The sequence below is a fragment of the Enhydra lutris genome, unplaced genomic scaffold, assembly GCF_002288905.1.
Source record: "Enhydra lutris kenyoni isolate GAN:26980312 unplaced genomic scaffold, ASM228890v2 scaffoldscaffold86, whole genome shotgun sequence".
Taxonomy (NCBI): domain Eukaryota; kingdom Metazoa; phylum Chordata; class Mammalia; order Carnivora; family Mustelidae; genus Enhydra; species Enhydra lutris.
The window spans coordinates 689,632-825,084 of NW_019154170.1; the positions used below are offsets into that span (position 1 = coordinate 689,632).

The following is a 135,453-nucleotide window of genomic DNA, read 5'->3' on the forward strand; positions in this document are numbered from 1 at the left end:
TCTGTCCACTATCTGTCTCCCCCAGAATGTAACTTTCTAGACCAAGAGTTGGCAAACATTTTAAAAAGGGGGGGGGGCACACAGCAAATATTTTTTGGCTTTGTAAGTCATACAGTCTCTACACAATGACTCAACTCTTCCACGGTAACATGAAGGCACCACAGACAGTATGTCAGCAAATAGAGGGGGGCTGGCTGTGCAGAGGGAGGAGACGAAGTCTGTTTCCTTCACCGCTGTACCCCCAGTGTCCAGAAATGGCGCTCCATCAGTGTTTGCTGAAGGTATGACTAAATGAATTATCATTGCTGGTGTGTTCTTGGTGGAGAAGTGGTGACACTCATTTCACCTATGAGGACGACAGAGGCACAGAGAATTGAGGAGACCTGCCCATGGCTGCACAGCACAAGGCAGAGCTGGGGTCCAAGGTCAAGTCTGCCCCATTTGGCATCCTCTTTGTGCCCAGCTGGGCCTACTGGGGAGGTGGTGGCTTTCCCATCTGCAGACACATCAGCAGAGCTGAAACATCAACCCCTCGGAACCCCAAGCAAGATACTCTCTCTTAGATGGGCTATTCCTACCACCTTCATTATTAACCATTTCATCTGGGGTTGAACACCTCCTGAGCGATCCCAGACCAGCCATCCAGTTTTCCCTCCTGGGGATGGGAGTCCTGCTGAAATACTTTCAGTTCCTCTGGGAGGTCACATTCTGTCTCACTTCCCTATCTCTGTGTGTGCGAATCGCTACAGAAGGTGACACTCCTTCTCTCACCACCCAATTCCACCTCTGCTCAAACAATTTGTCCTACAGAATGTAACCTTTCCCCCAGAGTGTAATTCCCTTCTGGAAGCTCTTGGAGTGTGTTCCAGCATCACCAAACTGTTTTCCAATCCCCAGCCAACAGCAACAGGATGTCCCACAAATTTAACTCAGCGTTGACATTATCAAGCTGGAGATAACACCAGATCTGTTAAAAAAAAAAAAAAAGTTCCACTGAGTAAGTTTTAAAGCTCTTACTACCTTTATTCCATTATACATGAATCGAGCAGCTTCCAATCTAGCCGATAGAAAGTTTGGAGGAGCTGGACGTGGCAAGAAGGGAGCAAGAACAAGGAAATTGTGCTGGACAAAAAAAGCGGGGTTCCATTACTGCAAGCTTCCTTGCCCATAGGGGAGGGCAGGTCACCTAACTAGGGCTGATCAGGTGATTCCTGACTGGCTGGTTAAGATTCCACTTCTGAGAGAGCCAAGCTGTGATTGGGTTAAACTTTGGTGTCATGACATGGGGTTTAGCGTGTTTGGGGCCTGTTGCCTTGTTTTTAACAGATCCCACAGATTAAAGGCTCGATCCCAGAGGACCGTCCCCAACTTCAAACACCAACTGCAAGTCCAGGCCACCCCTACCTTTAACTGACCCACTATAAATCAGAGGTTCCCACGACCACCTCCTCAGGTCTCTTCAGATCATTTGTGAGAACTATTCATCAAACTTAGGGGGAACACTGACGTCAATTTCCTGGTTTGTTATAAAGGATACGGGTGAGCAACCAAATGAAGAGGTGCACAGAATGAGCCAGAAGGTCCAGCAGGCTGGTGACTCCATCCCCACAAAACTGGGCTGCACAGGACCCCCACATATGGACGCCTCACCAACCGGGAAGCTAACCAAATCTTGTTGTTCAAGAATTTTCTAAGAGATTAACCTCTAAGAAAGATTAAGCCCCCGGAAGTTGCAACCTTCTAATCGTTTGGACTTCTTGGTGACCAGACCCTCCTGAGGCTAAGGAAGGGCCCTATGCCAAGTAATCTCAAACTCAGGTATGATCCAAAGAGACCCTTCTAAGTAACAAATGACACTCTTATCACTCAGAAAATTGCAAGGGTCTTGGAACCTTTGGCACAAAGACCAGATTTATTCCCTATGATATCAGAGAAGCCGCCCTAGATCTCCCCACCGAGCTGGGTCTGGTGCTTCCTCCAGGCTCTTCCTGGATCTGTCTTTCAGATCAGTGTCCCCGCTATAAACCAAGTTCCACATACAGAAACCAGCTCAAAAGTGATGTTCAGGAAATGTCTAAGGAACAAATGGAATGAGCAAATGTTGGTTCACTCCACTACCCAGTTCAACGTCAACATCACGCATAGACACACATGGCTACCCAGTCCTACAACCCCACTCATATTCCCACTTCTCTCCCCATGACAAATCTCATCATCCTTTCATACCACCTCTTTCAAGAAGTCTTCCTTCTCTACCCACTTGTAGCCCATTCCCAAACTAACTGGGCTCACAGACTCTGCCACATCCTGTAAGCTTTGAGCTGATAGGAAGTTTCCCCTGATAGGAGGTCAGAACCCACTTACCTCCCATGGCTCCAACAGGTGACACCTGCAGCTTTAGAGGTGGCATTCTCCCTCTTCTTTGAAATGTTGGCCAGGCTCGGCTGGCGTCTCAGAAACTTGCTGGCAACAGAATTCCAGAACCTCAGCTAACATCCACAGACCAGGAGGAGACCACCATGGGCTGTGGTCAGGAATCAGGAAGCAGCGTGTTGGCTTTCTTGCCAGGCTGGACAGCGCCACCCAGTGCTCAGGGCGGCTTCAATGCTGCTTTACCGAACAGATGCCCCCTGTTCCTGCCTCCTTGCCTTTGCACTGGCTGGGACGTCTACCTAGCGTGCCACACCTTTCCTCCATCCCTCCAACATTTCGCATGTTCTTGAGAGTGACCTCACAATCCCCCCCGGGGTTTGCTCATTTTCCTCTCCTTGAGCATTAGCCCTCCCTGGACACTGCTGCTCCAGGAAGAAGGGCAGCCCCACCACACACTTCTGCCCTGCCGCGAAGTCAGCTCCTGGGTCTGTTCGTGCTTCAGTCCTGGAAGCTCCGTTCCTGGGGATGCGGATGATCCTTACCTCACGTCTTGGAACAGGGAGACTTCCAGGAACATAGGCATGGTCCTCCCCTCTTCAGAAGAAAAAGAAAAAAACTCCTTGGTCTTCTAGGTGTCACCAAACTTCTTGGAAAAGGGTTTTCCCCCCTGCTACCTCTTACCACTCCATGAAAATGACCAATGACAGTAACTACCTTCCCTTGAGAAATCAACAGACCCATTTTGTCTTGGTTGCACCCACAGAAAGGTGAATACTCCCTTTTCTGCTGGAAATCCCACTCTCCTAATCCCACTCTCCTAAGACTTCCCTCCCTGATGGTCTCATCTCTGGGTTCTCCTCTGTCTCTCCAGCTGCTTCTCCATCCCCTTCATAGGCTCCTCTTCTGCCTGACCTTGAAATGCGCCTATCACTCATGAAGTTTGCTGTCCGAATCCCCTTCCACTGTTGGGAGGCTGAGGACAAAAGGCAGCCAGGGACAGACTGCTCACCCAGTTTCTCCAGGACTGGAGCCTACCTGGGGCTGCAGGGGCAGCAAAGTCAGAAGGAGGCGCCAAAGCCAGAACTGAAGGAGGAGACCATCTAAGATCCAACAGGCCAAACCTGAAAATCCAAACTGGCCATAGGAACCAAATGGTCAGGTTAGGGTATGGGGACACCAGAGTGAAGCCATAGAATCATCTTGGCCTGGTGGTGTTTTAGGTACTAGATCTTTAATTATTTTCCTTTCCAGCGTTTCCTGTGATATTTAGTCTGTTCATGTTTCCAACGTCTCGGGTCCTTTGGATAGCTTTATCACTCTGTGATTTATTTCTGAATTGGTCGTTTATTTGTTCATTCCAACTCCCCTCACAGGGAAGCTCTCCCATTACTGCATAACAGATGGCTACCAACCAAGTGAACTGAAGAAACACACATTTATTTATTTATTTTTGTGTATTTATTTGACAGACAGAGATCACAAGCAGGCAGAGACGCAGGCAGAGAGAGGTGAGGAGTGTACGCTCCCTGCCAAGCAGAGATCCCAATGCGGGGCTCGATCCCAGGACCTTGAGATCATGACCTGAGCTGAAGGCAGAGGCTTTAACCAACTGAGCCACCCAGGTGCCCCGAAACACAGATTTATTATCCCAGGTTTATGGGTCAGGAATCTAGACATGACTTAGTAGATCCTTTGCCTACAGTGTTTCATGAGGCTGTAGTCAAGGGGATGGTCAGGATTGGGTTTTTATCTGAAGGCTCAACTGGGGAATGACTTATTTCCAAGCTCACTCACGTGGGTTTTGGTCGCATTTGGTTCCTGTTGGACTAAGGGCCTCAGTTCCTGGGTGGCTGCTGGTCAAAGGATGTCTTCAGGTTTTTGTCACATGAATTATTCCAACACAGCAACTTGCTTCTTCAAAGCCAGCAAGGGAGAAAGTGTGCCAGAGAAATGGAAGTCAGAATCTTTTGTAACCTGATTACACAAACGACATTTCTTCAACGATGCGGTATTATGTCCGTTAGAAGCAAATTACTCCTTGGAAGAAGATTACACAAGGCCATGAATACCAGGAAGTGGGGACCAGTGGGAAAGATTTTAGAAATGTCTTACCATATCCCACCAAAATATAAATTTTGTTACAGCAGGAACATTCTTGTTCATGTTAACTCTCACTCGTCCAGTGTTTTGAAGAGCGAATGGCATCCAGCACGTGCTCAATTAACACTTGTAAATGAAAGACTGAACAGAGTAAGGTGTATGGTCTAAGAGTAGAATAGCTAGGGATGGTTCAATTCGACGTTTCTTTTATTATGTTCAAGGGTTCTATTCACAAGTTGTTGAAACTAATCAAGGACCAGTGGGATGGGTGGAATTGTCACAGCAGGTAGAACCAAGGGTGGAAGACTGTAGGGTGAGCATAGGCAGGGAGGAGTCACCAGACCATAGAAGTCTGCTCACTCGCATCACCTTGTAAGGCTCCAGGAAGTGATCAGGCGATAACATGCTTGGTGAATGTCATATATCTGCCAAGACACATCAGTTAGCTTTTGCTGCATAACAAACTGCCCCCCTCCAAATTAACAGTTCAAAATAAAATCTATTTCATTTACAATTATGTGGTTCAGAAATTTGGGTCAGGCTCAGATGGAAAGTTCTGCCAAGCACAACTGGGCTTATTCCTACATCTGTGGTCAGGGGGTAGATTAGCTAAGTTCGGTTACTTAGCCAGCGCAGTTTTAAAACATAATGGAAAATAGTTTTCTTTTTAATTCTTCATTTATTTTAGGGAGAGACAAAGAGAGAGCGTGAGCCGGAAGGGCAGAAGGACAGAGAATCTGAAGCAGACTCCACACTGAGTGCATAGCCCAACACTGGGCTCGATCTCAAGTCCCTGCAATCACAAACCTGAGCCAAAACCAAGAGTTGGAGGCTGAACTGACTGCGCCATCCAGGTACCCCCTAACTGAAAATATTTAACAATCAATCAAGAGATTGAATCTCAGTGTGGCTGCTTCAACCGATAGAGTACAGCAGAAGAAATATTGCATGACCTCCAATATTATAGCATTAAAGACCATGCAAGCATCCACCTTGTTTGACAGAAGACTCACTCCCAGAGTCTTGAGATATCATGTAAGAAGTCCAGCTACCCTGGGGCTGCCATGCTGCAGATGTCGTGTGGGGGACCACATGGACAGTCCCAAGAGCATTGAGAGAGAGGCCCCCCACAACGAGATCCCAGCCATTTGAGCAATCCCCGCCCAGGAGCCAGACACGTGAGTAAAGATGCCCCCCAAGATAATTCCAGCCTCCAACCACTAGGCACCCCAGCCCTTTGAGTCTTCCCAGCTTAAGAACGAGAAGCTATGGAGCAAAACGAACTTCCCCCTCTGTGTCTTGTCTACAAATACACAAACATATTTAAAAATGGCTGCTGTTTTAGGCCACTGAGTCCTGGGGTGGCTTGTCACACAGCAATAAGAAGTTGGAATAGATGACCTCACTCATAGCTGGAGGCTGATTGGTACGTGGTTGAGGCCATAGAGGCGATGAAGTCATATAATTTTCATAACTTGGACCAGCTTGGGCTAAATCAGAATACACAGCTTTCATCAACCCCCAGCAGAAACATCAAAAAAACAAGCAGAAACTGCCACAACCAAGTTTTCAGAACTCTGGAAGAATCAAGGGTTTATAGCAACCGAGTAAACACTGGTTAATAAAAAAGGCAACTTCAGAATGGTAAAGGCTTTGTGGCATTTTTATTTGCCCCGTCCCACCCTCTTCCTGGTGTGGCAGTGTCTTAAAAAGGGAAGTCCATGTTCTCAGTGTGAGACCCTGGTCCCTGATTCTGAAGGGAGCACAGCAGACTTTATTCAAAAGTTATAATGTATGTCTGCTCTAACCTGTCTGGAAACTACCTAAAAGACTAACACGAAGTACTCATCTCTGTTTTGCTTACTTGGCATTCAAACTAGAGAAGGCTTGGGTGCTGCTCAGACACCCTGCAAGCTGACTTAACCATCCATAGACATCCGGGGCAAAAACTATGGTCAAAACATGCAATATACTGCCTGAGGCTCAAAAGCTGGGGAAAGTGTTTTTTGAAAATTAGGACATTCAGAAACCCCTGTGTATCAGTGGCAATGTAGAAAATCTGGTGCATGCCCAAAGCAAAATACATGCTCAGAAAAGACCTGAGAAGATCCCAAGGTTTACTTTAGGCTAATTCTAGGCTCAGTGCAAGCCTGGCTAAGTGCTGAAGGGGTGCTCTGGCACAGAAGTGATTTGTGAAGACAGAAAGGTGTTATTTTTGTTTTATTTTACTTGTTTGTTTTATAAGCTCTCGATGCTCAAGAAAATCTCTGTAAAAACACCAGCTGAACCACAAACTAAGGAACAGAGACTTTGGTGACCACACACATGAAGGAATATAGCATTTGCAAGAATTGCTTGAGAAAGTCACTAATCGAATGTGCTACCAGAGCTTTTAACAATCAAAAACCAAAAACGGCAACATCAAACATCAAACTCTGGAGCAAGGGGGAGAATCTGATATCCAAAGTTACCACATTATGAATATTCAAATGTCCAGTTTTCAACAAGAAAAATCAAAGACATACAAAGAAATGTGAAAGTATGGCCTGTTTAAAGGAAAAAGCAAATCGACAGAAACTATCCCTGAAGAAGTCCAACTATTAGACTTACTAGAAAAAGATTTCTAAACAACTGTCTTAAATATATTCAACAAATTAAAAGAAAATAGGGACAAAGACTTAAAAGAAACTAGGAAAACAACGTGTGACTGAAATGACATCAATAAAGAGATAGGACTTATTAAAAAGGAACCAAACAGAAATAATTGAATTGACAAGTACAAAACTGAAATTCAGAAGTCACTAGCAGTGTTCAATAGCATATTTGAGCAGGCAAAAGAAAGGATGAGAGAGCTTGAAGATAGGATAATTGAGATTGTTGAACTCAAGGAGCAGAAAGAAAAAAGAATGAAGAAAAATAAACAGAGCCTAAGGGATCTTTGGGTACAATCAAGTAGACCAATATACACATTATGGGATTCCCAGGAGGAGAAGAGAGAGTGGTAGAAAGACAACTGGAAAAAAAGCAATGGTCGAAAACACCCCACATCTGGTGAAATACATGAATCTACAAATCCAAGAAATTCAATGGGCTCCAAATAAGATAAACCCAGAGACTGAAACACAAACTGTCAGAAGACAAAGTGAAAATCTTGAGAGCGACAGAAGAAGTGATTCATCATTTCCAAGGAAGCCTCGATAATGTTGAAAGCTGACTTCTCATCAAAAACCATGGAGGCCAGAAGAGACTGTGGTGACATATTTAACGTGCTGAAAGAAAAAAAAAAAAAAAACTATCCACCATGAATTCTATATCTGGCAAAATTGTCCTTCAAAGATAAGGAAGAGGGGCACCTGGGTGGCTCAGTGGGTTAAAGCCTCTGCCTTCGGCTCTGGTCATGATCCCAGGGTCCTGGGGTCGAGCCCCGAATTGGGCTCTCTGCTCAGTGGGGAGCCTGCTTCCCTTCCTCTTTCTCTCTGCCTACCTCTCTGTCTACTTGTGATCTCTGTCTGTCAAATAAATAAAATCCTTAAAAAAAAAAAAAGATAAGGAAGAAATGAAAGGATTCTCAGACAAAAGCTGAGGGAGCTCATGGCCCTAGACCTGCTCTGTAAGAAATGCTAAAAGAAGTTCCTAGGGACAGAATCTACCAGCTCCTTGATCTTGGACTTTCCAGCCTCCAGAACAAAAGAGAGATAAATTTCCGTTGTTTATAAGCCACCCATTCTATGGCATTTTGCTACAAAAGCCCAAAATGGACTACGACAATAATCAACGGTGAGATACAGAAAGCTTTCCCGCCAAGATCAAGAAAAAGGAAAAGTGCCCACTTTTGCCACTGCTATTTAACATTTTACTGGAAGTTCTAACCAGAGCAATTAGACAAGAAAAAGAAATAAATGGCATCCAAAGTGGAAAGGAAAAAGTAAAACTATCTCTGTTCACCAGTGGGTGACATAATCCTGTGTCTAGAAAATCTTTAAAAATCCACAAGAAAGCCAGTAAAACTAATAAACTAACTCAGCAAAATTTCAGGATAAAAAATCAATACAACGACATCATCCGTGTTTGTATACACCTACAACAAGCAATCAGAAAAAGGTAAATAAAGCAATTCTATTTACAGTAGTATGAAAAGAGCAAAATACTTGGAAATAGTTTAACCATGGAGGTGATAGGTTTGCATATTGAAAACTACAAAATATTGCTGGAAGAAAGTAAAGAATACATAATAGGTGGAAAGATACCCTTTGTTCACGGAGAGGCGAACTTTATGTTCTTAAGATGTCAATACTCCTGAAGCTATCTACAGATTCAATACAATCCCTGCCAAAATCCCAACAGTTTTTTTTTTAAGATTTTATTTATTTATTCTACAAAGAGAGAGAGAGATCACAAGTAGGCAGAGAGGCAGGCAGAGAGAGAGGAAGGGAAGCAGGCTCCCCGCTGAACAGAGAGTCCGATGCGGGGCTCTATTCCGGGACCCTGAGATCATGACCTGAGCCGAAGGCAGAGGCTTTAACCCGCTGAGCCACCCAGGTGCCCCTCCAACAGTCTTTTTAGCAGACGTGGAGATGCCAGTCCTCAAAGTCACATGAAATTGCAAGGGCCCCCAAAAAAGCCAAAAAAATTTTGAAAATGAAATCAAAGTCAGAGGACTCACACTTTCAGATTTCAAACTTAATACAAAGCTACAGTAAGCAAAACAAAACACTGTGGTCCTGACATAAGGATAGACATATCACCAGTAGAGTAGAACTGAGAGTCCAGAAATAAACCCATCTATCTACAGCCAGTTGATTTTTTTTAAGATTTTATTTACTTATTTGATAGAGAGAGACACAGCGAGGGAGGGAAAACAAGCAGGGGGAGTGGGAGAAGGAGAAGCAGGCTTCCCGCCAAGTAGGGAGCCCAATGTGGGGCTCGATGCCAGGACCCTGGGATCATTATCTGAGCCAAAGGCAGACGCTTAACAACTGAACCACCCAGGCGCCCCAGCCAGTTGATTTTTTACAATGGTACCAAGTCAATTCAATGGGAAAAAGTGGTGTCCTCAGCAAATGGTGTGGGACAACTGGTTCTCTACATACAAAAGAATGAAGGTGGACCCCTACTTCACACCAGATATAGAAGTTAACTGGATGGGGCACCTGGTGGCTCAGCGGGTTAAAGCCTCTGCCTTCGGCTCAGGTCATGATCTCAGGGTCCTGGCATCGAGCCCCACATCAGGCTCTCTGCTCAGCGGGGAGCCTGCTTCCCCCTCTCTCTCTGCCTGCCTCTCTGCCTACTTGTGATCTCTGTCTGTCAAATAAATAAATAAAATCTTTAAAAAAAATAATAAAAAAATTTTTTTAAAGAAGTTAACTGGAAATTGATCAACAACCAAAATATAAGAGCTAAAGCCATACACCTTGTAGAAGAAAACGTGGGGTTCAATCATTATGACACTGGCTTTGGCAATAGATTCTAAGATAGGACATCAAAAGCACACAGAACAAAAGAAAGATAGATTAACTGGATCTTCATCAAAAGTTAGAATCTTCTGGATGCCTAGGAGGTTCAGTCAGCTGAGCGTCTGCCTTCAGCTCAGGTCATGATCCGAGGGTCCTGGGATCGAGTCCCACATTGGGCTCTCTGCTCAGCGGGGGACCTGCTTCTCACTCTGCCTGCTGCTCCCCCTGCTTGTGATCTCTCTCTCACTGACAAATAAGTAAATAAAATCTTAAAAAAAAGAAAAGTTAAAATCTTCATGGGGCGCCTGGGTGGCTCAGTTAGTTCTTCAGGCACCTGACTCTTGATTTTGGCTCAGGTCATGATCTCAGGTCCTGGGATCAAGCCCCAAGTCAGGCTGTGCACTCAGTGTGGAGTCAGCTTGGGATTCTCTCGCTCCCTCTACCCCTCCCCCACTCGTGCGCATGCAGGCGCGCTCTCTCCCTCTCTCTCTCTTAAATAAATAAATAAATAAAATCTTTAAAAAATAAAACAGCTATAATTTTTTTAAGTGAAAAATAGCAAGTACTGTCAAGGAGGTGGAGAACTAGGAACCCTTATGCATTGCGGGCAGGAACAGAAACTGACGCAGCCACCATGGAAAACTCTTCTGTTTTGGAAAACTCAAAGAGCCAAACACAGAATTACTCTATGATCCAGCAGTTCTACTCCTAGGTAGCTAGCAAAAGAACTGAAAGCAGGAAGTCAGCTAGATATTGGCACATCCGTGTTGGCAGCAACATTATTCCCCAAAACCAGAAGATGACTGAATGTCCATCAACAGAGGAGTGAATAAACAACATGTGGTTTGCACATACAGTGGCATATTATTCAGCCATGAAAAAGGAATACAGTTCTGATACATTCTACAACACAGGTGAACCTTGCGAACTTTATGCTAAGTGAACGAAGCCAGACACAAAAGGACCAATATTGTATGATTCCACTTACATGAGGTCCCTCGAAGAGGCAGATTCATAGAGACAGGAAGTAGAATAGAGGTAACCAAGGGCTGGGGACAGGGGGAATGGGGAGTTAGTGTTTGATGGGGACCGAGTTCCTACTTGGGGATGATGGAAACTTTTGGGAAATAGATAGTAGTGTTGATTGCACAACACTCTGAATACACATAATGCCACTGGTTTGTAGTCTTAAATATGCCAAGCATTATGTTATATGTATTTCATCACAATTAAAAATTTTCCAAAAAGAGGGGCCCCTTGCTGGCTCAGTCAGTAAAACATGCAACTCTCAATCTCAGGGTCACAAATTTGAGCCCCATGTTGATCATGGAGCCTACTTTTTAAAAAAATGCGGGTTTTTAAAATTTTTTTTCAAAAAAGAAAAAAAGAAGTCACAGTGCCTCCTAAGGTTTAGGCTTAGAACTAGCGCAGCATTGGGGTGCCTGGGTGGCTCCGTGGGTTAAAGCCTCTGCTTTCGTCTGGGGTCATGATCCCGGGGTCCTGGGATCGAGTCCCGCATAGGGCTCTCTGCTTCAGCGGGGAGACTGCTTCCTCTGCTTTCTCCCTCCTCCTGCCTCTCTGCCTACTTGTGATCTCTGTCTGTCATATAAATAAATAACATCTTTATAAATAAATAAATAAATAAAACTAGCCCAGCATCATAAATGCTGGGCTAGTTCCTAAGAACAGGTGACAAGCTAGCACAGATTCAAGTGACAAGAAAACAGATTCTACTTCCTCATAAAAGGAGCTACAGATATTGTGGCTTCCCCCCACCATGAGAAAAATGAGGTCTAGGCTCACACTAGTCAATGTTCATAGCAAATGACTTTTGAGTCCAAAGTTTAACCCAGAAAAAAATTTTGATCGTGCTAAAATTTGTTATCAGTGAAAAACTGAGAGAAGAGTCTTTTAATAAATTCAAATGTGCAAAATTTGGCTCTGGAAAAATGACAACCACACACCAAAAAAATCACAGCAGTAGAATTAACAGTTGGTGAAAATTGGACAAAATGAGCCTGATTAATGAATCGAATGTTTCAAAAAAATCACATGGGAAAAAAAATGTTCCTGATAAAGATGATTTCAATCAAGTAAAAATGAGCATAGAAAAAAAAAAATTGGGAACAGTTTAGCTGCACTAAACAGAAAAGTGATCCAGGAATCTAATTGGCTAAATGCAGTTTGTGATTCAAAAGTATTTTCCAACAGAAATGTGTTGGATTTTTTTTTCCACTGTGCTTATAAAAATGGAATCAAAGTGTCCCCAGAATAAAATCCTCCTTTGTGTGAAAATGGCAATGTGAGGACAAGAGGGTCAAATGTGCAGTGCATCTTTCTTGGGTTTGATTTTATTCTCCAGACACCAGATGCTGCTAATCTCCCAGGCAAGGCCCCAGAAATGAACTGGTGGTGACCCCTTTCTGGGGCACCCTGGACCCCGCCCAGACATGTGACTCTCTAGACCCCTTTGTCTCTCACATCCCTGCTACCACTCCGGGTTTTTCTGTTCTTGGGAAGGTGTGGTCACACCAAACTGTTCTTTCCTGTGGGGAAAACCTCTAAAAACCCAGGTAAACCCCAAGACTTCGGCCCTTATGATGACTCCTCAGTTCCCCACACTAAGGGACCACGGGCAGCCAACATAAAGGTTGTCCCTTGCTGGTCACTGGATCCCTACCATGTCTTGCCATTATTTTTACCTTCCTGACTTAAGGCCCACCTTGCCTTGCATTTCAAACCATCCCCGTGCAGGTCTATGGCACCCCCCCCCCAAGCCCACCCAGAAATCAGGGGACGATGTCAATGAGATTCATTTCAGCTTCATACTCTGCAAATTCAAAGTCACCTTATAACTTTGTCAGGACTATGAAATGCCCAGCAGAGAAGCTGACTTTAAAAGAAGGGAGGTAAAGATGTGTTCTTTAAAAAAAAAAAAAAAAGAAAAAGAAAAAAAAGGGAGAGGGGATACGGGCATGTGGGGGAAAGGAATGCATTACATTTATTTTTACCACTGGAGTTTTTAGAAATATGTTTTGGGGCTTTTCTTACAGTTCCAGAATTTTAATAGATGCAATGTAGATAGTAAGAGATAGAGAGGCAAAGAGGGTGCGGACAGATTCAGAGAGTTAGGCAGGGGCAGAGAGGATACACAGTGGCGGAGAGGATACGGACAGAAGCAAAATGCAGATGGAACAAAGTGTAGACAGAGGCAAAGAGAGATGGCCAGGGACAGGCAGCGAACAGATGTCAGCCATTGCTCCCCAACCCAGATAGAAGCCCCTAGTACTTAGAAGGTTGAGGTCTCAGACACGCCCCCGTCTCCGTCCCAGCCCTCCCACACCCATTTCTGCCTCCTCGTTTTCAGGCCCCATCCTGAACTTACAGTGTTACCCTCTCTTCTGTGACAGGGTCCTTCCCTGCCCCACCCACTCCAGGGCCCACCCCTTGGGGTGGAATCCTGTCCTTTTTGCTAAGTCTGGCCTGCTGTCCGTGACTGTCCCTACATGATCCTCCCCAGCCTGAGTGACACTCCCCCACCCTTTTCTTCCTTGTTGAGAGTCTCAGGCCTACCCTTCATTTACTCATTCATTCATCAAGCATTTATACTTAGTTTCCACCAGCCAGGCCCCTCCTCAACAACGCTGTGGACCCCGGGGAGACCCGACCTAAGGCCCTGCATCACCCCCACCCGCCCCCCCGCCCCCCAGGAGGAGGATGGGAGGGCCGGGTAAGCAGTGATGATACAGCTTGATCAGAGTTTTAACAGGGGATCGTAAGGCACTGTGAGCCCCAGAGAAGACACTCAAGCAAGCCTCGTCTAGGTTAGGGGACGGGCCTGAGCCTTGGACGTGACCCCACCCCCAACAGCCCCGCCCCCGGCACCGAGCCGGGCTCAAAAATGCGGTCGCATCACCGCCCCCTCAGCCTGCCAACACCCCTTCTCAGACCCAACCCATTAGCCTCTCCCTTACTGGCCCCGCCCCATTGTTGGTCTAGGTCACGCCCCCCTCAGCCCCTCCCCTATTTCATTCAATGCGGCCTCAAGCCCCACCGCCCGGGAGGCCAACCTCAAACCAATATCATGATTCCATTGGCCAAACCGTGTTACTGCACCGCCTTCCTTCAGTGTTATTGGGTCCCTAGGTGTCAGTCTTCTTTATAGAGTCCCAACAGTTGCCAAGGCCGAGATTTGAGGGGCAGATAATAATGGACGGCTCAGGACGGCTAGTTATTGGGCGGAAAGCCCGGCTCTGGGCGGGGCTTAGAGCCAAACGCTTGGCTGCCTCCATCTGGGGTTCTTCAGGGCCGCAGCCTTCCCTCAGAGACACACCCCTCACTCCTTGTTATTGGTGCCGCCAAGTGTTGCTCAACAGCATTCCACATTTCGATAGGCAAAACCACCCGTCCTTCACTGCTTTCCTAATTTCAATTTGCTTCTCCCCTTAGAGGCAGCAACCTTCTGGCCGTAGCCAGGGCCCTCCTCACGGAATGGCTACGGATTGGCCCGGCACCCCGTCACTCCTGAATAGTGGGCGGAGCCAGGGTGCCTGGGGGCGGCGAATTGGCTGACTGGACCTCGGGGGCGGGGCAGCCGCTCCTGTCAGCGGGTGAAATGGCAGCGGCAGAACCGGCGGCGGCCGCGGTCCGGGGGGGCGGCTGAGGGGGCCGGGCCGGGGCTGCGGGGCGAGCAGCACGGCGGGGATCCAGCGGCGCGGCCCGGGACAGTGAGGCTCGGCACGGCGATGGCGGCGTGCTCGGCGCAGGTAGGCAGGCGGCGCGGGCCCGGCCTCCCGGGCCCCTTCTCAGGCCGGCGGCTCCGCGCTGCGGCCCGCGGGGGCCCGGCAAGACCGGGACTCCGGCTGCCTTGCCACGGAACCCGCGCTGGGAGCCCTCGGCACTCCCGGCACGGATCCTGGCCGTCAGTCTTAGGCCCAGGCCCCCGCCCACCCTCGTTCCGGATGCCTCCGGACCCCTCGGGGCCCCTCCCCCGTCCCTTCCGGGCGCCCCCTCCCCCATCCCACCCCCTCTCCAGGGTCGTCACCCCGTCCCCGGCCGTGACCCCCGCCCACCCTTTCCATAGACCCTCAGGACTCCTCCCAGACCGTTCAGGGCTCGCCCAGCCCCCACCCCGCAGACCCGCCCCCCAAGGCGCCCCCCCCCTCGCAGGCCGAGGACCCCCGCCCTCCCTCTGTCCGGATCCCTCAGGACCCATCCCATCTGCAGACCCCTTGCCACCCCATCCCTCCCCTCACTTCTCATCCTATCTCTGGGCCCAGACCTGCCCGCAGCCCCAAGGCTAAGAGCCTCAGAACCCTACCCCTCCGTTCCAGCCCCGCAGGACCCTTCCCTTGGCCTCTGTAAATCAGGATTCCTCCCCGCAGGCCTCCCCTCAGCCTGCTGGCCCATCTCTCACCCCCGGCAACCCCATGCCAAGGGCACCAGCGGAAAAAAAATCACTCCTCAGGCTCCTCCCAGTACACTCCAGCAGCCCCACACACACCCCTGAGTCTGACTCGTCCCAAAAACCCACCTCCTGCTCAGGACCTCCCAACAGATATTCGGAACGCTCTTCAGGTGCAGGGGCACACATCTTCTGAGAGCCCCACGCTCACACCTGTGTGCCCCTCCCCACACACTCACATCTGCAAGCCAGCAGTGTTCAGAGAGAGAGATGGCTGTGAACCCTGGACAACTCATACACACAGACATCCAGGAGCCCCCGGTCTGCAGTGGGCACGTGTGCACACACACACGCGTGCGCGTGCACACACACACACACGCACACACAGCTACACTTGGATCCCCAGCACACACACAGGAACTCAGACTTCCAACACAGACCCAGACAGTTGGGCCCTCCCTTCCCCCACACACAAACACACTCTCACACACAGGACTCCTTGCACTTTCACACACCTCCGAGGATCCCACCTGCCCAGGTCCTCCTGTGGTGCTCAGAGCTCCCAGCTCAGGCCCACTCGGAGACACGAGCTGCCCACCCTGCCCCAGGCAGCCAGCCTGCCCAGCCACACCAGCCTCCCTGACCTCGTATCCCCATCGGGGCCGGAAGGGTGGCAGGGTGACCCAGAATCTCCCAGCACCCCTGTGGACACCTGCCCCGGGCCTCTTCCCCTTCATCTGTCTCTCCCTGCTTTGCCCTTCTTCAAAGGGAAGGGCACTCACTCTCCCTCCTACACTGAAGTCTCCCAAAGGGAAGCACAGGCTGCCCTCTGATTGATGCCACCCCCTGGTGGGGAGGGGGAGTTCAGGCTGCTCCCGAAGTCCGACCAGACTGGTAGGACCAGCATCCTGACCGTGTCTCGCCCACTGGCCTCAAATGGCAGGGCCTGCACCATTGCCGGGGGCAGCCCCGGATAGCCCGCGTGAGTTCCTTCACCCACGACCAGTGTGTCATGCCAAAATGAAACGGCTTCCTTCTCTCCTGGCATTTGGGACCCGGTGGGGCTGGGTTGGGGCTTGCCAGAAGCAGACAGCTCTTTGTTAAGGAATATTTTCAGAGGGGAAGAATGTGCTGAAGAGGCTTGGGTGGGACACGAGCGAGGAGTCAGCTTGGTTTTTCCCTTGGCCGGGCTTTGACCAAGCCGGAGGACCTATGTCCACCCATCTTTCCTGGTTGTGTTGGTCCACCTCGCCCGTCCTGCCACCCCTCGGGTCCAACCTGTGGGTTCCCCTGGGCTTTTGTGGTCGGCCGCGGGTGGTTTGGCCCTGGCACAGGCATGAGGAAAGGCGATCACGGAACTGGCGAGATGGTGTGGCCAGGACTGCAGGGAGTGAGGAGGAGCCTGGGTCCCAGCCGTGCAGAATCCAGACCAGTCCAGCCCCCAGCACTGCCTGTCTGGGATCCTTCGAGCCACGCGAGCAAGCCTGGAAAGCCCCAGAAACGCAAGCCCAGGCTTCTTTGCAGATATTCCACAGTGGGCTCTGGATGGCCCCGGGGAAGAAGTTCTTATTGGCTCAGGGCCTCAACTTCTCCATCTGGAAAATGGGGGGATAAATCCTTAGAACCTTGCTTTGTACTGCAGGGGAGCCCATGAGGTTAGGATGTGGTCCTGAATGTCCCTTGGGCACTGTGGGGGAGGGGTCAGTGGGGTCCAGCAGGGCAGTCACCCGTCTATGGGTGCTGGCAGAATCCTTGCCTGCCCTGGTCCTCTGTTTGTCATTCGTTGACGCCTCACTGGATAATGGCCTTCTCTCTGCGGCCAAGCTGCATCTCAGGAAGCCGGCCCAGTTGGGGGCTGAGAGATGGGCTGTTGTAGGGTTTGTGGCCACACAGAAGCCTCCCATGGTGACGGATGGTTGGAGGGGGCCTACTTGCTGGCAATGCCCTTGCCTCACGCACACCTCTGACGCACAGACCCGGGTAGGGAGAGGCGCGTTCTGCCCAGCTGGCTGAAGGGAGGAGTGGTTGAAGACTCCTGAAGGTCATGAGGCGCACAGGAAACAGTCTCCACGGCCTCCCCAGGGTGGGCCCTTGTGCCGATGCAGTGGGGGCCAGAAGACTCTTCAGAATAGACAATGAACTCCTTAGGAAAACCCAAGAAAGCGCTTGGGGAGGGCCTATGTGAAGGATCAGTGCACTTTTACCCGAGGCTGGGGGTGCAGGTCTCTGTCTTTGCCTGTGCGCTTTGAGAGGGGCAGGGGGTGGGGCAAGGCAGAGAGTGATCTCAGTTTCCTCTGGCAGAATACTGATGCTGGTTTGTCCAGGGGAAGCCCCACCTCATGCCGGGAACGGAGTCAGGTGCTGGGGTCTGAAGGCATGTCACACGTGGTCTCTGTCCTGCTTCTAAAGACCCTCTTGGGTCTGATCAGGCCCATCCGGTATGTCAGGCCCAGCGCCAAGCACCATTTACGTATTATCTCATTTAATCCTCCAAACCACTGGAGGGACCCAGATGCCAGCCTGCACACTCACCGTAACGGCCCGCTGCTCGCCGCGTGGGAGCGCGGGACAGAGCTATACCCGTATGCCGCGGGGGCGCAGGAAAGGGTCCGCTGCGGCCCAGGGCCGTCAGGGAAGGCAGAACAGGGATGATGGATAGGCCCAGAGAGGAGCTCACGGGGCGGGCATGGCAGGCAGAGTCTTTGGACAGAGGCTCACAAAGCAGGAGCAAGCCTGGTGCGTCCAGGGAGTCGTGCCTTGTTCTGGGGGCCTCACCCCATAGGCCCTGTGGCCCCGATGAGATCCATGGGGCACACACTGTGCGCCCCTTCCTGGAAAAGGGGACCTGTAGTTGCAGGAACTCAAGAGAGGCAGCAAGCCCTACCCTGCCCAGGGGAGTATGTAGCACACATGTTCCCAGAGTCAAACAGTGCAGGTGTAGGGAGTGAGAACGGGCTCACGGGAGCCAGGGGAGACATCTCTCTCAGAAGACCCGGTCGGCGCGGCTCACCTGCCCTTGTATTGCCTGGCTCAGTGCGCTGGGGTGGGTTGTGAAATCGTTTTACTGAGGTGCGTCTCCCACACCACCAGCCCACAAGTCCCACAGGGGCAGGGAGCCTGTCTGTTTGTTCGAGGCTGAGGCTCAGGCGAGTGGAGGGCACACAACAGGTGCTTAGTAAATACTTGCTTCATTTTAGGATCTGACGGTCCTCCCTACCCACCCACCTACGAAAGACAGCCTGGATCTCTTCCACAGAAAGAGGTTGACCCATCTGCCTCGGAGAGCTCCCGAAGGCCCAGCATACCCACCTCACCCCAACCCCCCGCCTCCCGGCCCAGCGAGACTTATCCACTGACACAGGCAGCAGGAAAGATACCATCCTGGCTTTAAAGAGCCTTTGCAGGATGCCCCTTCTCTTATTCACCCGTCCCTGGAAGGTTTATAAGGGTTTTCAATTTTCTCCCTGGTCATTCTCAGGGATCTAGAGTATAGAGAAATGAGGGATTTGCCAGGAAGGGGCCCGTTCCCAGCAGTAGAAAGGAAGTTGGTAGTGACACAGGGCAGTAAACTTTTTTTTTTCTTTTAGGCCAAAAGGGATTCCACAGATCATAATGGTCCACCTCTCAGATTTTAGTCTGAAGGTAGTTGCTGTTACTATTATTTCCAATAACGATAATTATAGTTTTACCGCCCTTACCTTTAAAGGGGGCCACCCCACTGCGGGAGGGCCTGCTACGGAAGAGGTTTGTTTATTCATTCCACAAATATTGGATGCTTGGTGGGGTGCTGGACTCTGGGGATCCGGTGGTGGCTAGACAGCCCCTGCCCACATGGAACATTCCATCCGGCAGGGAATGAATACCACGGATCAGCTCCTGTCCTAAGAACATGACAAGTTTAGCTCACATATTCCTCCCAACAAAACCTGTGAGGCAGGTACTATCATTAGCCCTGTTTTCAGATGAAGAAACTGAGGTCAAGTGTATCACAAAGGTATACAGTAGTGTAGGAGGGATTTGAACCCAGGTTACTGGCTCTGGAGTTCTCACAGGAGGCCAAGGGATCTAGGAGTGGGTCTATACACACACACACACGCACACACACACAGCCAGGCAAAGAAAGGACACAGATATGGAAATATCCAGAGCATAGAAGAGTAGGTAGGACTGGGGGAAAGAGGGGGGCAGACAGTAAGCCCTGAATTCCAGTTGCTATCCTTGTTATCCAAGCTTACCCATCGGTTGCTCACCCCTTCGCAAGGAAAAGGACCCAAATCCCAGGCCATTTTCCCCGGACTTGGAACAGCCAGGACCACGGTAGCTGGCCTACACCGTCAGTCCTGGCAGGCTGGACATATGGGGTCACGTGGCGTCTCCAGAGACATCTGGTTCAGAAATGAGTCTGTGTCCCCTGTAATCATTAGAGGTAGAGGATCAGAAGCCAGGGGAAGGGGATGTCGGGAGCCAAACTGAAAGGAAACTTGGGGTCGTTATTCCTGTCTCTGAAAATGCCAAGTTCTGCAAAATGGCGCATGCGCACACCCTCACTCCCTCTCCCTGTTGCAAAGTAATGACTGTGCTTTACTGAGCGCCTGGTAAATTGGGCTTTCGCGCTTTATGTATATTGTTTCTAAAGTAAAAGAATGCAGAGAGAGCAGCAGCACAGAGGATCTATTTAGGACAGAGACTCTGGAGTCAGAAATCCAAATGCAAAGCCTTTCTTCCTGTGGCCTAGTCAAGGGGTCCTGTGAGTGTCCCACTCACCATGGGACCTCGCATGAGTTACATCTGGCCTTTACTTTTCTGTCTACACCGACACAACGTCTTTGTTTTAAATTATTTTTAAAAATCGAGTTTATTTTTTAGAACAGTTTCAGATTTGCAAAAAAATTGAGAAGACAGTAGAGGGTTCCTGCAGACCTCACACCCAGTTTCCCCAATTAGCAACATCTTCAGGTGGTCTGGTGCATTTGTTATAATTAACAGACCGACGCTGATACATTAACTACAGTCCACACTTATTCAGCTTTCCTTAGTTTTGCCCTAATTTCCTTCTCCTCTTCCAGGATTGTATCTGGAATCCCACATGACATTTTGTCACCAATATTTCTTAGGCTGTCATGGCTGGAACGGTTTCTTGGATTTTCCTATTTCTGATGACCTTGACAGATTTAAGGAGGACTGGTCAGACATTTTCTAGAATGTCCCCTGATCTGGATTTGTCACATGTTCTTCTCGTAGTTAAACCAGGATGATGTGTTCTGGGGAGAAAGATGCAGAGGTGACATGCCTTTCTCAGCTCATCATGGGCCCATGCTCTCAATGTGACTTATCACTGTTGATGTTGGCCTTGGTCACTAGGCTGAGCAGCACAGAAATTTTTGTCTCTGTTCACTCAGCAAATGTTAATTGAGCACCTACTAAATTCCAGATGGGTTAGGAGCTTGGAGTAGAAAATTAAGAAGATAGGTCCTTAACCCTCAGAATGCTCATGACCCAGCAGGGCAGGCAGGCCCGTATAGAAGGAATTGCCATGGACTGTGCCTGGGGCTGAAGTGTAGAGGGCAAGTATTTTCAGAGTGAGAGAGAGAAAGAAGTGAGCCGGCATGCTGGAGGTGGGGGTTGACAGGAACGATTTCACCGAAAAAATTCAAACCAGGTGTTGGAGGATGCTTTTCCGGCAAGAGGGCACAGCATGTGCGAAGATACAGACAGGAAGAAGCAGGGGTTCCTGGAGGGCTGAGCATCATAGGGCTGGGATGAGGGAGGAGGCAAGGCTGGCAGGACTGGGTGCACCAGGTGAAAACATCTGGGCTGGGCTCCATCTCCAAGTAGGGAGTGGCTGAAGGGTTTGGGCAAGCAGCAGGAGAATAGCGCCAGGCTTGGCCTGAGCAGGTGGTTAGTACCATGGACCCAGCTAGTCCCATGTGCAGCAGGAGCAGGCGCTGGCTTTAGTCAGGGGAGTATTGAGTTGGACGAGCATCTCCACACCAGGGACCAGGAGGGTCTTCCTAAAATTCAAGCTTAGCCAGGCTCCTGCCTGAGCCTGCAGGGCCCTGTGGGAGTCTGGCCCCTGCAGAACTCTCTAGTCTTTCCTGAAGTGGCATGCCTCCCTCCTGCTTCAGCACCCCCTTCCTTTGCCAGCCCAGCCCATCCCTTATCATCCTTTTCTCTAAGTTATTGTTCACATAACAAAATTCACCCTTTTAAAGTGAACAGGTCAGTGGGTTTCAGTATATCCACAACGTGGTACAACTTCATCACTGTCTAGTCCCAGAACAATTTCATCACTCCAAAAAAGAAATCCTGGGTGCAGGTCTCCCTATTCCCCCCCACCACCCCTGGCAACCTCTAGCCAACTTCCTGTCCCTATGGATCTACCTATTCTGGACATTTCTTACTCAATGCAGTCATGTCACTTGTGATCGTTTGTGTCGGGCTTCATTCACAGAGCATAGTGTCTTTGAGGCTCCTCTACATGGCAACATGTATCAGAGCTTCCTTCCTTTTTTGTGTCTGAATCATATTCCAGTGCATGGATGGACCGCACTGGGCTTATCCACTCATCCGTTTAAGTGGACATTGTATTGTTTGCACTGTCTAGTATGAATGAAGCTGCCGTGAAGGGTCACATACAAGTCTCCACGTGGATGTATGTTTCCACATGGATGTATGTTTCCCATTCTTCTGGGTAGATACTAGGAGCAGAATTGCTGGTCACATGGGAACTCCATATTTAACTGCTTAGGGAGCTGCCAGATGGTGTGCCACTCTGTCTGTTCTTTGAAGCATGTCTCTCAATCTGTAAGAGAAAGCTTGGATGATAGTTTCTTACTCTCGACACCCCGAGTGCTCGGGGTGGGGGGGAGGCGGCAGCTCCGTCCGTCTTTGCTCAGTGTGGTGCCCAGCATCTGACAGGCATTCAGCAAACATCGGTGTGCGGGCAGGTGGGTGCTGTTCCTCAGATGTTCCTCGAGTGCTGTGTTGTAGACTCCGTGCAGGGCACCACAGAAGTGGGGACCCAGACAGGGGCCGTTCTTGCCCTGGCAGGGGATCTGATAGAGATGTTCAGGGACTGGCTGGCAGGTGCTCAGAAGAGAGGACAAATACACTCACGCTCATACACATCCATATACAGAAAGGAGGCACATATGTGGTCACTGAAGACTCGAGAGCAGCTAGCAGCCCGGTCTCTCTGAGCTAGCTGGAAGAGGACTTCAAGAAGGAGGAAGTGTGAGTGGTTGTGTCCAAACAGCCCTGAGAAGGAAAGGGAAAGGGAGGTGGGAAACATCCAGCAGCTGGACCTTTCTGCCCCCCTGCCCCCGGCCCCAGCTCACTGGCGTCCCTCTGGGCTGACTCAGCCTTGTAAGCCATAGGCCACGCTACAGGGGTGTGGAGGGTGGTAATGCCAGCAGGCACAGGGGTAGGTGGCCCACTACCCGCTCTGCAGGGTCCGGCACCCCCTTTAAGTGGCTGAGGTGGAACAGAGGCAAAGGGGATTGAAGTTGAGGATGCCGAGAGGCCGGGACCTCAGACCTAGTGGGCCAGTGTGTGGATCTCAAAGGCCTGTGGCTCCCTAGCCCTTGAGGGCGCCTGCCTTGTCTGTGTCTCTGTACCCATCCAGTAAGGGCAGGAAGGCTGTGGAGTCGGTGTCTTATCTGCCTCTTTCTGCTCTGTATCCCTGGGCCTAGAACAGTGCCTGGGCCTCAGATGGCCCTCAGCGAGCATCAGGGAGGGAACGGGCCACCCACAGAGCTAGGAGGGCAGAAAGCCAGGGTCCATCCCAATCTACTGAGTCCCGAGGGTGACGAGATCTGGTCAGTGCAGGAAGTGTGCGTGCGTGTATGTGTGTATGTGCGTGTGACAATGTGGGCGTGAGATGGTGTAGATGTGTATGAGTGTGCATGTATCTGAGTGTGTGTCTGCCTGTGTATCCATGTGCGTGGGTGCGAGATTGTGTGTGTCCGTGTGTGCACACACACGCAAGAAACTGGTACGAGAGTGCATGAATGTGAGCACATGGAGTGTGAAATAGTGTGTGAATGTAGGTAAGTATGTGTGGGCGTGTGAGTGTGCACAAGGGGTGTGTGTGTGTGTGTGTGTGTGTGTGTGTGTGTGTGTACACGTGTGCATCAGGAGGATGGCTTCCAAAGCCAGGCTGTGTTTAGTCTGGCAATGAGTCAAGAGAAAGTTCCTGAGGGATCAGAAGATTCTGCCTCTCAGACTGCAAATTTCAGCCTTATGTATTGAATCAGTTTTATTTCCTGTATGAAGTTCACATGAATATGTGATAAGCAGCTGAACAAATTCCGCTAGTGGCTGGCCCCTGGTTGTGTTTTTAAATCAGAAACCCAGAGCTGAACCATTCTCTTGGGCTCTTTGGGGACAGCAGTGGGAGATCCAAGGCTTGGATCTCCCGGGCTTGGCAAGGACATGGTGGGCCCAGACCACTACCCTGGCCACATGTGGTCTCTTTCTCTAGAGCCCCCCCGCCAAACCAACTGTGCTTAGGAGGCTCCGGTCCTCGCCTCCACCCCATCTTCCCCACCTCCCAAATCTGACGTCGGGAAACCCACACTGCCTTCCCAGCCCCTCCCTGCCCAGAGAGATCCTTCTAGGTCAGCACTTCTTGTCCACAGCCCATCTCTGCCCTGGCTGGTCACAGACTTTGACCCTGCAGTGGGCCCCAGAGTGGCCCCCACTGTCCACCTCTCAGGAGAGATTAACTAACTCCTGGCTAGACGGTGCACAGTGGCTTGGTCTTTGGGCCAGTCATCCCCAGCCAGCTAGGCGATGAGAAGAAAAAGTCTTCCAGGTCCGCCAGCATGGGCCACCTAGAGTTTGGACCACTCACCAAAGCCAGAGTCCTTGGCACCTAACAGAACTGGAGAGCCTTTGGGACCCAGAGGCAGGACCAGTGGCCCCAAGGAGCCACAGAGACCAGGGAAGGGAGGACTTCTGGGTACCCTACAAGGTGGGAAAAGGATGCCCACCTCCCCTGCCCCCATGACAGTGCAGCACAAGGGAAGGAGACTGGAATGAAGTGCATGGCCAAGGTCAAGGCCAGCCAACCTGTGGGGGACCTCAGGTGTTGGTTGGGGTCTCAGTTTGGGCTGCAAGAAGGTGCCTGGTGACCCAATGGCAGGTGTGAAATGGTCTACTGTTGTCCTGTCATCGTCCTTCTGCTGCACAGGGGACCGATGGCCCCTCTCCAGGGACTGGACAAGGGCCCCTCTGTGGGCTGAGCTGTCAGAGCCAGGTCAGGTGGAGTCCAAGGGCAAGAGTGCATTCCTGGCTCAGACTATGCGGGGCAGTAGGTGGGTGTGAGGGAGCCATCCAAAGCGACAGTGAGGGGAGCAGCATTTTCTTCCTGCCTCCAGGGCCCTGGAGACCCCATCTTCTTACACCCTTGATGCTAGCCTGGGCTTACCAGAAGCATGACCGAGTAGAAGGAACACCACCCTGGCCCCTGCCTCCGCTCTTCTAACCATTCCCAACCCCTAAACCCTCCCACCAGGGTGACGCCATCTCCTGCCCACAGTCCTCACACCAGGCATAGCAGAACCCTGGAGTCCAGCTAGACCTTGGCCTTGGCCCTGGCCCTGGTATGAATAAAAATGGCCAGCAAGGAGGGAGAGAGCAGTCATTAAGTATCACTGTTCTCCCATGTTACTCTGAAGTCAGTCCCACATGATCCTCTGTCTTTGGAGACTCAGAGAAGCCAAGTGGCCGGCCCAAGGCCTCACAGCTGGTTGAGGGGGAGCCACAGTTCAGACTCAGGTTCGTTGGAGTCCAGAGCTTGGTTTTCGGCCTGGTGCTGAACTGCCTGTCCTGAAGCCGGCAGGAAGCAAGAGGCCAGTGTTCTAGAACCCCCCCCACCCAGGAGGGTGAGGCCAGACCATCCCCAAGAAGAACAAGACAAATGGGCCTGGCACCCACCCGGCACACAGCAGACCGCCGTCAGGGTACTGATGAGAGCCTGTGGCTCTCTCTCTGCCGCCACTGGGGCAGCTTCCCAGCACTTTGATACGTCCATCCCTGGTTGCCCAGCCCAAGGGGAGTCGGCTCTTCCGGCTGTTGGCAGCAACGGACAATTAACAGTAGAGAATAATTGCTTCTGGCTGTGCCAACAGCCCACTTCCGTTGATGAGATGGGGAAGGTCAGATGCCGATGCAGGGCTCCCGGGATCGGCCACAGCCAGAGACAGGGACCGAGGCTATCAGAAGGGCCACTGAAGCAGGGGCTTCTGCACCCCCAAAGTCTGAGTGACAGGGACCCTTGGCCCGTGACCCTGCTGAAGACTCAGAGGGGTCAAGCTGAGACTTGGCCTTCATGCCCAGGGACAGTAGGACATCTTCTGTTTCCGTCCACGCAGCTAGACACAGGCAGGGCTTCTGGTAGGTAGCGTCTGGAGTGGAAGGAGCCAGCACGGCCATCCGCTGGGCTGCAGTGCATGGGGATGAGGGGCGCACCGAGCGGACAGACCAGCGATGGGAAGCTCTGGGTGGGGAAATGCACCCAGGTGAGCAGCAGGCTCAGCGCGCCCAGAGCCGGCCGGACAGGGTAGGCATCCCACCCAGTGCTGACCACGTGTGTCTCTGGTCCCCAGACAGAGCTGTGACCTGGCCCTGCTCGCAGCCGATGAGCCTGCCCACCATGGCGAGCCCCACTCTGAGCCCCGACTCCTCATCCCAGGAGGCCCTGTCGGCCCCCACTTGCTCCCCCACTTCAGACTCTGAAAACCTCAGCCCCGATGAGCTGGAGCTGCTGGCCAAGCTGGAGGAGCAGAACCGGTGAGTGCGGGCCTGGGGCACGCTGCGCGGCCTCGGGGGTGCAGCTGGGGCCCCAAACAGAAGTTAGAAGTTCCTGGTGGCCCCTCACGCTCAGAGCTGGGCCTGGCCCTGGGCAAAGGCTCAACAGGGGTCCTGTGTGTGGTTCTCTCACCCCTGGAGGAACAGTGTCCCCAATCAGACGAGACCAAGGTTGCAAGAGGCCGTGTGAACCTGGCCTTTGCTGACTGAGCCCTTGTTGGAGGGAAGGGCAAAGCGAGGCCTTCCCACCTTTCTCCTCTGCTCTTCCCCTTTTTAAAATGTGGGTGTTGTTGTTATTATTATTCAGATATGACGAGGACAACAGGTCAAGAGTTTGTTACTCATGGTCCCTAAGGGGGTTTGGGAGTGGGGGAGCGCCTCACCATGTGGGACTAAACAGGAAAGTACCAGGATCGGTGGCAGGGGGGTGGGGGGCAGAAGGGGTGAAGGAAAATGTGCGCAGGAGCCTTTGCTGTGGCTTCTGCAAGAAGAAACAGCAAGGCTGTGTGAGCAGGTAGAACACTGGCTGGTTTAAATAATCTTACCAGGCTCTGGGGTGGGGGCTAGCCCTAGTTGTCTGGCCCCCCGCCTGGGGGGATTAGAGCAGGAGAGGCCTTCGGTTTGTGGCTTCTAGACTGGCTGGTCTGCATAGGAAAGGCGCACTGGCAGGCAAATCCTTAACTATCTCTAGGAATCTGCTAGGCCTGCGTGGGCGGTCCCTCCACCGGCTGGGAGGCCCCAGATGTCGGAGCTGCGGGAACACGCGGTAACGCAGCCTCCTTCCAGCAGGCTGCCGCCGCCCGTGGCTCGCCCTCTCTACCCCTGGTCTGTAAAGCCCAGATCTTAACAACACCTGCCCTGCTGGGCTGATAAGACTAAGTTAGCTCATGCACAGGCTTCTCAGCCCAGTGCTAGACGCGGAATGGGACTCCCGGAAGGCGGCCTCTCCAGGGGCCCCGGAATAGGGGCGCGGCTTAGAGAGTTTAGGGCACCGGCCAAGGTCACTGGGCAAGAACAATTTAGACCCAATGCCTGGCGGCCTCTGGGACTCCCGAGAGGAGGGGCGGGGCGCCCCACAGCGTCACTAGAGACCCAGGGCTGCGGCGGGAGGTGCCCGAGGCCTGGGCCCGCCTCCACCAGCCTTCCCTGCCCAGGCTCCTGGAAGCCGACTCCAAGTCCATGCGCTCCATGAACGGCTCGCGGCGGAACAGCGGCTCCTCGCTGGTGTCCAGCTCCTCGGCCTCCTCCAACCTGAGCCACCTGGAGGAGGACACTTGGATCCTGTGGGGCCGGATCGCCAACGAGTGGGAGGAGTGGCGACGCAGGAAAGAGAAGCTGCTGAAGGTGGGCGGAGCCTGTGAGGCGGGGCGGGACCAGCTGGGCCCCATGGCCTCCGGTAGCCGCCGGGGTCGGGGGTCTTCCAGGGCTCGAGGGCAGAGGGCAGCGGTGGAGATGATCCTTGCCAGGACAGGGGCGGGACGAGGCACGGGGTGGGAATGGCGAGACAAGTGGCTGTCACGCTGGCGTCTCAGGTACCCGGCTGTCTCCTGCCCTGCTGTGTCCCGTGCCCAGCTGGGGACAGCACGTTAAGTGGTGTGGACTCTGCCGCACAGTGGCTCCCCCAGCTCTGGGCCGCGGGGGAGGGCTGGTCCAGGGGGCCGTGGGGAGGCTGCCCCAGGACAGGGTCCAGCCCAGCCTGCACCCCCCCCCCCGCCCCGCCCTGCTGTCAGGAGCTGATCCGCAAGGGCATCCCGCACCACTTCCGGGCCATCGTGTGGCAGCTCCTGTGCAGCGCCACAGACATGCCGGTCAAGAACCAGTACTCGGAGCTGCTCAAGATGTCCTCGCCATGCGAGAAGCTGATCCGCAGGGACATTGCCCGCACCTACCCAGAGCACGAGTTCTTCAAGGGCCAGGATAGCCTGGGCCAGGAGGTCCTCTTCAACGTCATGAAGGTGAGGCCTGGGACCCTCGGGCCTCACCCCTCCACACCCCCCACCCCCCCACCCCGTTGGTGTTGGCCTGCTGGGGTGGGCCCTGACGCGCGTGTTCCCTTGCAGGCGTACTCCCTGGTGGACAGGGAGGTGGGCTACTGCCAGGGCAGCGCCTTCATCGTGGGCCTGCTCCTCATGCAGGTAGGTGGCTGGGGCCAGGCTTGTGGCAGGAGCAGTGTTCCCTCCACCCAGGGTCCTTCTAGAGTCAGAGCTTCCCTCTCCATGCGTGCGTGACTTCTGCCAGGCTCCAGGCCAAGCCACCAGTGAGTGGGCACAGAGAGGCTGGCCACTGACACCGCCCAGGGGCTGGACCTCAGGCAGGGGACTTAGGTCAGCCTGTGTGGTCTTAGGTGGGCTGAGGGTTTCCTCCAGAGACCCCAGCAGACTCAGGAGGCAAGAATGGAGACAGTTGGGGGTGGGGGGGACCAGGGGGTATCTCAGTTTGGGCTTTGGAGGTGGGCAGACCTGGGCTTCAAGTCCCAGCACCACAGTTTCCTACCGGGCGGCCTGTGGCAGGTGACCCTGGCCTCAGGAGGGTTCCCATCATCAAACCCAGGTGGCCATACTGACCAGAGGCCCGTTAGAAGGGTCTGGGCTGCCCCCGCAGTCCCTGTTCTATAAATCTAAATGGAACAGAAGCAGGCGAAGCCCTGCACCCCAGGGCCGTAAGAAGAGTGGCGAGCACCCCTCCCAGCCCTGCCTGTTCCCCCAGATGCCCGAGGAAGAAGCCTTCTGTGTGTTCGTGCGGCTGATGCAGGAGTACCGCCTGCGGGAGCTCTTCAAGCCCAGCATGGCGGAGCTGGGGCTGTGCATCTACCAGTTCGAGTACCTGCTCCAGGTGGGTGCGGGGCCGGGGCTGGGCTGCACCCTCCCACCCCTGTCGGCGCGCACCACGGGTGCTAAACTAGGGCAGCCCCACTTCCGTCTCTTCGACTGACAACCCCAGGGCCACGAAGTCGCCTGCATGGTCCAGTTCAGAAAGGGGTCCTGCGCCAGCGAGGCTGTGGGGTACAGGCCCGAAGGGTGCTTCCGGGGATGGGGCGAGGGCCAGCCATGGGTAGTGGGGGCTCCTGAGAGCACGGGGTTCCCGGAGCCGCCAGGGCAAGAGGGGTCAGGCTTGCTCTGGTCGGATGCAGCCCCGGCCCCCTCCCTGTCTGCTCCCCAGTGTGGCGGAAGGAGGGAAAGTGTTGTCTGCCTGCCTTTGCTGATACTGGAGCGCAGCCTTCTCTGTTTATAAGTAGCAGCCCCCGCAGGCCCCGCCCCTGGCTGGCAGACAGAGACTGGGCGGGCGCACGTGCGTGTGCGCGTGCGTCTACACACACGCGTGCGCCCGCACAGGGCCCGCTTTAGAAGCTGGTTGCAGGTGGGGCCGTGTAGTTCTGCATAGCACTGGGTAGGGAGGTACTGTCACTGGAGGGGACCCGGTAGTATTGGCAAGCAGGTGGCCTGGGCCACAGAGAAGAAGCCACCTGCCCCGGGCTGGGTAGGCAAGGCCATCCACGGCGGAGTAGGGTGACAGGCCCAGAGAACCCCGGGCTGTGGGACGAAGCCCCAGGGCGTGGGGGGGAGACAGCCCCAGAGTCTGATCTCTCTTGGCGAAGGACATCCAGGGGCTCCTGACACCTTGTCCAGCCTTAGTTTCCCCAATTTCTGTCCCTTTTCAGCAGTCTGAAGTTCAGGCCCAACAGACACACATCCCCTGGGCACTGCTGGGCGCCAAGTATGATGGGAGCGGGGCTGTGGGTGGGCACAGCAATGGCAGGTCACACAATAGGGGGTGAGCTGCACTGAGCTCACACCCCACCCCACCCTCGCTGTCTGGGTGAGCTGGGGGAGTGACATGACCACATAACCCTCCTCCTCCCCCACCCCGAGCCTTAGAAGCTCCCTCTTGAGGCAGTGGTGGGGATCCCATAAGCAACTGTGCCAGCGCAGGCTCCCCGTGTGTACTCAGCCCCTCCCCACCAGCTGCTGCTGCTAGTGCCGCCCCTGCCTGTTTCCCTACCTCCCCTCCTGCCGCTCAGAGCTCTCCGGTGCTTCAGCCTCACCCAAACACAGTGCCAAGGGCGCACAGAGGAAGGGAGCCACAGGCTGCCCGGGGCAGGCCAGGAAGTCTCCCTGGAGACCGGGGCACCGAGCCCCCACACTTGTGGGTGGAGGGGGCCTGCTGTGCCCACAGCCTCCTCACGGTGCCTGGCCTCCTCCTCCCACCCCCTCACCCCAGGAGCAGCTCCCGGATCTGAACACCCACTTCCGCTCCCAGAGCTTCCACACGTCCATGTACGCCTCGTCCTGGTTTCTCACACTCTTCCTGACTACCTTCCCGCTCCCCGTTGCCACCCGTGTCTTTGACATCTTCATGTACGAGGTGAGGACCCCAAACACCCCTTCCTCTCCCAGATACCTGACATGGGAAACAAATCCCAGCCAGGCCCAGGCTAAGGATGGGCCAGGGCTTGGGGGAGAAGGGGGGATCAGAGACCTCCTCCCAGCCCCCCAACCGCCCGCCCCGGGAGAGCAGGACCTGAGACTCGCTGCCATCATCCCCTTTGCAGGGCCTGGAGATTGTGTTCCGGGTGGGCCTCGCCCTGCTGCAGGTGAACCAGACAGAGCTGATGCAGCTGGACATGGAGGGGATGTCCCAGGTGGGCCAGGAGGGCCGGGGTGGGTGGGATTCCCTTACACCAGGGGTACCCGGGCAGGTGAAGTCCTCCTGAGAGATGGGGAAGGGCCTGGTCGCAAGGGCAGAAGGTGTTCCTGAACATCTGCCCCTGTCCCGTGCTTCCCTGAGGACTTCCTGGAGGACGAGGCGGGCTCTGAGGAGCAACCTGGCTACTAGGGGGTCAAGGGGAAATGGTGGAAGGCCCAGGCTTGGGCCAAGGCCCGGGAGGTCCCACCACCCCCTTCCTGCTCCCAGCTCTGGGTCCTCCAAAGTCTAAGGGGGCAAAGAGTGATAGTAGCCAGACCGCAAGGCCTTGGGTGTGGTTTCAGCCCCGGCAACTGGGCCAGGTGAGAGCAACGGGCGGGAGTGAGGGGCCTGGGGCAGCTTCACGCCCGCCCTGCCCGCTGGAGAGGAGGCCAGCCTGCTTTGCCGCCATATCCCCATCAGGCAGGCCCCTTCCCCTCCCAGCATCTTCCAGCTGGTGCTTCAGGGAAGAATGCACAAAGGCCACGGCTGTGTCCGTGAACACGGGCATCCATTGTGTGCAGCTGCCAGAGGGGCCAGCTGGGCTGGGTGGCGGGAGCCGGCCTGGCCCTGAACCGCAACGAGCTGTGTCCTCCATCGGCGCCAGTGCTTAACCCTTCGCCGGGGCTCCCTGGGCCCAGGCAGACAGGCCGGCCACCAAGGGGTCTTCCCTCCAGCTTGCTCTCATGGCCCTGATTCCTCCTCTCCCTGCCCTGGGTAAGTGATAGGACCCCCTTCCTCTGCAAAAGGCCCACCGCCACCCAGCCTCCGGCCGGCCGCAGGAGCTGCTGAAGCCCTGCTTTCCGGGGCAGAAGGCAGTCCCAACTGCAGGCACTTGCTCCCCCCCACACCCTGCGCACTCACTTGTTCCACATGCGCTGACAAAGCGCCCACTGCAGGCTGGGCCCTGAGCTGGGACGTGATGCCCCTGGCAGACCGGCTCCTCCTGCAGGGAAGCGGGGTACAGCAGGGCTCTGGCCACCCCTCCTGCGAGTCAGGGCCTATGTGTCAAGGACGGCCTGTGCCCACCCCCCACAGTACTTCCAGAGGGTGATCCCCCACCAGTTCGACAGCTGCCCGGACAAGCTGGTCCTCAAGGCTTACCAGGTCAAGTACAACCCCAAGAAGATGAAGAGGTCAGTACTGGGAGGCCAGGGTGCTGGCAGAACGGGGTCCCCGAGAGTGGGATGGTGACCACAGCAGCCCTCCCGTCTGCAGGCTGGAGAAGGAGTACGCAGCCATGAAGAGCAAGGAGATGGAGGAGCAGATCGAGATCAAAGTGAGTCCCCAGGGAGGTGGGGCAACAGCGACAGGATGCCCTTGGGACGCAGCCTTGCCCAGGCCACAAGCCAGCCTGTCCTCAAAATCTGAGGCGTCCTCCCTCTGCCCGCCTGTCCCTTCAACCAGCAGCAGGGCCCACCCTGCTGCTGGAGACCCGTCACAGGGCTGGTGGGGCAGAGAAGGTGGATAGGTCCCTGCCCTCATGAGACCCCCCAGTTACAATGGGGAGATGGTCGGGGAACACATAGGTACAGAGTATGGACTCCAGAAAGTACTCTGGATAAAAACATGCAGGAGAGAGGTGGAGCTGACCCCAGGGACGATCGCTCCAGGCCCACAGAGTCAGTGCAAAAGGCCAAGCTGCGGCAGGCCTGATGGACTCGAGGAATGTCAGGAAGGCTGCCTCGGTGGGCGGAGCCCTGGGGTCAGGGGCAGACAGGAGCCAGGTGTGACAGGGCTCCCCACCCACTGTGACCCCTCCGACCCTCCAGACTCTCCTCCCTCTCCTTTCTGCTTTCACCCTTACACACGTGATTTTACTTATTCATGCAACAAGCATTTATTGAGCACCTACTGTGTACCAGAGTCATAGGAGACTGAGCCCCCCCCCCCGGGTCCAGTGAGAGGAACAGACACAAATACATAAACCCTGGCTTTGTCCTCTTCAGGGACAGAGCCCCACAGAGGCTGGGACTAGAGTCCTACAGACCAGGATTCAAATCCCAACTCTACCATGGACCAGGAAGATTCACCTCTTTGAGTCTCAGTGTCCCCTTCTGCAAAATGGGGATAAGATTTGCTCTGCTGTTCAAATTATTATTATTTCTATTTTTGTTACCATCACCACTATCAACATCTCCACCTCCTTTAGAGAGGGAGGGGCACCTGGGGGGCTCAGTCAGTTACACATCTGCCTTCAGCTCAGGTCATGATCGCAGGGGCCTGGGATCGAGTCCCATATCGGGCTCCCTGCTCAGTGGGAAGTCTGCTTCTCCCTCTGCTTGCCACTCCCCCTGCTCTTGCTCTCTCTCCCTCATAAGTAAATAAAATCTTTAAAAAAAAAAAAAAAAGTTTCTAGAAAGGGAGAGGCAGAATCTAGATTAGGAGTCAGGTTACCTGCCACCCATACCTGAAGGGGAAAGAGACCATCTGTGTCCTGGCCCCGTTTGTAGGTTTTTCAGAAGTAGTTTTGTATCCTGAGTTTGCAGGCGTTCCCCTTTCTCAGAAATGGTGGCTTGACTGATGCACAGTCCAAACGTATGTGCCTGTCCTGCTCATTCACAGTCATGTGCCTGCCCCCATCTGGTGACAGTGAGGACCCAGCAGTAGGTAGGGACACAGCAGACACTCAGACTACGTGCCCCACCTGGAAACTTCTCCTGAGAGGAGCCTGAGAACCCACGTGCTTAAAGGATGCAGGCAGATGCCTTGTCCCATAGCCCTGCCCTTTGCTCTTTCCCTTACAGCCTATTTCAAAATGTACCTGGAATTTGCTTTAACCAGGTGTGGCAAAGTGACAGACATGGAGACAATACAGAGACTGCCTTTGAAGGAAGAGTTTATTACTCACAGTTCCCAAAGGGAGGGGGCACACCCCACCATGCTTGGCAACATGGGGAAGCATCAGAGTGGGTCCGGAGGCAGACGGCGAGAGGGGCAAAGCATGGGCCAGAGCCTTTATTGTGGTCTCCACAGAAAAGAATGAGCAAGGCTGGGTAGTCGAGTTTGAGTTAAGGATTGGTTCCTTTGAAGCTGGGAGCTGGGAGTCTACAGGGGGTCCCTCGTTGTCTTGGGGGCAATTTAAGGCAGAGAGAACATTGGGCAGGATGGCATGAGTGAGAGGTAGGTGGGTGTAGGCACTGGTTTGGCTGGTTTGCATCTGAAAGGCACACTCCTACTGGTTTGCTGTGTCTAGGAACTAGCCAGTCCTCGGCGGGGCAGTCTCTCCAAGACCGGCCGGGTGGCTAGATGTCAGAGCCTCAAAAACACAGAAGAAAAAAAAAAAGCCTGATGTATACTTAGACCCTGTAGTTCTTGCTCACTCCTTGTCTCATTTTCTCTTTGGAGTAAGTGGGAGAGGGGAGTTGTTACTTGGCCACATCCAACTTCTCGAGGATCTCTATGCTTACGGAGTGATGGGTCAAGCCCAGAGATGGGGCAAGAGCCCTCCAAGAGATCCGGACTCCTGATTCCAGATGTGGGGCAGAGACTTGTGCCTGAAACACCTCTAACCCAGGCAAGCTGGGGGGCTCAGACAAGACACTGCCCCCCTCTGACTCAGTTTCCCCATGCATGACATCGGTGAATGACTGTGAATCACATCTGTGATTCTCTGACTGCAGATGCTTCCCGGGAGTGTTCTGGGTGTTTCCATCACCTTCTTCTTCCTGGAAAAATCCGGAAAATGTGTGGCCCACAGAGAGGCAGCTCCCTCATTAATAATGGATGAATGCGGGGTCTCGGGGCTTCAGGAAGATGGAGGGTCTGGTTGGTCTTCGTTCAGAACACACTTAAGATCCAACCATCTGCACCCACTCCTTAAAGGGAACATAAGTAGAGACTAAGATGCGAGGCGTATATAAACCTCACTTTGCTTCCCAAAGGCCATGGGGAACTTAAAACCACAAATATCTAACCCAAACCCATCAGTCCAGGGGAGAAGGTGAAGAGCAAAGCAAGAGGCCTGTAGAACCCCCACCGGAGGGAAGTGACGGCTTCTGAGTCCCCTGACTTTTGGTGGGTCACAGAAACATAGCCGTCCAGCTCAAGGAGGCCCGTGGATTCATCAAGACCCCCTCCCCGGGATCCTGACTCTGAGGACAGTTTATTCTGGTGCTGGAAGCGAAGCAGTGAGGGGTGGGAACAGACAGGCCAGAGAAAGGCCTGCCCTTGTAGGAAGCATCACATTGGCCTCAGACAGGCCCCAGCATGGGCTCCCAGGAGACTCCCCAGGAAGGCAAGGGTGCTGATGGCTGACCCCTGACACACAAGTGCATACCCATGAAAGCGATCACTTTAAATGAACCAAAGTTTGTTTAAAAAAAAAAAAAATCGAACAGGCCATGCTGAACGGGAATTGGCCCTGTTTTCTGGGATGCCTTCCCCAGAGCATTCGATGATGGCTGTCTTGTCTGGAGGCAGCCTGGCCCTTAAGGGAACGACTTCTGTCTGTATGGGAGTGGGAGTGGGCTTCTGACACACTCCCCCCCTCTCCCTACATAGAGGCTTCGGACGGAGAACCGGCTCCTGAAACAACGGATCGAGACCCTGGAAAAGGTGAGGAGTGCGGCCACCAGCCTGGGGCACCAACTCCCGCAGGTCCCAAGCAGGACCCAGCAGCCAGAGGGCCAGCCAGCCCCCTGCCCGGACCCCACCCCGAACCAGTGGCCCCCCACCAAGAGCCCCGCTGAGATCTGGGCTGCCGCAGAACCAGGGGCATAGGGCAGCTTTGCTTGGGATTGGGTGTGAAATTACAACCCAGTTAACTGTAAACACGGGTCCCTCCAGGGCTGCCTGTGTAGGGGGGAAGAAGGCAGACTGCTGCTTTGACCGGGGTGCCCCGAATTAGGCCACAGGCTCCCAACCCTGTAATTTGGAGGCCTCACCCTGGAAAGAAAGGAGGTAGAGGAGGGGCGGCCTTACACTGGCGCTGTGCAGTGGGGGTGGGGGGTGCCACAACCTTGACCCTGGCCCCCATCCTGTTTTTAAAGATGGGAGTAAAGGTGGGGAGAGGGACCCCACTTGCCTCTCCTCTCCAACTCCCACTCGGCGCCCCCACTGCCCACAGGGGGGCCTCGATTCTTGCGCCAAAGCCTTGATTCTTATTCCGACTCCAAGTTAAAATATTCTGCCCCCCCATCACTGCCACCACCCCATTCCACAGCCTCCCAGAACGGCAGCCCCACCTGCCCAGACACACACGTCCCTCTCCAGGACGGAGCTAGCTCTGGCTTTGCTCTTCCTCCGGGTCCTCTCCTGCTGGTTCTTTGGTTCTCTGGTCTCACTCCTCTCTCCCCTGCTTCTAGAGATAGTCCACTGCGTGTTAGTGACAAGTGGTTCTTGTCTGTCTCTCCCCCTCTCCTGTCCCTGCGCCTTCCGCTCTGCCTCCTCCCCCTGTCGCTCGGAACCCCCTCCGCCGGGTAGGAGAGCGCTGCTCTGGCTGATAGGTTAATCCAGGTACTGTAGCTCTTTGTCCCCCCCGCCCATGTCCCTCCTGGTCCCTGCACACCACAGCCAGGACCCACCTCTTCCCTGGCCGTTGCCAACCCGGGGTGGGGGTGGGCAGAAGGGGGCAGGCTTGGCACCATGCATGGGGGTGGCTGGAGACCGCTTCTCAGGGGAGACAGAGATTTCCTGAGGGGGGAAGGAGGGGTGTGCGTGTGAAAGCATGGTGTGGGGGGTAAGTGTGAGTCTGTCTGTGACTGTCTGTACACGCACGAGGACAGAAAGCCTCCTCCTTCCAGGGGACACGGGTGGGGACCCCAAGGCTCTGTCAGCCACAGGCCCTGATGTGTGCACTGCACTGAGCCTCTCTCTCACACACACACACACACACACACACACACACACACACCTCTGGCCCTTCACCGCTCCTACCTGCAAGGCCTGCCATCTTCTCTCACCTGCTTCTGCTGCTGCCTCATCTTGAATGGCTTTATCTGGAAGCTTCTGCCCGCCACCTGGTGGCTCCGAGCCTGGAATGGGGGGACCCGGATCGGGCGGGTTGAGGGGATGAGGTAGGGGGAGGTCTTAGCCCCAGGTAGATGGAGGCCCCAGGATTCAGGACTGGAGAAGGTTCCAGAAGAGCTGTGCTCCGCCTCCCAACCCTGCCCTAAGGGATTGGTCCTGAGTCCCTGGGCCCTCCACTGCCTCCAGACCCCCACCTTTGCCAGGGAAGCCCGGCCTCTGCTGTGCCTCAGTCCTAAATAAGGATGGTTTCTCCTCACCTGGGACAGAGGCTGAGAGCCGGGAGCCAGTAGGGGAAAAAGCTGGCCTCGGCCCCAGCCTGGGGTCCCCGTTCTCCATTTCAGCCCCACAGAGCCTGGGCCTGGGGTGGGTGTGTGCCCTAAGGTTCCTCCCTGTGTCCTGTTCCTGCCTGTGCGCCCCCCCCAACCCCACAGGCCCAGACCCAGTGGGGCGCCCCATCCCAGGCTCTGAGTGCAGGAGGCCTTGCCCTTGTCCCACCCCACGACCACCCTCTAGGGGCCTCCCAAGAGGCGGGCCAGAGGGAGGGCCTGGAGTGTGAGCAGAGGGTCACGGTGTCCCCGTCCTCCCTATGCTCAGGGGCAGGTGACGCGGGCGCAGGAGGCCGAGGAGAACTACGTCATCAAGCGGGAGCTGGCAGTGGTGCGGCAGCAGTGCAGCTCGGCGGCCGAGGACCTGCAGAAGGCCCAGAGCACCATCCGGCAGCTCCAGGAGCAGCAGGTACCCGGCGGGTGGGGGGCTGCACCCCACAGCACCGCTCCTGCTCTCCGGATCAGCCCCCTACGTCCTGGGAGGGGCAGGGGAGGGGAGGAGAAACCCAGAGGGAGTGCAGATTCTGCCCCCCTCCAAGGAAGCGGCCCCACCCCCAGGTTGGGGAATCCTGGGGTTTCCATCTCCCCCCAGTCCGTGAGGCGTCCTGGGACCCAGGCTCTACCTGCAAGGTCCCCTCCTTCAGCTGATGTGGCTGTGATTCCTTAGGGGAGCCCTGGAGTGTCCCCAGGGCTGTCAGCCTTCCCCAGGAGCCGGCTATGCAGGGTTGGAGCTAGCATGAGAGACGGTGGGGGGGGCTTCCCACTCCAGAGCCCAGCACTTTGCCCCCAGAAGAGGGTCTGGTCTGTGCCCACCACTCTCAGCTGGCAGAGTGGGGGTGTGGGGGCGGCCCGGGTTGTGCTGTGGAGTCAGGACCTCTGCATCCTGGGAGGCGGGCCCTCAGGCCAGAGCACTCTGAAGATCCCACTTCTCCAGCACGTGGATTCGGGATTTTCCTTCAGCTGCACCCAGGCCACCTTCCTTATTTGATAACCTGCCAGCGGCGGCATGGCCCATGGGGAAACCAAGGTTGGGCTCATCCCAACCCTGGCGCGATGCCCGCTTCCAGGCCAGGGAGACCTTCCCATGCCGCCCCCTGAGCTCCAGCCTTTAAGGGGCCTCCCTCACCCACCAGCCAGGTCTTCGTTGTCTTGAGCAAAGCTCTTGTCGTTGTCCGCACGCACCCCCCTCCCCGGGCCCCCACGGGGTACCTTCTGGGCACTGAACAAGAAAGGGATCCCAGCAGACTTTCCCCATGCCTTCCTGTTTTGAAATGGGGGTCCAATGAGAGGAGGGAGGTGGAGAAAGGGGGGCAGGAGTGCCACAGCCCTGAGCCCCACCCCGCTCCCATCCCCACTGTGTGGTTTGACACCGACCACAGAGGGAGAAGGGTGCCCAATCCTGGGAACCAGCCACTGGCATCCCTCTGGGGGCAGCCTGAGACCCTGGAAAGACCCCTTCAGAAGGTCCCTTCATTGTGGCTTTCCCAGGAAAGAGGCTAAGCCAGGCCACTCCTAGGCACGGAGCATCAGAACCCCCATGATGGGGTTGGGCTCTCTCCCCACAAGGTCAGAAGGCACAGGAAGGGGATCCAGGGCTTCTCCTCACCTTCCACCCGTGTCTACCTGCAGCCTGAGGCCCTCTGCCAGCCCGGGGACTCTGGGGGGCGGGGGCAAGGCCCGGGCCCACAGCCAGCTGGCCGGAAGACTTGCTTATCCTTCAGCGGCAGCCTGGGGCCCAGCACAGCCTTCTGCCTGCCCCCCAGGACAACCCGCGCCTCACTGAGGACTTCGTGGCCCACCTGGAGACCGAGCTGGAGCAGTCGAGGCTGCGGGAGACGGAGACGCTGGGGGCTCTGCGTGAGATGCAGGACAAGGTTCTGGACATGGAGAAGGTGCGACTGGGTGGGCAAGTGGGTGGCTATCCGGGGAACGACGGGAAAGGGGAAGCAGAGGTGCCGGCTGCACTGTGGGAGGCGTGTGGCCAGGCCCTGGTCAGGAAGAGGTGACCAGGAAGACCAGCAGGGCGCCTCAGACCAGCCCCTGCCCTGCGGCTTCCCAAGGAACCTAGAGAGCCTCCCTGACCCTCTGGTGCCCTGCTTCCTCCCCCATGCTCGCCCGCAAGGTTCTGGGCCTATGGGGAGTTGGGCCCCTCACCACAGACCCTGCCAAGCCCCAGAGATGCACACACATGTCAGGGCACACGCAAAGCAGAATGACTCCTCAAGGGGCACACCTACCCTCGTGCCCCAGGCCAGCGGTGTGGTGGCGTCCATGGGCTTCCTGGGCAGACAGCCCCACCTGTGTGTGTGTGTCTCCCTCCCTGGGATCGGGGATGGAGTTGGGAGGGAAGGCCAAGGCCCATCAGGGTTGCTCTCCCCTTCCCCACCCCCAGAGAGATACCACCCAGGGGTTGTACTGGGACCACCCTCTCCTGGAGCCTGCTATCCTGAAGGGGGCCCCAGACCTCCTGGGCAGAGCTCAACTGCTGTCCCGACTCCCTATTGACTCAGCTCCTGCAAAGCCTCTGGAAGAGAGGTGCCCCGGCCAGCAGGGGGCAGCAGGACCCACTCACACAAGGCAGGAACTAGACCTCCCTCCTCTCAAGCCTGCCATATTTGGGGTGCCCTTCCAGGTGGGGTGTCTCTGCCCCATCCATGGGCTTCTCAGTCCCCATCAGCCGGCCCAGAGCTGGGTTTCCCTCCCACCTGCCTCCACATCAAAGGGAAATAAGCCCAGGAGACCCTGCCCCCAACACCACCCCCAACAACTCCCACACTCAAACAAGGGTCAGTGAGGACCCCCAGTAGCAAGCCAGATTCCGATCTGGCTGGAGCACAGTCCCTCATCACTGAGCCCTTGGAACGCTGGAGGCCGGGCCTAAGCTGGCCCTCAGCCTGTTCCCGAGGGAGGGGCTGCCTAGCCTGGGGTCTGGCGGGGCAAGGAGCATCTACAGGGAGGGGCCACCCATGGTCTCAGCTGCCGCTGGGGCAGGTCCCAAGTGTGATCAGGGGCCGCAGGGGGCGGATCGCAGGTTCCCAGGATGGGAGGCGCCCACCCTTGCCCAGCCTGCCTGGTGTTATTAGCAGTAACGTCCACCCAGAAGCCGGCGTCAGGGGGTCACCCTGAGACAGTCCAGTGAGAGCAGGCGCTCTCCACACCCCTTCCGCAGGCCGAACCTTCTGAGGCTCTCTCCCCGGGGCCGCACGGGTGTCTCCTGGGGTGCCCGGGGCACGGTCTCCCCGCGGGGTGCCCAAGGTGGGGCTCAGAGGAGACGTGACGGAGGGGTCTCGGTCGGGGCCGCCCGGCCTCAGCTGCCCCGGGATCTGACCTCCTTTCGCCCCGCAGAGGAACAGCTCGCTGCCGGACGAGAACAACGTGGCGCGGCTGCAGGAGGAGCTGAAGGCGGTCAAGGTGCGGGAGGGCGAGGCCGTGGCCTCGGCGCGGGAGCTGAAGCTGCAGCTGCAGGAGCTCTCGGACACCTGGCAGGTGAGGGCCCCAGCCCGGCGCGCACGGAGCGGCCCGCGCGGCCCTCGCGGCTGCAGACGGACCGCCCCCCTCTCCCCGCAGGCCCACCTGTCCCGCGGCGGCCGCTGGAAGGAGTCCCCCCGGAAGCTGGTCCTGGGCGAGCTGCAGGACGAGCTGATGAGCGTGCGCCTGCGCGAGGCCCAGGCCCTGGCCGAGGGTCGCGAGCTGCGGCAGCGCGTGGTGGAACTCGAGACGCAGGTGGGCCCGCGCGCCCGGGCGCCCGCGCCCCTCGCAGGGGGTGGGGCAGGCGGGGCGGGTGGCCCGCGCGGGGACCAGGCGGTGACGCCCGCCCGCCCGCCCCCAGGACCACATCCACCGCAACCTGCTGAACCGCGTGGAGGCGGAGCGCGCGGCGCTGCAGGAGAAGCTGCAGTACCTGGCGGCGCAGAACAAGGGGCTGCAGACGCAGCTCAGCGAGAGCCGCCGCAAGCAGGCCGAGGCCGAGTGCAAGGTGCGCCCCCGCCCGCCGCCCCGGCCCGGCCCCCGGCGCGCCGCGCCCCTTGACCCGCCCTCGCTCCCTCTGCCCCCAGAGCAAGGAGGAGGTGATGGCCGTGCGCCTGCGGGAGGCGGACAGCATGGCGGCGGTGGCCGAGATGCGCCAGCGCATCGCCGAGCTGGAGATCCAGGTGAGCGGCGGGGCCGGGGCGGGGGGCGGGCCCGGGGGCGGGCCCTGCGCTGACCCGCGGTGACCTGGACCGCCCCGCAGAGGGAGGAGGGCCGCATCCAGGGCCAACTGAACCACTCGGACTCGTCGCAGTACATCCGCGAACTCAAGGACCAGATCGAGGAGCTGAAGGCGGAGGTGAGCGCAGGCTGGCCGCGGGAGGGGCGGAAGCCCTGCGTGTGCCCCCGCGGGGCAGGGGCGGGCGGCGCCGGCGGGGAGGGCGGCGGGGTGGCGGGAGGAGCGGCGGGGCGGCCAGGTTCTGTCCGCTGGGGCGCGGCGGGGCGGGCCTTCAGCGCACGGGTTCCCCGCCCCAGGTGCGGCTGCTGAAGGGCCCGCCGCCCTTCGAGGACCCGCTGGCCTTCGACGGGCTGGGCCTGGCGCGGCACCTGGATGAGGACTCGCTGCCGTCGTCGGACGAGGAGCTGCTCGGGGTGGGCGTGGGCGTGGGCGTGGGCGTGGGCGTGGGCGCGGCGCTGCAGGACGCGCTCTACCCGCTGTCCCCGCGCGACGCGCGCTTCTTTCGTCGACTGGAGCGGCCGGCCAAGGACAGCGAGGGCAGCTCAGACAGCGACGCGGATGAGCTGACCGCGCCCTACAGCCAGGGCCTGGACAACTGAGGCCATCCGTGCTCTGCGTGCTGGAGCCAGGGGGGCCCCCACCTGATGAACTCCACGCCCTCCGTGGTCCCACCCACCCGAGGGCTCGGCCCAGAGCAGCGGGGCGCAGAGGGTAGGGCCGCGGTCTGAGGATCCTCAGGGTCCCCCCAGCAGGCCTACTCTCCCCAGCAGTGTTTACCCATCTTGGTCTGTACCCGTCCAGCCCGGCTCCCTGGAGGGTCTGCCCCTCTTAACAGCCAGGGCAGGGAATGACCCAGAGGTCCCAGGACTGGATGAGCAGGAAGCTCCCTCCTCCCAGCAGTCTCTCTTCTGGGACAAGGGTGGCCCTGCTGGGAAGGGCCCTGGAGCTAAAGGAGGCCTAAGGAAGAAGGGGCTGCTCTGGGCTGGACGTCACCACCCAGTGATGCCCCTGGGGACCGTTGGCGGCTGGGCACAGATGGCCAGGCTGGGCTTTCCTGACTGGTGCGGGCATCATGGCCCCTGCAGCAGAAACCAAAGTCCCCCCTACTGTACGCAGGGCCAGCCGGGGTGCGAGTGGACAGCAGGAACCAGCCCAGACCTGGGCAGTGTCTGTCCCTGCTTCTTGGGGGCCAGAGCAGCTGCAAGGAAGTGAAGAGACCCCCTTTCCCCAGCACCCCACATCTTCCTTTTGGGACACTCCCATCACCTTGTCTTGGCCAATGATGGAGGGGCTCCCCCACCCAAGCTAGCCTGCTCTCCAAGTGGTTCCCAGCCTCCCCATCCCTTCTACCTTTCCGGTGTCCCCAGCCTCACCCTTTGGCCAAGGCCAGGCCCCAGGGGGAGGAGCCTTTCCAGCGGCGTTACCTCCCCTCGGCTGCTCACGGTGGTCCCGTGGTCTCTGCAGAGTCAGAGCCGAGAACGGTGCCAAAGTCCAACGATACCCCCAGCCCCTTGCCCCCAGGGCCTTGTGACCTTCGGGCCTGACCCTGTCGGTGCTCCTGGAGCCTGGAGCAGCGTCAAAAGCAATCTCCCTGGCGCTTCCTGGGGTGGGGATCCATGCCCAGTTACCCCTTTCCGGTCGCCCGCTCCTCAGTGTTAACAAAGCCCGGGGACCAGGATGGGCATCCGAGGGGCTCTCCATGTGCCCCCCACACTGCCCACCACCATTTTGCACACTGCCTGTTCACACTCCACATGTCACCCAGGCGGGAAAGATGGAAAATAAAGTGTATTTACACAGTCACAGACAAGGGCACAGCACGCCTGGGGGAACAGCGAGCAGCTGTGAGTCCCCAGCTCCTTGTCCCAAAAAGCGGTGCCAAGGGGACCAGACGGTCCTTGCCTATGGGAGCCTCCCACGGTCTAAGGGAATCAGAGGTAGGGGGCCCAGCAGGCCAGCAGGGATACCAAAGAGGCTGCCCAGTCCGGGGGGGGGGGGGGCGGGCAGCATGGGAGAGAAAAGGGCAGGCGCTGGTTCCATGTGAACAAAAGGTTGGGGGTTGGGGATCTGATGGGGGGACAAGTCACAAAGGTCTTCATATGTCAGGCTGACACATGGACTGTTACGGCATGCCCATTTTCAAAAGGGTGGCTCTGCAGATGGTGGGAGTGAGGAGGTATTGGGTGGGAGGCATGATTTTTCACCCGGGCAAGTTAGCCTGTGCCTCCCCTGAGAGACCTGGAGGAATGTGGGGGCACAAGTCTTCAGGAAGATGCGGGATCTGGTTGGTGTTCATTCTGCTCACACTTCCGGAGACCTTCGGGGTCCTCTGCCCTGCACCCGGCTGAGGAGTCCCCAGTGTAGTAGAGACAATGGCGTGGGACTGGGAACTGAGCCTGCTGACTAGTGGGGTCAAAAGAACCAAGGAAGGCTTCCTGGAAGGTGGGGGTGGGAGGTGGAGTCCTCTCCAAAGACAAAAGCAGAGAGCAAGACTTGGCAGGTCAGCAGGAGGCGCAGGATGCCATTGAAGAAGGAAGTGGGCAGGGCCAGACTGAGAATCGGTTTGGGAACCAGAATTTGTCCTCTGAACTGAGGGCACCGGGGAGCCATGGAGAGCTTAGGTGGAAGAGGGGGCACCATCAGATGGACCACAGTGTTGGGGGTTGGGAGGTCAGGACAGAACCCCAACAGCTGGGCAGTAGGGACAGTGAGTAGGGGCTCCCCTGAGGTAAGGAGGCCCAAAGAGGCAGAGCCCTTTGTGGGGTTCCCCATGGAGCTGAGGCAGAGTTGGGGGTATGAGTAGCAGGAGAGTCAGGGATGGCAAAGGAAGGCTTCCCAGGAGGAGAATCTTAGTTGGGTTCAGGCAGATGCCAGCCAGGCCCTGCCCTCTGCACCCGAAGTGTCCCCACCCACAGTGGCCTGATACCTGCCGGCAGCAAGGTTGGTTCTGCACCAGGACGGCCAAGTCCCACGCACTGACCCACTGCCCAGCCATGGTGTGTGTCCCCACACCATTCCCATCATACAGATTGAACACTGAGAGCCCCAACAGTTGCTGTCTCTTCTGCTCCCACGGGTAATTCTACCCCAGCTGGCTCCCCAGGAAGGGGCAGGGCCCCAGGGGGGAATGTCTGAGGTTCTGCCCTGCTCCATCTCAGGGGCTGGTCTTGATGCCCTGGCTGCCCAGCACGTCAGGATTCAGCCCCTACATCTGGAAACAAGGACACCTGGGTCCTTGCAGGGCCCTCTGGTTTGCCATTGAACTCCAATCTTGAGTGAGGGAGCAGCCTGCCCCCCCCCCATATACATTGGCCCCCAGGGGCAGAGGTGCACCGTCCCACTGGGAGAAGGTAGATTTTGTACTAGGACTCCAGGGACTGGGTCTGGGGGCAGAGACCGGGCTGAGGGTCGAACATGGTCCTGCTCTGTCCGTTTACCTGCCCCGTTTGTGGTCCCCACCAGGCCTGCATCATACTTGCCATAACACAGGAGACCCTCAGGGAGAAAAGGCCCGGGGGCCGAATTTTTGGCCCCACTACTTGGGAAGAAGGGCCTGGGTGGGGGTCGAGGAGTCCAGGGTCAGGGTGACTCAGCTACGAGAGGAAGGACAAGAAATTCTGATAGGGAGGCAGGTGAAAACAGACTGACTTTGTTGAGGACCCTTGCTGTGGGCACAGGCAAGGATGCCTGGCTGGAGGGGCTTGAGGAGGGCATCCTGAGATGGAGGGAAAGGGGAGGCCCATGCGTTGGGAGGCACAAAGGGGCGTGGTGAGAGCACGTGGGGAGGGAGAGGCAATGTGAAGGTTTCTTGGTCTCCCACCCAGCCTTGGGGAGAGGCTGCTCCTTCCCCGCAGAACCCTCTCTGCACAGCGGGCTGGCAGGGGCAAGGAATCCTCCGTGCCGCCTGACCCAGGAGGACCCTGTACTCTACACCAGGCCTTCTTAAGGGGTCCAGGGCCCACCTGCAGACCTACCTTCTGCGATGGAACCTCCTCACTGAGCAGAGTGCAGTGCGCCCTGGATTGGGTTGGGCTGGGAGAGCGCAGGAGAGCCAAGATCGCCCTCAGGTCTTCAGCAACCCCTCCCTCCCTTGGGCACTCCCGGCGCGCACTGTGAGAAGGAGGCCTCAGGAAGGGACGCCTTGCCCTCGTCCCAGACCTGGAAGAGCCATTCCCACGTTTTTCTCCTCTCGGCAAGAGATGCCGGCTCCCTTAGGGGAGTGTAGGAAGAGTTTCGGTAGTTCAACCACGCCCGGCACGCATCACTCATGCACTGGATCTCGCAGTATCAATGGGCCGCTTCTGCGCCTAATGTTCCCACCGCAAATCTCCCAGGAAAAAAGCCCAGGCCCACGCACGTGCGTGGGGGCGCCGCGCTGGACCGCGGGGACTCAGCAGCACCAGGTCCCAGCCCAGCCCTAACTCAGCGCCCGCGCCTTAACAGAGAAAAAGCACCACTGCGTTGTGTGCTAGAGACCTTCAGCCAGAGCTACTACCCGCTCGTGCCCTGCCCCTCCCGCCGCCCCGCGGTGGACCACCCCCTCCCCCGCCGGCGACCGCGAGGCGCACAGGCTGCAGGGTCCCGCCTTTATTGCAAACTCGGGGAGCACGTAGTAGACAATACTCAGGACATGGGGTGGGGCCTACCAGGGACGGGGCAGGGCTCAAGGGGAGCCGGAGGGAGTCCAGGACACCGGGCCGGGCTCGAGGGGGAAGACCTTGGCCAGAGGCGTAGGTGGGACGCGAGCCTGGACCCAAATCTAGGCCTCCAGGGGCTACGTCCAATCCACCGGGAGCCAGATTCCCGGAAGAGGGCAGCCGGGCAGCCTGAGACAGAGAGGCATAACCAGAGAGAAGGAGTGTCGTGGGCGGGGCTAAGGGTCTGGCTCAGTGGAAGGTCTCCACCTCCACCACCGTCCAGTCACCCTGGGGGGAAGCCACGTCGTCCGGGGAGAAGCTGGTGACCGAGGTGATGCTGGCGCGGGACTCGTCCAGGGGAGACAACAGTTCAGCCCAGCGGCCCAGTTCGGCTTCGCTGAGCGCAGTCCGGGCGCCCCCCGCGACGCCACCAGCTCCCGCGCCTCCTGGGCCGCCACCGCCGGCAGCACCCTCCGCCGCAGCTAGCAGCAGCGTCCGGCTCAGCAGGTGCTGCACGACGCTCGCCTGCAGCGCCCCCAGCGGCAGCTCGCCCAGGCGCGCCGGCTTCGCGCCACGCGAGGCCGCCGCCGCGCCTGCTCCAGCTACCACCTTCCCGCTACCCGCGCCGGCGCCGGGACCCGCATCCAGCGCGCCTGGGGCGGGGGGCGCCGACTCGGGCCCCTCAGCCTCGTAGATGGTGCACAGGCCATCAGCGGAGCCCGAGCCGGCAGCGGGAGGCCAAGGCAGGGACGCTCCTGCGAGGAGAGATGCCAGGCTGGGCCTACCGGGCGGGAAGCGCGGCTCCCGCCACAAGGCCCCGCCCCTCGCCTCCGTCCAGCCCCAGACCCAAGTGTCCTGACCGCGAGCTGGACACCCTGGCCTCCCACCCCGCCCCCCTCCAACCTGGCCCCTCCCACAGCTCGGCGGGATCCACGGGCCGCTTACCTGGGGTGCTGCGGATGGCCAGCGGCGGAGCGGGACCTCGGCTCCAGGAGGCCGGGTGACAGGCGGCGAGCTCCGCGTCGGCGGGCGGGGAAGCCGCGGCGCCGCCCTCCGGCCCACTGTCGTAGCCGCGCAGCTCTTCCGGCGTGCTGGTGGCGCTGCTGCTGTGGCCCGCCAGATCCGGGCCACTCAGCGTGCTGGACGGGCTGCGCGAGGGCGGTGGTGGCGGAGCCGGGGCCAGCGCCAGGGTCAGCCGTGGGCCCGGGATCGGGACATCCGGACCTGGGGTCGGGGGTCGGCGAGGGGCCTGCAGAGGGGGTGAGTCCGGGGGAGAGGGAGGAACTTGCAGAGGGGGCAGAGCCAGGGAAGGTGGAGTCTGAGGAGGGGGCGTAGCCATGGAGGGAGGGGCCTGCAAAGGGAGAGGAGAGGCCTGTAGAGGCGGCAAGGCCAGGGAAGGTGGAGCCTGAGGAGGCGTGGCCAGGGGAGAGGGCGTGGCCTGCAAAGGGAGAGTCGGGGTCTGCAGAGGAGGTAAGGCCAGGGAAGGTGGAGCCTGCGGAGACTGTGTGACCAGGGGAGAGGGAGGGGTCCGCGGAGAGGGTGTGGCCACAGGAGAGGGTGGGGCCCGGGAGGAGGGCGTGGCCACAGGAGAGGGTGGGGCCCGCGGGGAGGAAGGAGGAGCCTGAAGAGGAGGCAAAGCCAGGGAAGGTGGAGCCTGGGGAGGGGGTATGGCCAAGGGAGAGGAAGAGTCATGCAAAGGGGGTGATACCGGAGAGAGTGGGGCCTGCAGAGGTGGTGGGGTCTGAACTGGGAGCACGCTCGGGGAGGGACTAGCCTGCAGAGGGGGTGTGGCCAGAGACCCTGCAGTTTGTTGAGGAGCGGTGGTTAAGAAAGAGGGTGGGGCCTGCGGAGGTGACGAGGCCAGAGAAGGTGGGGCCTGTGTAGGGAGCCTGGTCGAAGAGGGAGTGGCCTGTAGATGGGGTGTGGCCAGAGGAGGTGGGGTCTGTGGAGTGGGCACGTCCAGGGCAGAAGGTGCAACCTGCAGAGATGGTGAGGGATATGGAGAGCACAGAGGAGGAGGACCCTGTGAAGAGAGGGTGGTCAGAGGACAGGGAGAGGCTTGCAGAGGGTATGTGGCCGGAGAGGTGTCCTGTGTGGGAGGCGTGGTCATTGTATAGGGCGTGGCCTCAAGAGAGGGAGGAGATAGGGAAGGACTGGCCAGTGGAGGGGTAGTAGTCAAAGTGGAAAGGCCCTGCAGAGGGGGTGTGGCTTGGGGGGAGGGCGGGTTTAGCAGAGATGTTGCTTGAGTAAGAGGGGCTTGGAGTGGGGCCTTGCTTGGTGGTCCAGGAGCCAACAAAGGAGATGTGGCCAAGGGAGAGGGGGAAGTCAGAAGAGGGGGCAAAGCTGGAGAAGCCTGGGTTGGGGGCATACTCTGCAGAGGGGGTGACGATGATGGAGAGAATGAAGCCAGAAAAGTGTTCGTGGGAGAGGTAGGTGCCTCCAAAAAGGAGGTACCCAGGTGTGTGGGTGGGTCTTGCAAAGGAGGTGTGGCCGGCGGAGAGGGGAGGGTCTGAGGAGGGAGTGGAGCGGATGGAGGAGGGGCTAGTGAAAGAGGTGTGGCCAAAGGGCCGATTGCGGATTGAGAAGGGGGCGTGGTCGGTGGAGAGGGAGGGAGCGTGGCAGGCAGGGGAGCGCCTGTGATATGGGGAGGCGGTGCCAGTTGTGCGGTCGAACCCGGCGGAGAGGGTGTGGCTAAAGGAGGAGAAAGACCCTTCGCAGGGGTTGCGCCCTTCCTTGGGGGTGTGGACTGGCGGGGGTGCAGAACCTGCACCCCTTTCGTCTTGGGCGGCGAGGGATGCCCCAGAGCCCGAGGTGTTCCACCCGGCGAGGCCCCAGGGCGGGCGGGAGAGGACAGAGGAGTGGCGCTGGAGCCCAAGGGGCGCGAGGCTGGCTTCTGGAGGCCTCCGCCGGCGCCGGGTCGCCTCCTGGCGGCGGGGCTCGGCTCTGCGGTACCATGCTGCGGGGCACTGCTCACTGATTTCCTGGGAGCCTCGGTCGGAGGCCGCGGCCGGGCACTGGGAGCTGCCCGAGGGAGACCGACTTCAGCGCCTGCAGCCCGAGACCGACGGGAGGTGGCTGGGGAAGGGGCACCTGGGGAGGGCCCAGAAGAATCTGGGGACAAAGCAGAAGGCGGGAGGGTCAGAGATACTTCAGGACTCGTCCCCTTCACTGCCCAGGAACCCCGCTCCTCCCCAAGTCACATACCTCTCCGTGCCCCGGCGCTCAGCGCGCTCCTTCTGGGGGTTTCTGGGGCTTTTCCTCTGGTCACGGGTTCCTCAGCTGGGGGACGAAGCCCCTTCTGTGTAAGAGAGCCTAGCCTAGGGACAGGAGTGGCCGCCCTCAGTACAGAGCTCCTTGTTTTCTCCCAAGTCTACATTTCTCATTTATGCCCTCTCTGAGGACCAATAATGGCTTTCATTCAACTTGCACCCAGTGACCTGCAAATGCTCCCACTCCCCAATTCACATGTAAAATTAAGTTCCCAGATAGTGACACTAACCCTTACCGAAGGGACTGGGAAGGCATTTTACCTGGTGGTCCCGCTGGCACGTCCCGGGCTGGAAATAGAGCCTGGGCCTCGGGTCTTGGCAGGGGCCCGCTCCCCTCTCCCAGCAGCTGGGGGCCTGGAGGCTGTGGGGAGAAGGCCAAGTCAAGGCGGTGCCCCAGGAAGGAAGGGGAGACTGGAGCCTTAGAAGGAAAGGGGGGCAGGAAGATAGGATCTGAATGGGGGAAAGACGGTGGGGTACCTGGACTCCGGGGGCCTGTCCCAGCGCTCTGTGTTGGTCCCACCCGGGGACCAGCCTCCGGGAGGGCGGCTGCCCGGATACCCCCGGATCGCTCAGCCAGGGGCCCTCGCCCGGCAGCTCCCGCTGCTCCCAGGACGCGGAGAGCTGCGCTGGTTACTGGAGGAGGAGGTCGAGGAGACCCTGGGGGCCTGGGGGTAGGAAGGCCTGGAGGGCGAGAAGCTGGCGTCCGCGTGGCGGCCCCTGACCTGCCCTTGTCCCTCTTGTCCATCCCGCACCTGATGAGGAGACAGACGGATGGATCAGCATCTTGGCTCCTGCATGCTATGCTGCCTGCACGGACCCTGGTCCTGGTCCCTCGCTGCCCCTTCCCCAGCGTTGTCACCCATGGGCGCTCGGTGACAAAACTCGGCCTCGATCCACTTCCTTCCCACGCACACACCCATTCACCCACCCACCCGCCCAGCTGCTCAGGATTGTCCCCTAGTCCCAACCCCACCATCTTCCTGCAAAGCTGAAGCCCCAGCCCGGCCGCCTCTGCTCCCTTTCAGGACTCGAGACCCACGCCCCCACCCCTCGCCCCTTCAGGACCCGGACCACCAGCCTCGGGGACAGGGGGCTGCTATAGGCTCCAGCTAAGGGGGACGGGAGCGCACGCCCGGGTCCCCTCGCCAGCCCCCCCGAGCCTTCCCCGAGGATGCGGGCACCTGCCAGGAGGAGGAGCGGCCCCAGCGGCCCGCGATGGGGCTCGGGGAGACAAAGAGCCGCGTCCGGAGCGCGTCCCCCTCCCCCCAGCCGGGCCCTGGTCCGCGCCGCCCGCTCCACCTGCTCGCGCCGCGCTCACCTCGGGCTCCGGCCGCCCGCCTCTCCACGCTGGGTCGTCTGGGGTGGGGCCGGGCGGGAGTGCCCGGGCTGCAGCCTGCGGCGGGCGGGCGAGGGGAGGGGGCTGCGGGCGGTGGCGCCAGGAGCCGGGCCCGCCCCTCCGCCGCCGTTGGGAGACGGGGGCGCGCGCTCTCGCTCTAGACCCGGGAGGCGGTGGGCGGGAGCGCGCCGGGGGCGGTGGGGAGAGGCGCTGTGGAAGGAGGCGCGGCTTCTCCGCTCCCGAGCCGGAGGGCCTCAGATTCCCAGCCGCAGGGGCTTCGGCGGAATCCCTTGGGGGTCCCGGCAGGGCCTAGCCCCTTCCTCCCGACACACACACCTGCCCCGGCCCCCACCACCCCAACCACCTGGCGACCGAGGCCCGCCTGGACGCGGATAGGCTGGGCCCTGACAACCAGGGGGCGGGAACATCGTGCCTCGTGCCCATTCAACCAATCCGGCCCTCAGGGTCCCTGTCCTTGTCCTCGCCTTCGCAACCGCGCGACCGCGGAGGCCCGGCCCCCCAGAATCCTCAGGGGCTTCGGCCCCTCTCATATCCAAGACTTTTCCCAGACCCCAGAAAAACCCTTAATGGGGGGGGGGGGGCGGACTACGGAGAGAATACAGCCCTGGAAGTTTAGGGGTAGATTCGGATTCGGAGGGAACACAAAAAGAAAGGAACGATGGGGAGGGGGAGACAGGCCTGTGAGAGGTGATCCAGCCTTTGGCAGGGCAGAGCACCACCCCTCTCCACACCCTCCTATGTCATGTGAAAAAGCGAAGTCAAGTCAGCAGAGCCGATCTTTGGGGCAGGGGGGAGAGGGGAGGGCGGGGGGCAGATACAAGATTGGGAATGGGGTGGAAGGGGTCAAAACTGGTGCATGAAGGAGCAGAGCTGATCCTGGCCGAGGCTGCCCAGCACAGCCGGGGGGAGTGGAGCTGTCATTTTGGGGACTTTAACCAATTCCTGCAGGGGTCTCACTGGAGGGCCCTGATCAGGGACAGTGGCATGGAGGAGGCAGAAGCGTGAAGAAGGAGACGGCCAGCCTCAGATGTTCCGCACTGGCCCACTGATGCCAAGCGCCCTCCTGCACCCCTACTTACTGCTACACAACCTACCCCCCCAAACCCTCCCCATCCCCACCACCCTACACACACATAGTGCTTTCTGCCTAGGATACCTCCTCTCTCCGGACTTAGCCACCCCCTACCCCATCCCAAAGCACCAGCGCTCTCTGCCCCAACCCATTCTCCATCTCCATGTCTGCATGTTCGCACATGGGCTGTTCATTCCTTGTTTGGAACTGGGGGACTTCCATGCACAGGACAAGAAGAGGAGTCATTTGTCTCCTGGCTGAAGCTGTCCTGGAGGGAAGTGGGTGGGGGGACAGACTTAAATAGGGTGGGGCTGGAAGTAGGGCTTTGGGTTTTTTCACATTAGTTGTGCTCACCACTGAGGGTCAGGGAATGGAAGAGAGCAAGGTCGGAACTCTGCAGTAGCTCTTCTTTCAAGGAAAACCATCCTCCAGACTGCGGGAGTGTCCCCTCACCATTCCTCGGGGCACTGCCCTCTAGATCAGACCATTCTAGACCCCGCCTCCTGCCCCCAAGTCTTCCCGAGCATCACCTCTGTGAGCCCCTTCTGGCACGACAGCAGCCTGGTCCCTCCGCCAGCCCACCCGCCCCCTCACCAGCAGTGCCCTTCTGGGTGAGTCACAGCCACCCACCCAGATATCTGCCTCCTACCTTGTACAGGGCAAGATCCCTCCAAGGCTACTCTGAATCCATCCTGCCTTCCATTGGGATCTGGACTCTGCCCTCTTTTAAGAACACTCCAAACGTCCATCAACGGGGATGGATTATACAAAACAAAGTATGCCTTACGGTGGAATGGTCCTCAGCAAGAAAAAACAACAGACTACCCAGACACTCAAAACAGGGACACATCTCAAAAACATTCTCCCGAACAAAAGAACCCCCCCCCACACACACGCATACACATACATCATGCACTGCCTGATTCCATTTATATAACACTCCAGAAAAGGCAAGCTAATCTATAGTGACAGAAAGCAAAGCAGTGGTAGCCGGTGCTGGTGGAGGAGGGAGACTGTTGAACGACCCACTGTAGCCAGTCTCAGACTCCTGAGCCTCCGAAATCCTGTGGGACAATAAATGCAAGTGCTTTTAAGCTGCTAGGATGGGGGGGTAGGTAGAAAACCACCTCATGTTCACAAAACCTAAAAAGTTGGATATTTAATACCAAGAGTTGGTGAGGATGTGAAGAAATAGGAAGGCTGGTGCACCGTTGGTGGGAGTACAAAATGAGGGAACCGCTGTGGAAAACAGTATGGCGGTTCCTCACAAAAGGAAACAATTAAAGAAGTATCATATGGGGGCGCCTGGGTGGCTCAGTGGGTTAAAGCCTCTGCCTTCAGCTCAGGTCATGATCCCAGGGTCCTGGGATCAAACCCCACATCGGGCTCTCTACTCAGCGGGGAGCCTGCTTCCTCCTCTCTCTGTCTCTACCTGCCTCTCTGCCTACTTGTGATCTCTGTCTGTCAAATAAATAAATAAAATCTTAAAAAAAGTATCATATGATCCAGCAATCCCACCCAAAAGAATTGAAAGAAGAAAGAGAGAGAGAGAGAAAAGGAAAGAAAAGAAAAGAAAAAAAGAAACAGGTCTGAACCCAACTATGTTCATGGCAGCATGAACCACAATGGCGAGGTACCCCTTCATGGATGAATGAATGAACAGAACGTGGTACATCCACAATGAGATATTTCTCAGCGTTAAAAAAGAAGGACATCCTAACACCTGCTACAATGCAGATCGACCTTGAGGACATTGTACTCAGTGATGTAAGCCAGTCACAAAAGGACACATACTGTATGATTCCAATTATATGAGATCTCTAGAAGAATCAGACTCATAAAGACACAGTAGATGGTGGAAGCCAGGGGCTGGGGTGGGGGGAAGAGGAGTTAATGTTTCATGGGGACAGAGTCTCAGTTTTTGCCAAATGGAAAGTGCTCCGGAGACGGACGGTGGTGATGGTTTCAGGACAAGGGGAACGTACTTAACAATGGTTACAATGGTGGGTTCTATGTTACAGTGTTTTACCTTGATTTTTTTTTTTTTTAAAGGCTGGTTATTATCAATGTGGAAAAACTCATGCGGGACCAATGGGAATGTAAAGTCGGCAGTCTTTCATAGTGAGAGACTATGTGAAAGCATAGTGAGTATGCGTGTCCTGTGACAGCCATTCTACTCCGGCGACTAAACTCCTCTGTATTGCGGTGCCTGGGTGGTTCAGTGGGTTAAAGCCTCTGCCTTTGGCTCAGGTCATGATCCCAGGGTCCTGGGATCGAGCCCCGCATCAGGCTCTCTGCTCAGTGCAGAGACTGCCTCTCTCTCTCTCTCTCTGCCTGCCTCTCTGCCTACTTGCGTTCTCTGTCTGTCAAATAAATAAATAAAATCTTTTAAAAAAAATAAATAAACTCCTCTGTATCATCTGAGCACCCACAGTCCCCACCTGGGCAGAAAGTCCAAAGTGCCAGGGAGTTAATACCCTCTCTATCCCCCTTCCCCAGAGCAGCTCTGAGCCTGACAGGAGCTGGTGCATCAACACTTCGGCTCTTGGGTGGGACCACGTGGAGGTAGGTCCTGCACTATCTCCCAGAGCTCCCCAGCAGAAGAGAGCCCTAGATGCCTGTGCACCTGTTCATTTGCCCTCATTCGTGTGCCATTGTTAATACTTACTGACCTCTCCTTCCTTTGCCGGTCTCCCCTCCCCATCGCCCCACTTCAGTGCTTCCTGAGATCACTTTCCAGGGAGACCACTGGAGTCCGATTCCTTGTCTCAGGGTCTGCACCTAGAGGCGTCTGAACTGAGACAACACCTCCATCCTCCACCCACCCATCATTTACCGAAGCCCCACAGGGTGCCAGGCACTGTGCCAAGTGTTGGGGACCCAGCGGGGAGCAGGAAGCTCATGTGCTAGGGTCCTAGGGCTTCTATCCCAGTGACCTCAGAGATTCATACAAGGGTGTAAAGCAAGGTGTGTCAGGATGCTCACTCCAGGGGCGTGTGGGAGGCTCAGTCCGTTAAGGGTCTGCCTTCAGCTCGGGTCATGATCCCAGGGTCCTGGGATGGAGCCCTGTGTTGGGCTCCCTGCTCCGCAGAGAGTCTGCTTCTCCCTTTCCCTGTGCTACTCCCCATGCTCTTATGTGCATGTGCGCACGCTCTCTCTCAAATAAATAAAGTGGTTTTTGTTTTTTTTTTTTAAGGATGCTCACTCCAGGGGCACCTGGGTGGTTCAGTGGGTTAAAGCCTCTGCCTTGGGCTCAGGTCATGATCTCAGGGTCCTGGAATCGAGCCCCGCATCAGGCTCTCTGCTCAGCAGGGAGCCTGCTTCCTCCTCTCCCTCTCTGCCTGCCTCTCTGCCTACTTGTGTTCTCTCTCTCTCTCTCTGTCAAATAAATAAATAAAATCTTAAAAAAAAATAAAAAGGATGCTCACTTCAACATAAAGCTTTAAACACCACCCCCACCCCCAGGACATGGATCCAAGGAGCTACTCCTGGGCAGGAAGGGGTGAAGGAGAGAGAGAAATGACTCCATCTCAAATGCCCCAAAGTGGCCCTTGGCCTTTTTCACCCACCTCACCCTGCTTAGTGACATGCACAGCACTTGTCCCAGACGGAGATCTCATTCCTGGGCCTGTCTGTATGCTTACCTCTGTGTTGGCTGCCCCTGCTCCGGCAGAAGCTCTGAGAGAGAACGGGGCCTTGCTTATCTTGGCCTCACAATGAACGTCTATATTGGGGCTGCCCATGGGGGAGCTCACAGACCTTTGGAGAAGTTGTGCCTCCCAGGGTCATGCCAATCGCAAGGCTTCACAGAGGAACCTAAGCGGAGGGGGGGGGTCCCCATCCTCAAGGTTTGGAGTGTCTGGCTATCTTGGGTCTAGTGGACTCATGGGCTTCTTCTTCCCGCAGGGGAGGGATCTCATTCTCCCTTTCGTCAAGGTCCCCCTCCCTTGAGGTTTACAGATAGAAGCGATCAAGGTTCATCAGAGGCCTTCAGGCTGAATTGGGTGCTTTCTGACTCTAAGACCCAGCATAGGCCTCCTCGGCTGGGGAGGACTGAGTGGGGGTGGGGAGGCAATCATCCTTTCTAGAAGCTGGCCTCCCAGGCTGCCCTCAAGCCTGGGATCTCAGAGCCCTCTGGCCCCTGTGCTTCCTGGCACCGCACCCCCCACCCTACCCCAGACCTGAGGGCAGCTTGCTCCTACCCCTCCGGGAGAAGTCCAGAGCAGATCTCAAGGCTGGGCAGGGTCAGACCAAGAAGCGCCCCCACTCTGCTCAGCTTCCTTTGGCCGGGTGCTCAGAGTAGGAAAAGGGAAACCCCCTTCGGTTCCCTGGACTCTGTTCACTGGTGCCTTGGCTCTGTCTGAAGGTGGCTACACCTGGGGGAGGGAGTGGGGGTGGGGAGGCTCGTCACCTGTTCCTGACAGGGTCTATGCAGCCTGGATCCTGGAAGGAGGCCCCGAGGCTGGTTCTGGGAGCGCAGTGCCTCCGGGACCCTCAGTTTCCCCGACTGCAGCCTGAGCCAAAGGTCTAAGACCCCACTCCTCCGGCCCGCCCCTCACCCACCGCAGGGAGAGCAGGGGTACGACTGCCCTCCCCCCGCAACCCCTCCGCGCGGGGAGTTGGGGGCGACCTGGGAGGGCCCAAAGAGAGGCGGGGCCGGGCCGTCCACGGGGCGGGCAGGCGGGGCGGCTCCCGGGCTCCTGTCCCGCCCGCCCGCCCGCCCTGACTCACCCAGGCTGGCCGGGGAACTCTGCGGGAGTCCCGGCCGCTCCGCTCCCAGGGACCCAGGAGTTGGGCCCAGCGTCCCAGCCGGAGCGGTGAGTAGATGGCTGTCTGTCCCCGGGGACGGGGTGGCGGGGCGTGGGTCTGGCCCACGTGAGGACCGCCCCAGGTGCCGCTGACACTGGCGCCCGAGCTCGCGGCCCGCTGGGGCGCACAATGAACTGGGGAGGGGGTGGGGGCGGCGAGAGACTCGGCCCTCGGCAGCCCGAGGGCGCCTGTCAGGGAGCGGGGTGGGGGTGGGGATGGGGGGTCTGGGCTAGGACGGAACAAAGATCAGCAGGATGGGGGACCCCCCCCCCGGGGTCTTGATCCCTTTCCCCTCTCCTTGCCTGCTGGGGGAAAAAGACAGCGACAACTCACATCTGCGAACCCCTCAGTGCCCCCAGAACCTTACCCCTTGGGGTCCTTTCCAGGTTGTCCCATCCAGAACTCTTAAACCTCAAGACTCCCTCAGCTCCCAAGTCCTGGCTGTGCGGCTTGGAAACATACTAGGTTGGGAGTCCCCAAGCCAGGGCCTGGCCCAAGATCTTCTACTAAGGGCCCCCCGCCCCCACCTCAGTTTCTCGCACTTTCTTTCCCTCTCGGTTTCTCTCTTGTGTAAAAGTCAAAGATTGGACCCGTGTGTTCCAAAGCCTGTTTCAGGGCTGACAACTATCACTGTGTTTTCCCTGCCCATTAGCATGGGCTGTGGGTGAGGGGTGGCCGGGACCAGGAGCACCCACCAGTGCCCTGTTTTGGGAGGCCAGCTGGGAGCTCCAGGAAGGGCCTGAGAGAGCAGAAGCAGGGGTGAGGTATGGATGGGTGGGGCTTGGGCTGGGCCTGGTGGTTAGGTGGACCAGGACCCTCCAGCCTGGCTCGCCGAGCAGCCGCCGACCGCCCATCTGCCCTATGCTGGAGCTCCCCTCTGAGGGTCTCCTGGAGAAAACACGGTGGCATCTCAGCAGAGGCTCTCACCCAGGAGAGTCCGGGGCGGTGTGTGTGTGGGGTGGGGGGATGCTACCAGGCAGATGAGACTTGGGGGTTACGCCTTAAATACCACTGGTAGCTGTGAAACCTCCAGCTGGTTATTTCCCTCGAGAGTCTGGAAAATGACGGTTGCAGCACCCTCCCTCCGAGAGTTGGGATGAAAGGAGGTCCTGGAAGCATCTGGTGGCCATAAGGAGCGTGTGGCCCAGTGGCTGTTTTCCTCCGGACTCCCCTTCCCTCAAGCCCTCCGCCCTGGGGCCCTCCCCCCGCCCCGAGCCCAGCTCAGACAAAGTGGGGGGGGGGGCCCGTCTTGTGTCTGTAGAAGCTTAATGGCAGGTTTGGGCCATCCAGTTTGAGTCATGGAGACAGATAATGATAACCCCCATGTCTGCCTCCGATGGTGTTGTGTTATGTATACCTTGTTCCGTGAGAGCCACGGGGCCTTCCACTGGGGACCCTGGGTGTCTCTGCCTTGTTGCCTTTGATTGCAGTCCTGGCATGGTGGGCGCTAGAGCTCCTGGCCAGGCGAGATGGATGCAGGCAGGAAGTTGGTCTCTGCCCATGTATTTTTGTCACAGCCCCCAGAAGTGCTCTCCTTAGGTTGAACAGTGGAGTGGGGTCCCTCACAGGGACAGGTCCCCAGGGCGGGGAAAACAGCAGCTGGCTCCCAGGTCTCCCCTCAGCTCAGTGTGTACATCCAGACACACACTCCAGAATGCCCCCAGGTGTCCCCTTGGATGGCTACCGTGTACATTGGGCTCCCCGGGCATGAGCCCCACGTGTTTAAGATTCCCCAGGGACTGGACTGATACACACAGTTTTCCTTTTAGGACCGGGTGTCACAGTGAGAGTGAAGGATGGGGCACTGTGGGAGGGAGCCTCAGTTCTGTCTGAGCATCCCTGTCTGCGTGCCCGGTTGGGGTGAGTCAGGGCCTGAGTCAGGGGGCCCTGCAGTGAGGGCCTCTGATGGGATTAGAAGGTGTGGTGGACTGCCCCGCCCTCAGCCCTCTGCCTGGTGGGCAGAACCCGCATCCTGTATCCTTGCCCACCTCCACCCCAACCCCACCCAGGAGCCAACCCAAGGCCTCACTGACCTGGGGACCAAAAAAAGGGAGGGTGGGAGGGGAGTGTCAAGTAATTGACTGAGGTGTGGGCCAAGGCCAGGTTCCCCTCGCCTAGGAAATGGGTGGGAGACTGGGGGACCCATTGATGGCCCAGATGCCTCCTTTCCTTACCCAGTCTCCAGGAACCCCATGTGGGAAAACTGGCAGGGTAGAGGAGCACGGATGCTAGGAGGGGCAGTCCAGCCTCGGAGCCCCCTGGGAAGCAGTGCAGGTCTTGCTGCCTCCCTTTCCTTCCGTCCAGCCTCAGGGAGCTGGGTAGGGAGGCTCCCTGTGGGAGGCGGGCTCCCCCGCTTCCTGCTTGGGAGGGTGATGTCCCAGCTTGTGGCCCACGCCCCCATGTGACTTGCTCCTGGCCGTCCGTATCTGAAATAATGATACCTTGGTCTAAAATGAAACCCAGGGACAGACAGAGTGGGCCAGCCGCCCAGCCCCAGTCCGGGCCGTAGGTGTCACTCTGGCTTCTCCCTGTGTTTTCCATTTCCTGATTCTCTGCCCTCCAGGCATCCTGGCACCCCCTACCCAGGTTTCTGTTTTCTGCCTCAGATTCTGGGCACCAACCCCTGTAGAAACCCAGGTGTCCTAGTGCTCCCTCCCCCTAACTGACCAGCCTTCGGTTTTGCCACTCCCTGCTCCTCGGGCCCTGTAACCAGAGCCAGACTCCAGCCGGCTTTTCCAGTTGGAGGTTGGAGGTGGTGCCTGGAGCGCCCCTGAAGGGGGTGGGGGGCCCACACCCGGAAGTCCTGAGCCTGCCTCAGACACGCTCTGGCCCAGTGGCAGAGAGAGCTGGGACTAGGTGTCTGGAGTCAGAGCCGCAGAGCGAGCGTTTTGGTCTCTGCATTGAGGGTGGGTGGTGGCTGCGTTCTGGGAGAGAGCCACACGGGCCAGCTGGGGGACAGCGGCCCTGTGGACTGCCGGTCCTGACCTCTGAAAGGGCCAGCAGCGTCAAATGGGAGCAGGGATCCCAGGGAGCAGAAGTGGGGAGAACAGTAGTAGCTTGGCTCCAGGAAGGAGGTGAGGTCTGGGGCAGAGGGGAGGGGGCACACAGCTCGTGCGCTCTGCCAGGCTGAGGCAAACGAGAAGGCAAACTGGGAGCAGAGGCAGGTGTCCAGCTCGCTGGCGACCCACGACCAGGCGCCCCCGTCTTGAGGGTCTCTGCAACCCCTGCCTGCCCCTCCCCCGCAGGAAAGATGATTCCGGTGGCCGAGTTCAAGCAGTTCACGGAGCAGCAGCCCGCCTTCAAGGTGCTCAAGCCCTGGTGGGACGTGCTGGCCGAGTACCTCACGGTGGCTATGCTCATGATCGGGGTCTTCGGCTGCACTCTGCAGGTGAGGCGCACCGCCGGAGCGGGGCGGGGCCTGGAGGGGGCGGGGCCGGGGGATTCCGGAAGTCTTCCTGCGGTTGTGCCACAGTTCTGGAGCCTGGAAGGGGGACATCAAAGTGTTAAGGGGTTGTTTCCTTCCGCTGGCTGTGAGGGAGAGGGAGCATGCGTTCCCTGCCTCTCTCCTTCCCAGCTCTCCGGTGGCCTCCGGCATTCCTTGGTGTATAGATGCCAGTCGCTCCTATTCCCTGTGCATGTGTCTTTGTCCAAAGGACTAAGGCCCACCTTAATGACCTCACCTTAACTTGATCGCGTGTGCTCTGCAAAGACGATCTAGTCACAGGTATTAAGGGTTAGGACTTCAGGATCTTTTGCTGGGGCAGAGGGGGAGAGCCCGAGCATCACATTCAACCGAACTCCTTTTTTCAAAGACTGAGGTGCTTTCAGAGGCTTAGCGACTCTTCCAAAATCACAGCCAGCTGGGGACAGTCAGGGCCTGGGGCCTCCTCCCACCTTCAGCTCGCCTTTCCCCCCACCTCCCCCCTCCTGCCCCCAGGCTATCCCAGCCGACCCAGCTCCTTGACCCTCTTCCCTCACCTCATTCCCAGGTGACACAGGACAAGATCATCTGTCTGCCCAGTCACGAACTCCGAGAGAATTTATCAGAAGCCCCATGCCAGCAGCTGCTGCCACGCGGCGTCTCCGAGCAGATGGGGGGCCTCCGGGAGGTCAGCGGCCTCAAGAACAACTTGGACCTCCAGCAGTACAGCTTCATCAACCAGCTGTGCTACGAGACCGCCCTCCACTGGTACGCCAAGTACTTCCCCTACCTGGTCGTCATCCACACACTCATCTTCATGGTCTGCACCAGCTTCTGGTTCAAGTTCCCCGGCACGAGTTCCAAGATCGAGCACTTCATCTCCATTCTGGGCAAGTGTTTTGACTCGCCGTGGACCACGCGGGCCCTGTCCGAGGTCTCTGGGGACAACCACAAGGGCCCCGCTGCGGGACGGGCAACGGCGACCGTGGAAGCGTCCTCGGGGCCAGGAAAGGCAAGTGAGGGTGAGAAGGAAAAGGTGCTGATGGAGCCTGAGAAGGTGGTGACAGAGCCACCGGCCGTCACCCTGCTGGACAAGAAGGAGGGCGAACAGGCCAAGGCGCTGTTTGAGAAGGTCAAGAAGTTCCGCGTGCACGTGGAGGAGGGCGACATCTTGTACACCATGTACATCCGGCAGACGGTGCTCAAGGTCTGCAAGTTCTTCGCCATCCTGGTCTACAACCTGGTCTACGTGGAGAAGATCAGTTTCCTGGTGGCCTGCAGGGTAGAGACCTCGGAGGTGACAGGCTACGCCAGCTTCTGCTGCAACCACACCAAGGCCCACCTCTTCTCCAAGCTGGCGTTCTGCTACATCTCCTTTGTGTGCGTCTACGGGCTGACCTGTCTCTACACCCTCTACTGGCTTTTCCACCGGCCCCTCAAGGAGTACTCCTTCCGCTCGGTGCGGGAGGAGACCGGCATGGGGGACATACCGGACGTCAAGAATGACTTCGCTTTCATGCTCCACCTCATCGACCAGTATGACTCGCTCTACTCCAAGCGCTTCGCCGTCTTCCTCTCCGAGGTCAGCGAGAGCCGCCTGAAGCAACTCAACCTGAACCACGAGTGGACGCCTGAGAAGCTTCGGCAGAAGCTGCAGCGCAACGCCCGCGGCCGGCTCGAGCTGGCCCTCTGCATGCTCCCGGGGCTGCCCGACACCGTCTTCGAGCTCAGCGAGTTGGAGGCGCTGCGGCTGGAGGCCATCTGCGACATCACGTTCCCCCCGGGCCTCTCGCAGCTGGTGGGCCTGCAGGAGCTCAGTCTGCTGCACTCGCCGGCCAGGTTGCCCTTCTCCTTGCAGGTTTTTCTGCGGGACCGCCTCAAGGTCATCCGAGTCAAGTGCGAGGAGCTCCGCGAGGTGCCCCTGTGGGTGTTTGGGCTGCGGGGCCTGGAGGAGCTGCACCTTGAGGGGCTCTTCCCCCCAGAGCTGGCTCGGGCGGCGACCCTCGAGAGCCTCCGGGAGCTGAAGCAGCTCAAGGTGCTGTCTCTGCGGAGCAACGCCGGCAAGGTGCCCGCCAGCGTGACGGACGTGGCCGGCCATCTGCAGCGGCTCAGCCTGCACAACGATGGGGCCCGCCTGCTGGCCCTTAACAGCCTCAAGAAGCTGGCGGCACTGCGGGAGCTGGAGCTCGTGGCCTGCGGGCTGGAGCGCATCCCCCACGCCATCTTCAGCCTGGGCGCGCTGCAGGAACTAGACCTCAAGGACAACCACCTGCGGTCCATCGAGGAGATCCTCAGCTTCCAGCACTGTCGCAAGCTGGTCACGCTCAGGCTGTGGCACAACCAGATCGCCTATGTCCCCGAGCACGTGCGGAAGCTCCGGGGGCTCGAGCAGCTCTACCTCAGCCACAACAAGCTGGAGACCCTGCCCAGCCAGCTGGGCATGTGCTGCGGCCTCCGCCTGCTGGACATCTCCCACAATGGGCTGCGCTCCCTGCCCCCCGAGCTGGGCCTCCTCCAGAACCTGCAGCACCTCGCTCTGTCCTACAATGCCCTGGAGGCCCTGCCTGACGAGCTCTTCTTCTGCCGCAAGCTGCGGACGCTGCTCCTGGGCTACAACCACCTGAGCCAGCTCTCACCCCAGGTGGGGGCCCTCAGAGCCCTCGGGCGCCTGGAGCTCAGGGGCAACCGCTTGGAGGCGCTGCCAGAAGAGCTTGGCAACTGCGTGGGGCTCAAGAAAGTGGGGCTCGTGGTAGAGGACGCCCTTTACGAGGGCCTGCCGGCAGAGGTGCGGGAGAAACTGGAGGAGGAATGAAGCAGAGGTGGGCAAGGTTGGGGTAGAGGCCTTCTGGATACTTCCACGCCAGAGTCTATGCTGCTGTCTTCAAGAGAGGTGGCCAAGAGGGCCCGGGCCAAGAGAGGAGGAGCAGACACGTCAGCCTCGTGGGGTCCAGGCAGAATCCTGGGGCTGGTCTGAGAAGAGACGGGAGGCCGTAGATTTGGGGTGGAACGTCAGAGAGGGATTAACTCAGTCCTTGGATTCTCAGACTAAAACCACACCTGTGTCTTTGGCTGGCTGGCTGGCCTGCCCCGCCCATGGACATTCTATCTCAATTAGTGCCATATAAGGGGGTACGGCACATCCCAATGGGATTTCAACCCTCCCCCCACCCTGGACCAAAACAGCTTCTATCTGGGGTTCTCTCCCAAGGAGGGGACACAGACACAGGAGACCGGCGACCCTCACCCCCAGCTTTAATGCCAATCCCTTATTTATAAGTTGTTTGCTACGTACACGTGCACTCAGAAAAATGGTTCTCACGTTTGGCTACGCATCAAAATCAACATCCCCAAAACAAAACATCTTGGGCCCCACCCCTGAAAGAATGACTCAGGTCTGGCTGGAGACCAGGAACCTAACTGTCAGTAAGCATCCCAGGTAATTCTAATGAAGGTGGTCCTAGGTCTGTATGTTGGGAATTGTGGACCCCCAGAATCTGGATGTCCAGTGCAGGGATTTTGAACCCTTTTTAAGTCCTAGACTTTTTAAACATCTGATAAAAGCTGGGCACCTCCTTTCCCAGGAAAATGCTCAGGTACACATACACGCAAAGTTCCGCAAGCGACTTGAGGCAGGCAGCAGATTCCCCCAGACGTCCCAGAGGGCCATTCATGGACATCCGAAGGATGGCAGACTCCAGGGTTCAGAACGCCGGCGATGGAGGTTACATTCTTCTGAGCACAGGCAGGAACTTGTCTTTCAAATACTCCCTGTATGAGGGAACATCTATCAGAGAATGCTTAATAAATAATACGAATTATGAGAACTAAACTTCTGATCTCTGGTATCCATTTCTGTTGTCTAAGCCTTCCATTTCACCAGACCAGTTATAGGCAAGCAGTGACACTCACCTGCCAGCATCAAGGGTATGAGTTTCTCTGTCCTGGAAGCAGAGGCAGAGAGATCTTGGCTTGCCAGGAAAAATTAGGTGGCATCCCCTGCCTACCTTTTTTTCTGGAGAACCCCTTTTCTTCTACATTATCTGTTAGTTCTCCAGACTCCACTCTCTTGTACCTGTTTCACCCGTCAGTTGTCACCACAGGAGTTCCCACAAGCCTTCATCGCCCACCAGTGTTCCTGTGCTGGACCAGGAGTACGTGGGGGCATATGGGACAGGCCGCCTGACCCTGACCTCCTGGGACTGGGCACTACGAGGTGTATGCAAAATATAAGCCTCTTCCTGGCAACTGAGAGCAGAGGCAAGCTGCTTTCCGAAAACCAGGATTCCAGTTGGGGACATTTTCCCAGGCACCCATCAGACCAGTTAAGCCTCGGGGAAGACAGGCTGAGGCGCATTAACACCAAGGCCCATTTTCTGCATTGTCCAGGAGCAGGGTTCTCATTCCGGGGCTGGAAGAAGAGGGAAAGTCTTGAAATATCCCATTTGGGTCTGACCTGGAACTCTGGCCATGACCCTGGCCCTGTCGTCGAGATCAGGGGTCATGCCGCTGGTCCTAGAGACCCTACAGTGACTGAGCCCTACCCCGCCCGTCCTTGTCCAACCCCGAGCTTGCTGAAATAGAAAGGGCTCCCCACGGGCGCCTAATTATGGTGAGAAGGCAGCAATTAAGCCTAACAGAGATCCTAATGAAGCACTGTCCCAGACGAGAAAGGCAGTTGTGAGGGAGCGTGGGTGCCAGCGAACAGGCCGGGCGGGAAGAGCAAAAACAACGCTGGGGAGGACACAACAGCAGTAAGCTACTGCCCGGAACAGGGGCAGAAAAGCGAGCCAAGCTTGCGCATGCGTAGAAAAGGCCACGCGAGGGATCGCGTCTGCCCCCTCCGTACGCAGGCGCACCGCCCCCCCCGCCCCCCCGCCCGCCTTTCTCTGCAAAACAGTGTGAATGGATTTCAACACAGCGCCTCCCGAGAGTGTGCTCGGAATCGGCGCGTGCGCTTCACGGTGAGAGGCGTTGCACGTTGCCAGACGCGAGCTCTAGGTGGCGTCAGCTCTCCGGCTGGGAAGAACACGCATGCTCAGAGGTTAGGTACGAGGGATGGGCGAGCGCGCGCCGCGGGCATGCGCCATGCAGGGAGAGACGGCGGCTCAGCGGGGTCATCCAGGCGCAGGCGCAGTGCGGTGTTTGTCTGCCGGACTGACGGGCGGCCGGGCGGTGCGCGGCGGCGGCGGGGAAGATGGCGGCGTCCTCCCTGGAGCAGAAGCTGTCCCGCCTGGAAGCAAAGCTGAAGCAGGAGAACCGCGAGGCCCGGCGGAGGATCGACCTCAACCTGGATATCAGCCCCCAGCGGCCCAGGCCCAGTAAGCACGGCGGCGTGGGGGAGGGGGCGGGCGGGGCGGGGCGCGCGCCGCGGGAAGCCCCGCCCCCGCCGTCAGGCCCCGCCCCCGCTTCCGGGGCGCTCTTGCTCCTCCTCCTCTCCGCCCCATACCCCCTGCTGTCGGTTCGCGGGGAGAGGGTCACGGTGACCCGGGGGGCGTGGGGCTGCGGGCTCCCGGGCTGCCCTCCCCCAACGTAGGGGTTTCCCCTTACGGGGCCTACGAGCCCAGTTACCCGGTCCCGGGACAAGACCCCCCACCATCTGATGACCCGCTCCCTCACCGTGATCCTCGGAGCCTGTGTCCCCGTCACCTACCCGGCGCCGCGGCTCCCCCTAATCCACGCGACCGTGACCACATCCAGATTCCCGGCAAACACGGACACCTCCGCCGACCAGATGATTTCGCTACTGCCATCTCAGTGCTGGGCTGGAGGCCCCTTTCCCTCTTCCGCACCTGGGTTCTTGTCATATGGTTCCGTGGAGGATCCACTCACACACACACACGCACACCCGGCCCGGGTGACCCCTGAGGTCATATGACCACATATAATTCCCTATTCCTCCGAACTCCTTCCCGGTGGCTGTGTCTGGGAATCCCTTTTTCCCAGGCTGGGCCCTTGTCATTGGGCCTAGCAGACCCCGTCCCGTGCACACCCTACCCACATATACCAGGCACCCTCAGACTCTTCTGATTGGTTTCATTGCCGCTGTCTTGGGGACTGTTCTAGCTTCTCCAAAATTACACACCCAACCCCCAGCCTGGCAGCTTTTCATCACCTGGACTCCAGTGACTCCCTCTTCCCTGTACACCCACACTCACATAGCCTAAGGATACCCGAGGCGAGTGTGTGATAACTCGGTCTCCCAGTCCACGTACCCCTTGTCTCCGATCCTGCTTTCTCTGTGACCACCTCCCTGGCATCTTACCATCTGGATTCAAAAGCTGCTGCTCCTTCCCCCAACACTGGCACCTGGCCTGCAGCCAGTCTGCCTTCTTTGTTATGTCCCACAGGACGCCCCCCCCCAAATCCCCCAGCTAGAGGGCGTCAGATCTTCACCCTCCCCACACACCTGATGAATGGCACCCCACCACACACTTTGTGTCTCTCGAGCTGGCAAATTGGCCTCCTTTGTGCTTCTTCTGATACGATCCTTGTAGCTTATATAGCTCCCAAGGAGTCGTCCGGGTAGGAGGGGGCACCCCCCCACACATCAGGGCATTGCAGTCATTCCCTGCTCACCCAGCCTGACCGTCCCCAACCCCTGTGTGTGGTCCTCTCCTTATCCTTCCCTCTTCTGACTTGGGGTAATAGTGTGGGCTCCTCCCTGGGGCAAAAAGCCCTCCCAGGACTGGAGGGTCCCTACTGGGCTCTGCAGTGCTGCCTCCGCTAGCCCCAGCACGGACGAGACAGGGCTGGGTATGGGGCCAGGGGTCCCTTATGGGGTGGCTGTCCCAGGTGCAGAGTGAGGCACGGTGAGGCCCATGGCGGGCAGGTCCCTGAGGATGCCCCCTCCAGGCATCTGTGTCTGTGTCAGCTCCATCCATCCTCCCGGTCCTCCCATTTCTGTCAGTTTCTACCCATCTCTGCAGTTTGGAGCCTCGTGCCTCCCCCTCTTCCTCATTATGATTTGATTTCTTTTCTTTTGAACAAATCAGTTGTTTCTGTTGTGATTTATCGTGGTGTTGTTTTTTTTTTCTTCCTTTTCCCCATCCAGTTATTGTGATCACTCTAAGCCCTGCTCCTGCCCCGTCCCAACGAGCAGGTACCAGCCTTTTTATCATCGTCGCTTGGACGTCTGCACCATTGACCTAACCGCTGCCCCCGCCGCAGAATGCCCTCCCCTACCCCCCGTGCTGTGTGTGTGCGCGTGCGCCTGTCACTCTTTCTCTCCTTGCACACCATCAGTGATCAACAGTGTTCGGCCCACTTGGTCTCTTCTCTGTCCACTCACCTTCCACTCCTCCCTTCTTGGTGGGCTCAGTTTTGGACTCCTGGAAGAAGAAGTGAGCTCCTTTACCCACCAGGAGTCTGCTGCCTGTGAGAGGTCACGTGTGTGCATGCGCGTATAAGGGAGAAAGAGAAGGTTGGGTCAGGCTGTCGGGCTTTTCCTGTTGATTTGTTTCAACAACACAGCAAACACATGCCGCCCTGCTCTGGGGACACAGCAGCGGACAGAATGGACCAAGGGCCCCTTATCGCGTGGCTGACAGTCACGGACAGTGAGCACTTTCCCAGTATGGGAGAAGCGGAGAAAGCAGCAATGCCTTGTAGAAAAGGCCGGGTCTGCAGGGGGTGGTTGGTCAGGGAGGCCTCTAGAGAAGCTGGGATATGAGCACAGGCTCGTGGGAGGCAGGGAGCCCGTGAAGGAAGGTAGAGGAAGCAGCCAGCCGGGTCCTGAGTGCAGTTGCTCGTGGGTGTGCAGCAGGTGTGTGCAGGATGTGTGTGTGTGTGTGTGTGTGTGAGAGAGAGAGAGAGAGAGAGAGAGTGTGCTGGAGAGACAGACACCTGGGGGGTCTGGTCCTGTTGGCCCTTGTGTAGGTGGAACTAGACGGGGTGTGTGTGTGTGTGTGTGTGTGTGTGTGTAAGAAAGACAGTGTGGGGCTGGTTCTGTGCAGGGCTCTCGGCATATTGTCTGTATATGTGTGCGTGGGGGGGTGTGCCATCCCCTGTGTGTGTGTGTGTGCGGGTGTGTGTTGGACTGACAGCCCGGTATGTCTGTGGCTCCTGTTGGTCATGTGTTCCCATGTGCTTTCTTATTCTCTCTCTTTCTCTCTTTCATTCAGCCTATAGCGCTCACTGTGCCCTCCTGACCTGCCACGTGGCCTGTTACCACTTCTGTAACCTCCATTCTCAGAGCCTTTGTGTACCTCCTCCCTTCCCCCACCTTAGCCCCCCTCAGGTCCCCACCGTGTTTCAGTTGTAGGGCCACTGGAAGCGTCTCCCCCCGCCCCCAGAAGTGTGCAGAGGGTCGGGGTGTGGTTCTCACCCCAGAGAGGAGGTGACCATGCAGGGCAGAAAAGGGGCCCAGATATCTCTCAGGGGTCAAGAACCTGGCAGTGTCCCCAGAGTCCAGGTACAGGGGAGCACGGGGGCCCCTCAGGTGCCCCTGAGGTTGCTGAGCTGGAGACAGAGGGATTGGGACTCTGGCCATGACAGAAGAGTGAAGCAAGGACATGACAAAGCCAGGGCCTAGAGCGACAGGGAGAGAGCACAGGAGGCTCCCTGGGGTCCTCAGAGCTCTTCTTTTGCTCTGAGCAGACCCCGCCAAGACCCGTATCCCTTCTGCGGCTGTATGCTAGGATCACGGACCTGCTCCCTCACTCTGGACGTGGTCTGGGCCCAGGGTAACGGGGCGGAGAAAGTACCCAGACGGCAGCAATTCAAGTGTATCCGTCTCTGTCCGCGGGTCACTGGGCCCGCATCACAAGGCGCTTGCAGAACTGTGGGAGGAGAGCGTGGACCATGGCAGGAGGTGTAGGCAGAGAAGGGGGCATCAGCTGAGGGTCGTGGGACGGTGGCCCCAGGCCTCCCGGCCATTCTCCATAGGAAGGTCCTCTTTTGGCCCCACTTAGAGACACTTGCAGCCAGTGCCCTACACGGTTAGGGACCTCCTTTTGGAGCATCTGGGCATCTGGGCTACGAGGGTTCAGTGGAGGATCATCTGTCTTCTCCAGGGGCCACACGGGTCTCTGCTCCCACCCTCCTGGCAGCCCATCCAGGGAGGATCCCAGCCCCTCAGGGAACCTCCTGTCCTGTCCCGGGCCCCTGTCTGGCCTGTCTCTGCAGTGCCTCCTCTGGGCAGCTGGGCCCCAAGTCTTGGCTCCCATCTGTCTGTCTGTCTCCTGCCCTCCCGATCCCCGAATGCCGCCTGCCCTTCCTGGGGTGCCCGCTGCCTGCCCGCTGCCTGCCCGCCTGTGTGGAGCATGCCCGAGCTGCCCGCATGCAGGCTGCTGCGAAGACCCCACTGCCTGGCCCACTCCCCTCCCTCCCCCCAGCCCACCGGCCCTTGGCGGGGGCTGTGCCACCTGAATCCCCTCACCCCAAGGACACAGGCCCAGCCTGGGGTCCTGCCCCCATCCATTGGCCCCAGCTTTGCAGGCCAAACTGGGAGGCTCAGCGATGAGCCTACTGGCTAGAGGGTGGCCCTCCCTGACCCTGGAACAGAACGTGGGGCCAGGCAGCCGGAAGCATGGGGCCCTTTCCCATTGTCTCCCTGGGATGGTCTTGCCTGATTCTTAATGGGCAGCCAAGTTCAGTGCTGCCATCAGGGCCAGAACCCAGGCTGATCCTAGCGGGCCTGCCTTCCTCGCATGGTCCAGAGTGTGAGCGCTGTGGCCCTGCCAGCTTCCTGGGCAGAGGTGGGGAGGAAAGGGACACATCGGGAAGGCTGCCTGGCTGAAGGATGTCATCAGTCCCTGGGCCGTGATCCCGTGTCAGCATAGACTTGGGGACAATCCCTCAGCCTCTGGGAACCACCCCTCCTTGCCAGCCCACTCCATCTTCTTCCAGGTCAGGGGGGTGGGAGAAGGCACTCTGAGAGTGGTCAGGGAGACCCTAGCTCCTCCAGCCCAGTGGGGTGGGGAGGGGGGTCTGTGCTGGCCTACCTGATGCCAGGAAGGGGGAGACCAGAGTCCCAAGGCCCCAGAGTGCCAGGTGGTAGCTAACCCCCTCTCACCCCTGGTTCTCACCCCCCCCCAGCCCTCCAGCTCCCGCTGGCCAATGATGGGGGCAGCCGCTCACCATGCTCCGAGAGCTCCCCACAGCACCCCACACCCCCTGCCCGGCCCCGCAACATGCTGGGGCTTCCATCAACCTTGTTCATGCCCCGCAGCATGGAGAGGTGAGCTCTTGGAACGGGGGCAGCTGGCCAGTGAGGGGAGGGGGTCAGGAGATCATGTGGGGAGGGCCACTTCGCCTGTCCTAGGGAGGAGGGTGGTTAAATCTGTGGGAACCCCTGTGTGTCGGGGACCAGGGTGGCCTCGGTTTGGTTGGGACCCTCCCCCACTGAGACCTCCATCCTGTCCCCCCAGCATCGAGATTGACCAGAAGCTACAGGAGATCATGAAGCAGACCGGTTACCTGACCATCGGGGGCCAGGTACCACCCTGGCCCTGGCCCCCTGGGGGGTGGGCAGATGCACCGCGGGGCTAGGTCTTGGGGTGGGGGCGGTGCCAAGGCCCAGCCCATCCTCCAGCTCTGGCTGTCCTGGCCAGCGCTACCAGGCCGAAATCAACGATCTGGAGAACCTGGGGGAGATGGGCAGCGGCACTTGTGGCCAGGTGTGGAAGATGCGCTTCCGGAAGACGGGCCACGTCATCGCCGTCAAGGTGAGCCCCGCCCCGCGTGAGCCCTGCCCCAAGAACCAACCCCCACTCCTCCCCACCTGCGTGCTGAGGCTCCCCTGGTCCTCCGTGCAGCAAATGCGGCGCTCCGGGAATAAGGAGGAGAACAAGCGGATCCTCATGGACCTGGACGTGGTGCTCAAGAGCCACGACTGCCCCTACATTGTGCAGTGCTTCGGCACCTTTATCACCAACGTGAGCGCTGGCAGGCGGCCCCCGTTGTTTCCCTGTCTCCCCCGGGGCTCTGCTGATTTTCTCCTTGCTGGGCGGAGTCCACGTGGGGTGGGCGGGAGTTGGGGGGTGCAGCCGTGCCCAAGCCTCCCTGTGCTGCGCCTGCAGACGGACGTCTTCATCGCCATGGAGCTCATGGGCACGTGCGCCGAGAAGCTCAAGAAGCGGGTGCAGGGCCCCATCCCCGAGCGGATCCTGGGCAAGATGACGGTGGCGGTGAGTGGACTGGGCAGGGGTGCGGCTGGCCGGGTGATTCCGCCACCATTCCCCCACCCACCCACCCGCTCTGTCCTCCTGTCACCGGTGTCCTCCCGTCACCGGTGCTGTCCCGCTGCCCTGCTGCAGATCGTGAAGGCGCTGTACTACCTGAAGGAGAAGCACGGCGTGATCCACCGTGACGTCAAGCCCTCGAACATCCTGCTGGACGAGCGGGGCCAGATCAAGCTCTGTGACTTCGGCATCAGCGGGCGTCTGGTCGATTCCAAGGCCAAGACGCGCAGCGCCGGCTGTGCTGCCTACATGGCGGTGAGGGGGGCCCCGCCCCGCGCGGCGCTTGGGTGGGTAGGCCTGGGGGATCCGGGGACGCACCGGCCCCAGGGGTACATCCTCCCCTTCTGCTCCCCGGCAGCCGGAGCGCATAGACCCTCCGGACCCCACCAAGCCAGACTATGACATCCGGGCCGACGTGTGGAGCCTGGGCATCTCCTTGGTGAGTGGGGGCCCCCCCGGCCGTTTGAGGATCCAGAGGGAGGCGGGAAGGGAGAGGAGGAACCCGTCCTCAGCCCCGCTGGCCCCGCCGTCTCTTCTAGGTGGAGCTAGCGACGGGACAGTTTCCCTACAAGAACTGCAAGACAGACTTTGAGGTCCTTACCAAAGTCCTCCAGGAAGAGCCCCCGCTCTTGCCCGGGCACATGGGCTTCTCAGGGGACTTCCAGTCCTTCGTCAAAGACTGGTGAGGAGCCTCTGCCCCCACCCCCACCAGAAGGCAGGCCCTCCCAGCAGGGGTGTGGGCAGAAGCCGGCCCTTCTTCGTGGCTGGGTGTCCAGCCCCTGCAAGCGGAATTCTGCCTGCACGGGGCGGGGGGGGGGGGGGCGCATTTGCTCGTCCCACGGGATAGCCCCACTCACCGCTCCCACAAGCCCTTCACAACCCAGTTTGGGCTTCCGTCGCAGGCCGGATTCCTAAGTGCCAGGCTCTGGGGCCTCAGGCTTCAGCAAGCGGGCCCAGGTCACGAGTGCCCACCCCCTCCAAGCGGGGACACCGAGTCCCCGGCTGCCCCTCCTTTCCCGGCTCTTAACTTCTCTCTCCTGCTCCTCCTCCTCCTTCAGCCTTACTAAGGATCACAGGAAGAGACCAAAGTATAATAAGCTACTTGTGAGTACCTGGGGCCCCTCCCTGCCCCTCCCCTTTCCTCCGGACTCCCTCCCCCCCGGGGCGGAGCTGCCGCTGGGCTCCTCCTCCCGTCTTCAGCCCCGCCCCTCGGCCCCGCAGGAACACAGCTTCATCAAGCGCTACGAGATGCTGGAGGTGGACGTGGCGTCCTGGTTCAAGGACGTCATGGCGAAGACCGAGTCACCGAGGACGAGCGGAGTCCTGAGCCAGCACCACCTGCCCTTCTTCAGGTAGCCACGTGGTGGCGGCCAGCCCCACCGGGGGCCAGGGGCATGGCCACAGGCCCCCCTTCCCCATCTGGCCACCCAGCTGCCCGCCAGGGGAGACCTGGGACCTGGACAGCTGCTGAGGGCCGAGGACAGAAAGTAGGGGGGGGCGCCGACCCAGCCCCGACCCCCTGCCCACTAGCCGTGGACAGATGGGCTCGCCAGGCCCCAGCCCCTCCCGTCCCCCGGGGTCAGCCGGCCTCCACGGGTCAGCCGGCCGTGCGCGTCCCCCTGACAGACACTGTGAACGGAAGACAGCAGGCCACGAGCAGACTCGCTATTTATTCAGTCGTAACCTCTGGGCTGGGGCGGCCCCCAGGGGCCGGGAGAGAGCTGCCCGTCCCGCCCCTCCCCCCACATTCGCCCCTTCCTCCCACCCCCTCGCCGTGTGCCTGCCCCTCTGCCTCCCGTCTCCCTCAGTCTCCCTCCGCAGACATGCTCCCTGCCTCCTTCCCCCTCCTCTCTCATCCTTTCTACCTCTCTGGCTTTCCCCATCTCCCTCCCTGCCTCTGCCTCTCTCCTGCCCAAACCTGGGCTCTGCCCACGCCCCCCAGCGGGACTCCTGGGTCCACTTAGGTCTCCGGCAGCAGCGAATCAGTCAGCTGGTGTCCTTGCCCCAGGAAGGCAGGCTGGGCGTTACGACTGCAGCTGGGCCTGGGCTGGTCTCTTTCTCTCTCTTTCTCTCTCTCTCTTTGATCTCAGGGGGTCCTTTTTGGAGTTTATTGTATTTTATTGTACTTGGTGGGGTGTTTGGGGTGGGGGGGCAAAGAGCTTGTTCTCATGGGGTTTGTCGGTACCTTCAGAAACTTTTACCAAAGTCATGTTTAGCTGCTTGTGGTGGAGCCCCCCCAACCGCCTGTGGGTATAGGCATCTGGGGCGGGGGTGGGGGGGCGAGCCCCAAAGGTGGGCTCTGGGGGGCTCCTCCTCCCTCGGGGCCAGCCCTTGCGGCTGGAGACTGGCCACAGCTGGGGTGGGGTGAGTTGAGGACCTCAGGGGGCGTGGAGGGAGCCCAAGGGGCCGCGGCCACACAGGGTGGCCTTCAGGGAAGGCGGGCGCAGGGCCCGGTGAGGGCAGCGGACGCTGCTGCGGCAGGGACGTAGAGGGGGTCAGTGGCAGGAGTGGAGGCCCAGGGGCCCTGGGGCCCAGGGGAGGCAGGGAGAGAGGGTACAGGGGGCAGGTGTGGGGGTTCGAGGACGTGAGACAAGACAGAGGTGGGGCTGGCTGAGAGGGCTGGGTGTGTGCAGGCAGTGACGCCCTTGGAGTGCCCCTGAGCACCCCTCGACTCCCCCAGAGCTGGCCAGTGCGCCCTGAGTCCTCTGCAGCAGCCCCGGTGGGAAGGGGTGTGTTTCCTTTTTGTTGGTGATGCATGCAAATCAAGTGGACAGCAAAACAAAACAAAAAACACAAACAGAAAACCACAAAACCAACCAACAGCAAAGGTGAGGAGCTTGGCCGGCCATGGACGCAGTCTGGGCCGAGGCATCACTGTATCCCGTCCATCCTGTCGACTCTCACTCCCACTCCGTAACTCCCAAAATGCCGCATGTTCAAGAGTACAGAGTTCTCTGCTCTCTGCCTCCTGCCCGGGAGGGGGACAGCCGCCTTCTCTTGCCCGGTCCCCTTTGTGAGGGGATGGGGGCAGGGTGGGGGGCCCACAGGTCTGGTTCCCCACCCTCCTTCACCTGGCCCAGCCAAGGAGTAGGGGAGGCCTTTGTGGGTAGCTGGAAGGTTCTGTGGCTGGGCCCAGGGCCAGCGGAGGCCCTGGGCCAGCCACCTGGATTTATTTTTATTTAACTATTTTCTGTTTTGTGAGTGTGTCTGCCCGTCCCTGCCCCACTTCCGCCCGAAGTGGGGGTTCTGAGGGAGCCTCTTCTTCCCCTCTGCCTCTTTCCTGTCCTCCCTCCGTCGCCAGTCACCAGCCATCCTTCTTGACCAGGCAGAGGGTGGAGCGGGCAGGCAGGGGCCTGGGGTGGCCTGGCCCAGGCTGCTGGCCCTTGACCCCTCCTTCTCCGGTCGCCAGTATTTCCCCCCACCACCCTTTTTAAAAAACGAAATGCCCTTGTTTGTAAACCCTTAGCCGCTTGAGAATAAACCGTCCCACTTCTTCCACTGAGTCTGTGGTTTGTCTTCAGCTCGGCAGGCCCAGTCAGCAAGAGGTGGGAAGGGGCTGTGAGCTCTGACCTTGCGGGGGAGCCGTGCCCTTCCGGGGGATGGGGCCTCCTCACAGAGGGGAGACTGAAGCCCAGAGGGGGCCGGCAGGGTGGTGTTTGTACTGAGTGGCCTGGTATCGAGCGAGCAGTGTGCGGGACCCCCCCCCCGACACCCCAACAGCCACAGGTTGGTCAGAGAGGAGCCCTTAATCCCTGGCAGACCTTGGGCGCCCGGCTCTGATGTGCACCCCTCAGCCTGCCGCCCCCGCGCCCTGCCTTCCTGGGTGGCCGCTCAGCCAAGGCCACAGCTGCCTGCCCACCTGCGGGGCCTCGGTGCTGCCTGGAGGCTGCCTCCACTGCTGGAGTGCACACTCCAGCACCCGTCCAGCATGCCGGCTGCCACGCTCCTGCTGCTGGCCCTGCTCCCTGGGGTCGCCACCTCGCCCAGCGGGCCGCTTGGTACGTAGAGGCTGGGGACACGGCCCGTCACTCTGCCGCCCCCATGTTGACCTTTCTCAGCTCCACTGCTCACCTGCCTTACTTGGGGGCCGGGGGAGGGGATCGGGGGGGGCGGGGGAACACGGGCGCGGGGGAGGTGGGCCCTGCCTCTGTCTCCCCTCTCCAGGTTCCTCTCCTGGACCCCCCACCTTCCTCAGAGGCCCCAGCAGCTATGAGACCCATGAGCGTGGGAGAGCAGTGTGCCAGTGCTTTTAGGAACTGTGTGTGGGGACCGTCCTAAATGAGAACATAATTTGACAAGGGTCCCTCTGGCAGAGGGGGTGTGGGTGCACGTGTGTCCCTGCTTGGTGCTGCTGCTGCGCTCAGTCCGGGAGTGAGGAACCCGGACAAGGGTAGAAGCCTGAGACCCTGGGGGCCTGGTGGGGCTCCTGCTGTGCCAGAGGGGCAGAGAGACAGCACCTTCCTTCTCCCCTTCCCCGCTGGTACGCTTGGAAAGGAAAGTGGGGGATGGCACCCTCTGCCCCCACAGAGCAGCCCTGGGGCCCTTGGGGTGCTGCCCTCCCCCAGCCTGACCGCCTCGCCCCCATCAGGCACCCTGCGACTGGACTGGCCCAGCCAGGGATCCCCTGGTCTGCGCTGGGTGGAGAAGTCCAGGTTTGAGAAGTGGGGGCTCCTCCCCAGAGGTGTGCAGCTTTGCTCCCAGCCTCTGCTGCGGGGCTGTGAGGGTCCCTGGACGTTCAGGGGGACACTCCACATCTATTCTGCCAGCAGTGAACCCGGCGCGGAGCCGAGCACGGGTGAATCCTTACCGCAACAGCACCCATTTCCCAAAGGAGGCGGGAAGGTCGCTGCACTGGCCTGGAGGGGCTGAGGGGTTAGCGCGACCTCTGTTGTGTCACCCTTTCTCCCCGCCAGCGCCCCCATTCCCCGCAGCGCCTGGGCCCTGGCTGCGCCAACCCCTTTTCAGTCTGGAGCTGTCGGACGCGGAGGACGCCTTCCCGCGCCGCGCGGGGCCGCTCGAGGTCCCGGCCGACAGCCGCGTGTTCGTGCAGGTGTGGACGCGGGGCGCGCCTTGGCCGGGTCAGGCCGGATGGGGGCGGCCGGGGCTGGTGCTTATCCCGTCCCCGCACCCTAGGCGGCCCTGGCCCGTCCCTCTCCGCGCTGGGGCCTGGTCCTGCACCGCTGCTCGATGACACCGTCCTCGCGCCCGGCCCCGGGGCCCGCCCTGGCACTGCTGCGCGGGGGCTGCCCCGCCGACTCCTCCGTCGTCCTCCCGCCACCGCCCGCGCGCCCGGGTGCTGCCGGTCCCGTGCGCTTCAGCTTCCGCCTGCGCCCCGTCTTCAACGCCTCTGTGCAGTTTTTGCACTGCCAGCTGAGCCGCTGCCGCCGCCTCCGGGGAGCCCGCCGGACACCTGCGCCTCTGACGCTGCCGCCGCCATCGCTGGTGCGCAGGGCGGGGAATGGGCGCCTGGGCCAGTCGGGGGCTGGGCACAGGCCCTCTGGCCTCTGAAGGAAGAGTTCCTTGGAGCTTGGGGGTCTAGGGGTCATACGCTTTGGAGCCTGGACACCCTTGGAGCTGGGGAGAGTCACTGGGTCTCTCTCAGGCTGCTGGCTGGGCTTCAGGGCCCGTGCGGGGAGTGTGGGTGGGTGGGGAGGAGGAGGGCTGTGGGGCTCTCCCTAGGGGCTCCCCAGGGGACAGGGAATGAACACTGGGTTTGCTCTGGGACGCCTTGGGCGGAACTCTGAGCTCCCTCCAGGGTTGGCTGGCTCTATAGATGCAGAGGCGGCCGAGCGGCCAAACTTCTGGGTGTCTAATGTTCTCAAAGAACTGGATCGTGTGACCTTGAGGGCCTGAGATTTGGAGTCCTTACAGGCTAGGCGGCTGGTTGCTTGTATATCTTAGGGGCTGGGCTCAGGGACCTCTTACCGGGTCGGATTTCCAGTTTACTGGTGCGACTCCTGGTTGCAATAGAGAGCTGGACACTTAGATCTCTCGGGAGCCCCGGGGACAGGCCCCTGAATCCTGGGGCCTGATGTCCCTATCTCTTGCCTCCTCCTCCCCACAGTGTCTGCCTCAGGATGAGGCGTGCACGGGCGCCGGCAGCGGCAGTGGCGAGAACCTGGGTGCCGACGGTCCCCATCTGCAAACGCTGACGCAGCCCATCGTGGTCACAGTGCCGCGGCCACCCCCCGGTGAGCGCGCAGTTCTCCGCAGGGTCCCGGGAAGGGGGGTGAGGAGGAACCTGGGGCCGGAGCCCAGTCCATGTGATGTACTTCCCACAGGGCCACCCAAGGGCGTCCCCGGCAGAGCCATGCGCCCCGAGCCTCCCGCCCCCGCCCCCGCGGCCCTGGAGCCCGCGCCCGTGGTGGCGCTGGTGTTGGCTGCCTTCGTGCTGGGCGCTGCGCTGGCCGCCGGGCTCGGCCTCGTCTGTGCGCATTCAGGTACCAACCTCGGCCCACCGGGACTTCCGCACGGCCCCCAGCCTATTCCCGCGGGTCGGAACCCCGGGTCGCCGCCACCCAGCCGGTGGGGCACACCATCCCTAGACCTGCCTGCGCTACGCCCACAGCAGTCGCCAGGGGGCGCCCTTGCCCCGGCTCAATGCGCAGCAACCCCGACTGCTCCGCAGCCTGCCTCTCCTTTCCAGCACCCCCGAACCCCGGTCCCGCCCCGAGAGACTCGCCCAGCGGCCCCCAGCCCAGGAGGCCCCAATAAGGCAGGTAAACGGGGAGGGGGGTTGTAAGCGGGGGCCGGGAGGACAGCTGGAAGAGGGAGGTAATGATAATGACTTCATAGGCTTTCCCTGTGTCAGGAAGTGTTCGCAAGGTTTCATGCCTATTAATGAATGTAAGCCTCATAACAACTTTCAGGTAGATATTATTATAATCCCCATATTAGAAATGAGAAACCTGAGGCACTCTCTGAAGTAACTTGTCAAAGGTCACAAAATTTGGTGGAATTCAGACTCGGGCACGGGGTCACCTGCACCCAGCCTCAGGCTCTGTGTCACAAGAGGGGTCCTCAGACCTGGACAGGTACTAGGCGAGGAGAATTCGTGACTCAGACCTAGTGCCCACCCTCACTCCTGCACACAGACTAACGGAGGCAGCCAAAGATCCACTGGGAAGGGGGCGGCCTGCATGGTGTCCCTCTGCTTCGCTCAGTCTGGGTAGCCCCTCCCCAGGGATGGCACACGCCCAGCACTGTCCCGAGACACAACAGCCACGGCCTTGAACCAGGCCCGCCAGGACTGGATCAGCCGCGGTCGACGTCAGACCCAGCGGGACCACTGTCTCTGCCTCCTGAACCCTCCTGCCCCTGACCCGCTCCTCCTGGCACCTTCCCACTTGGGCTCAAAATAAACACCTGGTCTGACCTACTGAGTTCTGAAGTCTGCGTATGCACTTGGCGCGGTTATAGGGGGCAGGAAGCAGAGGCCTTGGACCAGGACTTGGGGGCTTGGCCCACACACTCATATATACGTGTGCAGATGGGGGCCAGGGGAGACCCAAGGGAGTTTTTCCCAAACAGAAAGGGACACCCAACCCCATCTGCTTAAGTTTTAATAAGGTCCGCCTTCGGGGTGCCTGGGTGACTCAGTGGATTAAGCCTCTGCCCTTGGCTCAGGCCCTGGTCTCAGGGTATTGGGATCGAGCCCCAGGTCGGGCACTCTGCTCAGTGGGGAGCCTGCCTCCCCCCTCTCTCTCTGTGTGCCTCTCTGCCTACTTGTGACCTCTCTGTCAAATTAAAAAAAAAAAAAAGGTCCGCCTCCTTCCTCAACCCCTGCACCTGCCTACCTGCCGCCTCCTCCAAAGCCAGGCTTTCTCTGCTCTCCACCCCGACCCTGGACCCTGCCCTCGCTAAGGCCTCGACCTCTGGTCTCTGCTCCAGTCTCCTCTCCGTCCAGTCTAGAGCTCTTACAATGTCTGCTGTCCCAGTTCCTCCCTTCTCCGGAGTAGGACTACTAGCTCCATTTTACAGATGAGGAAATTGAGGTTCTTCTCTCTACAGAGAAGAACCACTTGCTCTAGGTCCGCCGGGCAGGCCAACCTCACAACCCAGGTTCTTGGCTACCACTGAACAGCTGCCCTTCTGCCAGGGTCCACCCCTTTTGGAGAAGCAAAGCACACAGTAGGAGTTTTGCAAGACTTAGTCCCGTAATGGAGGGACGGCAGGAGATCTAAGGTTTCGGCTCCAGTTCACGGATGAGATAAAATGCGGGCGGGGGAGTGTCTCATGCGCCCCCACCTCAGTTCGCAGGCCAGCCTCTCCATCTCCCATCTACACCGCTCTCCGGGGCCGCCAAAGCGGAGCCACGCCCCCATCTGTTTCCGCCTCCGCGCCGCGCTTTCTGACCCCAGCGGCCTCCGTAGCCCCGCCCACCAGGGGAACGGGCCCGGAGCGGCAACACCGCCCTCGCCGGCATGAAGCCTCCACAGCGGCGGCGAGCGGCCCCGGCGCGCTACCTGGGCGAGGTGACCGGCCCCGCGGCCTGGAGCCCCCGCGAGAAGCGACAGCTGCTACGACTACTGCAGGCACGGCAGGGTCAGCCGGAGCCGGACGCCGCCGAGCTGGCCCGGGAGCTGCCGGGCCGCAGCGAGGCGGAGGTGAGGGGTCCTGGGAAGGGAGCGGGGCTGGAGACGGGGCTAGGACGTGGGCGGGGCATACGCGCGGCGGAGGGGCGGGGCGAGCGCGAGGATGGGGGCGAGGGAACTGGGAAAGGAGGCGGCGTGTGGGCGGGGCGTACGTGAGGCCGAGGGGCGGGGCGAGCTTGGGGGAGTGGCTGGGCGTGGGCGGGGCATGCATGAGGCTGAGGGGCGGGGCGAGGTGGAGGCCGCGCGTGCGAGAGGCTGAGGGGTCGGAATTCGTATTAGACGGAGTGGAGGCCGGGTCAGGGCGGAAAGAGCCGCGGGACCCCGGGGGAGTGAGGCTGAAGTGAGAGCCAGGAAACGGGGCCGAGTGGGTGAAGCGAGGTAGTACTTAGCAAAGGGTGGGCTGTGGCTGCTGGGAGGGACCGGAGCTGTCCTGGGCCTTACACCTGTGCGGGGTGACTGGGCACACCTGGGGCCTGGCCCCGAACCCCGGGGCAGAGTCACCGAGACCGGTCACACCGGGGTAGCGGGAGGCTGGGGAGCAGTGGCGGTCCCGCAGCAGGCGGTAGGCTTTGGCCTCTTTCTCCACCCCTGGGCGCCCAGAAGGCCCATTCGGCCGCCTCCTCTCGTCTCCAGATCCGGGACTTCCTGCGGCAGCTCAAGGGCCGCGTGGTCCGGGAGGCCATCCAGAGAGTGCAGCCCGGTGGCCCGCAGGGACGGAGGCGCCGGGAAACACAGACCCCGGCCCCCATCGAGGTGAGGCAGGACAAGGCCCCCCGAAGCCGACCCCTGTGGCATGATGTGGGTGTTGAGGGGAATAACCTCAGGGGATCCCCAGGAGGAGCAGGGCTTGGAGACCCCCGAGGGTGGGTCCCCAGGCCCACCGTGGGCCTTTCTGTCGCCCCCTCCAGGTTTGGATGGATCTGGCAGAGAAGATAACAGGCCCGCTGGAGGAGGCCCTGACTGTGGCTTTCTCACAGGTACAGCCATCCCGCAGGCCGGGTGAGGGTGGTGCGCACAAGGCTAAGGGGGACTGGGCTGCTGGGCCTTTCCTCTTGCCCGCCCTGTGACGCTAGCCAGTCACTGAACACACTGAGCCTCAGTGACCCCGCTTGCGACAGCCCCTCCATGTTACGTCCAACAGGGGGAATTTGGTGAGCAGGTGGAGGTGGACGGCTCCGCGGGGTGCAGGGCAGGAGAGGCCTGTAGAAGGACCTCCCCCCTTTTCCCCTCCCTGATCTCCCTTCCTGCCAGGTACTCACCATCGCCGCCACGGAGCCCGTCAGCCTCCTGCACTCCAAGCCCCCCAAGCCCACACAGGCGCGGGGAAAGCTACTGCTGCTTAGCGCCCCTGGCGGGCGGGAGGACCCCAGCCCTGACACTCCTGGCCCCGCCCCTAAGACGAATGGCCCCGCCGCTGAGGCCGCATCTGCATCCCTGGCTGACCCCTCCGCGGCGGCGGCGGCGGCGGCGGCGGCGGCGGCGGCGGCGGACGGAGACTTCTTCGTGGACTTCGAGAAGATCTACAAGTACCTGTCGTCTGTTTCCCGCAGGTGCCATGGCCCTGAGCTTTCTGCAGCTGGTGAGACTAACGGGCGGGGGCTGTGAGGGAGGGAGTCCCAGGTAGCATACCTGCCCTCCCCTCACCCCAGCCCTCCGTGTCCATCACCAGAGGCAGCAGTGGTCCTGGACCTGCTCCTGGCACTTCCCGAGGAGCTGCTCCGCCTGCCCTGCGAGGCCCTGGTTAAACACCTATCGGATATGTACGCGCACCTGACAGCCCCCCAGCCTGACCCAGCGTGCGAGGGCCTGGCGCCCGAAGCTGAGGATGCCGGGACAGGCTCCCAGGGGCACGAGGAGGCCAGCCAGGCGGAGCTGCAGGCCCCCGAGAACGCCAGGCCCAGGGAGCCAAGGTCTGCTTGGCAAGCAGCCGGGGTCTGCCCCCTGAACCCGTTCCTGGTGCCCCTGGAACTTCTGGGCCAGGCAGCCGGCCCTGCTAGGTGAAGGCCCAGCGGATGGAGGACACAGCAGACATCTGCGAGCCCCCCACCCCCACCCCGGCCCTCAGTGCTGCCTGGGCTGGCCCCGGGTTTTCAGGAGGACCCAGTCATGGTGGAAGGTCCCTGACACGGTGGGCAGCAGGGGTTGGCCTCTAAGGTGACCAACACGGCAGGGGTCTCCTAAACAGAGGCACGGTTGTACAGGGGTTTGGCCTGAGGTGGGAGAAGCAGGGGCCGGGGCGGGGGGAGCTCCCGTCGCGTCCAACATCTGCGTCCTACATCCTGTGAGTAAAATTCTTGTCAATCTGTCTTGCTCCCTTTTTCCTGTGAGTGAAAGATGGGAGTGGAGGCCCGAAGTGCCAGAGGGAGAAGTCAGACAGGAGTGTGGGAGCCTGAGGTCCCAAGGCTGAACTGGGGGGGCAGGCCGGAGGGAAGGTGCAGTCGTCAGTAGAGGCTGCCGCTGCTGGGTCTGGTTCTGTGCCCCGGGGAGAAGGGGACCCTCTGTGATTGCTGATTGCGCGGAGGATGAGGCCTGAGTCTGAAAGGTTCTCAGGGCAGGTGACCTCACCTCACACCGATGAAGAGAAGTCAGGAGGGGGAGCCAGGCCCCAGGTACAGGTCAAGGGTTAGGCGGGGCGTGGGTGGCGGGTGGCCTGGTGGCCTCTTTTGGCAGGAGGTCGGAGGGAGGGGAGCAGGTCCCCCCCGCCACAGGTGGCCTTAGCAAAGTGAGGAGGAGGAAGGAGGGAGGGAGGGAGGCGGAGCTGGGGGTGGAGGGGCCTTGGGAACAGGGAGGGAGGAGCAGGGCTGAGGGAGGAAGTGTTGCCCCGCTGCCAAAGGTCCCAAATGCCCAGGAGTGCGGTGGGGTCTCCCTGCAAGGGGTCCCCCTTCCCCAGCCTGCCTGAGGGTGTAGATTCAGGGAGAGGCTGCGGAGCGCACGGCCGGGAGCCAGGTGTCCTCCCACAGCACAGCACCGCCCCCCTCCCCAGCCCAACTAGTCCTCTGGGAGCGGGTGAATTGCGTTCGCAGAGCCCGTGCAGTCACACAGCCTGCCTTTTATAGAAGCGCTTCCTTCTCCCCGCACGCTGCGCACGGCTCCCTGGGGCACAGACAACGTCTCCCAGCGGGTGTGGAGCCTAGCCAGCCCACTCGGTGGCTGCCCTGCCCGGCCCCCCGCTTCCCAAAGCGCACGTGGAGGGTGGGCAGGAGGAACCAGGCTGAGAGAGGTTTGGGGTGCAGCTGTGGTCCGTGCCAGGAGAGCCTGCCACTTCTTGACTCAGCGGGCCTCCCCGGCCCCCCATTCCCACGGAGCCCCCCCCCCCGTTCTCCCCAAGTCAAGGGAAAGAAAAGGGGGTGGATCTCAGCGATGCGCGTTGCTGAACAGAGCTAGTTTACACGCCAGTCCCCCCAAAATAGGGCCCGGCTGTTTTGGCAGCGTGGGGCAGCCACGAAGAGCATGTGCGAGTCAGACTCGGCTTCAAATTCCAGCCAGGCTGAAATCCTGCCACTCAGCCCCGTGCAGGCTAGTCCCTCCCCCTGCCTGACTTTGGTCCCCCGCCCGTGGAGCAGCAATGCCAAGAGGGCTCACTGCGGGTCCTGCAGAGGGTACAGGTCACGCGCGGCTGGCGGGTAGTAAGCGCTCAGGGATAGCTTTTATTGACACCATCCGCTCGGAGGCAGGGAGCCGGCAGAAGGGCTGGGGAAGGCCACCAGGGAGCCGGCAGAAGGGCTGGGGAAGGCCACCGGGGGATGCGAGGACGGCTCAGAGGGAAGCGCGGGAAGCGGCAGGAGGGCCAGGGAGGGGGGCTGACCTTGTGCTGGGGAGAACCTGCTCGCACTCCTCCCACCGAAGGTGCCGCGCGTCCTGGACACACAGCAGCCATCGGTGCTCTCGGATCCCGAACTCCGGGGCAGGCCGCGCGAGGCACATGGGTATGGCAGCCTCCACGATGCGGGCGCAGGACAGCCTGCCCCGCAGAAGCGGCTCAACACTAAGGGGGGGTTGGGGGCGGAGGAGTGAGGGTGGCCAGACCACAGGGGAGAGAGGGGGGACACCGGGGTCCCCCGCATCCAGGAATGGACGTGACACTCATGCTTGGCGACAGGACAATAGCAGAACCACCTATACACCTTGGGGTGGGGATGGGGGGCCTCTTCCCAGTCGGGGGCCAGCCGAGATGTCGAGTTATGGAGCGAGGACGGGGCGGGATAAAGGCACGAAGTGGGGCTCCGGCCGGGCCGGGAGGAAAGATGGGAGGGGTCTGAGGGGGAGGAGCCGGACCTCTAACGCCCTCCCACCTCGGGCTAGGCGATGGGGCGGGGTCCTGAGCGCGATCCCCTGCCAGGCTGCGCCCCCGTCGGGTCCGCCCTTGGGGAGCGGCCCCGCGCCGCTCAGACCAGCGCGTAGTCGAACTGCCCGCGCTCGAGCGCCTCCTTGTGGTCGGTCCAGGACGAGGCGGGCATGCGGCTGTAGGGGTCGAGCAGGATGCGCACGCAGCGCACCATCAGCAGCACCAGGACCACGAGAAGGCAGAGCACGAAGGCGAACACCGTGCGCTGCTCCGCGTCCAGGCCCGCGCCCACCGGGGGCCCCGTCGACGGCGGCAGCGGCTCGGGGGACAGCGTCCACGTCGCGCTCATGGCTCACATCGCCGCGCGCCCTGCGGAAGAGGCGCCGGCCGGGGGCGCTGGGATGAGGATGCGCCTTCCCGCCCCCTGCGCCGCCCCTCCCGCCACCGCCCCCTGACCTTGCCCGGATCCAGCCCCCGCCCGCGCCTCTGTCCCCCTGGCTACGCCCAAGCCCGGCTCGCGGGCAGGCCGCCACAGGCACGCGGGGACCCAACTCCGGCCGTGCGCGCAGGTGGGGGTGCTGAGAGTGGGGAGAGGGAGCCCGGACCCGGCTGGCCCGCGCACAACAGGTGCGAACGCGCAGCCCGGCGGCGCAGCGGGGCGAAGCCCTGTCCCCCGCCCCTCTCCCTTTGTTCTCGGCGTCCCGGGGACCCCTCCCCCACCCCCCCGCCCCGCCGCGCCCCTCACCCTGGCCTCGACCGGGACGGGAACCGTGCGCCCGGTGGCTGCGCTCTCTTCCGGGACCCAGCCGGCTCCGCTCTCGGCCTCTCCCCGGCGGCAGCAGCAGCAGCGGCGGCGGCGGCGGCGGCGGCGGCGGCGCCCCGGGCTCAGCCCACCCCACCCGCCCCTGGAGCGCCGGAGACCGAGGCAGGCGAGCGGCGCGCTAGCCGGGCCGCCGCGGCTGTTCCCATGGCGACAGGGGGCGGGGCCGCCGCGGGGGGCGGAGGCTGCGCAGGGAGCGGTGCGCGGGCTCGCGACCCCGCCCCGGACTCCGCGAGAACGGAGCTCCCACCCCGAAGCGCCTGGGAGACCCCGACCGCGGGGAGCCTCAGTACCCAGGACCCCGCCCACCCCACCCCAGAAGCACCCAGGCAGCCCAGCCCGACTTCCGCACCTTCCCCGCAATTCTATGCGATGGACCCCTGGACCAGACGTCCTGCGCGGGCGGATCCCAGTGCCTCCAAAAATCACTCCTGTTGGCGCTCCAGCTTCTCCAGCTCTGGGGACCCCAACCCTCCGAAACCCCAGCTGGACTACTGAAAAGCTCCCTAGCTCTTGTGTCACAGTCCCCGCACCACTGAGGAAACAGGGTCCTGACCAGGCAAGGCTGCTCCTCCAGGGCCGCAGTTCCTTCAGTGACCTTGACCACCTCCTTGTGACCTCCTGGACAGCTCCCACCACCCCATCATCAGTCCCAGCTTCCCCCGGCCCCACCCCCAGTGACAGACACATCAGACGACCCAAGCTGCTTTCCTGCACTTTGGTCTTTTATTATGTCCAAATATCAGGCATATATACAGGGTAATAAGGGCACTGTTAAAAAACACAGCCAAAATGGCCTGGCTGAAGTGGCCATTGGGCCACTCTGAGTGGCAGGGGCCTGGGCCCTGCCATCCTGCCTCCAGAGAACCCCTGGGCAGGGGCCCCTTGGCACCATCTGGCCTATGCACCGCAGTGACCTCGCCCAGCAGCCCCACAGGGCAGAGGAGCAGCGCGGGCCGGCAGTGTGGAGAGAAGCCCTCAGCGGCTGCCAGCCCTTCCCCATCCAGCTGCTTCCAGTCACCCTGGTAGAGAACCAACAGTCCTGTCCCCAAAGGTCTAACTGCTGCGGGCAGACACCAGTCCTCCGGGTGTCCACTGTGTGCTGATCCAGCCCAGGAGCCCCCAGTCGTGGCCACCGCACTCAGAGGACCTGCTCTGTACTGGAGGCGGAGATGTCCAGAAGCCTCCAGGCTGCGTAGGGGTTGAGCTCGTCCTGGTCTCGGCAGAGCGCCCACACGTACAGCATGCGCAGCACCTTGTCCTGCCGAGGTGGGGAAGGTGAGGGCTGGGGATGAGGGACTGTCGAGAGGGGACGCTGGGAGGGACCAGGGAGTGGGGCTGCGGGCAGTAAGCCTGGCTCTGGGCTCCAGAGGCTGCAACTCAGGATGTGGCACAACCAGACAGCTCAGTCACCCTCTGACCTCCACCAGGCCCAGCTAGGGCCCTCGACTTCTGGAGGCCCAGCCCTGCTGCTTCTGCAGTCATAAAACCTCCTGGCTCCAGAGCGCAGGGAGCTGAGGGTGGCCACCCACCCGTCCTGCTCCAATTCCTCCCTCACTCACCGGGTTGCCCTCGACCACCTCGCCTTTGGGATTCTTGATCACCATCACCAGCTGGGCCTGGAAGGTGATGATCAGCACAGGTCCCTGCTCCATCATCTTGCCCATGGCCAGCTGTTGGGGAACAGGGGCGGGGGCCAGTGCTCAGAGAGTGGCCACACCCCTTCCCTGCTCCTCCCTTCTGCAGGGGGCGGCCCCAGCACTCCCTTTGTGCCCCTTGTTGTCCAGTCCGCAGAAGGAGCCTGAGGGGTCGCCCATTTCTGGGTGGGGGATTCCAGGGTCCTTCCCAGTGTGAGCCCAAGTCCCAACTGCTGAGAACCCATGCGGCCTCCCCAGACCTGGGCTGGGTGCACACATCAAGGCCTCCCAGAGGGGCCAGTTCTGCACACAGGCAGGGGAGAGGGAAGCATGCGCTGGCGTGTCTTCAGCTCCCCACAGGGACAGTGGGGGCCTGAGCGGTCCTGACAAAGCACCCACCCTTCCCAGTAAAGGTGCAGGGACACACACTGCCTTCCGGGGCCCCGAGGACAGGGCAGAGGCATCCTGTGTGTCTGCCACCCGCCTAAGTGGTGGCAGGCTCCCACCGAAAGGGACCCCGGAGGTCCCTTAACCCAAGCACCTGCCCGTGCCACGGCTCCTCCAGGGACAGGGCGCCCCTGTGACGAGCACACCCCCAGGGAGACACACTCACATCGACGTTGTCGATGTCCAGGATGCGGGAGTGGAACTGCAGGCCCAGCGCTCTGGCCTGCTGGATGGGGTGAGCCAGCTGGCTGTAGGTCTGCAATGAGAAGCGGCACACCTGTAGCCCCCGGCATGCCGGCACTGGGCCCCGCACCCTCCGAGGCCGGCGCCCCACGGGGCTGGGTGAACAGGCCTGGGAGACTCTCCCTGCAGGCCGGCTCGCCAGCCGAGCTCCGTGCTTTCGGCCCTGGCACGGTCCAGCAACGGCTCCTGGCGCCTGGGTTTGCCATGCCAGGAGTGGCAGATGCCAGGAGCCCGGCTCCAAGCAGCCAGCTGGTGCCACCCGTTTGCTGGCCCGAAGCACGGCCCCCTTCCTCGCAGCAAAGGCAGCGCTGCATCGAGACCATGGACTGCAAGTGGTAGCCCCGAAGGGTTGGTAATTTTCCTGCTACAGGATTTGAAACCACAGCCCCAGGCGTACGGTGAGGCCTCTCTGGCTGATCCTGGACTTGCCCATATTCACGGTCCTGAGTCTTGGCCTGGAATCAAATGCGTTTTCTAGGATTTGCCCTAATCCGCGGCTACTCTGACAGGGGCTGCCCGGGATGCCTGCTCCTCGCTGACCAGCTCCTCTGGGAAGCTGCTGGCCGCAGGCAGCCCGTTCTTCCCCAGGGGCAGCGGCGCCCCCCCACAGCCCCCCCCCCCCCCCCCCCCCAAGCCTGCGCCCAGACCCGGGACATGGGCAGCCTTGCAGCTTTCCTCTGGAACCTTCTCTGGACTCAGCAACTATGATGGAAGACATTCCAATCACACCTAGTTTTTATGGAAATAACTGATCTACCAAGAAAAAAACCAAAAACGCTGCCACTCCCATTTCTGGTGTGATTCTTTAAAAAACGACATTTCAAAAACACCCTCTCTAAGAGCACCTGCAATTTCAAGTGCATTTCCAGGGGCACCAGCAGCTCTCTGGCAAAGATAATCAACCACATCCTAATGGTCCCAAAGTATTAAAAAAAAAAAAACAAAACCCGCCACCCCCACTCTCAGAAATGTCTGCTGGATTAGTCACCATGCAGAGGAGTATTTAAAAAAAAAAAAAAAAAAAACCTGACATCTTCTCCTCTGCTTTCTCCAAGTTGTTTGTGAGCTGGAAGCAGAACAGAATCAGCCAAAAAAGGCTCTGGATCGCTTAATACAAACAAGCTCGGGGAAAAAAGCCCCATGAAGACACAGGTCAGGGAATGAGCAGGGTGAGCCGAGGTGGCCGGCCAGAGCCCTGCGGGGACGCAGAGGCTGCCAGGCCCCGGGCAGACAGGGTGTGCTCCCGGGGAAGGCTGGCCCGCTGTCCACAGCCCGGCGCCGTGCAGCCCCGGAACCCGGAGCCCTGACTCCGGGCAGCCCAGTCAGGCCTTGTCAGGACACGCGGCTCCTCCCCATGCGGGAAATCTATCACCGTCTGTTTTGATCTGTGTTTCGGGAACTTGAAGTGAGAACAGCTAACGAGTCCCATCAGAGCTTCATGTCCTGCAAATGCTGCATCTGTGTTCGTGCTGTGCCCTCATGACGCCTGTGACATGGGCGTGATGATGGACTCTGGCCCAGGGACAGGAAGGTCACACACACCCAGGACTATTTGCAGCCCCTGTCCGCCCAGCCCCGGCCCCCGGGGTCCCCCCACAATCAAGACACCAGACCCTGTTGTGCCCTTCTCTGACCGTCCTGCCCAAGCAGATCTCCAGGCTGTGATTCTTTTTAGGCCTAACTAGAAAAAATAAAAAGAAAGAAGTACTCACAGCTTCATAGCACCAATCTTTGAGAATATCGAGCTCTCCAGAAATCATGGCCTAAAAGGGGAAAACAACAAAAAAAATTAGCTTGAGCCTAAGAAGGGACGATCCAGGTGAGAGGCCCTCCCCTACAGGCTCCAGCTGGGGAGAACGAGCCCTCAGGTTGGGCTGTGGCAGCGGGTGCCCCGTCAGGTCCCAGGGACCAAGGGCCTTGTGTGTTGACCCCTAGAAGCCCAGGGTGGTCCCAAAGGTCTCATGTGAGGAGGCAGAGGAAGGTGGCATCGTGGTGGGCTCACCCCGGCCAGGAAACTAAGCCAAGGAGACCAGCAGCTGTATTCTCCCTCCACTGGGGACGGAGCTTTGCCCGGCTGGGTCCATACAGGCCCAGAGGCAGGGACCCGGGGGTGACCTCCAGGTGGCATGGGGGAGGCCTCCGCAGGAACCTACAGGCAGGGCCACACCCACAGAAGGTGATGAAGGAGCCCAGGACCAGGAGCCCAGAACCCGAGGGTAAGCACAGGTAGGCTGGGGACTGAGACAGCCTCCCCCGTGGAAGAAACCTTTCAACTGTGCTCGGACCACTGCCTTTGGGGATTGCTCCATTTCTACAGCCTCCCGGCCCCGCCCAGAGTGGCCTGAGGGACCTGGGAAATCGGAGGGGGAGGGGACCCTGGGAAGGTCACTGGGTTGGAGGAGGAAGGAGGCGGGGATAGGAACCCATCGGGGAGTGCAGGGCCCTTCTGTGGTCTCATCAGGACCTTCCCCAGGTCCGGCCACATCTTGGGGGCTAAGGAACAGACATGGCAGGGAAAAGGCCACCCACCTCGGGCACGGGCCTTGGGGAGGGTGCATTGTGGCAGGACCCTGAGCAAACTGCTCTCTCCTCGCTTCTGAGCCAGAAAGAGGGGCTAGAAGATGGGACCAGGATTCCCACAGAGAGGACACCTCGGAGGGAAGCCCCCTCAGGGTCCTCCTTGTGGCTTGGCCCCTGTGCCACAGTGTCCCCAACTCCTGAAAGGCCCCAGGCAGCTGCTCGTGGCAGCTTCTAGGGAACCACCTCCAGCAGCAAGCACGAGGGAGCCGGGCAGGAGGCTCCAGGCCAGCTTGCAAGGGAGGTAGGAGTTGCTGCCGGACATCATGACGGGGAACTCAGTCCCGGGAGCAGACGCACCCCACAAGCAAGGCAAGGCAGAGAGCAGCTGCCATCGTGGGGACCAGCAGGGCCCATGGGCAGCCCCGGGTGCCTTCTCAGAGGCGCGTGACGAACAAGGGCCAGGCGTGGGGGAGCTCAGACCTCTGAAGCCAGGACAGCCGTCCACCCCTGGCAGAGTGCCCCATCAGGCCGCCGCCCGTGTGCTGTGCGTAGCCCTGGGTGACCGAAGCAGGGCAGGACGGGGAGGGCCCACTGAGGGGCAACCCACCTCCAGGACGTTGGGGATGATGTCGTTCTCACACTGCTGCAGGAACCGCTCCTTGTCAAAGGCGGGGTCGACTCGCAGGATCTCCGTGAGCACCTCCGACATCTCGGTCTTGGAGAACAGGCCCCCTGGAGGCAGGCGAGCCGGGAGTGGGTCGAGGGCCCGTGGCCCTCCCCTGAGGCCGGCCCCAGTGGCAAGGACGGGCAAGCCACTCACCCAGCAAGTCTGTGACCTTGTCCGTCAGCGCACGAGACACCCGGATGAGCGCGTTGTCGCTTTCATCGTACTTCATCTTCATCTCGAAGAACCCTGTGGGAACGTGGGCCAGGGGCCCTTCCAAAATGACACCTCTATTCCACGACTCCCGAGGGCTCTTTGGGGCCCCTGTGAGATCCACTCTCTGAGCAGAAAAGGTAAATGGGGGACCCTCTCCGAGCCTGTGTCCCCAGCAGTGGGCCGAGGGGGCTATGTGAACAGTGAGGGGCCGCCCCGCGGCCTGGCACTCTCCCTCCATAGGAAACAGGCCTCTAGCAAGCCTCACAGGACAAGGGACGAGGGTGTGCAGCCCCTGGGAGGCCCCACACCCCAGACGAGAGCAGAGCACGCCAAGACTGCGAGCCGGCCGGCTGGGCCCCACCAGTGCTCTCCCTACTGGGGAGTATCTCATGGTGGAATCCACAGCCGTGCTCCCAGCGAGGCGGGTGTGCCCGGCCGCCCTGCTGCTGGCAACAGCTCTGGCAATGACAGGGGCGGGTGACTTGGCCCCCATGGCAGGGTCCCTGGCCCACCAGCCCAAGATGTCCCGGGCTGCCCATGTGAGCAGGGCTGTCCACTGTTGGCCTGTGCTCTGCCAGGGCTCTGCTGCTCACTGGCTGGGTGATCCTGTGGAAGTGGCTAGTCCCCTCTGACCCTGGTCTCCTCCTCTGTAAAGTGGGGGGGTCTGACTTGTGCCCAGCCCATGGGGGGTACTCAGTGTCTGCTGTCATTGCCACGCTGCCAGCTGAGCCTTGGAGATGTGAACACTCACGATTAAATACCACGTTGTTGTCCCTGAAATCTTTCCACTGCTGGTACCACTTGGAGTCCTTATGCAGCACGACTCCCAGGGCCTCTCTAGGGAAGATCGGGCCAGCGGTGAGCGGGGGAGCACCCGAGCCCTCCCACCCACCGGGCCCCAGAGGGGAAGGGTGGAGCGGGACAGCTCGCCCTTCGTTTCTCAGCCTCCTGCCTCCTCCCTCCTCTTCCCACCACCCCACCCTCTCCCCCAGATGCACTAGGGAGCAGGAACTCTAGAGCAGAAAAGCAGCTGGGGAATGAACGGACTTGGGCAGGAGCCTTCTGCGGGCGCTTGAACACACCCAGTGTGCGGTGGGGAGGAGGGGACAGGGGCGCTCACAGGTCTGCTACCTACTCGTTGGGCTCGAACACCTTCTCTTCCTTGAACTTCTCTCCCGCAAACTCCTTCCTCTTCCTGAGCCGCTCTGGCCTCCGATAGGGCCCAGTCTGCCCCAGCACACTCTGGTCAAGCTCCTTCTTCACGGACTCCACCCCCTGGAGGAAAGCAGCCCGCCACACAGTGGGCACCCAGGACCTTCCCGACACTGCAGACCACCACGGCGGGCCTGTGCGTGTGTACTGGGAACCCCAGTGTAGGGCCTGATGGCAACCCAGGGCCTTGGCCTCCACCAATTTTGAGGTCATATGGCCCAGAGTAACCTGCCTGACTTCCCTGCATGGACGGCAGGACTGTTCTAGATGGAACCTGCTTTTCTTCGGCCTCCCTCTCAAACCCCCAGACAGGGGCTCTGGCTGCGTTCAGGGGGCTATGCGTGCCCCCCTCTGTAGAGCCTGCCCCCCCACCTGTGGACTCTTCCCTATATAGTCCTCCCTCACTTGTCGCTCAGGAACTGCTCATCCCTGCTGGGTCCCCCAGGCCCCTTGAGAGCAGAAACACGGACTTTCTATCTTGGGGCCCCTGTGGCCAGCAAGAACCCAGCCAAGGGAAGATTCGACAGGTGATGGGGAACGAATTCAGGACTTCTAGTCACCAGAGTGCAAAAGGTCCCTGGTTTAGGGCCGTAAGAGAAGACCGTCAGCAGCTGAGAGGATCTCGCTTGCCCAAGGCCGCCCGGTGGCGAGTGGAGCACAGACCTGGTGCCCCGGGCGGGGGCTCCCTCTTCCGGGCGGCGCTCCGAGGTGGGAGCTCTGGCTCCCGGACTCAGAGCAGGCCAAAGCAAGGGAGGCAAGGGCACCCCTGGCCATGAGGCCTGACCCACCTGGGAGAGGGCTCTGAAGGCGGCCGTCTTCCCCAGCTTCTCCCCACGCTTGGACACTGACTCGGCGGACTGCTTGGCGGTCTTGGCCGCTTCTCCCACGCTCTCCTTGATTTTTCGGCCGAAGTCGCTTTTACTGACTTCGTCAAGACTCTACTGAGACAGAGGGACGGGGATGTCAGCACAGCACCCCCTGGGGCCCGCACGAGCTCCCCCAGAGCTAAGGCCGGTCTAGCCCTCCGAAGGGCAGGAACAGGTTAGCTCATCTGGCCCACGGGGCCCCGAGACTCAGGTCCCCTGTGTACAATGTCCAGGGTGCTGGGCCCTTGGGCTCCGGGCTAGACACCAGGTCTGCTGGGCTCCCCCCAGAATGGGCAGGAGTAGCAGCCTAGCGAAAACAGGGGAGGAGCCCGTGTCCAGCACTGCACTGGCCTGACCCTCTCTCCTGCCCAGAATAGAGAAAAGCAAAACAAGCCACAAAAAGGAAGGCCCCAGCGCGTCTCCCTCCCATCTCCACCCTGGCCTGCGGGCCAAGCAGCGCTTCCCAGTTTTTAGGCAGGAAGAAAAAAATCCTCCTCTCTCCTTCTGTCTTTGCCAGCGGCAAGCAAGCTTCTCACCCAAGTGGTAAACTGCAGGGCGCGTGGGCTAGTCTGACTTCACCCTCCTTCCCGAGGGGCGCCCTGCAGCCGAACTCCGGAAGCCACCCGGAAGCCACCCGACCAGGCACGCTCTTCCCTTCTCACCGCCCACGGCTACTCCTCGCCTGTGCCAACTCCCGCCCGGCCGAGTCCCGGGCGCCGGCTCCGCCTGCGGCTTCCCGCTCTGTGCTCCTCCCAGAGGCGCTCCTCCCAGAGGCGCCGAGCAGATGGCCCCGGGGCGCGGCCAACGGAGCGCGGGGGCCCCGAGACCATTACCTCCTTCACTGTGCCTGAGATCTCCCCCAGCTTCTTCTTTATCACTTCGCTCGTCCGCATGGTTTCCGATTCGATGGTTCGCTACAGTAGGGATGTTGTTTCTTTTGGTTACGATGCCGCAGTTCTCTTACAGGGGAGGGGCCAAAGAAGTGCTTTCTCAGAGGCCCCTTCCCCCGCCCCGGGGGCCCCTCACTGCCCACAGCCTCTCCAGCGGGTGCAGCAGCTGGAAGGCTGACACGTAGAGACCCTCTAGGCCCAGCCCTCGGGTCCACTCTCTCGCTAGGTGCAGGGGAGAGCCGGTCCCCTCCCCAACCCCTCCCCCATATCTGACATTAACTGACATTGTCCTGCCTCACTCGGCACCCCTGCGGCTGCCAGCCCCTGCCGGATCTCCTGCAGCCACGGTCCCACCACCCTGCTCCCAAACCGCCCCTCAGCCCCCTTCCCTTCCTTAATGGAGAGGAAGGGTGAGCTGCCACGGACGGAGCAGAGCTTGCACATGGCTCAGGAGGGGGCCCAGAGAACAAACAGCCCAGGGACCCGGAGTGGGTGCCCACCGGTGAGACGGGCGGGGGGGGGGGACTGCCCCATCTCCCAGGCCTTGTGTGGCAGAGGCGGAGCAGCCCACTCGTCGTGGCAGGCGTCTGGCAGCGGCTCATCAATGACGACACCCGCAGTGCTGTGACCTGCTTTCTACCCACTTCACTCAGAGAGCCACGAGCGGCTCTCAGGAGAGCGCGTCTCAAGCCTACTGCTCCCGCGGTCACCGGGGGCGCCCGGCGGACGCACACACTCGGATCCTGCAGCTGGGGGGCTCCGAGACCTGGCATTTCCCACGAGCTCCCAGGAGAGGATGGCGCTGCCGGTGTGCACAGCACCGCGCTCCGTCTCACCACGGAAACAGAGGGCTGGCGGCGGACTCCTGTCCCCTCGCCCCCCAGCCCCAGCGCAGTGACCTTGCCTGCCCCTGCCACACGGGCACCGCGCGGGAAGTGAGTGTCCCAGCGGGGGACACGCGCAGCAGAGGGACTCACATATTTCCTCCTGGCTTCCTGGAGCGCGTCGGACTCTTCCAACTTGCGGGCCTCATCTCGGAACTTCTTTATACTTTCTTTCATTTCCTTGTTTTTGGCTAATTCTTGTTTGATATTATCCAACAAGCCAGAGAGAAACCCTTTCCTGTTTCCAGAAGAATAAGATCTGGACTAGAAAAAAATGTGAAAAAAAACAAAGGGTTTGTACTTTCTCCTCTGCACCGTTATGGGTTTCACAATGAACAGCTACTCTTTCCCGAGTGACAAAAGTCAAATCAAAAAAGCATCGGGTTGGGTGCCTGGGGGGGCTCAGTCAATTAAACACCTGTTTTCGACTCAGGTCATGATTCCTGGGTCCTGGGATGGAGCCCCAAGTTGGGCTCCCTGCTCAGTGGGGAGTCTGCTTCTCCCTCTCCCTCTGCCCCCACTCCCATTCACGCTCTGTCTCTCCCTCTCTCATAAATAAATAAAATCTTTAGAAAACATATATATAAAAAAATTAAAAAGCATCAGGTGGTAAGTTGTGAAATGTCTGGACAATAAAATATTCTCCAATAATAAAAAGAAATGAGTTAGCAAGCCATAAAAAGATGCTGTGGCTTGCCATAACATCATATCTCAATGACATCTCAATTTTAAAAAGACACAGGGGAACCCTGGCTGTATATCGCCAAGTAAGAGAAGCTGGTCTGAAGAGACTCCAGATGGTATGATCCCGCTCTAGGACCCTCTGGAAAAGGTGAAACCATGGAGACAGTAAAAGGATCAGTGGTTGTCAGGGGCCCGTTGAGGGGTTAGTGGGGGGAGATGAACGGGCAGAGCCCACGGGAATTTCCGGGCACCAAGACTACTCTCTGGGACATGATGATGGTGGACACGCAGCAGACGTCTGTCCTCAGCCCGGGAATGTGCAGAGCAAACCCTGAGGTAAACTGCGGACGTCAGGTAATGATTACAGATCGATACCGGCTCATCAGCCGTAGCTACCGCGCTACACTAATGCAAAATGCGCCTCATGGAGAGACGCCTCACAGGGACACTGTGCCCAGGTGGGAGGAGAGGGGGAGAGGGAGCTCATGGGAACTCTCTGTACTTCCTGCTCAGCTTTTCTGTACATCTAAAAGTGCACAAAAGAATAAAGTCTATTCTGGGGCACCTGGGTGGCTCAGTGGGTTAAAGCCTCTGCCTTCGGCTCAGGTCATGATCTCAGGGTCCTGGGATTGAGCCCCACATCAGGCTCTCTGCTCAGCAGGGAGCCTGCTTCCCTCTCTCTCTCTGCCTGCCTCCCTGCCTACTTGTGATTTCCTTCTGTCAAATAAATAAATAAAATCTTTAAAAAAAAAATAAATAAAGTCTATTCTAAAACAAAACAAACTACCAGGCTCCTTCTCCAACAGAGGAAACCCTAGACAAGAAAGAGGCACAGGTTAGAATCCTCAGAGGGACTCAAATGTGCTCACCCCCAGGTGAAGGTCAACAGCCAAAGGGGCCCTTGTCCTAGGACTGGAGTTCAAAGGACTCCGTGGCCCCTTATCCCAAAGAAGCTGGCATAGGACCCTGTTCCCTGGGCTTCTGGGGCCGGGATAACTGCTTCCTTTGGGGGTCACTCTCCAGTCCAAAGTTGGGACTCACGTGTCAGGGCTTGGCATAAACTTCCCTCATCAACCCACAGGATCACTGTCACCAAGAACTGAAGCTCAGGGGTCTCCCTCATAGGAAAACCCGACACACCCAGAAGCCAGAGCCTAGGGAGGCCAGAAGAAAGGCCAAGGCCCCACTCCAGGAACAAGAGTCAGTCCACTGCCCAAGACACAGGCTTCAAGGTCAGACTAGGCCAGGTTCGGATCCCTGCTTTGCCACAAGCATGAGAGTAGGCTCCGAAAAGGGAATGCTTGAACAGCCACGCGAGGGAGTCGTGCCATGGGACAATGGGCACTTTCACAGTGTGCCAGTGCACCACCGTGGAAACGGCCCGCCTTCCCACTTTCAGGGTGACCGATTCCCGAGCCCCCATCAAGCCGCAGGGCCAGCCTGGCCAGGCTTCCTGGTGGTGGTGGTGGGGGGGAGTCCAGGTTCTAAGACTGTCTGGGACTGCACCACTGTCTATGTGAGAGAGTCTAGTGCTGAGAGGAAACCCAGAGGGAAGGGTAGGGTGTGGGCTGCCCCCATGTGTGGGTTTGGGAGGTAGGTCAGCTTCTGGGCTTTCCTTCCAATAGCGGTGAGGCACCCACAGAAAGAAGCATGGTTGAAGAGGTATGAAGGGAAGGGCAAAAGCTCTAGAAGATGTGGTCTGTGAGGAACAACAGAAACAGGAAACCAAGCTCCCGATGTGGGTGACTCTGCTCCAATGCCTGGAGGGCTGTCACGGAGAAAAGGGAAGAGCCACAGGGAGGTGGGTTTCAGCAGAGTCCGGGGATGCCTTCCCAGCCATCAGAGCCGACACATCATCCCCTCCTTCAGGCAGGAGCTCCTCCCGAGAGGACCGGCACGCTAGGCTCCGCAACCCCAAAGGGCTTAGCCGTGGAATGTCAGCCTATCAGTGGCCCCGGGCAGTGTGGGAAACACTTGAGGCCCTCTCTCCTGTCACCTAGGCCTGATCTTTCAGAAGACGTTCCCCGGCCCTCAGCTTGCCGGCATTCTGAGTCACTCACCACGGGCAGCTCTCTCCCGGGCCAGCGTGTCTGAGAGGTACGGCGGTGTAGCGGCAGCAGGCTGTGGCTGGACAGGAACTGGACCCCACCGCCGAGGCATCTCTAATTGGGCGAGAAGAGAGAAAAGACCCAATAGAGGTAAGAGACTGACAGGGAAGCAGGTAGGCCACACTAAAAAGCAGGGGGGTCGCCCAAGACTGATTTGCCAATTTTTACCGCATGCCTGTGCCGCATGCTAGTCACTCGGCAATCTTGCTAAATTCTGAGAAGCCAGTGGAATCTTGCGGAAAAGACGACACTGGATCTGCACCTCCAGAATCCATGTCTACTTTCCTGCCTCTGAACCTGGGGGAAACCAGAGGAGTCCTGGGAAAGGCCAACCTACAGTGGAAGAAGGCGAATCATGCCAGTCTGATTTGATCCCGGAGCCTGAAATGGGCACCCGGAGCCTCGACGCTGGCAGTAAGCAGTCTTCTCTCACAGCCTACCCCCTTTCTGCCAGCCCTAGAAGAGCAGAGACCTGGGCTTTCAGAGGTAAAACGCGGAGAACTTATTGGTCCAGGCACAACCCTGGGACAAACCTACCATGTCCTGGTCCAGGGCTGGGCTGCCAGCGGGACAACTGAGGGGACCCACCTGAGCAAAGATACTCTTAATGTCATATAAAAGGCATTTCTGCTCCCACCAAATGAAGAACTTAAGCCCCATAAGAGAAGGGCCTGTGCAGATCTTGTTCAATGTTGAACCCTAGCACCCAGAGCTAAGCCGGGTAACTGATGTCAGTGACCCCGTGGAATCACTCTTCCATTTCCACTCTCTGGCCCTTTCCTCTCCCTGTTTCACTCCTCCATTCTCCAGGAACTTTAAGCAACATCCCAAATGCCACATCTCCTATAGCTCAAGAGTAATTCCCGAGATGCCTGGCTGGGTCAGTTGGAACAGCATGAGACTCTTGATCTTGGGGTGATAAGTTCGAGCCCCATGCTGGGGATAGGGATGACTTAAATAAATAAACTTACCAAAAAAATTGCTTTTTAAAAACAGTAACTCCTGAGACGCCTGGGTGGCTTAGTCGGTAAGCATCTGTCTTTGGCTCAGGTCATGATCCCAGGGTCCTAGGACCAAACCCTGCATCGGGCTCCCTGCTTTTTTTCCTGATCCCTCTGCCTGCTGCTCCCCATGCTTGTTCTCTCTGACAGATAAAAAAATCTTTAAGAGAGAGAGAGAGAGAGAGAGCAACTCCCAAGAGTTTAAGTAAGTTCTTCTTCTCTGCCTACATTATTATTTTTTTTAAAGATTTTATTTATTTATTTGACACAGAGAGATCACAAGTAGGCAGAGAGACAGACAGGAGGAAGCAGGCTCCCTGCTGAGCAGAGAGCCCGATGCGGGACTCGATCCCAGGACCCTGAGATCACGACCCGAGCGGAAGGCAGAGGCTCAACCCACTGAGCCACCCAGGCGCCCCTCTGCCTACATTATTGATCCTGGAGCCACTGACTTCAGCAACAGTCTGAAACTGTCTAACTTGGGAAAGAAATCCCACAGTACGCCCAAACCTGAGGTTGGTTCCCCACCAGTTTTTGTGCCCAAATCTAAATACGTATAGATTCAATCTCTCAGCGCTGACTCAAAAGACAAGCAGCCCCCCTCCTCCCCGCAAAAAAAAAAAAAAAAAAAAAAAAAACAAACCAAAAAAAAAAAAAAAACCCAGCCTTGAATCAGAGAGCTTCTTTCTCCCCACACTAGGATCCCTATGAGACATTTCCTCCCTGCATTCCGGCTCTGTCGTCAGCCTGACCCAGGGTGCTGGCCAGGTCAGCTACCCCACTAGCTGACACTGTGGGCAGGTTGCTTAAACTTTCTGAGCCCCGGTTTCCTCACCCAGTCCCAACAACATGAAGCACTATTGTTTTCTGAGCGCGCTATACACACCTCAACTCCCACCGCTCCTGTGAACCCAAGCTCTCAGCCAGGGCGAGAACCACCTCCCGCACGTTCACACCGAGGGTTAGGAGGAGCGAGGCAGGAAATGCTCTTGGCAGAGGACCCGGCATATAAACTCGAGCCGTGACTGTCACGGTGTTCTGACTTCTCGCTGTTTCTCCACTGGGCGCCCTGGCCACCATCCACTCCCCGATGCACGTGGAGTCTGATTAGGAAGTGAGGGGCTATTTGCCCCCCGCCCGGCTCCGCCCATGGCGGCCTCCGACCCGGCACGCTCTGCTCCTGCCCACGAGCTTCGCTCCGGGATCCCGGGCCCGGCCTCCGCCGACCCAATGCCCCAACCCCAAGGCTCTCGCCGAGCCCAAGGAAGAGCCAAGGGGGCCAAAGGCCTGAGGACAAAAAGGCCCTGGAGGTCGCAGGCCTGGAGCTTCCTGGACCCGCCCCCAATCCCCACCCCAACCCCGCACGTCCGCTTACCCGCGGGCAGCGGCACCAGCCTCCCCACAGCGCCGCCGCCGCCATGTTGCAGGATCCCGTGTGACCTTCTTGCGACGCGTCCCGATGGCGTCACCCGCCGCGTTGATGTGGCGCGGCGTGGGCCTGGGAAAAGCCGGCTCTGGGGGCGGGGTTTCGGAGAGGAAACAGCCTATGACTAGACAGCATTCCCGGGGAGGGCGGAGCCTTGGAGAGCGGTCTGGCATAGGGCGGGGCGTAATGAGGGGGAAATTCCTAGACAGCTAGGCCTCTGATAGGGCAGGATTTCGGAAGGCGGGGCCTGGTACTGGATGTCACCCGGGGGGCGGGCACTTTTTTGAAGCGGAGACCTATGGTTGGATAAGACTGCGAAGGGGCGGGTCGTGAGGGCGTGCTGCGTCGCGAGCGGTGAGCTCCCCGGCAGATCACGCAGGATTGCAGCGGCTGGAAGGGCAAGGAAAGCGGCTGAGTGCAAGGACGGATTCCGTTGGATTCTGACCGATGGGCTCGCGGGCCGGCCCTGTAGTGACTGACCCTGGCTCTCACTGACAGTGGCCTAGAGGGACCGACAGAAGGGCAAGTGAGTTGCTCCAAAGCGAGACCACAGGAGCCCACTTTGTACAAAATTTGAGAAAGCGCCTGTTGGTTTTAGTCCAGAACAGGAGGGTGAAGCTGAGACCAGGCCGGGTGGACGCCACTCCTCCACGGATTCCGTGTGACTTGACACACTTGGCCCTGAAGAAGATCAGGCCTTTTGTCTTTTTAGCTCCTGGACACTATTTTCCATTTAGAGAATGCCGCCACCAAGTGGCGGTACCTTGACGTGGCCGCGCAATCTGAGTCTGGGAGGGATGGGGACGGTGGGCGAGTCCGCGCGTGTTGCCTTTGCCCTATTGTAGCCTTTCGAGGTATTAAACTGTGATAAGGTCTGTGGGACTTGAAAGGGAGGCAACACACACTCCCAGGCTTCAGGGTTGAACAATTCTCTCTCAGAAGCTCCACCTCGAGGTGGGAGTCAGCCATCCACTCTGGATTTGTCTGAAATATCTTTACTCCAAGAAGAGCAAACTAGTTAAGTGGTTGGGGTATATAGGTTTGTTGCTGAGAAGAAGGTCTGGGCTTCTTCATAGTAGCTGAAAGCATGAGATCCGATCAGGGCACCCGGGAGTGTGTCAAATGGGCATATCTAAGGCCAAGGGTAAAGTGGAGGGAGAAGAGCCCTGGAAGGAGACTGGGCAGGACTAGTCAACAGGTAGGGAGAGCATCTGGAGGACCTCAGAGAAGGCAGGTGGAGTGCGGAGTGTTGGATGCTGCCGGGGACTCGGGCACTTGGGCAAGGAAGGCACGGCCAGGCGGGATCCGTCATTCTTGGCATTTTGCAACACGGAGGTCCCTGATGAGAAGCAAGGGCATTCTGGTTGAATGGTGATGGTGGAAGCCAGATTTCAGTGGGTTGAGATTCCTTTTTTTTTTTTTTTTTTTTTTTAAAGATTTTATTTATTTATTTGACAGAGAGAGATCACAAGTAGACAGAGAGGCAGGCAGAGAGAGAGAGAAGGGGAAGCAGGCTCCCTGCCGAGCAGAGAGCCCGATGCGGGACTCGATCCCAGGACCCTGAGATCATGACCTGAGCCGAAGGCAGCGGCTTAACCCACTGAGCCACCCAGGCGCCCCGATTCCTTTTTTTTTTAACAGAGGTAAGCCGGAGTCGACCTGTACTGGCCGGCAAGAGCTAATTGCCAAATTTTTAGGAATCTGGGAGCTAGTTGTCAAACAGCCGTTGTTGAAAAGTTCATTGTGTAAACTTCCCCATCACATGGATCGTATTTAGACAAAGGTAATAAGTACTCAAAACGCAGCGCTTCCTAGTTATTTTTCCACGTGTCGCTAGCTGTGCTACTGAAGGTATTTACGTAAGTCACATCTGGATGCTGGGAATGCTGTTCTGTGTGCTTTTGCATCTTCTATCACCTCCGTGTTCCATGATGCCGCATCCGAGGCTTGAAATCAGCCACGGTGGGAGTATTTATACCACGGGAATTGGCAGACACTACAGATCGGGAGCTTTGGCTCATTTGGAGTGCCCGTTAGTAAACACTCAGCCGGCCCATAGAGCAGGCATGGGCATCTCTGAGGAACCTTTGCTGTGTGTAGCGGGAGAAATGATGGCAGCTGGAAGAACATATGGGGAGGCCTGAGGGTGCTGTGTTTCTCCACCTTTTCATTTTGAGACATTTAAAAGCCACAAAAAAAGTTGCAAGAACGATATAATGAACACTCATAGACGCTTCCTCTAGATTCATTTTGACACTTGCCATCTCTGTTTTATATATATATACACAAATGTATACAAGCAGATTTGTTTGTTTTGCTAAACCTTTGAAAGAGAGTTGCAGACATCAGGACACTTCCCCTTCAATACCTAAGCACACTTCTGGGGCGCCTGGGTGGCACAGTCGTTCAGCGTCTGCCTTCAGCTCAGGTTACGATCCCCGGGTCCTTCGATCAAGCGCTGCATCGCTCTCTCTCTCTCTCTGCATGTGTGTTTCAAATAAATAAGTAAAAAAATCTCTTTAAAAAAATATTTTATTTACTTGACAGAGAAAGACACAGCAAGAGAGGGAACACAAACAGGAAAAGTGGTAGAGGGAGAAGCAGGCTTCCTGCTGATCGGGGAGCCCCAGGTGGGGCTCCATCCCAGGACCCTGGGACCATGACCTGACCTGAAGGCAGACACTGAATGACTGAGCCATCCAGGTGCCCCAGTAAATAAAAAATCTTAACAAAAAAATATCTAAGCACATTTCTGATAAGGGCATTCTCTACCAGACCACAATGCCCATATCACCCCAAGACAGTCATTATTGGCAATTAAATCAATCAAATAAAACTCTCTAGTATTCTTTCCCCAATTTTCTCTTTGTAGCTTTTTTTTTTTTAAGATTTTGTTTATTTATTTGACAGAGATCACAAGTCGGCAGAGAGGCAGGCAGAGAGAGAGGGGGAAGCAGGCTGAGCAGAGAGCCTGATGTGATGTTGGCCTCAATCCGAGGGCCCTGGGATCATGACCCAAGCCAAAGGCAGAGGCTTAACCCCCTGAGCCACCCAGGTGTCCCTCTTTATAGCTTTTGAAAAAAAGAAAAACCCAAGGTTCCATCAAGTGTCACTACGTTTGATTGTCATGCCTCCTTCAGTTTTCTTTAAACAAGTCTCTGGGATGCCTGAGTGGCTCAGGGGGTTAAAGCCTCTGCCTTCTGCTTAGGTCATGATCTCAGGGTCCTGGCATCGAGCCCCGCATCAGTCTCTCTGCTCAGCAGGGAGCCTGCTTCCTCCTCTCTCTCTGCCCGCCTCTCTGCCTACTTGTGATCTCTGTCTGTCAAATAAATAAATAAAATCTTTAAAAAAAAAAAAATCTAAACAAGTCCCCTTGTTTTGGGGGGGGAAGGGATCATTTATGACCGAGGATTTTGAAGGGCCGTTGTCTTGTAAAAATGCCCCACATTCTGAAGGTGACTAATTTCAGCATGATTAGTTCCTATGTTGTCAAGAGGTCCCATAGGTGATGCGTGTTTCCGACTGTGCGCCAACAGGAGGTTCATGATGTAATCGGGGGACACTCAGTTTGCTGGCTTGGTCAAAGGTTCAATCTTTTATGATGTCTGTGACGGGGGAAGGAGGAGTGTATTTACATGCTGAGCTGCCTGGCGGAAAGAGCTAGAGGGAGAAAGGGGAGGGGATGGGGACGAAGGGAGGGCAGCAGCTGGCAAATGTCATGCTGGGCCCAGGGACATTGTAGGTGTGTCCATCCATCCAGGCATTATTCCAGCCCGGCAGGTGTGGAAAGAGAACCTTGCTCTGCATTCATCACCCTGGTCCCCTGTGGGGAAATAGTTTGGGTTTCCAGACCCTCCATGGGCTCCAGCTGGTTTGTACTGGGCACGCAGTGGGTGGTCAGTGATACCAACAGTTGCTGATTTCCTGACACTGACGCGCTGTAGGAAGTGCTGTGCGTGCTGTGTCTCGTTTAAGTTTTCCAGCGATCTTATGTGGTGAGATGTTATTTTTCCATTTTTGCACCACAACTCACCACCAAGTTAGTGGCTTAAAACACACCCGTTCCTTAGCTCCTAGTTCTGTAAGCAGTAGTCTGGCTGGGCGCTCGTTGAGGCACTGTGTACACCAACATCGGAAGGAGCCTGGAGGAACACAGAGATAGCACAGCCCCTGCCTCAGGGGGACACCCAGATTTGGGAAACATTCCGTTTTTTCCGTATTTTTACAATAGTGGGCTCTGTAGTTGACGATCCTGTCCTATACACTCAAGAATTGGTTAAGATCTGGGGCGCCTGGGTGGCGCAGTGGGTTAAAGCCTCTGCCTTCGGCTCAGGTCATGATCTCAGGGTCCTGGGATCGAGCCCCGCATCGGGCTCTCTGCTCAGCAGGGAGCCTGCTTCCCCCGCCAGCCCCCTGCCTCTCTGCCTACTTGTGATCTCTGTCTGTCAAATAAATAAATAAAATCTAAAAAAAAAAAAAAAAAAGAATTGGTTAAGATCTCTCTCGCGCATGCGCTCGCTCGCTCGCTCGCTCTCTAAGTCAGAAAGAGAGCCCGCACCAACTACCGAATTCTGCCACCACCTTGATCTTGGACTTTCAAGTCTCCAGGCTGTGAGACATCATTGTGTGTGGTTTAGCGCCCCGCACTCCCCCAGTCCAGTTGACGAAGACCTTCCCCTGATCAGTAGACCAAGCCGCGTGTGTGCTCCAGGATGCCTGGTGTGGTGGCAAGATGCAGACAACCTTCCCAGCACCGTGTGGTGCGTGTGCACTGGGCAAGGCAATGGCAAGACCAAGAGCAGGACAAAGACCAAGGCACTCAGGGAGCTGCCCTCTGGAGAAGCATCCAGAAAGCCTGTTCTTGGGAGTGTGTGTGCATGCAGTGTTCATCGACGAAGGTCAAGATTTGGGGCTGGGATTTTCACAGAAACACTATTATTTCACCATAGCCATGGAACAGATTCTTCCAAAACAGAATGGCTTAACAGAGAGCAGAGTGGTGGTTCCGGGTGACTGGGGGTGGGAGAATGGGCAGGTGCTGTTCAGTGCACGTCAAGTTTTCAGTTAAGCAAGGTGAGTGTTAGAGTTGTGCTGTGCACACAGGACCTCTGGTTCTCTGTGCTGTATTGTGCACTTTAAAATTTTCAGTTTTAGGGGCATCTGGGTGGCTCAGTCAGTTAAGTGTCTCCCTTCGGCTCAGGTCATGATCCTGGAGTCCTGGAATCGAGCCCTACATCCAGCTCCCTGCTCGGCAGGGAGTCTGCTTCTCCCTCTTCCACTCCCCCTGCTTGTGCTCTCCCCACCCCCTGTCCCATCATCAAATAAAGAAAGAAAATCTTTATATTTTTAAAAATTTATTTATTTATTTATTTGACAGAGATCACAAGTAGGCAGAGAGGCAGGCAGAGAGAGAGGGGGAAGCAGGCTCCCCGCTGAGCAGAGAGCCCGATGCGGGGCTCGATCCCAGGACCGTGGGATCATGACCTGAGCCGAAGGCAGAGGCTTAACCCACTGAGCCACCCAGGCGCCCCAAGAAATAAAATCTTTAAAAAATTATTTTCAGTTTCAAGAAAACTCATGTTAGGTGCTCTTCCCTCCCACACCCCAAAAAAACAAAGGATACAAGAAAACCTTGGAGGTGAGGGGTAGGTTACCTGGATTGTGGCAATGGGGTCATCGGTGTGCGTGTAGGTTCACACTCGTCACATTATAGCTGCTAAGGATTTGCACATTTTGCATATCCGTTTTACCTCAATAAAGCTGTTTTTATTTATTTTTTATTTTTATTTATTTATTTTACTTTATTTATTATTTTTTAAAGATTTTATTTATTTATTTGACACAGAGAGAGAGCACAAGCAGGCGGAGAGACAAGCAGAGAGAAAGGGGGAAGCAGGCTCCCCGCTGAGCAGAAAGCCCCATGCGGGGCTCGATCCCAGGACCCTGAGATCATGACCTGAGCTGGAGGCAGAGGCTCAACCCACTGAGCCACCCTGGCGCCCCTATTTTTATTTTTTTTTACTTTTTACTTTTTATTTATTTATTTTAAAAGATTTTATTTATTTATTTATTTATTTGACAGAGAGAGAGAGAGATCACAAGTAGGCAGAGAGGCAGGAAGGGAGAGAGGGGGAAGCAGGCTCCCTGCTGAGCAGAGAGCCCGATGTAGGACTCGATCCCAGGACCCTGAGATCATGACCTGAGCCGAAGGCAGAGGCTTTAACCCAATGAGCCACCCAGGCCCCTATTTTTTTTTTTTTTAAGATTCTATTTATTTACTTGACAGAGAGAGAGAGACAGCAAGAGCAGCCGGAACACAAAGTAGGGGGAGTGGGAGAGGGAGAAGCAGGCTTCCCGCTGAGCAGGGAGCCCGATGCGGGGCTCGATCCCAGGACCCTGGGATCATGACCAGAGCCAAAGGCAGATGCCTAGCGACTGAGCCTCCCAGGCGCCCCAATAAAGCTGTTTTTATTTTTCCACAATGTCATGGCTTAAGACCAGTTCGGATGCTCTCACCGTTTCTGTGGGTCAGGCATCTTGGCATGACCCAGCTGGTCCCCCGGTTCAGAGCGTCTCATGGGTCTGCGAGCCATGTGTCAGGTGGGGCTGCCATCCTCTCAAGGCCCGACGGTGTGGAGGTTCTGCTCCAGGATCACTCCTGCGGCTGTTGGCAGGATTCAGTCCCTGGCCGGCTGTCGGACCGAGGGCCTCCATCTCTCACGGACCACAGGCTGGCGGCCTTCTGCAGTGTTTGCCAAGTGGGCATCCGGCAGCTTCCAACACGACAGCCAGCGGACATGCACGGGTGTACGAGAGGGCCAGCAAGACAGAAGTCACGGTTTTCTGTAACCTAATCTCCGGTCCCAGGGATTCGTATTCTTTTAGTCGAAATGGACTCACTAGATCCTGTCTGTACTCAAGGAGAGAGGATCAGACAGGAGCACGAATATAGGAGATGGGAACCATGGGGGCCAATTTAGAGCCCCCCAACCCCGCCATCAGTGTTAGAGTGTTTTGATTGTGCAGCCTGGGGAGGGTGACTCAGGGCTCAGGGGTAGCGCCCCCTGCATTTTCTGTAGTTGTACTGTAACAGAACCTGGGGCCTGGGCAGTGTCTACTTTTTGTGCTTAGAGATTTTCTTCTTGGCCTATGTATGTTGTCAGTCTTTGTTACTGTTCCTTGAACACACACCTGTGATTAGTCCTGCGGACAGCATGTACTCTGTCTGGATAGGATGTGATATGATGGGAGGGGCCCTTCCCCTCTGGGGTTTTCCTCCAAAACCCACCACCCCAGTCTATCTGTGAGAAAAGCATCAGACAGGTCCCAGCTGATGGAGATTCTATAAAATTCCTGATTGGTTCCTCTCTGAATTGTCAAGGAATGTCATAATGAACCAGGAAAGTCCTGAGAAGCTGGCCCAGCCAAGAGGAGGCTAAGGAGACACGACAGCTAGGTGACTTTAGGGAAAAGGACATCATGGAAAAGTTGAAATAAAATATGGACTTTAGTTAATTATAATGTGTCAGTGTTAGTTCATTAATCATAACAAATACTTCATTCTAAGATATTATAACTAGGGGAAAGATTGTAGGGTACATGGGAACTCTGTACCATCTTTTTTTTTTTAAGATTTTATTTATTTATTTGACAGGCAGAGATCACAAGTAGGCAGAGAGGCAGAGACAGAGAGAGGGGGAAGCAGACTCCCCGCCGGGCAGAGAGCCCCACGCGGTGCTCGATCCCAGGACCCTGGGATCATGACCTGAGCAAAGGCAGAGGCTTAAACCCACTGAGCCACGAAGGCGCCCCAACTCTGTACCATCTTTGGAATTTTTCTGTAAATCCTCTAAAATAGAAAGTTTAAAAAAAATTTTTCAGGGGCGCCTGGGTGGCTCGGTGGGTTAAAGCCTCTGCCTTTGGCTTGGGTCATGATTTCAGGGTCCTGGGATTGAGCCCTGCATCGGGCTCTCTGCTCATTGGGGAGCCTGCTTCTCTTCCTCTCTTTCTACCTGCCTCTCTGCCTACTTGTGATCTCTCTGTCGAATAAATAAAATATTTTTTAAAATTAAATATTTTATTTATTTATTTGAGAGAGAACACGTGGATAGAGGAAAAGGGAAAAGCAGGCTTCCCGCTGAGCAGGGAGCCCGATGTGGGGCTCGATCCCAGGACCCTGAAATCATGACCTGAGACAAAGGCAGAGGCTTACTCCACTGAGCCACCCAGGCGCCCCTCTGTGTCATTACTTTTTATGAATGCATACATTTAATATATTTATCTCCCTGAAGGGTACTGTATTCTCAATCTAGGCATTAACATAAAAAACAAGGGCCCCATTTGCGACGAGTGGATGGAACTAGAGGGTATCATGCTTAGCAAAATAAGTCAATCGGAGAAAGATAACTATCATATGATCTCCCTGATATGAGGGAGAGGAGATGCAACATGGGGGGTTAAGGGGGTAGGAGAAGAGTAAATGAAACAAGATGGGATTGGGAGGGAGACAAACCATAAGTGACTCTTAATCTCACAAAACAAACTGAGGGTTGATGGGGGGAGGGGGGTTGGGAGGGGGTGGTGGAGTTATGGACATTGGGGAGGGTATGTGCTATGGTGGGTGCTGTGAAGTGTGTAGACCTGGCGATTCACAGACCTGTACCCCTGGGGATAAAAATATATATTTATAAAAAATAAAATTAAAAAGGGAAAAAAAAGAAAACAAGGGCCCCTTGGGATGGAGCCTCACATCACACTCCCTGCTTGGCAGGGAGCCTACTTCTCCCTCTCCCTCTGCCTGCCATGCCCCCTGCATGTGCTCTCTAACAAACAAACAAAATCTTTAAAACAAAACAAAACAAGGGCCTCTTTTAAAAAATTAAAATACAACTTGCATTTTAGAGTAGTGTTAGGTTCACAGCAAAATTGAGTGGAAAGTGAAGGAAGTTCCCATTTACCTCACATTACCCTCTGCCCTTCCGGATGCCCAGCCTCCCCGACCGTCAACATGGCACCAAAGGGGCGGCTTTGTCACCATCGGTGAACCCACACCGACATTGTTATCGACCAGAGCCAGGGCTGACTCTGGGGTTCACTCCATGGGTTGGGACAGATGGCTAATGAATGCACCCATCGTTGTGGTGACATACCGAGTGTTTCACTGCCCTAAAACTCCCCTGTGCTGGGCTCCTTCATCGCCCCTGCCCCCCGCCCCTGACAGCCACTGATCCTTGCATGGTCTGCGTGCCTTTGCCTTTTCCAGAATGTCACGGGGCTGGACTCCTACGGCGGGTAGGTAGCCTTTTTAGACTGGCTTCTCTTGCCTACGCCTCTGGATTTGAAGTTCCCCCGTTGTGTCTTTTCAGGGCTGGGGAGCTCATCTCTTTCTCACCCTGGATATCATCCCCTTGGCGGGATGTCCCGCAGTTTGTCCCTTCGCCCCCACTGAAGCCTGTCTGGGCTGCTTCCGGGTTTGGGTGATGATGAGTCAATCAGCCTTAGACACCTGTGCGCGCGGGTTTGGGGGTGCGGTTGTAAGTTTGGATAATACCGAGGAGTGTGACCGTCGGATAGAGGATTTCTGTTCTCGTACCTCGCTTTGCCACGGAGTGTCTTAAATTCTCACTGCAATTACGTTTCTGGCAGTTTATTCTATTTCGAACATTTTTTCCATGTGGTGTGATTATATTTTATGAAGCACAGAGTTTTAATAATGCCATGTCTCCAACTTCTCGTGATGTTTATCATTATGTAATCAGGCTCTTTTTTTTTTTTTTTTTTTTTTCCTTTTGGCCCAATTGGTGGTTTTCCTAGATTAATATTGCCGGCCAAATCATCTTAATTAAGAATGATAGCTGTGATTTATTAAGCTCTCGAGGCCAGGCAGTGTGCCAAGAGCTTCTCATACTGGCTTCGTCAGGCCCTTTGTAGCTGTGAAGAACCCGAATGAGGGAGTCCGGCATCTCACCATGGAGCTAGGCTCCCCGGCGGGCCGCCCCGGACAGCCCTCTGGTTTCAGGGAGACAGGCTGGGCCCCAGACACATCCTTAGCAAGAGAAGTCTGCTTCTTTGCAACCGACGGCTCCTCCCGCTTCCCGTCTTCCAACAAGCCCCTCGCTGGCTGTTCTGGGCTGGTTGTCATCCCCACCCCCGCCCAAGTTCATCTGTGGACCTCCTTACCCCCCAGCCCGGCAGAATGCGACGATTTGGAGATAAGGCCTTAAAAGTGATAATAAGCAAGTTCGAATGAGGTCATTAGGATGGATCCTGGTCCAGTGTGATTGGTGCCCTTAGAGGAAGAGGAGGCAGACACGGGACATGGGTGCGGAGAGGGCCACCTGCCAGCCAAGGACAGAGGCCCCACCGCGCCTGCGGGGTGTGGGGGGGTGCCCTCTGGCGTGTAAGCCCCCCGCCCCCCAGCCTGTGGTATTCTGTTAGGGCCACGTTTGCAAACTCCTCCAGCAGCTTCTCGGAGTCCTGCCTCGGGCCCAGAGCCCCTGCCCACGCCCAGCTGCCGTTGCCCACAGGCCTCCGTGTTCTGTCTGCCTTCTGCCTGGCTTCCTTCCCGCCCCTGCTCCCTCCCCTACCGGCTGGCTCTCTCCTCCATCTCCTGCTCTTGCCTCCTCCAGGTACCATAATAGCAACTGGCACTGGAGCTCCCCTCCCCTGCTCCAGCCCGCCTGCCTGCCCCGGGAAGGGAAGCGCCAGCTCCTTTAGCAGCCCCCCCGCGCTGCGGGGGGGGGGGCCGCCCCCATCTTTGAGGCGGATGCTAGCATAAGCTCTTGGGTACAGATGGGCGCCCAAAGTTGCTGAGGGGAAGGAAGCTGCCCACAGCCGCTGGGATCATCGGAGAGAATGTGGCCTTGGAAAGAAAGGGCAGGGCTGTCATCCCAGGTCAGAGCAGGGGGACTCCTGGCCCCGGGGCAGGGTGACAAGGAAGCAAGAGCCATGCATACGCAGACGCTGACTTCTCCTTCAAGTCTGGGAAGTTGACAGCAAGCATCTCTCCCATTTTCTAGGCAAGGAAGCAAAGGGCAGCGAGCGGGGAGGTCTGTGGTATGGGCCAAAAGTGATTCTTGAAGGCTGCTGTGGGGAGGGATGGCAGGCAGGGGATGAGGTCAGGACGCTCTGGGATGGGGGGATGACCTATGCAACTATCCGGGGTGCAGAAGGACATGGTGGGTGTCCTGCGAGCCCTACCGTTCGTTCTGTTTTGCAGAAAGATCCCTCTGGTTGCAGTGAGGAGGCCACTGAGGTCACTAGGAGCCACCATAGTGTTGCAAATCGGAGGACCTGGCAGGGGGGCTCTGCGGAGAAGCCAGGAGATGGGCTGGATGGGGCTCGGTGACGGTGGAAGGCCCACACCTGCCTGTTTGGGTATAAGGCGGGCAACGCAGGCCATTAGTAACCACCGCGCTGATCTCTCTTCTCGAAATCATTTGCGCTCATCAGAGCCTGGGTAGGTTGTGGGTGGGACGGTCAGTGAGTCAGGCCTTCCCAAGAGCCAGGCCGGACCTGTTAGCAGAGCTGACTTATCTAGTAAAAGCCTAGGGCCCCACAGTACTCTGGGGGGCCTTGCAAATGTTTCCGTTTCTCTTACGATCAGAAAGAAAAACACCTATAATCTAGTCTGGATTATATCCATCTTTACGCCCCCCCCCCAGTTGCAAATTTTAACTTTTAATATATATATGCATTTTTTCTTTATGGCCTGGGGGACCCATGAAGGCCAAAGCACCTGGGGCGCAGGTAAATCACAGTGGGGCATGCTTTGAGCATATATTGGGGGACTTATCGTCCTAGGGTCTGTCTTTGCAGTCTTGGTACGATTATCAACCCCGCTTCTGTGACCGTGATCCAGAAAGGGAAGATGGGGAGGGGAAAAGAGAAAAAACAAAAAAACAAACAAACAAAAAAAAAACCAGAAAAACGGCTGGCATGGAAGTGGCCTGCACATGCCCAGATTCACACAGCCTTGCTCATAACAGCCAGAAGGGGGGAAGCGACCCCAGCGTCTACTGACAGATGAATGGATAAAAACGTCACGCGGCGCATCCACGCGCAGGAATGGTTCTCAGCCCAAAAAGGGGATAACGCTCTACACCTGTTGCAACAGGAATGGACCAGAAACACGTGGGACTCGATTCCAGGACTCTGGGATCATGACCTGAGCCGAAGGCAGATGCCTAACCAACTGAGCCCCCCATCCTCCGGTGCCCCTGTAAAAAGTCTTATGAGACTCAAGGGCATTTTAGGTCAGACGCCCATACAGAGCATATCTTCGGCGAGGTTCTCCCCCAGCTCGGTCATGCTGGGTGGGGGAACTCAGTGCCCTGTGGAGGGCTGGCCTTGTTTGCAAGGGTGTCAGCTGGAGTGGAAGGACCACCACCAGATGAGTCAGCCGCCCCACCCCCACCATGCATGGACACAATACTACTCCCCCATTTCTCTCCTCTCAGCCTGCTTGAAATCCCACTCAGGGAGGTGAGAAGTGGCTAGATTAGCTCCTTTCCTTCCATATCCCCTTGCCTCAGGGAGTTAAAAAGGACAGGGTGAGAAAGTCTTGAGTCGCTGGTATTGAACTTCTGTGGGAATAAACACGCACAACTGTCAACATTAATTTTACTTCCGGACCTTTGAGTTCTAGGCAGCTAGAAACACATCCACTGGCCACATTCCACATCAAAAGTCGCTCAGAGGGAACACGCGAAGGAACCATCCTTGGGCTCCCTCCGGGATAAAAGGCACAGTACACTTTGTTGGGAGAAGCAAGTGGTGCCTTTGACCTTGTACCAGGAGACCTGCTCATAGTGTATAAGAACTATAGTGATCTTCTGGGCACACTGGAGAGTTCTGTAGCACAATCTGGGGGAAACTGAGGCTACACAGTAATAAATACACTTTGTATCTTGGGAATTTTCGTGATTTTAAAGAAATCATCATCTGTTTTTCAATTCAATCAAAATGGAGAGTAGAAAAAGAAATCTACCCACATCTTTATTCCAGGAATTTTCCTCTTTCTTTTATTTTTTTATTTTCAGGTTCTTTCATACCTAGTATTTCCTGAGATGAGATGATGAATAAAATAGTTGTAAGAAGGTGGGTATATGTTACTGTTCTGACTTTACTTCCCCCAGATCAATTTCAAATATCATTTGTTTGTTTATTTTAAATAGACTCCACACCCCACGTGGGGCTTGAACTCACCCCTTGGAGATCAAGAGTTGCACGTTCTACTGACTGGGCCAGCTGGGAGCCCCCAGTTTCAAATACTATTTAAAAAAGAAATTTGGGGGGGGCGCCTGGGTGGCTCAGTGGGTTAAAGCCTCTGCCTTCGGCTCAGATCATGATCCCAGGGTCCTGGGATGGAGCCCCACATCGGGCTCTCTGCTCAGCAGGGAGCCTGCTTCCCCCCACCCCACCCCCCTGCCTGCCTCTCTGCCTACTTGTGATCTGTCAAATTAAAAAAAAAATCTAAAAAAGAAGTTTGGGAAAGATTCTAAAGTTTATCATGTGTCCTGGTGTCCTGGGGACAAGCGGGGGGGCATCTAGCACATGAGGTGGAGTGTCTTTGAAGCCCCCGAGACCGGTGGCGATCGTCTGAGTGCAGTGGGAGGGATTCGTGTTATTAATAACACCTGTGAGGCAGGATTCACATACTATGAAATTCATCCTTTTAAAATGTATACAATTCAGCAGTTTTTAGTATATTCACAGAGTTGTACGACTATCGCAAGTCTAATTTTAGGATATTTTTATCGCCCCCCGCAAGAGAAACCCTGTGCCTATTCCTCCCTTCCCCCAGTAAGCACTGACCAATTTCCCGTCTCTGGGGACCCACCTGTTCTCAGAGGGGAGGACATACCCGATACAGGTGGTGTGGGAAGGTCGTACACTAGTAACTCCTCGGGTATGTACAGCACTTAATGACTTATAAAAGGCATTCACATGGTCACCTAAGTATCAATAAATATCACGAAATAAAAAAAAAAGGGGGGGGATGCGCCTGGGGTGGGTCAGCCTGTTGAGCGCCTGACTCTTGATCTCAGCTCAGATCTTGGGTTCGAGCCTTAAGGAGGGCTCCACGCTGGCTAAGATGCAAGAGGGAGCAGCAACGTTAAGGGCAGAGACAGGACAGCTGGCGCAGGACTGGGGGCTGGGAGCCACCGACCCATCGGGAAATGTCACATCTCAGCATACGGATGAAGTGGGAAGATGGGGTTGTCCATGCTGGGTCCTGGGATCAAGCCCCGTCCTCTTCTACTCTCTCATGCCCTCTGCCATTGAGACTTCTTCAGAGTGGGGGGGTTGAGGGAACTGCCAGGGTAGAGATCAGGGTCCAAGCCGATGGTGCCAGCATTTTGGGGGCCCTGTATTCCCCAGGCTTGCCCTCCTGGGTTCTGGCACGTTCTGCCACATTTGCGGATGGAGTTGTCCCAGGAGCCCTGCCCCACTGCTCTCAGAATCCCCGTGTCCTGTTCCGCCAGGGGCTTCTCCCTCCTCCTCCCTACTCTTGCCCCTTCTGGTTCCACAAAACCTCCCAAGTTCCTCGACCCCCATCCAGACTTGGCCTCTCAGCCTGGCCTGGGAGGGCTCACAAGTGTGGTTGTCTAGTGGAAGGGCGTCTTTCCCAGGCAGCCTACAGTCCCTAACGAGCTGCGATGAAACCTCAGGTCTTGACTTTGGCTTCTTTTAAAACTTCCAGTCCGGGGGCACCTGGGTGGTGCCGTCAGTTGAGAGCCCAACTCCTGGTTTCGGCTCGGGTTGTGATCTCATGGTCGTGAGATCGAGCCCCGCATCGAGCTCCGTGCTCAGCGCAGAGCCGGCTTGGGATTCTCTCTCCCTCTGCCTCTGCCCCTCCCACTCATGCTCTCGCTCTCTCTCTCTCTGAAATAAATAAATCTTTATAATTTCCAATCTGTTGTGAAGCAATACTCGGTTCCCCACAAATTCGTATGTTGCAGTCCTGACCCTCAGGACACTTCTGGATGGGACCTGATTGGGAAACAGGTTCATTGCAGGGAGGGTTAGTGAAGATGACGATGTCATCCTGGAGGAGGGTGGCCCCAAATCTGATAGGACTGCGTCGCTATAAAAGCGACATTTGGACACAGGCACGCACACAGGGACACCCATGTGAAGACGGAGGCAGAGATGGTGGTGAGGCTCCCAGAAGCCAGGGGACTGGAATGGGCTCCCCCTGCCCCCACCCCCCAGAAGAAACCAGCCTGCCCTCAGCCGCATCTCTGACTTCTGGCCTCCTGAACTGTGACACGATACACTTCTGTTATTTAAGCCCCCCTTGCCAACAGATACCTAGCTCTCCTGACTCCCTGTTCCCGTGGGAACAGACCCATTTGGAGCCTTCAAGGTTGGCACCGCCAGGGCCGAGCACCCGTGGGTGAGTCAGCTGGTCGCACTCACTGGCATCAGATTCTTGGCAGTTGGAACACCTAAGATGATTTTTGTCTTTTGACTGAGGTGAAACACATGTAACAGAAAATTGGCCCTCTTAAAGTGAGCAATTCCGTGGCATTTAGCACATAAAAGTTGTGCAAACGTCACAGTCTGTAGTTCTAGAACATTTTCATCACCCTAAAAGGGAACCCCTGTCCCCACAAAGCAGCTGCTCCCAGTCCCTCCTCCCTCAGCCCCGGGCAGTGACTAACTTACTTTCTATGGATTTACCTGTTCTAGACATTTCTTAGCAAGGAAATCAGACAATATGTGACTTTTTTTTTTTTGTAAGATTTTATTTATTTGAGAGGGAGAGAGAGAAAACACAAGTTGGGGGAGCCGGGAGAGGGACAAGCAGACTCCCCACCACGCAGGAAGCCAGATGCGGGGCTTAATCCCAGGACCCCAGGATCATGACCTCAGTCAAAGGCAGACGCAGAACCGACTGAGCCACCCAGGTGCCCCAATATGTGACCTTTTGTGTCTTGGCTTCCTTTGCTCAGCACATTTTCTAGGTTCATCCACACGGTAGCCTGTCAGAGCTTTGCTCCTTCTTATGGCCGAGTCCTACGCGGCTGTATGGATGGACCACCATTTGCTCACCCACTGACCATGCTCTCTCAAATGTTTAACACAGTGATTATGTGCAGACTGAGTGCGAGAACGGCTGGAAGGACGGAGGCCGTAGGGGACACAGTGGCCCAGGCCGGCAGGGCCAGGAACCAGTGGGGAGTGTGGGTGAGGGGGGATGTGGGCAGTGACGGAGGGAGGGCAGGGTGAGCACATGCGGAGGACAGTGCACCGGCGGCTGGTGGCAGGGGACAGCAGGCTGCTGTCCCCTGTGGGCTTCTTGCCCCCAGGGGCTCGGGGCCAGGGCTTACAGGCTCCCCAACTTCAGGCTGCCTGCGGAGGCAGAAGCCCTCAGGGTGGGCCAGGAGCCCAGGAGGGGCCACGCCCCAGACAAACACCCAGGCCATTGCCACCCCGTCACTGCCCACCTTGCTTCTTTTGGCTCTGAGTACTGTCCGCCAGCAAACCCAGTGTGGATTTTCACGGGGACTGGCCAGGACTGGGTGTGTTCGGCTACGGTCAGCACCAGCAAGGGGAGCGGGTACCCCCGCCCCCCGACCTGGGCACCAAGGGCAAGGGAGTCTCGGCAGCACCCGGAGGCCTGCAGGCTCATGCAGCAGGTGGCGCGAGACACAGCCAAGTGCGCGGCTTTGGGGGGCTGTGGGACCCTCTGCAGACCCACATGGCCCCGTGCTCCGTGTCACGCTCTGCTGTTGCCATTTTAACATTCTCAGTACATTTTTTAAACTTCATTTTTAATTGTGGTAAAATTCGTATGACATGAGATTTGCCATCGTAACCATTAAGTGTCCAGTTCAGTGACATGAGACGCACTCACACTGTCCTGCCATCATACCCACCTTCTGTCTCCAGAACTTTCCATCTCCCCAAACAGAGACTCTGTCCCCACGAAGCACAGACTCCACAGCCCCTGACCCAGCTCCGGCTCCCATCCTCTCCTCTCCTGTGTGGACGGAACTCCCCTGGGGCCCTCCTGGGAGTGGGGTCCTGAGGGACGTGTCCTTCTGGATCTGGCTGCTCTTGCTGAGCCCCATGTCCTCGGGGTCCCTCCACATTGTGGCAGGGGTCAGGATGTCCTTCCTTTTTTAGGCTGCATATATTCCAATGTATGGACCACATTTTATCTGAAATATTTTCTTCTTTTTTAAGAACACGGGGCTGGAACTCACGACCCTGAGATCAAGAGTCGTATGCTCCACCGACTGAGCCAGCCGGGCACCCCTTGTCTGAAATTTTTGAACAAAGCCCATTTTCATTCTGCACTGCGCCTCACGAATCGTGTAGCCTGTCCTACCAGCCACTGTCACGTGGAATCCAGCAGGAGAAACCCTTCCAGGCAGCAGGAAGCATGCTCGGTCTCCTTCCCGAAACTCACGGAGGGGAGCTCAGTGTGGGGCACACAGTGGACCCCCACCGCACTGCTTTGGGAGAGCACGGAGAAGACCTGGTGACAAACCTTGGAGAAGGCCAGGTATGGGTTGAATTGTGTCCCCTGAAAAATACGTGTTGGTGTATCCTAACCCGGAAGACCTCTGCATGTGACCTTATCTGGAGACGGGGTCTTCAAGGAGGTGATCAAGTTGAAAGTTGAGATCAGTAGGGTGGGCCCTGACCCAATGGACTGAGGTCATAGAAAGGGGCAGTTTGGACAGACGGACACACAGAGACGGGAGATGGCCATGTGACTGGGGTGACATGTCTACAAGCCCAGGAATGTCCCCCTTCCTCTGAGACTCATGCCAGCCTGCAGGATGTCGCCAGGGGTGGCTGGGAGGGCCCCGACTTCTCCTTCCCTCTGTCCCCTGCTGACCCCGTCCTCACCGACAAGCTGCCACACCTTCCAGTCTGATTCCTGGCTTTTTCAGGGATATAACCTGCGTCGGGCAGGGGGGATTAAAAGGGCCCGAACAGGGGGGAAAGAGGGAAGAAAACGGGGTGCTTTACACACAACCTCTTTAAATTCAAACATTTAAGACGGCATCTTCATGTGGCTGAAAGGTTTAAAAATAACTTACCAAACACATCTTTTTCCTTGGGTCACAAAAACAGAGGAGTGGAATGTTTTAAGATGTTTTTAAAATGATCAGAAAAGATCATAATAAATCTGGAAGCCTTTTGCCGAAGCAGATTTAAGGTTCGTGCTTCTGTGCCCCTGTGGGTCCGGGCCCCAGACGCCTCCATCGCAGGCGTCTTCCATCGCCAACCAGGTCTCTCGGGACGGCCCCCTCGGCCGTCATTGGTCCGTGCGGGACTCCGACCCCTCCGCCTTGCACACAACCCTTTCCAAGAGTCCCTTTACTTGGTCACTTCCACTTTTCACCTGGAACCGCTGTGCTGCGGGCCATTTGTCTGTCCCCTGTGAGCTCACACACTGCGGATGCCCTGTGGGGACTCGCAGTGGACCTGCCTCGTCCCGGCCGAACACTGGTGGCGAGGAGGCAGGGGAGGGACAGAGGTACCAGTCCCCCTTCACCGCAGGGGTGGCCAGCTTGCCGGGGAGACCTGTGAACCCGCGGAGACACACGCGCTGCGCTGGCCCTGCCCTGGGGAAAGGCAGCGCGCTCGTCTCCACCTGCCTTCCGAGCGTCTGCCCCAGAGCCTCCAGTTCAAGCACGTGTGACCCTCCTCGGGAGTCCTGTGGGCCTGGGTTCAGCAGCCCGGCCATCGGAGGGGCGCCTGTGGGAAGCTGCCAGTTGCCACGAGTTCCGTGTGTCCATTCAGACTGTCCCCATCACGCCGTCCACATCTGGTAACGACCCACACGGTGGTTTCCCCGGGATGTGGCAATTTTATTTACGAGGACAAAGAACGCTTGCATCCACTTGTAGAGAACTGGCTTTAGCTGAGGCCGCACGTCCTCCCGCCCTGGACTCCGGGGTCTTTCCTGTGCGGCCCCTGGTGGCTCTGGAGCTCCAGGCCCGGCACAGACTGTATCTGACCGCGTCTGTGACACTCTCACAAAACTAAGAGGTGAGCCAAACCTGGAATGCTCTATACCAGACTGGTTAAAAAGGAAAAAAAACAAAAAACAAAAAACAAAGCACCAAATGCCGTCTCCTCTCCGACCGGCCAAGCTTCACTTGCACCATCTGTAAAATGGGCGCTCGCGCAGCACTCGCGCTGACTCTCCCTCACAGGGATGGGCCCGGAAAGGGCTGCCAAGCACTCGGCAAAGCGAACGGCACGACTGGTCGCCAACAGCAGCCACGCCTGCCTGCCACCGTCTTCCAGCCACCGCCCACTCTTCTCTGTGCGGCCACAACACAAACCCGCCCGGCTCTCGGCTCGCCCGCACGGGCTGGGGGTCTTCAGGCTGGTCCTTTCCGACCACTGCCAGGCCCCAGCACGTGGAGGAAGGCAGGTGTTCGCTTGGGACAAGTGCTCCCAAGCCAGCTCTCTCTGTGGTGCAGGACGGCCGTGGGGCTTTCCCAGAGCTGGTGGGGTGGAAAGCCCAGGGCTCTGCCACAGGTCAGAGGCTCAAAGCCCCCCACCACCACCATCTTTCTTGAGCCCCAAAGGATAAGGGGTCAGTTCACGGTGCCCCCACGGCCCGCACTCTCAGGTCACGACTTGGATCTTATTATTAAACACAAACCAGTTTCCCAGATGACAGTGGTGCCTGTGATTTTCTCCCTTCTCTCCTGGAAATCCTTTCAAATCGGGCTAAGATATTACTGAGGTTAAACAAAAAAACAAAATTCAGAGATGAAGGGAGGCAGGCGTTAGGTCCTCGAAAGCATAACCTTGAACGGAAAAACGGAAGCAGCTCAGGAGACCATCTGGTGAAAAGAGCTCCCTGCCCCCAACCACCTTGCACACGGGCCTCTGTTTCTCGGGGCTCCACATTCTGGGGGGAGGGGGAATCGGCAGCCATCGGGTGGAGATGGGGGGCTGGTAGGCCTCGTTGAAGCACACTTCTGGCCTCACCAGGGGCGCTGGTTAGACATGCAGACTCCGGTTCACCCTGGACCTGCCGACGCCGAGTCTGCTTCTAAACGAGGCTCCTGGAGGAGGTGGGCCGCGCTCTGGTCCATGAAGCCCTGCTGTCCAACACACGGAGAAGGACTGACACCCAGATCCTTTTTCTCCTTGATGCCTGGGACTACCGGCACCCGAGAGGCTGCCCAGGGGTCCCAGGGGCCCCAGGAGCCCCAGCTGGAGGCCCCGAGCTGGCCCTGGGTGCGAGGACCCAAGGGACACCCTCAGAGCCCCTTCTTCCTGGAGTGCCACCCTGCTTCCCCAGGTGGCACCAGACTGACCCTCTCTACAGGGAACCCATGGGACTGTTTAGCCACATCTGGAAACGAGGGAGATGGGTGGGTGTTACGGACCTCTGTGCTCCGTTGTGCCTCCATGTGAGAACTCACTCTCTCATCACCAAAGGAGATTAGCATCAGAAGATACTCAGCACGGCCACGGCCACGGCCACGGCCACGGGGCTCTAGTGTGGGGAGCAGATGGAGAGGCAATGCCCAGGGGCAACGCAGGAAGCCCACAAACCTCTCAGAGAACCTCTGGAGAAGAGAGGCCTCTGGGTCTCCCGGGGAGGGGGCTGGCTTGTGTGGATGTCCAGACGAGGGGCACATCTGGGCAGAGGCAGTGGGCGGGGGTGGGAGGGCGCCTTCCCCTCTACACTCCGGGGCTGGGCTGTCCCAGTGCACTCTGTGGCCGGGCACATAGGGGACAGCCGGGCAGAAGGCAGCTGTCGCTCACCTAGCCAGGAGGGAGTCACCTGCGGCCCTGGGCGGCGCTGTGCTCAGCGGGGCTGCTTACAATCACACACCATCAGCCCTACACCACCACATCTCGATGAGCCCACTTCATTTATTACCAAAATATCACACAATTCCAGTCAGAGTTAACATACAGCATTTAACACAAACCTGATCCCTGTGGAAAGATCTAAGTATTTGGACAATTGAGTCATTTGGAACCGTAAGTAACACCCCAAACCGATATCACTCCGTACTCCAAAAATACGCTTTGAGAGCTTTGGAAACTGAATTAAAATGTCTACACAGCTATGAACAATTGTTTAATAAAACTTTTTCATGTTTCCATTACATGTAAATATATCAATTTGGCATCTCTATAAAAACTCTGAAAATGGTGCAAAAGTTTCATTCTCTTTGAGAAAGCCATTGACAAAAAATATTCACACTTCACTAAAATTTTGAAAAATGGTCTTCTTTCAAAGCTTCTTTATTAATCTGAAATCTTCTGGATTATCAAAATCTAGGTTTGCTTTTTTCCTCCTAAAACACTAAAGAACATTTATTCACAAGGATAAAAAGGCAAATGGGGAGATGGAAAACTGAGAAGGGCTTTTTTTTTTTTTCCCTGAAAATAATAAAAAAGAGCTAGTTACATAAGCATCCTCAAAAGAACACAATGGGATTCATTTTATTGTTGACTTTTGGACAGCAGTGTCAGACTTTATTGAAAACAAACCCATGTAAAAACAAAGTTAAAATGAAAAAATGGTACCTGAAAAATAAATTATTTTATATAAAACAAATCAATAACTTAAAACACACTAATATACAAAACGTCTACCCATCTACTGTACAACACGGGAACCAGCTGGTCGAGCGCCCGCCCCCCCCCCAGAGCAAGTCACTGGAAACGGAACAGTACATGGTAACGAGGTGGCCCCAACCCACGGACAAGGCTTCTCTCCCGGTGGAATGCCACAGAGCCCTCTCAGAGCTGCTGCTCGAGCCTTCAGTTAGCCTAACTTAGGTCCCTGCGGTGACGTACAAGTAATTTTTTGTTTTTTTTAATGACCAAGCAGAAAACTGGAAACTAGGTCACCAAAAGGCTGTGGGAAAATATATGATACAATCATTAGAAGTCAGAGGCAAATCAAAAGGTTTGGAAGCGTGCACCCTGCCGGAGGTCTGGGGTTCGGGTTCTACTGCTCCGGTCAGCGCCGGCCAGTCGTCAGTGCCGCCAACAGAAAGCACCGGCGACGTGGGCCGGGGGCCGGGCCTGGGAATCTGATGGACAGCGGGAGGTGCTTCCTGAGGAGCTGCCTCAGGTCCCAGAGGTGCCAGAGGTCCTGGGAAGGTGGCAGAGGTTTCAGGGGGAGGGCTTGGGGAGGGCGGTGGCTGGGGGCAGAGACCTTTGGCAGCTTATTCTTACTCTCTCATCAGCCCAGGAAGGCTGCAGAAAGCGCAGGGAAATAAAACCAGGCTGGATCGGATGTGAAATGGAACAGCTGGGCGATGTTAACTTTGATTTTCAAGGCCGACAGCGGACTTGGGGTCGGTCGACTTGGGGTCGGTCAACGGCCCCAGTTTGGAGGCAAACCAGGACGAGTTATTGCCAGTGACCCTCTACAGATTCATCCCCTGGTCTGACCCAGCAGGGGCCACAGCCGCCGCCCCGCCCCCCCGCCCCCCTCCCTGCTCCCCAGCTGCCGGCTCAGAAAGCACCAGCTCCCTACAGCCGCTCGGGTCTGGCCCTGGACGCTGGCTTTCCGGCATGAACACCAAGTGCAGACTCTCACAGGTTAAGGCAGCTGCCCTTGGCAAGGGAAGGACTCACCTTCAGGGAACAAAGAAGGCAGAGCCTGCCCAGCACCATCTGCCTACAGGCTAAGAAAGCCTGTCTCGCAGCTATTCCGGCAAGATGGTGGCGGGGGTGGGGGGTGGGGGGTGTCCCAGTCACAGGACGTGCGACTAGAGGCACAGCTAGCGCAGAAAACCACAGCTTGGCGTATTACCATGAAAAACTAAAGAAGGGCAGAGCCAAGGCGTAGAAAAGTGACTAATAATTCAACCGGAACCAGGTTCAGAAATTTGGAGCTTCTTAGCAAACGACTATCAGGGGAAGTTACGCCAAAAGAAAATTCAGTCAAAGCCTCTTTGGTATTTATGTACCAAACCAAACTTTCGATAAATTAACATTATCTACCCTTTAATTCTTTTTTTTTCATCAAAATTCCCAAATAAAAGGAGAGCACTCATTTTGCGAAATACAAATATGATTGACCTATGTAAAAAACTTTTAAAAAACAGTTTTCTTTTGGATCGTGACTTTTAAAAAATGGGATCTTCCTTTTTGCAAACAAGCCTGGAAAAGAGAAAATGAACCTTTTGGACACAGGGCCAGCACCTGATACATCACCGGGAGCGACAGTTGCTTTTCAGGGTTAAGTAGCACGTCAAGAGGGAAAGCCTTCTACACACCTGCAGACTCGCACTCCCACAGAAACGCTCTGGGGTTTTAGTGAGAAGGCTGTTCAGAGTGGAGCCCGCGTGAAACGAGGATTTTACTGAACTGAGAAAGCTCAGGCAACTTTCAAAGGCTCTTCCCCTCCTCAATGCGAGCATCAGAGTAATCAATACGGTTCGGACAGCAGGGAGGGGAGGGGAGGAGCGGCGGGGCTGGCTCCGAGCCCACCATCGTTTCACGGTTTAGGCTTCCAACAGGATTCGAGGAAGACATCGAACACTAGTGAGGGCGGGCAGGAATGTGTGTCGAGGAAGAGACCTAAGGGTCGCTTTCAGAACTGGGAATCTCATCTTCACTGAGAAGACGCTAGCCCAAGCGAGCACAAGCTGAAAGGCATATTCTTCCAGGAAAACATCCTGGTCTGCGGTGAGGAGGGCTCTGGGGCGGACAGAGCAGGGGGCACCCCTCTCCTGTGTCAAATGCAGGCAAACGGGCCTTGGCTCTGGGTTCCAGGAGGAGGCACGTAAGCTGGCTTTGACTCAGGATCTGGAAACTTCCGCTGGAGGCGGGGGCGGGGGGGGGTGTCCTCCATGGCACATGGCCAACTTATGAGAAGGCCTCCAGGTATGAACTTGGCCCCTTCTGTGGGAACACAGCACGACATCTCATGTCGGAGAGGATAATGCGAGCAGTTGGCAGCCCCTCGGCGAAGTCTGAGGGATACGGGGCTGGGACAGGCAGCCTCAAGTGGTCCGGGGGCTTCTCAGAACACTGACCTGCTCTGGAGAAGGCTGTGCCCACTTTTTTTTTTTTTCCACTTAAATAAATAAATAAATAGGTCGGTAGGTAGGTAGATAAATAGAGATAAATAATACCACAATTGCATGATATTGATCAACTAAAACTGCCTATTGTTATGTGTTTTAGTCTTATGTCAAGGCTAAAAACTGCTGGTACTAAGTTCTCCTGTTTTCGATTCTCTCTAAACACTAGGTATTTGTCAAAGTCACATCACACTCCTGAGGAGTTGCCTAGAGGTCCGGCCCTGCTACTTCTCAGGCTCTCTCTCTCTCAGACTCTCCCTACTGGCTCCCCCGTTTTAAAAAACGGCGTCTGTGACCACACACACCTACGTCACAGACCTGTAAATGCTTTGTCTCGAGGCAAGTCTTTGTTTCTTAAGATCTTTTACAAATCCTCCCTGAATGCTGGCCGTCTGGACCTTACCTAGCCAAAAAGAAAGAAAAGGTAAAATAAAAAACAAAACAAAATTCGAGCAAAACAAAATCAAATTTAATGGTCTTAAATGCAAAAGTAAAAACAAACAAAAAACACAAAAAAGCAAAAGAAAATTAACAGAACAGAACAACCCAAAATGTCAAGGCAGTTATGAAGAGAACTTGGGAGGGTTAATCTTTAAAACTACAAATCAAAGGGTTTTTTTTTGTTGTTTTTTTGTTTTGTTTTTTTTTGTTTTTTTTGTTAATAGATAACTGGCAAGAAGTAAGTACTTTTCTGCTGAGTGTTCATACGAAAGCAAAGTTTCAAAACAAAATCCGACTAAAATAGAAACAAGTCTAGCGCTCACGAGAAGGGATGCGAGAAATACAGTGCTCAAATGTTTCTGTGTTCTTAAAGTATAGAGCGATCTTAGGCATTCGAGCTGTGTGAACTGCTCTTGGAAAGTGGAGAAATGACCGGGAACACCAGTGCCCGGTGTGCGGGGCACCGCGCATGCAATGTGTGCACAGAAATTCGGGATGTCAGAGGAGCAGCCCGTCTTCAGGCACGCCTGGAGTTAGGTCTGACTCTGGAATATATTGGAGTTTCCCTGAAACTCTTTGGTCCGTTCCCACTGGCGCCTGGGCTTACGAAACCCGTGCGTGTCCTTCTCTGGAGGGCCCGGCGTGGCCCGGCGTGTGGCCCCCCCACCTCCCCGGTGGCAGCCCCCGGCGGACGGCCCGCGGCAGAGCCCCGGGGCTGAGTGAGCAGGAGGTGGCCATGGCAGCTGCTGGGGAAAGCGATTTCCTGTCAACCAAAGCAGAAATCGCTTAAAATGTTGAAGCGGTTGAGAAAACGCACACTCAGCATCTGTCTAACGTCTTTAGTTGGAAAACTAAAACTAAAAGGTCATGTCTTTTTTTTTTCTTTTTTTTTTTTTTATATCCAGTTTGTGGAGACACCGAATGAAACGAGTGTTAGACAGTCTTAGAAGTTAAAGCATGCTTCAGGGTCACCACCATCCCGAGGGACCGGTTAGTCAATGCAGTCTACTTAGATTTCTGTTTAATATATATTTTAAAGGAAATAACTTAAGAAACTTAAATTGGTCTAACATTGTGGGATTTCAAACATTTGAACATGTCGGTTGCATCCCAGAGTATAAAAACCTTTTCACTTCTCATTTAGACTAAGACAAACACTTGTGAAAATTGGCGCAAAATGAGTTGTACACTAACAAAAAAGTTTCAACTTCTTCACTCTTAATTATCTATTCCGTACAAAAAAAAAAAAAGCATGAGCGAGTTATTTGTGGGACTTGTTGGTTTTGAAGGAAACCTGTAAGATTTTGTCCCCCAGGCGGTAGCCGTTCAGACTTGCTATGGCCATGGCGGCTTCTTCATAGTTTGTCATGGTCACAAAGCCAAAGCCTTTGCACTTGTTGGTGTTGAAGTCGCGGATCACTTTCACATTGGTGACAGCCCCAAAGGGGCCAAACATCTGCCAGAGGATCCCCTCATCGGCGTCCTGCCCGAGGTTGTAGATGAAGATGCACCAGCCCGAAGACGCGTTGCCCGGGACATTGACACCAGAAAGCCCACTCATGTGATCTACACCCATAGGGGAGAACCTAGCAAACAGAGAGCACAGCATGCAAGTCAAGGTCACGTGGGCTGGTGTGCGACGCAGGGGTAGGGGCAAGGCGGGCACACCCCCATGGGTCACGAACGGGAAGTCGGTATCGGGGGGCGCTGCTCCCCGCTCTGCAGAGAGCTGGCCCCAAGGAGAGACACTTGCCACCTGCAGAGGGTCAGAGCCTCAACCAGCTCCCCTTGGAGTGACGGCCTGTCAGTGACCAGCCACTCCCTTCAGCCCTTCCATCGCTGGCGGGGAGGATGGTGGTGGTCCTGTTTAGTCATTCCTGGCCTTCCCTCATGTTAAAGGATGGAAGCTTCTCCATGTCCCCCTAGGTGCTGTCATACCTGCAGATCTCCCGAGAGGAAAACTTGCTCTTTACACCCTACGCCTCTATAAATGTGTATGTGTTTGGCCAGTGGGAGCAGGGGATTTTTTTCTTCCTCCCCCCACCATCTAAATTCTGTACCCTGCCCTCATTTTGACTGTCCCTGTCAGCGGGGTTCCAGGGGAGCGCAACCCTGTGAAGGGCCAATGCAGGGCACAGGGAATTCCTTCCCACGGCTCCAGGCCACCTTCCGCTGCGGGTTCACAGCATCCCAGGAGGGCCAGGAGCCCAAGTTATGGCTGTGAACTACAAGTCTGCCAAGCTGTACCAAAACCGTGGGGCCCTTTCCAAAGCAATGCTTTCAACTGCATACACGATGAGCCTTCTGCAAGCGTGTGGCCACTGCAACAGGATTAAAGGAGATGATAAAATTGTTGCTGAAGCCACATGGCCTCTGAAGGTTTCAGAAAAATGGGACTCTGGTTTAAGAACACCCGAGTGTGACACAGCATCTGTGGGGTCACGCCATGCAGGAAGTTACGACCTGCTCTGAGACAGAACCGGGCTTTGAGCTGTGGCACTGGCCCGGGAGGGGGGCAGGAGCTTTCAAGGGTCATTCAACAGATCCATCTTTTGAGAGACGCGAGACCGGAGTGATGGGCTCCCCGGGAATGGCCTGCTTATCCGGAGATTCTTTCCGATGCGGGTTTGGAAGAATCAAGATACAGGACTGGCCGTGTCTCTGAATCTGCAAAAGTACTTGTGAACAGCTCACACCGGGATGTCTGAGCTGGTTAAAATGACTCAGGTGGCTTGTTAATGGACTTGATTCTGCCTGAACAGTGATCCCAATGTCACTGAAGCGGGGGTAGGAAAAAACACCCTTGTTATCTGTGGGATAGTAAGCCACGGTGGTTTTCAATGAAAACTGGAAAGATGTTTCGACTTTTAATGGACCCTCATCTCCCCCCACCCCTGGTTTTGTGGGAAATCAAATATGGGCCCGAGTTATGCCAGTTAACCGGAACCTCATATACCTGTTGTACTGAAAGTAACCTGAGGCCTTATTTCATGGGTTCTCATACCTACTAATCAGCATTAACTGGTTCTTCTCCGGCTCACTGGAGCTGGTTTCTTTCATCCTGACCACCGTGAAACCCACCTTTCCATTCTTTTCTCTGATGATACAAAGGAGAGCTGAACTTTCCTTTATTTGGGGGCTTTTCCTGCCGTGAGAACTGACTGTGAATTCTCCGCTCCGCTGGCCTCTCTCCCTCTCACTTGCTGAGTCTGTCTTCCGGTGGCATGTGTTCCCTCCTGCCTCCCCGGCCACCCTCGCTGCCCTCTGGCTCTTCTCGCCGTGAACCTCTCTGGTTGTAGGGACCCCCTTCCTGCCTGGCCAGCAGTTTCGGCTGCTCTGGCCCCCTTCCTTTGCTGTCGCTCGTTCCTGCGACCAGAGCCCCTCCACCTCCCTCACCCTTCCCCGGCTGCCCGGGGAGCTGGAACCCGCTGCACGTGGCTGTCTGCGCATTCCACCCGATCGGACTATGCTCCTGACCTTCAAAAATGGATGGAGCTCACTTCCGCCCCAAGATACTTCCCCTGCTTTTGTCCTTGAACTAGAAAAGCCAGCGATGGAAGGCCCACTCTGGAACCTGAGCCGAGCCGAGAACTCTGCATTACTAGGTGCCAAAATCAGTGCCTCCCCAAATGGCCTCTGCGCCGACGAGCAAGGTTGTACCCAACCTCGCCGATAAACACAAAGATGGGAAACCTGCAAAGTCGCAGAAAAAAGGTCCCTAACCTGCCCGAGATAAACCCTCACGCCGCTGCTTTAGGTTTTGACAAAAACAAAACCAAGGGGCCCGTCCGTCGGGACTGCCGCTCCTTAAGAAGCAAACACACCCGACCTGCGAGCCCAAGCTGCTGACTCTCACTGTCTCTGTCCTACTAGATCCTGGTGACTGGTCACTTTCAATCTGGAAAGATGAAGGGATGTCGGAAAACCATTCGCCTCCAGGACGGGGCTTCTCACCAGCGAAGCCCTGGGGAGGTGGAGGAGTGAGGGCTCCCCGCAGGCCAGGGAGCCGGGCAGCTCTCACCTCTGCACGCCTGGGGCTGCGTGTTCCCGCTTATACACTCCCAGCCCCTCGGGGCACCAGACCCCATACCCGGGAGTGCTCTGCACTCCCCGCTCCCTGGGCTGGCTGGAGACGGAACCCAGGAGACTCCGATGGAAAGCTTCGGCACAGACACCTTGTGGTGGGGGCGGGGGCGTGGAGACGGGCCAGGGCTCAGACCAGCCTCATGGGCCCCGCGAGCCGCGGGGGGGGGGGGGGGGGGGGGCTGCCCCCCCCCGCGGGCCGCCCCCCCCCCCACCTGAATCTCTGCGCCTGGTGGTGAACGGGGCCTCCGAACCGTCTGGCAGGTGAGTGGTACAGCTGGGAGAGCAGCGCCACGTTTTTGTTCTGGTTGGGGTTGGCTGCAAACTTCACTGTAATGGGCTCGGAGGAACCTGGGGGTTTATGACCATTGAAACTGGTAATTGCCTCTTCTGCCTCCGACCGTTTGTCAAACCGGATAAACGCAACCCCTCTGGACAAACCTTTTCAACAAACCAACAGAAACGGAGTTAGGGGGGAAAAGGCAATGATTTTTCAAACTGAAAAAAAAAATAAATAAAATCAAGTCAGTCAGGCTGCTGTGCTTCAAACCGGACGCTATCTTCCTGAGGGAAACAAAAATTAAACCTATATAGGGAAATGAATGAGTGAACTTTTAAAAAACATAGACTGATAAAAGATGAAGGTTTCGGACTTCCTTCTGGGTTGCAGCAGCTATGATCTCTGCCGAACGTCTCCTGCTGATGGCTCTCTCACTCAAACCTCTTTCTCAGAACAAGCCATGGCAGAAGGGACGCCTCCCGCCATCGCCCCGGCAGCGCCCGGTGCCCGCGGGCAGCGGACGGCCAGGCCAAGGAGCAGGCAGGCGGGCAACGGGGTCGGGTCTGAGGGACTCTCCCTGTGCTCCGGCCGGCAGGGCCCGGGAGCAGCCGCTGTGAACAAGGAGTGATGGTCGGACCTGCGGTCCTGCCGGGCCTTTGCAGGCTGTCGCCTTCCCAGCTGGCCCAACAGAGTCCCTGGCGGCTCGGCCTTCTCCGTCATCCCCAGAGGGCACGGAGTCCTAGCGAACAGCCCTTTCCGCCTGCCCTCGGCTCACTCACCTTTTGGATGTTCCATTCTAAGGTCCCACTCCACACCTGTTCTGCTCCTGCGTGGCAAGGCCCAGGACCCCCGTCCCCGGCCTCCAGCTGCCTCGGGAAGGCACTGTCTCTTGCTACCTAGACTGAGTCTCCTGAAGTTGGCCTGGGGTCCCTGCTGTAACCTAATCTCTCGACAGAGTAAGAATGTGGGCCGGAACCAGGCTGCCTGAGCTCTGAGGCCCGATTATGAAGGCAGTGGCTGGTGTGGCACGTGCGTGAAACCTCGCAAACTGGGCAGAAGGGACTCGGCCACACTCCACCCTGATCCGGCTGCATTCTAGGCCCGGGGGGGAGTGAGAACCGTCCCCTGCAGAACTTGACGAACAGGGTGGGGCTGGGGTGAGGGAAGGTGGAGCCGTGGAAGAGGACCGGCTCCTTCTCTGGGGAGAAAAAAAGGGGGTCGAGGGTGAAGGTCCAAGTGCAGTGGAGACAGGACAGCCAAGGGCCAGTCTGAGTATGACGTCACGGCGGGAGTCACGGATATATTCTGGGGTGGTGGTGGCGGGGTGACTGTGGGAGACAGCCCTATCCCAGACACGCTTGTCTCGACTGCCAGTCAGAGCCTGTCTGAAGTCGCATTTTCTTCTCCAGACAAATACCTTCAGCACACAGTGAATGGCAATTATTAAAGCAGGACAGCCCAGGGCCTTGGGCCACCAGCTAAGCGAGTGCACCAGGTGTCCCCCAGGCAGCTCCCACTTCCTGCACCTTTCCTTGCCCCTTCCCACAGAGTCCCACCAACTACCGCACGACGGGCACAGGCTGTGGGTCTCCCCTGGCCGGCCCAAAGGCCACAGAGGGGCACAGAGAAACTCAGACATGCCAGGTGGGATGCTGAAGTGACAAGTGCACTGTGAGGCACAGTCACCCACTCTGGGCTTAGAATCCCATGCCTCAGCCTCACTCCGATGCACCATCGTGGGCCCCATCTCAGCAGCCAGACAGCAGCCAGGGACCCTCGGCCACGGCTTCCTTGTCTACAGCTTAACACACCACAGACAGCCCGTGGTGAGTCCGAAAGCACAAACCCCAGCTCTCCCAACTGGGAAACTCCCCCTCCTGGCGCTCCCCAGCACAGCACCCTGGAGGGCCACACAGCTGCTTCGAGTGGCCTCCCGGCTGCCTCCACCTCGGCTCCGTGATTGTTGAAATATAAATTTAAAATTCACACAGCCAGGGGTGCCTGGGTGGCTCAGTAGGTTAAAGCCTCAGCCTTCGGCTCGGGTCATGATTCCGGGGTCCTGGGATCGAGCCCCACATCAGGATTTCTGCTCGGCGGGGAGCCTGCCTCCCCCTCTGTCTCTGCTTGTGCTCTCTGTCTGCCAAATAAATAAAATCTTTAAACAAAACAAAAAAACAATTCACACAGCCAGAGGCACTGAATTAGTGAGAACAAACCCAGCAATTCACACGTGTACCAAGAAAATTCTAGACACTGAGCTCGTTTTCCAATTTCAGTTCAGAAGGAACACCTAAAACCACACACTCAACATACACGGTTTGCATGTCCTCTTGAACAGCACGAACGACAGCCCTGACAGACGGGCGCCTGAACGGATGGTCAGCCTCAGGCACACGTAACTGCAGCCGTTGCTGGCTGGCTCCTGCAGAAAGCCGCCCTTGGGCTCCTGTTCCCGGCTCTGTTCTACGGAGAGGGACCCTGCTGTTAAGCAGAGCGGGAGTGTGTGTGCGGGTGTGGTTTCGCTGCTCAGTTTTGTAAAATGACTTTCAAATGGGAACCGCCCAGGGGAGATGAAGAGAACCCAAAGAAGAGAAAGTCAGCGATCTGACGCGACGTGCACCTAACTAACCAACCTACTGAACGGTCTGAGGAACGAGCGCCTTTCGAAGCCGGCCCTGTGGTTTTTTCCCTCTAATGGTTTTAGAATCAAGGGCAGAGATCAATGAATGGCGTGATTTCCAGATGAGTAAACTATAAAGTTCACAACTGAGCTGGGTAAGAAGGCAAAAAAGATTTACAAACGAAGTTCTGTCAACGAAGGTTAAAGAGCTGCTCCTGCCGCCCACGTGACGAGCACATCGCACGGAGGCACACGGGACACGCAAGCCAGCTGGCCACGCTGTTCTCCGCTCCCCGGGGATGCCTGTGGGAGCGTGAAGCTCCCGTGGACGCCACACTGAGCTCACGGCCAAGCCGGGCGCCCTCCGATCCCGGGGCGCCGCCCCCCACTGAGACAGCAGCCTTACAGAGGGACGGGAGACCAGAGGCCCCACAACAGGCTGTGGGCAACGGTCTGCAGAAGTGACCTCCCTCGGGTTGGCGGGAGCCCCTGGGAAAGCTAGTGGCCGGGGCGGGGGTGCTCTTGGGGAGAGCCGGCTCTACTCCGGCCGTGCTGGGCTGCACGGAGACGAGCAGAGGCACAGCAGGATGTGCGGCAGGAGGAGGACGGCCACGGGAGCAGAATGTAGCACGGTCACGCCATCCAGGTCCCCAGGCAGCCCACACAGGTGGGGCTGGGGATAAACACGCGCACCCGCCAGCCGACTGGACTGTTCTCTCTCAACGGCCACTTGCCGGTCAGTAAGGGAGCTTCCGGGACTGCAGGAAACCGTCCTGGGGCAAGCAAGGGGGTTGATACTGAGGAGACGGAATCCCTACCCGACCTCACCCCACCCCGACCCCAGGGCGGTGCAGAACAGAGGCAGCGGTGTCATCCTCGTCCCTCCAGCAGAGGCTGGAGTCAGAGCAGGTGTCTGCAGCAGGCACGGGGCTGCTCAGAGCTCCTGGGAAACGCCGGTGAGCTGCACCTGCGGGCCACACTCCGGAAGGCCCTCCTCCCCCTCCAGGCCCTGGGGACTCACGCCGGCCACTCCTGTCCAGGCCAGGCCTCGGCCCAGACAGTGGGGCCAGCATACGCAGAGCTGAGCTTCCACAGAGGGGGTGGGGCAGGGAGGGCAGGTGGCAAGGCCACCCACCCCAAAGCACACAGCTCAGGGAGACGCAGGTAAGTGTGTGTGCACCTCTGGCCATGGGCCAGGAAGGCCCAGCCCACCTGCTCTCTGGGATCCGCTCTCCAGCCTCCTGGGGGCACTGCTGGTCTCTTGGAAGGGAGGTCCCCTCCGAGTTAGAGGGCTTCCTGTGCCCGAACTACCCAGGGTTTGCTGTAACACCACAGCCGAGGGGGTGGCGAACACACTGCGCTGCAAGAACATGAAAACCAAGCGCAGAGCATTGCAACAGCTTCGTGGGGCTCCAGGAGCAAAAATCTTCCTGGCCAGCGTGTCAGCAGGTTCCCACTCGTGGTGGGTACAGAACTGAGGAGTCCTAAAGCAGGTGCGGCCCAAGTTCGCTGCTCCCCATGCAGAGCCAGGCCCAGGGCTGGCAACTGACGTCCCGACCCCAGTCTCTAGGCCGCACAGTCAGGGCTGGCACCAGCCTCCTGCACAGGGTGGCTCCCGGGCATGGGGGGTCCTCAGCGCAGCTGTGCCTCACTGCCTCCTGCGAAGCCCGAGCTGCTAAGCTCCCGGGCTGAGACAACCTAAGAGGGGCTGCTGAAGGGGACAGGATGGCCAGGGAGGGGAATTTACTGCCTTAAGCAATCCGAGCTTTGAATGTGCCACCAGAGGGGCAGGGGCATCCGGACCGAGGAGACTGGAGACCAGCTCCTCAGAAATAGCCACCCTGTGGCTTCAGGCCAGTGAGAGGCGGGGACTCTGCATCGTGCGGGAAGACGGTCCCGCACGGCATACCGTGTGCCTACGAGAGCAGCAGCAGCGAACGGCTGACCGGTGCCTTTCCAACCCACTCACGAGCCAGGCTGGGACATGTGGATGCTTGAAGGAAGGTGCCAGGATCTCTTGGTGTTCTCACCATAACGTGCTGGCCTGACACGGGGGCAACTCTGCTACCGTTTTACCTTCCCAGCCTCGCAAAACAAAAGCCAAGGTCTTCTCCTTTGGAGTCTGTCCTCCCTGGGGGAATAACTATTCTGCTGCTGAAACTCAGACAGCGACCTGTCCTCCTGGAAACTCTCGCCCCTGCAGGAAAACCTCAGCCCACATCCGGGCTGCCCACTGTACCTGTGGTCTGATCCACAAGGACTCGGGAGTTGATGATTCGCCCGAACCGAGAGAACATGTCCTCCACGTCCTTCTGGGTCATGGTCCGCGGGAGCCCACTGATGTACAGGTTGGCGTCTTTGATGACCTCTGAGCTCGGGCGAGCGTACGACACCTTGAAAACAAAACCACTTTCTGGGGTTAGGGCAGGCGTGTGGCCAAAGCATCGAGGGAGGGGGTTAACTTTCCAGGCGGGAAAGAGCCACCTGTCCAGGGAGAAACCATGCCGACACTCGTCGCCTATGGCGGCTCATGCGAGCAGCTCACCTGGGCCGAGCAGCGAGCCAGACAGCGCCTAGCCTGGACTTTACACCCCATGGCGAGGCAGACATAGTCCAAGTTCTCAAAGCCAAGGGATTGAGGGCCCGCAGCTGGCGGCAGACAGGGTGACTGCTCAACCCCAGCTGTCTCTCCTCCCACCTCGGCCTCCCCCCTCTGACAGCGAGCAGGCCGGACACGGGACCCAGTGCTGTCTGTGAGGGGCCCGGAGGGCAGCGGCTCTGGAGCTGGGTGCCACCCAGAGGGTGCCGCCCACCTCCCTGAGGCAAACTTGCCAGTGGAGCCCAGAGGGGACCCAGGGCTGCTGGGGGAGCCCGCAGTCCAACACTCGAGTGTTCGATATTAAAGGACTCCATGCTTTTTGGGCCTTTGTTTTTGTAAAACTGAAAAAAGCCTGAAAGAAACTTCCACAGCAGCATCCATAAAACAGCACGTGTGCGCCCTGGAGCAGAGAGGCTTCCGCGGCCGGCCAGCCTTCGTGCTTTCCCAGCTCAGGGTCAGGGCCACGGCTGTGGCTGGCCAGGAGGAGAGATGGGACTGAGGCCACGGGGGAAGGAGCAACTGTGACAGGCCCCCTCTGCAAACAGGAGGCCTGAAGGTAAAGGACTTGATCGCACCCAATGGAGTCAGAACCGAGTTAGGAGGCTGGGAGACGAGGTGGCGGCAGGGAAGGGGGCTCCAGAAGGGTGGGGACTCGGACCTGTGCCAAATCACGTGCTGAGGGTCACAAAGCTGAGCAGACGAGGAGCCTGAAACCATAACCCAGGAGCAGACACAACCTCTCAGGCGTCACCAGGCAGCACGAGGCCACGGACAACAGGTGTCCTCCCACAATGCTCAGGCCTGCCAGGAGGGGCTGAGTGTGGCTCCTCACGGCAAGCACACATGTACCCCTTCATTCCTGTGCTTGCTGACTCCGAACGCACACCAGGCCCTGAGAGGGGACGACAGGCAGCAGGACGTTCGCCAGCAGGGCAGGAAGCAGTCCAGTGGGCAATGCAGAAGGAAAGAGAAACTGTGTGCGGTCAGAGCCTGGCTTCCCCCTGCAGAGCCACCAAGGATCGCAGAGGCTGGACATCAGACGAGAGTGGAAGAGAAGTGGCCCTGACTGGAAGGACACCCCAGGACACCAGGTCCCATCAGGGGCAGGCAGCCCCCAAGCAGTAGCGTTGCCCAAGCCGCACGTTCCCCGCCAGCTCCCCGTGCGGGGTCCAGACCCGACGCACCGTGGTTAGGCCTACAGTACAGGAATGCTGTGGGCACTCGGTGACACACCCAAGGCCTGGGGCAGACGTGGTATTGTCCCCTGAGATCCAGGCCACCCTGGCGTGCAGGGACTTCCCGGGCACCCTTCTCCACTGAGGCGGTGGCTGGCCAGTCTGCTGGGGCTTGGTCACAGTCCTCAACGCTCTCACACATCTGGGCCCAGATGTGGCAGGTCTGCGTCAAGCAGCCTGTAGAACCCACCCCGCTCGGACCTCGCCAGCCGGCTGCCCCATTTCACCAACGGCCCCAGGCTGGGGCGCCGTGTTTCCAGCAGGAAGGTTGAAGGGGGAAGAGAGGCCTGCCTGGGCGGGGCCCACAGGCAGTGCCTCCCGGAGCCGTCCCGTCTGCTCCTCTGCAGATTTGTCTGGACGGGGCTGCAGCTGGGGTCCACCCTCGGCCTTCAGTGAAGGACATGGTGGGAAAGAGCATCCCCAGACCGAGAGCCCGGCACCGGCGAAGCGACGCCGAGGCTGGTACGGACTGTGACCGTCGCTGATGAAGTGCCGGAGCGAAGATGCCGGTTACAGCCAAATGTACTTCGACGCCTTCCAACAACGGGATCTTCAAGGCCCGTGAGGACCACTGCAGC

At 57.8% G+C, this 135,453-nt stretch overlaps 9 protein-coding genes and 1 long non-coding RNA gene across 15 annotated transcripts in view; 5 read left to right on the forward strand and 5 right to left on the reverse strand.

Annotated features, from left to right (window-relative positions):
• Nucleotides 1-14,651: 14,651 nt before the first annotated feature.
• On the forward strand, nt 14,652-45,832 carry LOC111161635 (ecotropic viral integration site 5 like). 5 transcript variants are annotated; one of them, XM_022525400.1, is made up of 20 exons: nt 14,652-14,692; nt 25,941-26,124; nt 27,297-27,486; nt 27,873-28,097; nt 28,203-28,277; nt 28,849-28,974; nt 30,361-30,504; nt 30,692-30,781; nt 31,861-31,958; nt 32,041-32,101; nt 35,326-35,379; nt 36,247-36,279; nt 37,387-37,527; nt 38,882-39,010; nt 40,464-40,604; nt 40,686-40,841; nt 40,948-41,094; nt 41,174-41,269; nt 41,350-41,445; nt 41,622-45,832. In XM_022525400.1, exons 2-20 carry the CDS (start codon nt 25,973-25,975, stop codon nt 41,922-41,924), a joined length of 2,457 nt encoding a protein of 818 aa, XP_022381108.1. In that variant the 5' UTR covers nt 14,652-14,692; nt 25,941-25,972; the 3' UTR covers nt 41,925-45,832. The 5 variants fall into 5 exon arrangements, with proteins under 5 accessions (XP_022381108.1, XP_022381106.1, XP_022381107.1 ...); XM_022525398.1 differs by lacking the exon at nt 36,247-36,279 and having other exon boundaries at nt 38,840-39,010; XM_022525399.1 differs by lacking the exon at nt 36,247-36,279.
• On the reverse strand, nt 37,789-40,528 carry LOC111161636. Its single transcript, XR_002641536.1, has 3 exons — nt 39,356-40,528; nt 38,918-38,971; nt 37,789-38,379 (listed from the first exon to the last, which is right to left on the reverse strand). It is a non-coding gene; the product is annotated as an uncharacterized LOC111161636 (long non-coding RNA).
• A 65-nt stretch (nt 45,833-45,897) lies between the features above and the next one.
• LOC111161634 (proline rich 36) lies at nt 45,898-50,590 on the reverse strand. Its single transcript, XM_022525394.1, has 6 exons — nt 50,550-50,590; nt 49,709-49,983; nt 49,493-49,592; nt 49,167-49,279; nt 46,908-49,073; nt 45,898-46,717 (listed from the first exon to the last, which is right to left on the reverse strand). Exons 2-6 carry the CDS (start codon nt 49,974-49,976, stop codon nt 46,212-46,214), a joined length of 3,153 nt encoding a protein of 1,050 aa, XP_022381102.1. The 5' UTR covers nt 49,977-49,983; nt 50,550-50,590; the 3' UTR covers nt 45,898-46,211.
• Nucleotides 50,591-56,399: 5,809 nt separating this feature from the next.
• On the forward strand, nt 56,400-62,976 carry LOC111161855 (leucine rich repeat containing 8 VRAC subunit E). Its single transcript, XM_022525870.1, has 3 exons — nt 56,400-56,477; nt 59,715-59,857; nt 60,459-62,976. The coding sequence occupies exons 2-3, from the start codon at nt 59,720-59,722 to the stop codon at nt 62,700-62,702; spliced, it is 2,382 nt and encodes a 793-aa protein (XP_022381578.1). The 5' UTR covers nt 56,400-56,477; nt 59,715-59,719; the 3' UTR covers nt 62,703-62,976.
• A 2,062-nt stretch (nt 62,977-65,038) lies between these two features.
• LOC111161723 (mitogen-activated protein kinase kinase 7) lies at nt 65,039-74,565 on the forward strand. Of its 2 annotated transcripts, XM_022525600.1 has the most exons (12): nt 65,054-65,208; nt 66,942-66,989; nt 69,926-70,067; nt 70,258-70,324; nt 70,441-70,554; nt 70,645-70,764; nt 70,909-71,016; nt 71,146-71,325; nt 71,429-71,509; nt 71,610-71,752; nt 72,129-72,174; nt 72,292-74,565. In XM_022525600.1, the coding sequence occupies exons 1-12, from the start codon at nt 65,085-65,087 to the stop codon at nt 72,424-72,426; spliced, it is 1,308 nt and encodes a 435-aa protein (XP_022381308.1). In that variant the 5' UTR covers nt 65,054-65,084; the 3' UTR covers nt 72,427-74,565. The 2 variants fall into 2 exon arrangements, with proteins under 2 accessions (XP_022381309.1, XP_022381308.1); XM_022525601.1 differs by lacking the exon at nt 66,942-66,989 and having other exon boundaries at nt 65,039-65,208.
• A 73-nt stretch (nt 74,566-74,638) lies between these two features.
• On the forward strand, nt 74,639-78,317 carry LOC111161724 (transforming growth factor beta receptor 3 like). Its single transcript, XM_022525603.1, is given in 6 exon segments — nt 74,639-75,068; nt 75,984-76,120; nt 76,204-76,512; nt 77,135-77,600; nt 77,603-77,789; nt 78,165-78,317. Coding segments are annotated over 5 exon segments (1,164 nt in total). The 5' UTR covers nt 74,639-74,998; the 3' UTR covers nt 77,785-77,789; nt 78,165-78,317.
• A 1,143-nt stretch (nt 78,318-79,460) lies between these two features.
• LOC111161805 (small nuclear RNA activating complex polypeptide 2) lies at nt 79,461-81,958 on the forward strand. Its single transcript, XM_022525776.1, has 5 exons — nt 79,461-79,676; nt 80,298-80,417; nt 80,573-80,641; nt 80,916-81,243; nt 81,334-81,958. The coding sequence occupies exons 1-5, from the start codon at nt 79,494-79,496 to the stop codon at nt 81,663-81,665; spliced, it is 1,032 nt and encodes a 343-aa protein (XP_022381484.1). The 5' UTR covers nt 79,461-79,493; the 3' UTR covers nt 81,666-81,958.
• Nucleotides 81,959-83,710: 1,752 nt separating this feature from the next.
• On the reverse strand, nt 83,711-84,908 carry LOC111161849 (cortexin 1). The gene is made up of 2 exons (XM_022525858.1): nt 84,695-84,908; nt 83,711-84,318 (listed from the first exon to the last, which is right to left on the reverse strand). Exon 2 carries the CDS (start codon nt 84,296-84,298, stop codon nt 84,050-84,052), a length of 249 nt encoding a protein of 82 aa, XP_022381566.1. The 5' UTR covers nt 84,299-84,318; nt 84,695-84,908; the 3' UTR covers nt 83,711-84,049.
• A 571-nt stretch (nt 84,909-85,479) lies between these two features.
• LOC111161840 (translocase of inner mitochondrial membrane 44) lies at nt 85,480-99,573 on the reverse strand. The gene is made up of 13 exons (XM_022525847.1): nt 99,517-99,573; nt 97,093-97,194; nt 94,442-94,612; nt 93,408-93,488; nt 92,497-92,646; nt 91,632-91,771; nt 91,248-91,333; nt 90,437-90,529; nt 90,224-90,348; nt 88,809-88,859; nt 87,020-87,109; nt 86,332-86,442; nt 85,480-86,030 (listed from the first exon to the last, which is right to left on the reverse strand). The coding sequence occupies exons 1-13, from the start codon at nt 99,559-99,561 to the stop codon at nt 85,911-85,913; spliced, it is 1,365 nt and encodes a 454-aa protein (XP_022381555.1). The 5' UTR covers nt 99,562-99,573; the 3' UTR covers nt 85,480-85,910.
• Nucleotides 99,574-124,942: 25,369 nt separating this feature from the next.
• Nucleotides 124,943-135,453, reverse strand: part of LOC111161682 (ELAV like RNA binding protein 1) — a 41,099-nt gene continuing 30,588 nt past the window's right edge. The window contains exons 4-6 of the mRNA XM_022525488.1: nt 133,281-133,434; nt 128,357-128,582; nt 124,943-125,644 (exon numbers count right to left, since the gene is read on the reverse strand). Coding sequence (XP_022381196.1) covers nt 125,320-125,644; nt 128,357-128,582; nt 133,281-133,434 — 705 coding nt within the window. The 3' untranslated portion in view covers nt 124,943-125,319. The remainder of the gene's footprint in view (nt 125,645-128,356; nt 128,583-133,280; nt 133,435-135,453) is intronic.

What these genes read in the sequence shown, in the direction of transcription:
- LOC111161635 (XM_022525395.1), top strand. Translation starts at nt 25,973, where the DNA reads ATGAGCCTGCCCACCATGGCGAGCCCCACTCTGAGCCCCGACTCCTCA. An exon ending in AAGCTGGAGGAGCAGAACCG is followed by an intron (nt 26,125 to 27,296) that starts GTGAGTGCGGGC and finishes TTCCCTGCCCAG; the next exon opens with GCTCCTGGAAGCCGACTCCA. An exon ending in TGGTGGAACTCGAGACGCAG is followed by an intron (nt 40,842 to 40,947) that starts GTGGGCCCGCGC and finishes GCCCGCCCCCAG; the next exon opens with GACCACATCCACCGCAACCT.
- LOC111161634 (XM_022525394.1), bottom strand. Translation starts at nt 49,976, where the DNA reads ATGGACAAGAGGGACAAGGGCAGGTCAGGGGCCGCCACGCGGACGCCA. An exon ending in GACAGGCCCCCGGAGTCCAG is followed by an intron (nt 49,593 to 49,708) that starts GTACCCCACCGT and finishes TTCTCCCCACAG; the next exon opens with CCTCCAGGCCCCCAGCTGCT. An exon ending in CGTGCCAGCGGGACCACCAG is followed by an intron (nt 49,280 to 49,492) that starts GTAAAATGCCTT and finishes TCCTGTCCCTAG; the next exon opens with GCTAGGCTCTCTTACACAGA.
- LOC111161855 (XM_022525870.1), top strand. Translation starts at nt 59,720, where the DNA reads ATGATTCCGGTGGCCGAGTTCAAGCAGTTCACGGAGCAGCAGCCCGCC. An exon ending in TCTTCGGCTGCACTCTGCAG is followed by an intron (nt 59,858 to 60,458) that starts GTGAGGCGCACC and finishes CCTCATTCCCAG; the next exon opens with GTGACACAGGACAAGATCAT.
- LOC111161723 (XM_022525600.1), top strand. Translation starts at nt 65,085, where the DNA reads ATGGCGGCGTCCTCCCTGGAGCAGAAGCTGTCCCGCCTGGAAGCAAAG. An exon ending in ATGCCCCGCAGCATGGAGAG is followed by an intron (nt 70,068 to 70,257) that starts GTGAGCTCTTGG and finishes CTGTCCCCCCAG; the next exon opens with CATCGAGATTGACCAGAAGC. An exon ending in CAGTCCTTCGTCAAAGACTG is followed by an intron (nt 71,753 to 72,128) that starts GTGAGGAGCCTC and finishes CTCCTCCTTCAG; the next exon opens with CCTTACTAAGGATCACAGGA.
- LOC111161805 (XM_022525776.1), top strand. Translation starts at nt 79,494, where the DNA reads ATGAAGCCTCCACAGCGGCGGCGAGCGGCCCCGGCGCGCTACCTGGGC. An exon ending in CGGGCCGCAGCGAGGCGGAG is followed by an intron (nt 79,677 to 80,297) that starts GTGAGGGGTCCT and finishes TCTCGTCTCCAG; the next exon opens with ATCCGGGACTTCCTGCGGCA. An exon ending in TGACTGTGGCTTTCTCACAG is followed by an intron (nt 80,642 to 80,915) that starts GTACAGCCATCC and finishes CCTTCCTGCCAG; the next exon opens with GTACTCACCATCGCCGCCAC.
- LOC111161849 (XM_022525858.1), bottom strand. Translation starts at nt 84,298, where the DNA reads ATGAGCGCGACGTGGACGCTGTCCCCCGAGCCGCTGCCGCCGTCGACG.
- LOC111161840 (XM_022525847.1), bottom strand. Translation starts at nt 99,561, where the DNA reads ATGGCGGCGGCGGCGCTGTGGGGAGGCTGGTGCCGCTGCCCGCGG. An exon ending in CAACAACGTGGTATTTAATC is followed by an intron (nt 90,530 to 91,247) that starts GTGAGTGTTCAC and finishes ACGTTCCCACAG; the next exon opens with GGTTCTTCGAGATGAAGATG. An exon ending in AAGATTGGTGCTATGAAGCT is followed by an intron (nt 87,110 to 88,808) that starts GTGAGTACTTCT and finishes TTCTCATTGCAG; the next exon opens with ACCTACAGCCAGCTGGCTCA.